This window comes from Pithys albifrons, chromosome 4 (genome assembly GCF_047495875.1).
Source record: "Pithys albifrons albifrons isolate INPA30051 chromosome 4, PitAlb_v1, whole genome shotgun sequence".
NCBI lineage: Eukaryota > Metazoa > Chordata > Aves > Passeriformes > Thamnophilidae > Pithys > Pithys albifrons.
In genome coordinates this window covers 6,013,379-6,157,557 of record NC_092461.1, presented here as the reverse complement: position 1 = coordinate 6,157,557, position 144,179 = coordinate 6,013,379, and the positions used below count along the sequence as shown (strand labels likewise).

The 144,179-nt window shown below is 41.7% G+C and overlaps 2 protein-coding genes across 2 annotated transcripts; one reads left to right on the top strand and one right to left on the bottom strand.

Annotated features, from left to right (window-relative positions):
• The first annotated feature begins 31,652 nt into the window (after positions 1–31,652).
• Positions 31,653–123,363, top strand: BMP6 (bone morphogenetic protein 6). Its single transcript, XM_071553283.1, has 7 exons — positions 31,653–32,511; positions 95,211–95,403; positions 108,164–108,312; positions 109,322–109,519; positions 116,639–116,715; positions 118,907–119,017; positions 119,110–123,363. The coding sequence occupies exons 1-7, from the start codon at positions 32,088–32,090 to the stop codon at positions 119,257–119,259; spliced, it is 1,302 nt and encodes a 433-aa protein (XP_071409384.1). The 5' UTR covers positions 31,653–32,087; the 3' UTR covers positions 119,260–123,363.
• On the bottom strand, positions 121,885–143,519 carry TXNDC5 (thioredoxin domain containing 5). Its single transcript, XM_071553284.1, has 10 exons — positions 143,255–143,519; positions 138,898–139,047; positions 136,130–136,235; positions 135,033–135,129; positions 133,066–133,181; positions 130,841–130,927; positions 128,328–128,468; positions 125,561–125,643; positions 122,609–122,738; positions 121,885–122,027 (listed from the first exon to the last, which is right to left on the bottom strand). Exons 1-10 carry the CDS (start codon positions 143,449–143,451, stop codon positions 121,905–121,907), a joined length of 1,230 nt encoding a protein of 409 aa, XP_071409385.1. The 5' UTR covers positions 143,452–143,519; the 3' UTR covers positions 121,885–121,904.
• Between the last annotated feature and the right edge of the window lie 660 nt (positions 143,520–144,179).

The window sequence follows — 144,179 nt, the reverse complement described above, 5'->3', positions numbered from 1 at the left end:
TGGGCTCGTGACCGAGGGGTGGATCTAACTATGGACAGTGTCTCACAGGTTATCCATGACTGTGACACATGTGCTGCCATCAAGCAGGCCAAGCGGGTGAAGCCTCTATGGTATGGTGGACGGTGGTCGAAATACAGGTATGGGGAAGCCTGGCAAGTTGACTACATCACACTTCCCCAAACACGCCAAGGCAAGCGCTATGTGCTGACCATGGTAGAGGCAACCACTGGATGGCTGGAGACATACCCCGTATCTCACGCCACTGCCCGGAATACCATCCTGGGCCTTGAGAAACAAGTCCTGTGGAGACACGGCACCCCAGAGAGAATAGAGTCTGACAACGGCACCCACTTCAAGAACAGCCTCATAGACACCTGGGCCAGAGAGCACGGCATTGAGTGGGTGTATCATATCCCCTACCATGCTCCAGCTGCCGGGAAAGTTGAGCGAGGTAATGGACTGCTGAAAACAACCTTGAAGGCGTTGGGTGGGGGAACTTTCAAACACTGGGAGCTGCATTTGGCAAAGGCCACCTGGTTGGTCAACACCCGGGGCTCCATCAATCGAGCTGGCCCTGCCCAATCAGAACTCTTGAATACTGTAGATGGAGATAAAGTCCCTGTGGTCCATATGAGAGGTATGTTAGGAAAGACTGTTTGGGTTAGTCCCACCTCAAACAAAGGCAAACCCACCCGAGGGATTGTCTTTGCTCAAGGACCTGGTTGCACTTGGTGGGTAATGCAAAAAGATGGAGAAACACGTTGTGTACCACAAGGGGACCTAATTTTGAGCGAGAAGAGTTTGTAATGTTTCATTGTATACATGTGTATATATATGTATAGGTAAAAAGGGGGTTAATTTGGGAATGACTAGATGGAGTGGAATAAGGGGTGGATAATGTCCTAGTTCAGCTGGAGGGACCAGCTAACCCTGTGTAGTGGTGATCAAACCTGTGTATTCCACCCCCTCTATTCATTCCCCAAGGACAATGGGCCATTAGCAGCAGCTGCCCAGGGAGCCATTATCACTTCACACCCAGCCTGAGGGGGGCGGAGCTGCTAATGGGCCATCAACAGCTCAACAACCCCTGGCTCCCAGAGTTAATCACCCATTGTGTGAGTCCCCGCCCAGGGGGAGGGACTGAGTGCTCCCTGAGGGTACATAAGTGGTGGGTAAGAAGACCTCAGGACCTTCTCGTCGGATCCAGAGCAGCAGCAGGACCTCGACAGCAGGAGATCACCGCTCTCGCCCAGACCACAGCCCTCGCCTGCACCAACAGGTTTTTCTTTTCCTTTTGCTCTGGACTTGGGGGAGCCACAGGGGTCTCAGCAGAAGGGCAAACAGACCCCCTTGGGTTTGTGCCCCAGGACACTGGGTTATACTGCTGGGGTATTGTGAGTTGAAAGCAATTTCCCTTGTGTATCAGTGTTGTTATTGTAATATTATTATTAAATTTTAGGTCTGACTTATAATCTCTCTCGTGGTGAGTTCATTTCCCCTGCTGGTTCACCTTCAAACCAGCACACTTGTAAACATGCTTGGGGGGAGCTCAGCAGAGTCATTTAGTAAATAGAAACTTGGGACATGTGGTTGAAATATGGTGGGGAGAAAAATAGAATACATCACATTAAGGACATTGAAAGTAATTTCAAATGCAATTTTCTAATTATTTTCTCTTCAAATGGGATCCTGGAGAGGACAGGGGAAAAAGGCAACAAGGTACATTGCTAGCAAGGTAATTGACCTTGTAGTTTGTCATTTATTGTTTGTACTTAGTTTTAAGTTCATAAAACAAACTCCTCTGAAATAAAGCACTCAAGCAAACAACTGTCTAAATATTTATCTGATGTTCTTATTTTCAGGATGACCAAGGAAATGGTGCTTTGCCAGTATAGATCTGCTGCCCATAAGTGATTTATTAATGAACCAATAGAGTTCATGAAATTAGTTGCTGTATTTGACAAAGGAAAAAAATAATCAGTACAAAATCTTATACTGAGCTATTGCAGTCTAAGTCCCTTTTAATTGTTGCATTAATTACCAGCGTCAGCAGAGGGAGAGCTGGAGGGATAATAAGGCAGGACACCAGAGTTTAATCTCTTGTTGCTGAAGAACTTTTGTTTAGGGATCTGTCACTGCCTCTGCCATTCTGACCAAAAAGAAAAGCTTTGCTGTCAGGACACTACTGTTTACTGCCAGCATATCCCACACTGAAAAATAAGAGAAGGAAATTGGTGTACTGCAGAATTGTCTCATCTTTAGGTTTGCTCAATTCATAGTGGTTAATCTGGTAGAGAAAGAGATGTTCAGACCAAGATGTTATTTAAAACTTGCCAGCCAAACTAGGGCCCAAGCATCACTCCTTCCTTTTCCACAGCCAAAGTGCATTTGTGACTTCTATCTAGACATAGACATGGACAACCTTGACTGGAGCTATCAGGACTTCTCACTTAGCCAGGACGTGGTGTAAGGAAATGTTGTTTCAGGAGGGAGGCCATTCCTTAGCTGACTATCCCATAACAGAGTGACTGGCAAGTCTTGCCAGGAGAAGTAGAGTACCCTCAGGCACTGCCTGCCCGCTGTGCATCCACAGAGTGGGACAGGGACCTCTGGGCAAAATTCACACCCTGTCCCAACAAGAAGGTACTTGAGAAGCAGACTCCAATTTCCTCCATAGTGAGACTCTTATTTCTTCTAGCCATAGCAATGGGAAACAAGGAAAATGTACTCCCTTCAGGTTCCCTCCCACTTTAGCCAGCCACAGGCTTGCCCTGGGGAGCCTGAACCAACGGATTTTTCCCTTATGATACCACAGAACAAAGGGCAGTCACACAACACTGCAGTGCAGCATACCTTGGACTATCCTTTGAAAAATGTCAGCATTAATAATCCTGAAAGAAAATATGAGCTTCTGTCACCCTTTTTTTTTTTTTTTGAGAAGGATGTTTTCAGGGCTTCCATTTCATTGTTCACAGTCTTTTAAAATACCACATGACTATATACATCTTTCTTAAATTACTTCCCTAAAGTCCAGGTATTAGTCTAAGTTAGGTGTGCAGCTGCCTCCTTGCTTTAAGAGTTCTGCTCTGGGGCACGGCCAAGCCCCTTGCAAATAAATTGTTGAAGGTTTTCTACAGACAGTAAAGAGAGGCTACTGGAACCACCTGTTACTCATCAGCTAATTTACTGGAAACCTGGTGACTTGTGTGACTGGCCAAATATTCTTGCTGGAAAGACACAACATTCTCCAACAGAAAATAATTAAAAACACATTACACTTTGCCAAATTATGTATCCAGATTGACAGTAGTGTGAAGAACAGTCTTTTTACCATTTGGCATTCTAGAAGACTAACAATTCTAACAAAAGAATTATTAAAGGCCATAAATGTATATGGAAATGGCATCGATTATTTAGTCATCCTGAAGCTCAGAACTCTGGATGAAATTATGTCTATTGAAATGAAGACTATTCAGGAGGTGAAGGTAAATTTAACAAATAGGATATAATGATTTCTAGATAATTTTTCTCTAAAACTTTCCTCATATAGTGAGAGAGTGGAAAGGCACAGAGTGATTGCAACAAGTTTTTGGTGCTTTAAGGGCTAAAAAGGTACTTAAGTTAAACACAAGAAAATTACATGTTTTACAACAGATGCAAGCATGGTACCTGGAAGTTGTATTTCAAGTTTACTCCAGACTTGCTGCACAGTGCTTATGGCTTGCAGACTTTGTAAGGAAGAGCATTCACTGAAAAAGCAAACAGGAAACCACATTTTAAAAATGATAGCTGAACATATGGAAGTTTTCACATTCATGGTGTGAAGCGAGGAGTGTGTGTTACCAACAGGCAGTGCTAGAGCTGATTCTGTATCAGGCTGCAAAGCACTATTCTAGTCTAAGCTGTAGCAAAAAGCTCAGGTCTCAAGCCAGAGCTCAATTGCAAGACCTGGGGAACCACTTTGTAATGGCGTTCATATATGTGTATTTTGACCCACAGTATTTATTATTTGGCAGTATTTCTTTTATCTAGTAACAGAAAAAGTAAGCAGGAATGCTCACAAATGGTCTGAAGAAGGCCATCTATCAGCAAAATCTTAAGATCTCTTAAAGGAAAATACTAACTTTGAAAACTTTTGCACTAGATAAGAGCAAAGTTGTCTTTGCTCATATGACCTGAGATTAGCAGCACCCAAAAATAAAGAGGATGCTTTTGGAGTTAGAAGGACTTTCAACAGCGTCTCATTTAAGACAGAGAAGAACTGGAAAAATCAAGCTAGGAATATCCATAGCAGGCATAAAAATTTCCCTTGCAGACACAGGCCATTATGTGATGTCTGCAGCTGTGGCTACACTCGTGCTGGGATGTCTGGGTCGTAGGTTATCTGCCTGAGCTATTATGCAGGGACAATAAAAGCATTAGACCCTGAGTAGAAGGATCCTGTGCAGACTGCTCAGCCTCCAGGTTACCCAAATGCTGAGTTCGGTTGTGGTGCTGCCAGTCTGAAGGCACACAGGAAATAGCAGCATGAGTTTAGTGTGAGGTGGCCTGAGACACTTCCATAGGGCAGCACCTTTGTGCTTGTCCCCGGATTAGTGGATGTAGGAGCTACGGCTGCTGTGATGGAATGCACAGGCTGCCTACTAGATTTGATAGAAGTTTTCCAAAACCACAACCCAGCTGTCTAGACTGCTTTGGGGATTGCTGCTAGTTCTGTGTGTGCATGAGGCCTGGCCACTGTGCCATTCAGTTGCTGAGATGCTGTTACCAAAAGTTGCCCCTTCTCACTCTTCCATGTTCCAGAAGCTGTGCAAGAGGATCAGATCAATGAACAACTGTGCTTTTTAAGCCTGGAGGGTAACACCGTTACCCAGAATCAATTAGGTTGGAAAAGAACTCTGAGATCAAGTCCACACTCTGCCCAAACACTGTCATGTCAACTAGATCATGGCGTTTAGTGCCTTAAACATCTCACAGAGACTGCACCACCTCCCCGGGCAGTCCATTTCAATGCCTTATCACCCTTTCTATGGAGAAATTCTACTAATGTCAATATATGAGGAAAGTTTTAGAGAAAAATTATCTAGAAATCATTATATCCTATTTGTTAAATTTACCTTCACCTCCTGAATAGTCTTCATCTCAATAGCCAAAATTTCATCCAGAGTTCTGAGCTTCAGGATGACTAAATAATCGATGCCATTTCCATATACACTTAAGGCCTTTAATAACTCTTTTGTTAGAATTTTTAGTCTTCCAGGATGCTAAATGGTAAAAAGACTGTTCTTCACACTGCTGTCAATCTGGATACATAATTTGGCAAAGTGTAATGTGTTTTTAATTATTTTCTGTTGGAGAATATTGTGTCTTTCCAGCAAGAATATTTGGCCAGTCACACAAGTCACCAGGTTTCCAGCAGATCAGTGCCTTAAACATCTCACAGAGTCTGCATCACCTCCTTGGGCAGCCCATTTCAATACCTGATCACCCTTTCTATAAAGAAATTCTATTAATGTAACCCAGGTGCACGGTGGGTGCCGAGCCGCCGTCCCGGTCCCGGTCCTTGTTCCGCTCCCGGCTCAGGCGGGCGCCGGCAGAGCGCGCTGATGCTGCTGCTGCTGTCGGTGCACACTCCGCACCTGTGTGTGTTTGCACACACCTTACCTGTCGTTTTCCTGCTCGTGGGTTTTGTTCTATTTAACGAAACAAAGAAAGAAAATGAATAGGTCGCTTTCATTTTATTTTTTAAGGAGCTCTTTACCAAATCTCTCAGTCAGTAATCATTGCAAATGCCACCATCCCCTTGCCTCTGGACCTCGTTGTTTGGGATGGCTGTTGTTCTGTGTGGAAGCATTTGAGAGGGAAGACGTGGCGAAAAAGTTTTGTGCTGGCCCGCACACCTCACTGAGTTTCTCACGGCATCTCCTCTACTCCCCCCGAAGTTTTCCAGATCACTTCTAGTAAGTGTGCAAGCATAAAGTATGTCCTTTTTGCCATTTGGGGCTGCTGTAAGCTGTCACAAGGGTGTTTTACAGAGGCTGATTCTAATTTTGCCACCCAGGAGAGCAATAGTCCCAAAGAAATGAAGCGTCTTTCTGCTATTGTTATATATCTGAAGGAAAAATCCTGGCACATAATTGGCTAAAAAATAGTAGTGTGATGAGTCAATAAATTTCTATTGTGTAGCTTTCTCTGAGTGAACAATGCTATGTTCTGGGGTGGTGTTAAACAATTAGTTCACATATCATACAAATAAGCACATCCTAGATGGATACATGTGGGGGTAGTAGAAATTATTCATCTCTGGCCAATCAGACAACAGTTTTTATTTATTTCAGTGTTTAACAGAATACCTCTCTGAGCTCCAGGAGACCTTGAGAGCAATTGAAAATACAATAACTTTACAAGGAGAGCCAGCGGTTTTTCCTCACTCTCAATCCAGAATAATAATATATGACAAAACACCCCATTCCCACAATGATTAGTCTTTCTCTCCCCAAGTGGGTAAATAATAGCTGTGCAGGGTCCACAGACCTCTTCACAGGGTATGCCCTGCCTTTGGGGCTCCCTACCCTCTTGCTCTAGCAGAAGAGTTTTTGGCATGAACACGGTACACTACCAATACAAGGCAGAAAAGGAGACAAATCTGTTCAGAGATCCATCAGAAATGAGTGACAAGGATTGAACCTTAGTTTATGTAAATACAACTGGCTGTATTGAGGAAAGCAGGATGAAACAGAATGAAAATCAGCAATACTCTTCCTTCTGAATTTCAGCTATCAGTTCCCTCCATAGTTCTATTTAATGGCACAATATTGTATCTTTGACTGTATGCAGTGAAAACATTTACAAGGTACCTTCATCTTTGCGTGGTACTCACCATTTTGCTTGAATTGTTTGGAGCTCAGTATAAATTCCTGCGCTTATTTTTATTGTTTAGTGTTACAATAATGCCTAGAAACCTGAACTGTGTTTGCTAGATGCTGTTCAAACATGTACTAAAGGACAATCCCTTCCCAGAAGGTTTGCAGGCTAGCTCTTTACCCTGAGAATAGAATTGAATTCCTGGATTTCATTTCTTGGTACATTTTGAATTCTTAATTTTTCTCTGTTCTCACTTAATCCCAGTTACTGCCTAATTAGAAGTTAATGTTTTTTGAAGGGGGACTACCAAGAGAGTTTTCAAGAAATATGAAGCATGCAGAATTCTGAACTAAGTCTCCACAGATGGTGCATGCCTACAGACTCCACTAGATCTCTCTAAGGCATTAAGAAAAAGTTTAATATTTTTCATTTTGTGCAGGGAGATTAGTGGTTCCCAGCTGTGCCTGAAACTATCCATTCTTCACAGCTGGTCATTTTTAATAATCCCCAGGAAATAGCCTATGTTCTAATTTGTTGATTTTTAAATACAAACTAAGCAAAATTCATTTAAACACAATACTGTAAAAATTGAAGACATATTTTTTGGTGGATCACATTCGTGAAGAAATAACTTTTGTAGGGGTAAAGAAATAATACACTAGGTGCACCTCTGGTGTTCATTTTGAAGTGTGATGGTAAATGTAATGGGAGAACATAAGAATCCCAGGCACACTCCTTAATGAGCCCAAGTGCATTTTTAGTCTGGCTGTTGTTTTTTGACTGTATGTGGAGAGAGAGATGTCACCACAGAAAAGCACCGAGCATTGTGACAACTGGAATTAACAGGTCAGAAGCCTGTTAATGTTAATGATGCTACAACCAGGAAATTGATGCTTTGTTTTTGCAGACATTCAGAACTTTAAAGTGGATTGCTCTAGCTGTGTTTCCTGAAAATGTGAAGTTTCCTAGGACCATCAACCCTGACAGTAAATGGTCAGCAGATATCTACAGTAAGAGCTCATTATGAGTCTTCTGTGCTTTCTAGTCATGTAAGTCTGACTAAAACCCAGTTCTATCTGCACTGTTGCTCAAGTACTTATGCTCCAGTGGTGGGGACTGTGTCTGGTCATCTGCATTGTGATGGAGGTCCTCTTAGTTTGTGTGTCTGAGGCCTTAAAATTGTATGCTGGGTATTTTGTCCAGCAGGATATTGTGAAAAACAACATAAAAAGCTTTGCTCAAGTCCCAAAAAATTACATCTACTGGCTGTCATGGATCAATAAGGTGGGTCATCCACCAAGTTATCCTACTTCTCAAAACTGTACAAAAATGTAAGTGCACCAGCCTTTGGATTTGTCATGCCATGAGTGTCAGAGGAGATAGTGTGGAGCTTCAGGAAGAACAGCTCCCCACACAGCCCTGGAATGGTTTTGTTCCTTCACTTCAAGAAAAATACGCTGGACCAAATATCTGTAGACAATATCTCCTTTTACCTCTGTAGAGTAATAGAGTCTACAAATTTAGCTGTTCTCTTCTGTTCTTGTGTCTCATAGTTTCTGTAGTGTCATTCACAATACCTTATTTGTTTCCTGCAAATCCAACTGACCCCAAAACCTTGAAAAACACATATTCCTGTTATTCAGAATGACTTCTTATTATCTGCAAAATCCCATGTGTTCCTGATGTTAACAGCTGCTTTCCAAAAGCTAATTCATAGGATTGTTTATGTTTTGTTTTGTGAGAAACTCTTTCTTGGGTTTTGGAGTGCCTAAGCTGATAACGTGCTTGCACAGTCTGACATCAAAAAATGCAGAATTACTCTGCTTGTGCTTTGAACTAGCTGGTCAACAGGGCATTTTGGCTCAGGTAGTGCTGTTGTCTGTATGTCTTTGGGACAACTGCTGCCATCCTTGGAGTGAGGGAGAGAAAGCCTTTAACTCTTTGCAGTATCTAAAAAGACATTTCCTGAGATACTCTACAGAAGTGTAATGTGAAGAAGTATTGACTACTTAATCATAAAAGAATCTCTCTAGAATACCTCAACTTGAGCATTCTGCAACCCAAACACTGAGAATGGCAAGAAATTTTTGAAAACTTCATCCTGAACTTATCTACTCACCATTTTCCCCTCAGTTTCCAGGCTGTTCCTTATTCTACCTTACAATGTTTATGACATGAAAAAAATGCTAATACATTAGTATATATTACAAAGTCAAAGGGAAAAGAGGGAAACACTGGTATTGCATGTCCTACAAATTCATAAAATTTCTTGTAACAACCTTTAAATTAAAAAAAAAATGGGGAAAAAAAGAGAGATGGCTTGTGGTTTACAACTTTATTTTATTGGGGCTTATGTGTGAATTATATATAAGACACAAATTATCTAAAGTGAGAAAATATATTAAACTTCTCGTTCTGTGTATCCATCCTTAAAATGCAGGGCACATGGCAGTTACATGCCTAGAGTCTCCCTTTGTATTTTGTGCTTTGTGCACAGCCTTGAGAAGTGCATACCACCCTCCCTTGTCCAAAACACTCAGATTACATCACTTGCCTAACCTCCCTTTGGGTGCCCTTTCATCTTGGCACTAGTCAGCGCTAGGCTTGCTTTTCAATGTCTTTGTGGAATGTGGTATCTCTTCAGGGCATAATCAGTCAGGGTGCAAGAAAAGAACTCAGGACAGATTAACTGAAAAATCACTCCACCAGTGATAACTTGCTGATAGGCAAGAATCTCCACCATCAGCAGGGCAAGCATCTTATTTCATTTAATTGTTGCTTTTGCCTTTATGGGAAGCAATGTCTTAAATCACAGTGAGTGCATGCTATACCTCTCTGGTCTTGTCACAGCAGTGATGGTTGAAGCACTGAGACAGCTGGCAACTTCTCTGCTTTTCAGGGAGCTGTGTTTTTGCATGGATGTTCCACAGTGGCAATCATTTCTTCCCACTACTTCCTTAGCAGGAATTTCAGGCAGTGAAACTGTGTAATTCAGGTGTTCCATAGGGTGGACACAGACCCTTTGGGTCTTAGAGAGCCTGTTCTGTGAGTTTATTTCAGATGCAAACTGGGAGTTAAAAGTTTTGCCAGTACACTCTTGGATCCACAGACATCCTGGAGAGGTTGCGTTTCACTTTTCTTCCAATGCTGTCATTGTTGTTGGTCTGAAGAAAGGAGAAAATTCCCTTTTTTCATGCCACTCTTGAATGGGAATTTGCTCTTTAAAATCCCTTTCTAGAGTCCTACACCTACAGGTATCTGTGAACAAAGAATTTGGGCCTACCTCCATGTCCTTGGACACTACCCACAATTTTTTGGATAGATGTGAGAGAAACAGCTTTATTGTCAGTAAACTATGAATTCTATGATGCTAAAAGTAGCTCTGAACTCTCAAAAACAGAGGTGAGGAGCACTCCACAGAGAATTGCCTTTGCCTCTATTCACAAAGTATGTCATCTTGGATGACCTTTAAGTTTGTTGGCCAACACACTTTAGACCTCCTTTGGTACATTACATTGTTCTTCCCAGTTCAGACAACTGGGTTTAATTTTCAACCCATAATTATTCTACACTTCTTTGTGCATTCCCTCTTCATCTCCCCAAAGTAAATGCATTTTGACAGTTACCACCAAGAAATGAAAAATGTTTTTTGCGTGGTTCATTGGATGCAGTACTGGAAAGTGTATTATTCCTTTCCTGAATAAGTGTTAGCATATACTGGATTTGGTATGTATATAACTGTGTGTTTTGCCTGATCCTGTATGTCCCTAGGAATCTTAAAATGTTTAAAGACCCTGGCTAGGACAGACATTGGAACATTATTAGGTCTGGTCCACAGTGTCTTTATAGCCCTAGAGCCTACTTCAGATACTGTAATTTTAAAAACCTGTTTAACTGCAATATTTGAGCCCTATCATGTGCCTTACAGTCACAGTTTTAATACTTTTGAGCAGAACTTCTTAAAGACCCTTTCAGTCAGCATATGCATTATTTCCTCTCCTTCCTTCCCCCCTTTCCTCCTCCCTTCCCCCCCTCCCCCCCATCCTCTTTTTTAGATTTCTACAGCCCATATTTTCTTTGCCTCATTCCTACTGAAAACTTGAATAAAAAGTTAACTTTTTATCAGCATCTCTCTGCCATTCAGGGGTGAACAAAATTCTTGATGATCTTTTAATCTGTTTTCAGTTTGGGAGTCAGGTAGGTGTTTAGGTTTATACCGTTGTTGCTGACTCTCAGCAACATGTTAATGAAGTGCTCCTTTTTATTGTCTTCCAAAAAGTAGTTTCATGAGAGATTTGCATATATACTTATTAATCTGACAGAGCACTGAGATGAACTCATATGCTGAGGTGTTTTTCTCTTCTGTTGAGTGTTTTTGAACTCTGTTTTGACCATCTCAAGGATAGAGAATCAGCACAGATTGTTTACATGTGTTTTTCCACTTTCAGTATAAGGGCTTTTTCCTATGCTGTGGGGACTATATCCCCATCTTTCACAGCATGCCCAAGGAAAGTTCAGAAGATAGTCCCAATGTGTGAATTTATTCTTAACATATTGGCAGGCAAACCAGCTCATTAGAAGTCAGCAGAGTGTATCTCCAGGAGAATTCCTGTCCTGGAGCAGAACACTCCTCATTGTTCATTGTGGGGTGACACAACTTTTAATTGCTCATGGTGCAGGAAAGCAAAATCTCTTTCATATTCTCTTCTTGATGTCATACATACAGTGACAATGCTTCAATGTTAATCTATATGTGTTTTTTATATTTATTTTAATGGACTGGTTCAGTTGCTTCTATCCCTGTTTGTAACTTGGCTTGAGATGGTCCCATAAGATAGTAGTACTTTTCAGCAGGTATTAACTCTTTGTGGGCTTCTCTCTTTCAGTGTTCTTTTATGCATCCATATCTGCAAAGGGTGCTTTCTTCCTCAGGGGAAGACAAAGTGCACACTCTCTTCTCTCACTGTAATACTTTACCATGGGGGCAGTAGCTGAGCAATAGGGATCCCAACAAAGAGGAAGAACATCATTTATCTGTGAAGGAAGTTTGGATGGGTTTACCATTCCCTGGAAAGAAGTGGGGTTTTCCATCCATCATCCATCCCCAAGTTGTTGAGATCCTGTATTCTAAGCTGTCTGCTTGCAAACCATTGGGTGAGATTTTCCGTTGGTGAGCCTTGGTCCACCTCTTTACTAGAGAGGATATACTGACTGCAGGGCCTTGCACAAAACCTTTGTTAGCCCCATGGGTAGAGCTGTTTGCTTGAGGTGAAGGTAGTGGTGTTGGTTTAAAACTTTAGGAGTGGTGATTCATGACTTTGTAACGCATGTTGAGGTATGTGCATATCCAACAAACAAGTCCCTCGGGAGGTGGAGAACATCTGGCAAACCCAGATTAGGGAAGAAACTAGTCTTCCCATTGCTGCCTTTAGAGCACTAAAATAAGAATTGGGAAGAGCAACTACTGGGCTATGAGAGAGAGGAGTTAAGGCTGCCTATACAGCTTCTCCTCTGCCCTCTTGCATATCCATTAGTGCATAGAGCTTGCTTCACTTTCTCTCAGTGATTCTCCAATAAGATATTTAATAGATGTAAAAAAAAAATCTAACACGAACATTAAGCATATTGCAGTCTTAAGGAAATGGATGTTATTGAGCACGAGTGTTTTGCACAGAATATCCTGACTTTCCCCTGCAGTCTTGAGTTATAGCATACTTTTATAAGGGTCTTTGAATTTCCTTGGTGGTGTAAACAGTCATTAATGTAAGTAAGGATGGAGTACTTTGTCTTCTCTTGGTTATATTTTATACAGCTGACAGAGAGAGCTGTATTAGAACTGTTACTTCCCATTTAAATATCTCTAATTAATGAGTCAGATTTTCAGACAGTTTGAATTAGTGTAATCTCAATGATATGTCAAAGAACCTACTCCAATCTACTGGCCCTATATCTTTAAACATGGCTTATTTATACAGCCTAAAGCCCTGATGAATTTTGTACTTCAAATAATTTCTAAATTAAACTAAACCACTTGAAAGCAAGATACATAGATATCATTCACTTAAAAACATGTTTCTAGCTGTTCTATTAATCACTATGTTTGAACAGTTCTATCAAACATGATAATTAATTATGAAATGCTGTAGTCTGAGCTAAGATCAGTCTCATAAGTGAGGAACCTGCTAGTAATCCCTTCTGCAGAGAAGGAAATAATTGGGGAAAGTGCATAGCAGGGCTTGGTTGCAAATGATAGACAATGACCATGCTGAGGTTTTGACAGCCATGGATCTGAAAGCATGGGAGTATCAACCTGGTATCACCCAGGGTTAAGGTTGTTCCACCAAGGCACAGCTGCAGCTTTTCCAGGGCTTGGGCAATGTATTTGCAGATTTTTAAAACTGGGACAGTTTGACTCACTATGAATTAAACATTATGCTTTATTATAGACAATAGACATTACGGCACATTTGCTATTAATTTGTTTTGAAAATAGGTGCCTTCCTAGCTCTGTGCTGCAGACAGTGAATGGGTTGGAAAAAAAGTGATGACTGCCTAAGAATTATATGCAACGTTTTCTAGTCCAAATCTGTTCCTTTAAGCATTCATACTTTTTAAAAATATTTTTCTGCCCCAAATTCTGAATTAGGCAATAACGGCACATAAATTTCCAATTAAAAGTGAACACTGTTCTTTCAGTCTACCCCAAAACAGTTCTAGGGCAAATTCTGAGGGGAAAAAAATGTTATCAGTACTTAAAGATGCATTGATCCCAAAATGAAACCTTCCCAGGTTTCCAGCTGCAGTCTCACTTTTCTACAGTGTTTCATGGGAGGTAATTTCTGTGCTGGTTATGATTTGAAAGGCCTGGCCTGCAAGCCAACCTCAATCAAATTGGAACAGCATGTCATTAAAGGTCCTGGTCCCAGGGTATGTGCATGGAATTACAACTCCCCAGTGAGGAGAGGTTTCTGGCAAGGCAGTGAAACTAAACTCAATTTCCATGGTTAGGAATTGCTGCAGGAGCGTTTCATTGTGCTGCAGTCGCCGTGCTCTGTATGTTGTGTGTGTGTGTGGAGGGGAGGGCGAGGGCTTGCATGTGTGTGTATGTGTGTCACTGCTTTACTGCACACAGTTAGGGCAACTCTGAAAGCTGGATTTGTGGACAGAAATGACAAATTTCTGTTAAATTATTGACACAGAAGGAAAAATACTTTCCTCCTTTGAAGTTAACTAAAACCAAATGGGATTGTTTCCTCAAGGGAAAAGTGGGAGTTTAGTTACGGTGCATCCCCTCCCAGAAATCTTTCAAATTATACATACTGTACCCTCTGTTTATATAAATATGAATTACATGATTGTGTGCACAGGGTCATCTGTAGTTCAAATGGAAATGCAATGCTGCTAGGCAGAGGCTATGGAGAGATTGAGGGGATTCTACAATTTGCCATTTAACCCTTTTCAAATGTGGTACCTTAAGTGGCTTTGAGTAGATCTGCAAGAAAGTTTTGGCCTGCTGTTAACAGGAGACACCCTAGTTTTGCTGGTAAATCCAGATTTCTATGCAGCTTTAAAAGGGGAGAAGCTGATAGTCTCTCTTTTTTGTGGGATGCTCTGATTGTACGTTGTTGTGGATCGTGACAACCCATAGTCTGTGCTCTGCATTAAATTTGCTTATGTGTTCTCATCCAGCTGTGGGGTTCAAATTTTGGAGGGGATGTTTTCCCACATGCAGGATAACGAATTTGTCAGATTAACTTAAGGGTTGTTCTTTTTCAATTTGCCAGTGATTTCTTTTTCATTTCAGCTAACTTAATAATAGTTGGTTTAAATGTCATTAAGCTATAAATAAGTTGTCTTCTGAAACCTTTTTTTCCTCCCTCTGTCATACAATTGTGCTTCTATAAGTCAGTAGAAAGACATATTTCTGGCTAAGTGTCTTTCTATCTTTTAAGCTGAGAATTTATCAAATTAATTTCACCATAGGACATTCAATCATGTTTTTACTCCTTTTATTTACATCCCTGGACTTCACTTTCTACTGCATTATGTCTTCTTGCAAATACTTTGAGGAATCTTAGACAGAGTTCCCTAATTTAAAAGCTCTGGGCAGTCTGACATCTTCACTGGCGCATGCCCCATTATCGTTCTCTATTCTTTATAAATCATTTTACACAGTATCAAGGGATGTGTCTACATTTCCCTTAGCAGCAAATTTGGCAGAGGCACATTCATAACGGCCTGTTAATAACAAGCAATGCAGGTAGATACAGTTTCAGAAAGCAAACGCTTGAATTAGATACACAGGTATCAGTATTGGATTCGCAGGTATCAGTATCTATTGACCCAACACTGTATCTCTTCTGGTCTCACCTCAGGTAATGTTAGAGCCAGCAAGGTCAGTAGGCTTTTCCAGTTGAAATGGAAACAGGGCAGTTGTATGAAATTTGTAGCAGCTCCTCTCATTTGGAGATCACTTTTGGTTTTTGACAGACAAAGCTATGTAACTAATACAGAGGGTTTGCTTTCATGTTGTCCTAGGAATCCTACCCTCAATATATTTCCACTGAGCAAATATCTGGGCTGTTCAAAGGTGCACAAGGATCATTGCAAACAGCATCACACTTCTGTTTCTTCCCTCTTTTGGCAAAGGCAGTAAAACCCCTGCTACAGGCTTCTAAACCAGTTTGAGTCTGCTTAGCACAAGGCATAGTCTGAGAGCTGTAGATGGTTTTTAAAGTATTGGTCTATTGAGAAGACGGGTTACATTTTGTGACTCTATACTCTTCACCTGCAGATTCTGCAGCATCAAATAATAACCATGAGCATAAACTAGACATGAATAACTTGAGGCTGGAAATAAGAGAGTTCCCAATATCTGGACTTCTAGAACAGCTTTCCAATAGGAGTAATAGGGGCAAGAACAAACTAACTAAATACTTAATCATTATATTCTAGTGATCAGACAGTATGAGATGAGTATGGCAGAAGTGTAAAACTCAGTGGACTGGGTGGACTGGCCGGGACAATCACATGGGTAATTTTTCTATTAAGTGATCAGTGATGCTTCATGCGTTTATATCTAGTTATTGCATAGATACTGCAATGTGAAATTGGAGAACAATGGGAGAAATCAAGCCAAGCTGTTGTGAGATAATATTCTATCAGTTATTGCTGACTTTCCTCACTGTAGCAACATGGTTATAGGGCTGTGATATCTAGCCAAAACCGTAATGATGATGTGAATACAGGCAGTAGTACACAGTAGTTTTAGATTGCCACCCTACTCTAGCCTTCCTATTTTATATAATGGCATTGAGCTCCTTCTGCAGTCCAGTATCCAGCCCCCTCTGACACTCCCAGCTCAAGCTCATTCTCTCCACATGTTCTTACACTCTGAGCTCAGCTAGACTAGCCATGATGGTGTTCATCTTAAGTCCTCTGAAATCTGTTGCTCCTTCTCCTCTTTATTACCTCCCTGCAACCCTTTGTAGCCTGCCTGGTTCCTTTCAGCTCCAGACAGGCAAAAAATGACAAGATTCTTTTCATCAGTAGTGAGATATTAGGAAGAACTAAAGTAGGTTAGAAATAGGGAGGAAGATCCAGTCTTTAAAAAGTTCAATCTGAGCATTTTACAAGCACTTTCACATTTGCGCAGTAGCTCACTGAACCTTAACTCTCTCATCTCCTTCATTATTTAACTCTACAGCTTAATGGAACAGTTTCTTAATGAACCAAAATAGAAGAAGTAATTACTTTTGGCTGGGTATTTCTTAATGGTAATTTAAATGTTGTTTTGTCCTTTGGCAGATTTGTACATTAATTCAAAGCTCATTTTGGTTCTGAAGAGTAAATCAATGGGAAAGGAAGCAAGAAAAGCTTCAACTATCATGGAATTTCTTGCTCATTTACTTTGCTTTTACAAGTAGAAAGACTGGTTTTTTTCCTAGCTGCTAGGTCATAATATCAAACCAGGGCTGGGAATAGTCAAAGAGAGTTCTCTCTTCTATCTACATGACAACAAGTAACATAGTCCCTGTTGTAAAACTGCAGTTTGTGAAGCTGAGTTGTCTAAACAGAGATTCTCAGTTTGTGACTCTTTAATCTCAGGCTTTTGAGCCTTTGTGAAAATCATCTAAGAAAAGTGGTTTTGACAGTGGGCTTAAATTTACTTTCATAATCACACTTCTACTGGTTAAAACAATGCAACAACCAACTCTATCAATCTGGATATGAAAATAAAAATAAATAAATTAGAAAATAATCTGTCTAAATTTTATCCTACAGTCACATGAATATTAACAGCCAAAAGGCTAATAGAATCTGTGCAGCTCTCACTAGGAGAGGTGTGAGGTTGTGCAGTTGAGCCTAAGGATGTATTTGGGTTTGCAGATGTATTTAGTCAGTGTAGAGAAGCTCTTGTTTTGGAGATTAGAACTACATATGTTAACTCTTGCTTAACCATCAGTAAAATATTTGTCTTTGAGTGGATTACATTTTCTCTCATACAGGTCTGATTGCTGTCATTCAGTTTTATTGTACTGATAGGCATTTGGGATGTATCAGATTGCAGCAGACTCCAATAAGCTAAAACTGTACTAATAAAAATAGAAACTGGTCATAGCAAATCCAGAATCAGCTGCACATCAGCTGCAAACAGAATTACTGCAATGCAAACATTTGTGAATACTCCAGGGTGGGCACAGGTCTGAAGTCTTGGAAGAAATCTTTGCATCTTCCATTCTATTTATCCATGGAAGTGTGTTTCTGTGGAATTAAATTCTTATGTACTATACTAAAACAATATGTATATGTATTGTGTATATGTACATATATATTTCTGTATATATCTATATCTATATGAGTGGGGTTTTTAACATTTCAGTGGCATTCTTCCTCATGAAAATTTTCCTAAGCTTGGGGCTGCTGAAAGAGGCAGGCACACAGTGCTGGTGGACTGGAAGTATCTCATCTACCTGATCAATGGGTTTCAGAGAAAAGAGCCCTTTGGGGTCCGCTGTGTCATCTCACTGCACGTTTAGAAAGTGTCTATAGAAAAGGCAAATGTTAAATATCTGAAAACGCTGTTAGGTCCTCCACAGTCTCTTCTATGTTCATATGCACATACACAGATTTTACACAGGCACAACATCTGTCTTGCTGCAAATTGCATTCCTAAAATCACAGGTGTGTACTTTTTATGTAGTCTAGGTTTGCAAGCTCAAGTTTGGGAAACCATTTGAGAGTAAGGTCTAAACTCTCATGATTAGCCAGCCTCACCTTTTCTTTTGTCAGCTGTTTAATTTGTCATCTTCTTAAGCTAGGCTTGAAAAACAAGGAACCTTAGAGGGACTTCTGTTAATACAGTGACAAGTGCAAAGAGGCTGAATTTAAATGGGTTTTGAATATGTGCTGGGACTTTGTTAATATATACTAATCCAAAATGACTGTAGATTATAATCAGTGAGAGCCACCAACAGAGCAAGAAAGAGATACTTTTAAATGCTGTTATGTTGGATTTGGGAAGGGATGTGAGAAAAGACTATCATTAGGTCCACTCTGCAGTGGACTGAATGGCTCCACAATGCTGCTGAAAAGGACAAATATATTAAAAGTAAAACAAATGAAAATAGACTATGAGGTCAGTTAAATACTCAAAGCAATTAGTTAGAATATATTAATAGAAGTATCTTTTCAAGTTTGTAGTTTGAACATACCAATTTGCAGTGTCAATGAGTAAAAAGACTCCTTTTAAATTATATTAAAGTGCTCATTGCATGGAGACAAAGTCATCTATGTGGGATTTTCTGAAATTCTTACATTTCCTGATTCCTATTTACATTGATAGGAAAATTATTCTAGTGCCCCGGGGCATGTTTGGTCCTTAAATATATTTAAAAATCCAGTCTAAATGACTGAATGAACATAATTTCCCCCACTCTTTTCCTACCTGAGGGGAACAACTTATAATTTTCCTTTGGATTTTCTGTTCAGGGATAATATTCACAGAGGTCACAGTCACTGTACAGTGAGATTACCAGAAGAGTTATCCTGGTGAAGGAACAGTGATGTTCTTAGGGTGATATGGCCATGGGTTCAAAGGCAGGACAGTTAGATGGTGCTGGCTTCCTGTATGTGGGGAGCAGGGACTTCTGCATCCACTCCTCAGCAGACAGGAAAAAAAACATCCAGACAGCCCAAAACAGAATCAACAGGGTTTTTGGGTGAGTGGCACTAGCAGGGAACCTGTGGAAGCAATTTTTCAGACCTATTTTGAGAAAAGATGTGATTTCAGTAGCTGGCTTTGTTGAATTAGCTCTAATATCCCCAGAACACCTCTGGTGATACTCACACACAGTTTTATCTCCTGCTCCAGTCCCTCCAACTCTTGCATTCATTGCATCTTATTATTCTGTAGTTCTTCCCATTCTCTCTACACTGGAAAAGATTCAAAAGCTTTTGAAAAGCAAATAGCTCACTTACAGTGCTACCATGTCTTGGGATGTTTCATTCACGCAATTACTGCTAATTTAAATCTATCAACTGTGAATTCAAATTCCTCTAAAGGCATGCCTAGCAATTGTAGCTACAAGTAACAAATATTCTGCAACTAAAACTGTCAGAGGTTTTTTTTCAACATAAACAGTTTGTGTACAGACAATGAAACAGAAATTAAAAATGTGAAATATGTTAATTAAAGGTAAGGCACAAAGGACTATGATAGCTTATTCAGAACTGAAACTAAAGGTAACTTGCCATTTTAATAAACAAATGAAGCAAACTCCTAGTCCAGTGTTTTCCTTACCACACCCTTGAAGGACAGAGACATCTGGGAAATCCCATGGAAGCAGAGTGTGTAGAAACATACTGTTGATGTATTTTCTTTTGTTGTCCTTGTGGGAAATATGTTATGAAAGGGGTGAAGTTTTAAGATTATGGAGTCTCAGGCAGGATTTTACAAAAGTCAAGACAAGTTTGAGCAACAGGGTGCTGGGAAGAGGTAAGGTTCGTGGAAGAGGGCAGAAAGTCTCAGTCCTGCAGGCTTATGGGGCAATACTCAGTTCTGTTCACTCTGGTGTTTTGAGCAGTAAAGAACAGTTTGTTCTTGAAAGGAATATATGAGAAGTACGTAGCTACATGGCAATTATTGGAAATTATTTGAGAGCTGAGAAGAGTTGGATCTCTGTCTCTTAATTTCCTCACTCCCTTCTTTGGAGAGTGACATTTCCATGTCTCCTTGCATGTTCATGAGTTTCCCACTGGATCACACATCCAGAGCTCACACCACCTCCCATGGAGGCATGTTCACCAACAAATGGACAGCACTACCATTTTCAGAGGAGTTAGTAGCTTCTTACCAAACATGTATTTATTTCTTCCTCATTGGTCATTTACCAGGAAACTTTTTAGAGTCTATACCACTTTGAGATGCTGTAAGAAAAAAAAGAGTTGCTTAAGAACACAAAGGGAAGAACTGTGGGCTGTCTCTTACGGAAATTCCCCTGACATTTGGGAAGTCCTTTGGTGGGAGATAAAGGGAAGTTTTGTTTAGTTGTAGTTACTGCTACTTGCTTACTGTATCTTAGCTGAATTTTCTTTAATTCACATGTGATTTGAACTAAAACCCCCATCTTTGTGAAAAGTTGTATTGTTGTAACTGTACTTTACACCACAGAGTTGTACTCTCTGTCTCAAACAGCCAAAGATTTTATTGATGACACTGAAGTATAGCAAACATATGGGCATCTGTGTAAAGGAAGTAGTTGATCAAGGAGATATCTAATTATTCATTTGTTGGCAGGTTGGCAGCCTGGTCTGTTCTAATATTTTCTTGGATCTGACTTATGGTCAGATATTAAAGATGATGACGACTGTAGGATGCCTGGGAATACAAAGCACTTTCACCACACTGGCTTCAATATGTTGTCATTCTATAATGATTAAAGTTTATTCATTGTCACTAACCTGTTTAAATATTTGAGTACAAAGTGGTGTGGTTATATAAAACTCTGTGCAAGAAAACACCACTCTCTAGATCTCTTTTAAGCACTGCTGCTGTCATCTGCAGTCCCCTTTGATCCCAACCACATATCCGCATAGTAGCTCTGAGGATCTGTGAACCATTTCTCCCTTTCTCCCTGTTTTGGGTTGCAGCTGCTCAGTAGAACACTCAGAACATCTCTTTGAAGAAACATGGTGGTGACAGTGGCTGATCAAACCCCAAATGCCCAGAAATCTTGGGGTGGGGGAAGGAATTCCATATGTTGGAATCCTGTCACATCTTGAATCTGTTATCAGAGGAAAAACAGGCACTGTTTTGGAATCAGAAAAACAGGATTCAGCTCTCAGTTTCCCATCAGACCACAGGAGGACTGTTTCATTCTCCTAATTTCTTAGTTCTCCAGGTGAAAATAGGTCTCTTCTTTCCTGCAGAGGCTTGTAAGAATGCCTTCATTAAGTGCTGGGACAGCTGGACAATCTGACGATGGCAGGAGCTCAGATGGGGTTAACTTCTGGTGTAGGAATGATTTAGCCCCAAATGATATGTGTTGGTAGGACATAGCTGTGTGCTTGCTGCTTGTAACTCCTGAGAACCTGAATGGCAGAGCAAAGAGCCCACTAATTTAGCAAGCCACAGAGTAGCCACATGGAAGAATACATTGACCCTTTGGAGTTATTCTCAACATCATCTTACCTCAGTGTTTAATTCTCATACAACTCAAATCTGGAGAGTTTTCATGGAAAAGCTGGCCTTACTCCATGGATTATAGAGACTTACAGCAGGTCTCTTGAAGCCTCCCTTTACTTCTGAAACTTTTGGAGAGTCAACAAGGTAGAGAGGATGTGAGCTGGAAACTCCTAGTCTGCAGCATTGGTCTCATATTTTACTAATTTACTGCTTTTTTAAAATTATGTTGATGGCATCAAAAACATGTTTCAAGGCACAATATGGACCTATGATAAATTTTTAATTATGCAAATTTGTGAGAGAAAGGGCACTGTCTAAGTCTAGAAGTCCAGGTCGAGTTCACACGACAGACAAATTACATGGAAATGAGTATGAGGTGTCACTGGTGGGAGGAAAACACAGAGGTCAACACTACTTTTCAGAGTTGTTTCTAAAACAGAAACTCACAATTGATACTATACCTAACCTTTTGCCTTTACAATGTAAAACTGAAAGGCAAATAGTAAAAAGGCTTTCTAATGGTAGTGCTCAGTTGTTCAGAGTACTCCCGGCACTGACCTAATTCAAATAAAAAGTCTATAATTTGTGTATGCTTTCGTTGTTGGAAAGGGTTCCTCTGATTGCCAGTGGCACTGTCTGACTGCCCAAATGAAGTGATCCCCCAGGAGCTTTGGATTTCAGTCCAGGCAGCCAGCCTGGAGTCATCACCTTGCCAAGTAGTGCTCCCCACAGCCAAGCTTATGGCTGAGTGACTTGCATAGGAAACAAATGGGTTTCCTGTGAATATTTTGGTCATGTCACCTTTAAGGATGCTCTATGAATACTAGGCTATGCAAAAATACTGATACACATGCTAAAATTAACTTGTCCTTTCTATTTTTAGGAAAGGATGTGCTGGGTTTTTTTTTTGGAATGGAGTTATTTTATTTTTTCCACAGTAATTAGTATGGGGCTATGTTTTCAATTTGTGCTGGAAACAGTGTTGATAATATAGAGAGGTTTTCATTATTGCTGAGCATTGTTTGTACAGAGTCAAGACCATTTTTGCTTCTCAACCCCACCCTGCCAAGAAGTGGGCTGGGGATGTACAAGAAGCTGTGAGGGAACACAGCTGTGACAACTGACCCCAACTGACCAAAGGGATGTCCTAGACCATAGGGCATTGTAGTCAGCATATAAAAGCTCAGGGAAGGAAGAGGAATAGGAAGGGGGAGTAATATTTGGAGTTACAGTATTTGTCTTCCTGAGTAACAGCTACACAAGGAGTCCTATTTTTCAAGAGATGGTCAAACACTTGCCTGAAAATGAGAACCAGCAAATTAATGCCTTGTTTTGCTTTGCTTGTTAAATGGTGTTTATCTCAACCCATGAGTTTTCTCACTTTCACCCTTCTGATTCTCTTCCCCATCCTACCACAGGAGGGTGAGTGAGGGGCTATGTGGGACTTAAACCACGACAAAGGGATTGCATATTTGTTTGCAGAGTCCACTATTGTAGGGCCCTGAATCCAAAACTGAGGCCTCTTGGCCCTTTCATGATACCAACAGTGATTTAAAATATACATCTGGCACAGTGCAAAGAGAGAACATCCAACATCTGTCACATTCCATTATCTTGCTTGCTGCCATTAGGCTATTATTAGTATTTAAACTAAATATATCTTCCCACAGGCTGCTAACCATAATACCTCTTTCAAGTACCCATTCCTTTTATTGCCACAAACTGTTCTGAACATCACATAAATGAAACTGGAACATCACTTGATGGACAGTTATCATATTTTTACTGCTTTATTTCATTTCAAATGGGAGGAAAAAAAACTTGCCAAACATTGTCATATGGTTTGAAGACAATTAAATGATTTCCCTATCGTTTTGGGCGAAGGAAGTGAACAGAGGCTTCTCTAACAGAGATCAGCTGCAGGCGTTTGGTTCCACACTAAGAAGGGCCCATATGCTGTTGCTGGTGTATCAGTTTTGTCTTGGGTCTGTAAGACTCTGGAATGACTGGTTATTTTTTTCTAAACTGTCTTTTATAATTAATTATCTGACTCCTCTATCTTTTCAAAGCTGAGTGAAATAAAGACATTGTAAGAGAATAGAATTACTCTGAGCACAAAGTCAGCATAGAAATGTTTCCTTCTCAAGTCAGATGCTGTGTTTCTACTGAGAACTCTGCTTAGCAGTTTGGAAAAAACTGTCCAAAACCTCAGGCAGCATTTTGACAGTAGTGGTATTTTTAATTCACATCAGCAGAAATCACAGCTTCTTGCCCAGGGACAAGAACAGTGCCCTTCCCTAGGATGCTTAGGAAACTTCTAGTCTGGATCAGAATTTGGCAGCACTCACAGTAGATCTGTTCCCATATATCATGTAGTGCCCACTTATATTACTGGGGCCTGGAATGGGAGCATGAAGTTTGGTATTATTTCAGCCTGACCAGATAGTGCCACCTCAAGTGAAGAGAGGTGGGTGGGTGGCAGTGCACACACCAGTGACAGACCTGGGGAGTAAGGGAGTAGAGCTGTGGACATGAGCACTCCCCCTCTGGGGACTCAGTCCCAGAGAGTACTCCTGACAACACGGAATTTCAAAGCAGGGAAAGTGGGAGTCCTGCAGACACAGGTGTGTCTTCAGGGGCTGCCTCATCACCCCTTCTCAGTGAGCTAGAGGGTGGCCACAGTGCTCCATCCAGAAAATCTGAGGAGAGCATAATGCCGGTGTGACTGTGCAGATTCTGGTGTCTGACCTGGAGCATTCCAAGTTGTACTGAATATCTTGAACATGCCTGGAAATGACTTTTTAGTTGCTTGTTTCTGAGAGACTCAGGTTTTTGCTAGAAGACATCCCTGACACATAGTAGAATAGACTATTTGAAGTTGACTATGTGTCAGTCTGACTGCAAAGGGTGAATAAGCTGCAGACTTTGTTCTGAACATTACCATGTGCATGGTGCAAAACAGGGGATGTGGCTCTGAAGGTTTCATTGCAGCTCTCCCCTCTCTCCAAAACTCGTCTGAGCTGAACGGCCTTCTCAGTGCAGGCAAGGTACCCTACACACTAGAGGCACTGGGTCTTCAGCTAATTCTATCTTCTAGTTAACATTATTTATTTATTGTTTTACATTATTTATTATAGTACTGTACTTGTTAAATATGAAAACAGTAACAATACATTAGGGTTACTCTTTCCACCTCATGCAAGTCATCCTTTTACACAGAAGTGAAGACCCACAGGGACCCTGAGAAGATCAGCTGCCCAAGTCCCTTCTGAATGGCTTGTAGGGGCTGGGACTGGCAAGGAAAGGTTTATGTGCTTTTCAGTGCCATGACTGCAGGTCTGCACCCACAGCCATGCTGACCTGTGTGGATGTGCTGGCTCGAGGGAGCAGTGCTGTTGTGTTACAGCCCTACGACACTGAGTGGCTGTGTCCCAAAACTGCCTTTCCCACCTTGAGCTGCAGCAGCCATGGCTTCTCAGCCTTCATCCCCTGGGGGCTCAGCAAGCTCTGGGCTGCTGACCTCCCACAGGAGGGACAGAGGCTTCAGGGCTTGTGTGCAAGCTAGCTGAGACAGAAAATTTGAGCTCTTCTTTGGGCCAACAGTGCAACAAAGACAAGCCTTGCATTACAGGCATGCTGTTGCTCTGGAAACTTGAAGCCTCCCATAAGCAATGCAATTACTAGCTGCTTATCACTTTTGCTTCACCAAGGAGGGGATTTTATTAATTTAGAGAACACTAAGAAAACAGAAAAGAATGTTTTTTATCAAGGCTTCCTCCTAATAGACTTTAAAGAAACCACATTTCTTTCTCTGTGGTTTCTACCTACCTCCAGAAAGCAAAGGTATAAAATCTCTTCTATCAGCCTCTAAACATTTCCTGTAGAAAGGACGAAGTTGACTCTCTTTTCTGAGTTACCTCATTTTCAGTTGGTATGTAAACTTGTTTAGTGCACAGTAGCAGCTGCATCTCTTCAGCTAAAATAGATATATGGCTGCCACTTACCTCAGCTCTTCTCCTGACTTGTTAGCAAAATGATTATTGTAGTGTGCACATCTTAAATCTAAGTGTTAAGAGGTGTTCAGGAGCAACTCTTGTCCTCTTTTATCCTAGCTGAATTAGTTCCCTTAAGGAACTAATCTGTAAGGCTATTATCTGTCACAGTAAGTACAGGTATTGAAAAATATTCTCTTTGGGTTTTAGGGAGTGTATGAAAGAAAAGTGTATGAAAGAAAAGTGTATTAAAGAAAAGGCTCAGCTATAAGACAAGAGGATTTTACAATGTTTTTAAGCCACTACAGGTCTTGATGTCTAAAAATGCCTTTGTAGACTTGCTGCCCTGGGCAGTGTCTTCTGGGACCCTGCTTTTTCCTAAAATACCATGTTTGGGTTGGCACTGTATGAGGTGCCTTTTAAAGCAAAAGTGAATGAAAGCGTGTGGTGTTTACTGAATGTTTTTAAGTGGCCAAGGACTGTAAGAAATGTGATTTATCCCCAGAGCCTGAGAAGGCCACAAGACAGAAAACCCCTTGGTGGGAGCCTTGCTGCAGGAAGGGGTAATGGTGGCAGTGGGGAAGCCTCAGAGATGGCTGAGGATGGAAAAAGGCACCAAGCTGCCCACCACACTTCCTGCAGCTGCCCTACCTAGAAAGGAGATGTCTGCTGGATTTGGGGTGAAATGGGTACAAGTCCACTTGGCTTTCTGCTACAAAACAGCAAGTGAGCCTAATGCAGCAGGGAACTCTCTCTGACATTTGTTTTTGGGGTGTGTTTAGGACGCATTGTCTTCAATGTGTGCAAATAGGTAAGGGAGAGGCAGTTTGAGTACAGTGGCCTCTACAATGGGATGCTGCTGGGAAAAGCATTTGTACTTTCAAACTTTAATAATCTGACAGTCCCCACTGTGGCCTCATGTTATCTGGGTCTATCCCAATTTTATTGAAAAGTGTTGTTGAAAAGATCTGTTTTGCATGCTGGTAAGAGCAGACCTTTAAATAAGATTTCAGAACCATTTTTTGTTCCTCTCTAGAATATTTTTCAGTCCCATTCTGTGAGATTTTGAGAAGTCTTAACAGCTGTTCTTTTCTTAATCATTATCACTGGTTTTGCTTCTTTTTTTTCTTTTGTATTTTTTTTCTGTCTTTTCTATTCTTTTTTCCCTTGATTTTACTTTCTTTAATGTTCCAGAGCACAAAGTGATGCCCAGAACTTCGTGTCTCAAATATACAGTTTCTTTTGTCTGTATAGAAACGTGCACAACTACAGGTGCACATGCTACAACCAGTGTCTTCCACTTCATCCTCATATTATGAGCTACCACAATCAGTGTTCAGATTTTCTACTCAGTATGCCAGACAATGCACATGGAGGGACACTGGCTGGTGGCTCACCAGCTGACACCAGCAGAGAGTGGAACGAGGACCTGTCCTCCTCCTGTCATCTCTTTTTGCAGCATTTACCTAGCCACAGTCTGGCACCTCTGTAGTTTTCATTGTTCAGAAGAAATCCAGTTCTGTCTCTGAGATTCCACTGGAGAACACAAACTCCAACATGGACCCATGTCTGCAGAGTAGCAGAAGGTCTGGTGACAACACAGGTATGCCTGCAACCCATTCTATATGGATTACATGTTGCAACTTGGCTGTTGTTACCTATGACAGCAATAACAATAGGGACCTATTCTTATTCAAGTCATATCTTCACTGTGTACAAGTCAAAGGTAGATTCTTACCTTATGCTGGCTAATGTATTTCTACCTTTACTGACCTTTCACTTACATCAATCTCAATTCTGCATACAAAAAGTAACGACCTTTCTAGTTCACCAAATATAATTTTCAGATTTACACAGAGCAGATTTTGATGTTTCTCTTTTATAGTTGAAGAATTACTTTCCTCATTTTAAAATAGAAAAAGCTTTACTAACAAAAAGTAAAATGAAAGGCAAATACCATGGAAATACTCAGAGAAATTAGATCAATGATGCAATAAATGAATATTTATTTAATTGCTGCCATTTCAGGTCAGTTTCCCTTAATACTGGATATTGTTGACTTCAAATAAACTTGAAGCTATAATTGTTCACACATAAGTACATCTTTGATAGGGTGGAGATGGTGGCCAGGGTTGGAACAGAGTTGCAATTGTTTGTGAACTGTATACTGGGACTTACTTGACTTTTAACTGTTTGCTTTTGCAAGGATAGCAGTCCAGTCATGTTACTGAATTAATATTTATAACCATTTCTTAAAGTGTTCTGATCTGGGAAGTCATCATTGCATATTTTTAGATCAGATTTCTGAGTAAAGAAAGTAGTGGTTTGCTATGTGCAAATAAGATGATGTTACTATTTTTCAACTGCCCCTACTTGCAGTGGAGAAAGTTCACTCAGCAAGCAAAAGGAAAAATTTAAGCTTTCATAGCAAATGCTGTTTTTAGCCTGCTTCGATCTTTGAACTAAGATTATGCTCAACCACTCTTTCTCATTGCAGAAGCAGAACTTGGAAACCAGTACACTAAAATTAGGAGGCATGTTTGCATTTTCAACCTCTCCAAGTGCAGCACTGTAAATAGTTCGTTCCAGCTATGTCATTATTGTACAACATACAGTTTGGTTTTTTTAAGAAAGCAAATGTCATTACTTACATCTCTTCCACATTGCTTAAAAAAATACCTGCTTTGTTTGGCAAAATGAGTGTGAGGACTGAAGCTGCAATGTCCTTGCTGACCCTGTAAGCATCAAAGCCTGGGTTTGGTGCAGGCACTTTGGCAGCCAATGGTTCATCTGGAGGGAAGGTGTGAATGCAAAGTTGTGACTTTTCTGTTTTCAGGAGATGGAGAAGGGATCAGAAGAACAGTAAGTTCCACACTCTATTCAACAGTTTATTATTAGTCCTGAAAAAAATGAAATTCAAGGTGCATCATTCTCCAGACTTGTGTAATCCTGAAGCTGGACACCCAAGAATATTGATTTTGCATAGACCTCATGAGTACAGATGGGATGGTGTGTTTTAAGGCCTAGTGATGGAAACTCAGTATTTTTTGTGTGTATGTTTTGTTTTGTTGTTTGGTTATTTTAATTCTGAAAGCTTGTAACAAAAGTTAAGTAACTCTTTACCATTTCAGTGCTTCATATGCCTGGAATTGCTCCTCACAACTTTTGTATAAAACAACCAAGAAATTTGCTTAAATAAAAGCGAGGAATGATTTGATAAATACAGACAACCAAAACCACAGAGAATCCTTTCTGACTGGAAACAGGTAGCCTGGCTTTTAATTGCATACAACCTAAACACTGTCACTGCCAGACAAAATTAACTGCTGTGGTTAATCCTTGCTGGCACCATGCCACACTTGGAATGGGTGTCCTGCGGGGCACAGGCTCTGTTCACGGGCATGTGTACAAGACATTCTTCACAAAGCACTTAGCAGGTGCGGGGTTTTGAATACAGACTAGGATTGTTCAGGGTGAGGTAGGATACCTGTTTGCATTATGTATTTATTTTTGGGTTTGAGGGGTGTGTGTGTGTGTGTTTATTTGTTTTAGTTTGGGGTTTTAAATTGTTTGTTTGTTTGTTTTGAGAGAGAGAAACTGAAAAATATTTTATTGCTAACTTGCCGATGAGGGAAACTTCTAGGAACAGACTCCAGTTTCTCCACTTTGCCACCAGATGTCCATCATGAGCAGGGAAAACTGATGACCTGAGCAATATCCCTAAGCCTGGATTCGCAGCATTTCTGAAGATATGACAGTGACTGAAATTACACGTTACCAATGGAGTTTGTGTGGCAGGTATGCTACGAATGCTTCTAGACAAGCAAAAAAATCCTGCCGGTAGTGCTACAATGTATGCTTAACTAACTCTTAAAACTTGTGTCAGTCTGCAGCAGTTGTCAGATATACACCCTTTCTTTGCACTGCTCCAGAGAATTAGGCATGTAGGTCTCATCCAAAGTCTTAAAATCTGTTGGAGAAACTTGTCCTTTCAGATGGCAGGAATATTTGAAAGCTGTCACTGCAGGTGAGGTCTGTAAGAAAACTTTGTTCTTCTCATACTCAGCGAGTTGCTGAGTTGATGTTATAACTTTCCCAGGTCTGATAGCATTAGCTGAATCCCACAATGAAGCATTCACATCTACAGGCAAGAGACATTCCTGGCATAAGTAGGGTACAACTCCGGGAAGCACTGCTTAAAAAAAAAAAAAAAAAGAAAAAAAACCTGAAAGAATTAAACTTAACCAAAGGTGCAATGACTTCATAAGGAGGGTGTTACCTTCCTAGCTACACAAAGGAACTTACTTCAAGAATAAGGTAACTTAGCAGGAAAGTAGTGGAAGGTTTGCTGTGTGTCCCTGTACATGGACTGCATCAGAATCAGGTGTCCAAATGCCGCCAACTGTTATCACAGATGCTGTAACCCCTAAGCAAATGGTAATATTTCAAATATTTTTCTTTCAGATTAAAAAACGTAAAGGTGATACACATTCGAGCATCAAAGAAGAAGAAGAAACACCCAAGAGCTGTCTTGGAGTTTAACTCTGTCTGTTGCTAATTGTGCACCATCTCTTTTGACTTCAGGAGGAGCAGGGGACACTTCGGATGGAAGGGTTCCATCCTCAGAGATAACCGTTTAATGGGGCACTTCCCTCTCTTGTTGTCCAAACAGGAAGCGGATGCCACAAAGCTCTTCTGGAGACAGCAACGTGAACTACAGCCTAACAGGCTCAGAGACTGGGAAGTGAATGGCTGTGGGAAGTGGCTGCTTTCCTCCGTAACCACCTGCAAAGTACCTGTCTGGGAAATGTCCCTCACTGTCAGGGCTCTTGCGATTCCTCCCAGCCTCCAAATATGTCTCCTAAGGGGCTACAAACTGTCCTTCATCCCTCTCAGCCCACCAGGGAGGCAGCTTGTGCACCAGGCTGTCCTCCGGGAGCCCAGGTTTTCTCAGCAGGATGCCACACTGCCTTTTGAAGGAGAGGTGTGTTGCTCACCTCCTCTCTGGGAGCGAGCCCTCGTCATCCCATTTAATAAAACCAACTCCATTGCTCTGTGCTGAGAAAAGTGGGGAAATGAATCAGTAGTGCAAAGGTTTCCCTGGACATTGCCTTTCTGAGCCCTGGTATTACTGTGTTCCTTGACTGATGCAGTTAAATCACACATCTGTAACCTTGCTTTTACAGAACTGAACACTCAGTGTAATCTCCACTTCTGAAAAGAACATATTCTGTCTTGAATATTCTCAGCTGTGTCTCCGGGAAGCTGAATATGAGCTTATTGCCAGATTCTGATTCTAATAAAGTTAATGGAAATTTTGCCAGTGACTTCAAATGGTCCAGATATTATTCTCAGGGCCAAGTCCTATGAAATTATCCCAGTTCAAACCTAGAGCAACTGCACTGATTTCAGAGAGACTAGCCTGAATTTACTCATCCAACCTGAGATCTATGAAGTCAGAGATCAGAAAGGGCTGCTTCTCTCTCAGCCAAAGTGCTCTTATTATAGTGTTGGATGGTGGGTTTGATTCCCCACCCCCACCCCCCGCCTCTTTGATGGAAGTGATGAAATGAGAGCTGCAACCTTACTATAGGAGCGGGTATGTTCTTTTATGGCAGTATAACCTGCCCCACACGACACAGACAGGTACTCCATCGCTCAAGGCTGGAAGGGGATACCTGTACCCAGCTGTTTACCAATACTCCATGCTCAGTTCTGCAAGATACTCCAGAAAAAGCTGCGTAGGATGCTGTAACCTCCTAAAGAAAACTGTAACACTTTTTCAGACTTAGAACAGGTAGCGCTCCACCTATTTTCAAGACAAACAGCCCCCACCCGCTAAATATATATAGCCAACACCCGAGGGTGGCAGGAGGGGTGGCCGAAATCCTCCCTTTAACACGAAACAAGTCGTACAGCAGAGGCGGCTGGTGCCGCTGTTCGGCGGAGCGTCGCTCCCAGCGCACCAGACCGATGACAACCGACGGGGCCGACGCTTCTGAACCTGCTCCGCCCGCCCGCCCCCGCGGGGCCGCGCTACCTGCGCCCGCTCCCCGCCCCGGAGGAGCGGCCGCCCGCCCCGCCGAGAGGCGGGCGCGCTGGTGATTTGTCTTCGCCGCCAGCAGCCGCGCTCCGGCCAGCCCGCGGGGACCGGGGCTGCCGCTGCAGGAGTCGCTCGCTCTGCTCCGCTCCCTGGCAGCGGGAAAAGTTTGCAGCTCTTCACCCTGCTCCTTCTCCCCCCGCACGCAGCCCCCGCGGCCCGGCGCGGATCCTCCGGGCAGGGGCATGGCGAGCTGAGCGGCCGGACGGGGCCGGGGGCGGCCCCGCCGCACCTGAGCGGCCGTGGCAGAGGCGGCAGCGGGGGCGTCCGCACCGCGGTGCCCCTCGGGCGGCCATGCGCGGCGGGGGCGAGCGCTGAGCATCCCCGGCCCGGCCGCCCCCCGCCGATCCCCGCTGCCGCCGCGGGGCAGGGCTGGAGGGCGGCGGGCAGCCCCCGGGGACAGCGGGGAGCGGGCAGCTCGCCTGCCCGCGCCCGGCCGAGCGCCATGCCTCGCCGGCTGGCCTGGCTGTGCTGCTGCTGGGCGCTGCTGAGCGGCGCCTGCCGCCCCGCAGAGCCCGCGCTGCCCGCCGAGGGCGGGGAGCCTCCGCCGCCCGCCGCCGCCTCGGGCTTCCTCTACCGGCGACTGAAGTCGCATGAGAAGCGGGAGATGCAGCGGGAGATTCTCTCGGTGCTGGGGCTGCCCCACCGTCCCCGGCCGCTGTCGAGGGAGCCGCTGGCCCCTCCACCGGGGCGGCTGACGGCGGCTCCGCGCTTCATGCTGGACCTCTACCACTCCCTGGCCGAGGGCGCGGAGGGCAGCGCGGAGCGGGGCGGCCGCCCGCCGCTCCCCGCCCCGCCACCGCTGCCCAGTCCGCAGGACAGCGCCTTCCTCAACGACGCCGACATGGTCATGAGCTTCGTCAACTTGGGTGAGTGAGCAAGCGAGCGCCGGGATGCGCGGAGCCCACCCAGCCACCCGTCCCTCCGTCCGTCCGTCCCGCGGATATGCCTGTCCTGGGGAGAAGAGACGAGCTGCTCTTCCCCAGCGGGGCGCGACGGGGTCGGGGATTTGCTGGTCGCAACCCACCATGGGCTGCGCTGGTATCGGACAGGAGGGCAGCTCACTTTGGGGATGGGCAAAATCTCTCGCAAACAGTAAAAAAACACCGTGACACGGAATGCAAAACTTTGGTGGGCGGGGGGAGATGAGGAAGGAAGAGAATATAGTGATTATTTCTCTAATAGTCTTGTGATGGTAGTGGTCAGAGTCCGTTTCTCAGAATTAAACTCCCCCTGTTCTGATTCCTGGGCAGCAGAGCTGAGGTCATGCCGGAGTGCAGGTAGCGCTCATTCTGTTCGTGGTGCAACAGCGCACAGATGCCTCTGTGGCTTGAACAAAGCACATCCACGCTGCTCCACGGTGTCCTCATCTTCTCTTTTTATTTGAGGGGATCAGAGCCAGTGTGGTGATGAATAATGTGACTCTGTGTAGGTTATTCTGCTACTGCACCCAGGGTCATGACAAAAACCTGTATCATGTGAAAATCTTGAAATAAGTTCTGTTAGACATCCACCTGCTCTTCAAACAAATGACTCTGTCAGTGAGATACTCCAAGGTGGGCATTTCAGTGGGAAAGCCATTTAAGCTTTTCACTTAAAAGAGCCCTTAATACTATGCAATTGCAAGGAAACAGTGTAATTAGATTCAGCCTAATGTGGAGAATGAAAATATTTCAGTTGGCAAATTGCAGTTCCTTTTTTTAGGGAATTCCTGTGAAGCTCAAGTGTCTCAGCTGGTCAGTGAAACTGCATTTTCACTCGTGCTGCCAGAGCTGTGTACGGGAATGACAACACCTGTGAACAGCTTGTATTTTTTTATAAAAATCAAGAGTATTTGTTTTATGTTTACTCATCTGGAGCAGGTTTATGCTACTGCAGCAGGAGATCTCTCTGAGCTCCCAGCATGGCACTTGTGTTCAATAGCTTTGTACGTGCTGTATGTATCTAGAACAAGAGCTGATTATTTTTTTTACCTGATGGAAATCAGGTAGTAGGTCAGAAGCACTGCAAACAGTTGTTGAAGGATTTGTCTACATTGTAACCGAGGTGACTGTAACACGTGTGGGCACAGCTGAGCTGCATTAGGTGCTCAGCCCTTAGAGGAGTGCAGAGCCCAGCTGGCTCGACATACTGGGCATGTGTACCTGTCAGGGTCTCAGATGCCTTATTTAAAGTTAGCTTGGGGATGTTTAGGTGGTGGTGACATCTTACACCTCTGATGCTTTTGATTGAGACATCCTGAAATCATCCATCAATGAAACCAGTGTGGTCTATGTCCAGCTCAAAACCTGAGAATATTGTACAGTTTTCAAGTCCAAAGAGCTCTGTTCTCCTTTCCAGCCTCCCCAAAGCTCCCTGTCCTTTGAATACAGAGCTGCTGCTGCTGTTGCTGTTGTCATCTCTCTTCTTTGCCTTGGGGCCTTTTAGGACCTATACTTGGAGCTGGGAATTTAAGAAGTGTTGGTACTGGCTGTAGTTGCCTGTAAGCAAACCCCACAGCATATTTTATTTGAGGGACATAAAACAAGGTGCTTGAAAGGGGCTAGGCAGCTCCCAGAAGAGCTGATTTCAGGGAGAAGTGTGAGCATGTGGTCTTTTAAAAGATATTTAGCTGTCTATAAAGTGCCAGGAGAGTAGTATTGGATGGTAGACCTGAAACTATGTGTTTCTTTTAAAAATACACCGCCCCACTCATATGATTCAAATAAGTTCTGATAATTTGGATTGAGACACTTATGTAACAACAAGGAAAATTTTTCATGTAGTGTAGTAAAACAGTGTAGTTGAATTGCTAGTTATGAGTCTCAGGAAGCATGAATCAACTGCAGAAATTTCTCATCAACTTCCAAATTCCGAGTCATAAACCATAATGTCATTTAGAATGATTGTTTATTACCAGAATGTTGGAAATTCGATGGGCTGAGACTGAACAGCTGTTTGGCAGTTTTTTTGTAGCTTCTGTGACATGTCAGGATTTTTTGGGGGTATTTCACCTGTGTATTGACACTTTTCCATGAAACAGTAATTCATGTCAGAAAACTAGATGAAGCCTAAGGCTGTATTCCAATATAGAAAACAAAGCTGTGACAGGAGAAAGCTAACCTGTGGTCTGTCAAAGTAGTTTATTAGATGAAGTCAGAAATGCAGCAAAAGATGGTGGGATCACAGCAGAAAGGGAAGACTTCCTAATCTCGAGCACACTGACTATTCCAATGAAGTATATGTCAAGCAACTCTGAAAACCCATGTCTGGGGTCTGCTTATAAGCAGACACTGCCAGAATTATTTTAGTTGGGGTTTTCTGCATGTTGCCATTCCTATGGTGACTTGTGTTAAAACTTTGTGTTCAACCTTAAACACTTTTTTTTTTCCATTACTGAAGGGCCCTTGCTGTTCTGTCAGGATGAGGAGTGTATGGTATCACCTGGGTATATCAGCTGCAGGTGCATGCGGCTGTGTAGCTGTGAAATCAGTGTGGCTGACCTGCCTTCAGGTACTGATACTGCTTCTTTTACAGCACAGAACCAGGCAGAAGTTTAATGCATCTCATTGTGCCGGAAAACTATCATCTAGGTCAGCTGTGCAGAGAACTCCTACTTAGTCATGAAAGTTTGCAGGTGTTGATGTTCTTTTAAAAGTACATTTAATTTTTCCAGCCCTGTAGCCCAGAAAGAGTCACTAGCTTACATAGTCACAGCTGATCTTAAATGTGCAGTTCTCCAGCCTTTCCTGACCAACATACATCCTTCAGTCTGGGGATTCAGCAGATGTGTTTTCTATCTGGGGAAGGCTGTTTCTGTATGTGCTCAAGGTACGAGTTCTGTTTGGCAGGGTCTTGCAAAGCTGACAGACTTTGGTGAGGTCTTGCATTATTCAGGCAGTGCATGCTTGTCTCCGTCTCAAAGGTGGTGATGTCCTCGGAGATGGTTTCTGTTTTGGTTTGAGTTTTTTGGTTTTGTTGGGTTTTTTTGTTTGTTTGTTTTTGTAATTGAAAAAGAGGAGCACAGTGCTGTGGAGGTTCTCTAGATACAAAGAGTTACTGCCTTAAAGGGAGGACAAAACCCATCAGTCTTTGAAGTGGAGAGTCTGGGATTTATCTTGCCTCCCTGGTGATGTCTGTATTCTCTGAGTTGCAAGCTGTGGGGAGTGATTCCCAGGGGAGCTTGGTGCATCCAGAATTTCTAGGGGTTGCTTAGCACTTTGTTTTATGAAGCACTCAAAGAGCAGCATCAGGGAGTAGAAATAAGTTTTTCTCCCCATTACAAGCAAAATCACATATAAGGTATAAAACAGTTTGGATAATTTAAATAATAAATTTAATTTATCAGGTCAGATGCCAAAAAAATATTTCACAGAAAATATAATCTGTCCTTGGTAAACCTGGTTCCTATTTTGGGAAGATTATCCTAAAATGGCTATTTTGGATATTTTCACTAGGATGAGTCACCTGAAAAGTGCCTGTTCCTTCTTGTTTCTCACACAGGACATTTGGATAACTAGCACAGGTGGAAACATCTCTGTGTGAGATCTCTTTAGTTGGCATTCATCAACCAAACAGGATACCAAGTTTCTGTGCTATGGGACTGGCTGTATGGCAGGGTTGTGGGCCTGGGGGCAGGGGAATGCACTGTGGGCCAGCAGGTGCTTTTGGGAAACTTTTAATCTCTTCTTGTAAGAACAGTTTTGGTAAAAATGTGTGGCATGTCTTGACACAGTACTATTGGGAAAATAACATCTCTTACTACTTCCTATTTGAATAATGTATCTTTCTCATGGCACCAGATAGGGTTATCTCTTGGGCAAAACAATTTGGGATTTGTATAGAGATCCTTCTTGAGGTGGTGATGTTGGATTGGCAGCTGGATTGTCAAGTATCCTTATATTTTACTACCATTTTAGTGAGAGATGTATCCAGTTCCTCACAACAACCCCATTCTTCCTCATTCCAGGGAGATGAGGAGTCACTGCTTAACCAAACTGCAGACTAAGGTCAGCAGTTGTGGCAGATCTAAAGTCTCCCTGGTCTTGGCACATCAGTGCTGATGTGAAGGGGATCTGCTCTCTGTCCTCTGTTTTGCTGGCTGGTGTCTTCAGAGTAGTCCATGCCATGGGTAGCAGCAGAAAATAAAACTCTCAAAAATTTTGCTACTTCAACTGTATCCAGAATTGTTCTTGTGTGATTAAAGATGCTGTTGAGCACTGTGTCAAAAGGAGGAAGAAACCTTCCTGGTCCTCACCTCATGCCTTCCTATCCTGGCATCCGGACTGAGGCCAAAAAAAGACATTTGCTTATCACATTCAAAAATGAGGAATTCAATGGCAATCTTTGTGGGTTTTCTGCCGTGGCCCAATTTTGGGCTGTTGACAGCTGCATAGCTGTGCAGGAGAAGTCTGAACCCATCCAGTGCTCCAGAGATAAGGATCATAAAAGGTGTGCTTTTGGGGTGTGGTGCTTGGTTACTCAGCGTTGTATCTTTTTGTAGGAGAGTAACAGCATGGACTGCTGCACCTCTGTATTTTGGAAGGAAGGCCTCATCTTACCTGCAAGACTTCAAGTGTCTGCTGGGGTGCAAATGCTCCCTTTCAGTGCAAGGGAGCTGCTTGGAGTTAAATGTAAAACTTGCTATACAAATACTCTCTCTCCCCTTGCTTATAAACCAGCATCTTATGGATATGATGTCTTCCAAACAGGCTTTTCATCTTTATGACAGCTGTCACCTACCAGATTTCCTTCTAGGAATAATTTTGCACAAATCTATAGCACCTTAGGGGCAAGCAGTATGCCTTTGTTCTGCATGGCTTTTCACAAGAGGGAAGCAGTGCTTCAGGATCCTTACATGCATTTCTACAGCAGATGAATTTTTTTATCTGAAGGATTTGATCAGCCCACCTGTCTCTTGGTACCACGCTTGCTGTTGGGGGATATGAAATTAGGCAACCAAGGTGTATCAGGGATGTTGCGTGATTAGATTGGTGGAACTGTACCATTCATACTGTCATCCCATCTGTTATATTCTTGGCCATGTGTTGTAAAGGTCAAGACATCTACACACAGGGGATAACCAGAGTGTGTGATGCTGCAGATCTGGCTGTGCTGCCAGCTGGCTGTGTACAGCCTCACTCGCTCTGTGTGTCAGCAGCATCCTCCATGTGTGTCCAGAGCAGGCCAGTATTAGAAACCATGAAGCTGATGATAGGAATGAGTTCACTGACTCCTGCCAAACCTCGTATAGTGGGCTTTGATGCCAAGACAGATTCCCAAGTGTCAAAGAGCAGCCTTACATTTGCTGTTCAGCTGATGCTGCTAAAGGTCCTCGTTTATGTCATCTCCTTGAAGTAGTCGTTGCCTGTGAGCTGTCTCCTAGTGTACAGCTGCCTGATGACATGATTAAAGAAAGGGCAAATGGTCTTTTAGAAGTCCTCAGTTCCTCTGGAGTGGAATTTGAGGGACTGTAGTCATCCTTCTGCCTTTGACCAGGAGCCCTAGAAGGTGTGTGGTTTCTGGAGAAACTGCTCTTCAAAACCTGTATTGTTGAAATGAGTGGAGGGTCATGTTTGTGTAAGCAATGTATCCATGTCTGACTGTCATCTAGACTAAGCTACTGGAACCAGACTGTGTGGCATTAGTAGGACTATTCTCTGTCTTGTGATAGCTTCTCAGAGCCTGAAAATTTACAGTCTTAAATTTGTGTGAAATGTTGAAGTCCTTCTTACAGCAGCAACAGCATCAATTTCTTGTAATTAAAAAAAAGCCAGTATTGCCAAACCAGTCTTGATTAATTCAAGATAAATTTTTTACTTGTAAATAACTGAAAAGTTGCATTTTGAATTAGAAACCCAGGTGTGGGAGGTTTTTTTTTTGTTTTGTTTTTACTTTTTGTAAAAGCAGAACTTCCTAGTTATTTCCCTCAGACAAAATTCAAATTAAAGCAGTTCTTATAAAAAAGGTTTTCTTTTGGTAATTTTCTTCCAGCTCAACACAACTTTAGCAGAAAATCATTTGGGCAGCTGTCATGGATGTCTTGTGCTGAGCTCCTGCTGGGACTGCTTGTGCCTCTGCCAAAGAACTGCAGATCCCTGCTGGGTCTAGCCCGGTGCATTGCAGTGATGACACTCTCTCTCATAGTTTTAAATATAAACTTTTAGGCGGTGTTTGTGATTAAGGAGGAAGGAAGATGGTGTTTAGACTTTCCATGCCACAGAGGCATGATTCTTTTTAGGTCATCTTGTCTCATTGCTAACTTGTGGGGAGTTAGAGGAAGGTATGAGTTACATGGGGCGTAAACAGTCCCATTGTGTGTGTCTGCTGTGTCCCACAGATGCACAGTTATGCAGTTAAGTGCAGTCCACCTACTAATCACTCAGCATTTCCATTTGACCATTTACATAGCAATGTGAAACAGAGAGCAAACACTATCACCCCAATGAAGAAACGGCTCATGGTTGAGAGATTCCAATTTGTTTTAGCAAGCATCAGATCTCAGAGCCTGGGAGATGGAGGTTAAGCACTGGAAAGTTGTCTTCTGTGCATGTGATTCTTGGAGGCTGGTGTTGGGTTACACACAGATTCCCTGTTTGATGGGGCAACAGTTTTAGACTGAAAGAGGATGGTTTAGATATAAGGAAGAAATTTTCTACAACAGGAGTGATGGGAGACTGGAATGTGTTGCCCAGAGAAGCTGTGAATGCCTCATTCTTGGAGATGTTCAAAGTTGGGTTGGATGGGGCTTTGAGCAACCTGGTCTACAGCCCATGGCAGGGGTTGAAATGGATGAGTTTGGAAGGTCCCTTCCATCCCAACCCACCTGTCATTCTAAGTGTCAAGATGGCACTTGGGACTGAGATTGTGTAGCCATGATATGCTGAGAGTGAGAAGATGTGCCTGAAAACCCTTCAGCAAGTTCTTTCCTTTTTCCAGTCATGGTTGGCAGAGGGTGAGGAGTGGTGCCTTCTGCAAGGCTGCAGGACTTGCAGCTGGGGTGGCTGGCAGCAGCACCCCCAAGAGTTGTGTGTGGCCCTGTGCTTTGCACTTGGAGCAGACTCCCAAGGTAGTGGCTTTGGGAAGGGCATGGGGCTGCAGCTGCTGCAGGGTTCTTTCAGGAGAAAAAAAGCTTAATTAAAGAAACTGAGTCCCTGTGGGATTGCGGGGGTGTTTAATACCTCCTAAAGGACTGTGATTCCTAAAACCTGCTATGGATTGGGGGCTGGTATTTCTTGGACACTCTTGTAGTGTTGGGTCGAGTTTTGGAGTGGATTTGTTTGTTTGGTTGCTTTTGTTTGTTTTTTCTTTTTTTTGTGACTTTTTTTTGTTGCGAAGGGCAGAAAGATTTTGACAGTGCTGCCTTTAGCTCATTTTAAGTTGCAGTGTTCTTCATAGCACAATGACAGAATTGAATCAGTGGTAGCAATAGTGGGAACTTCTGGCAAGAAAGGATAATGTAGACAGAGCCGAAGTGTTCTGCTAACTAAAACAGTAGCTTTATTTTCAGAGAGCTAGACATGACTGTTTTGATCCAATGTGGTGTTAATCACAAGAATACATAACTGCTTTCCTGTGAACTTTCCCCTTAAAAATATCCAATGATATCACCTGATGTTTTGCACGAATGCTCAGTATAACCAGAATTTAGAACAGCTGGCTCCATATAAACTTGGAACATTCATAGGTCAAATATTAGTGTATAAATAAAAACATTTTGCAAATGAAAACAGAAGCACAGTATTTGAAATATACTCAATGTGCATATGTACTTCATGGCTTGAATAGCTTTACAAATTAATCAAGACTGTTTTAACACTTGTTCTGAAGAGTTGAATTTCCTGATAGTAAATGAGAGAATGTTTTGCAAACAGTATTCCAAAGATGTGTTATTCTGTGTATTTTTAGGGTTGTGTGCAGTGTGAGAAATGTATGAATCAGCTAGTTGAAGCCCTTTTTTAAAGATCAACCCAAAATCTTGTCAAATGGAGAGCCCCAATTTATTGTAACATATGCTATGCTTACAGATGCACTGCTGTATGCAGATGCAGCATTCTTATCTTGGTCACTTACAGGGTTGGGTTCATGTGGTGTAGGTGGTCAAGGTATTAGACACTCTGTACAAGGGCTAAGGGGTGACATAATGTCTATTGAAGCACAAGTGTTTAGCTCCACACTAGGCAACAAAGAGCACTCAAGAAATGAGAACCATTTAGAGCTTGAAGGCAGGTTGTGGTAGTTGGACCCATAAGGCAAAAGGTGTTGGAGACAGGAAAGGGTCGGCAGATTTGATGTGAAACAGATGTTTCTTCTTGCATCCTTGTATCTCCTGTTCTTTCTAGACCATTTGAGAGACTAAGCCTGAAGAGTAAAGCTGTTAGCAGTCAATTCCAGTCCTTTTACAAGGAATAAAATTCTCCAAATAATGTTGAACTGTAACGAGCATTACAAGATGCAAATGACTTGTCTACCCTTGTCTTTGTAAGCTCTGTAATAATAGAAAGTTTTTTCAATGTGAGCACTTACTGCAGCCTACCTTCCATACTTTTCAAACTGCAGTAAAAGTATCTGGATTAGTGTTCTGTATCAGGGAATAAAGAAGTGGTTAGACCTTTAATTCTTCATGTCACAGAGGCACAAGCTCTTTCTGGCACAATCCAGAAAAGCAGGGGTCGAATCACCAGATGGTCTGCAAGAAAAGAGGAGGAAGCATTTGCTCTGTCAGTTACCACCATTTCTTTGCTTCTTATGCCCATGCTGGTGGTGTGGTCCATATCAGCCACGATAAACACACTTCTTGGTGCAGGAAGAAGCCTTATAAGCTTTTGATGTACCTGAATCTTCATCATGGTGCTCAGTCTGGTTCCTCAAACCATTTGCATGCAAGTAGTGAGAGGCTTCTCTGCAAGCCTTGACTCGTGTGCATGATTTCGATGCTAAATAATAGGAGCATAGTTTTAAAATTTAAGCCTGGTTTGAAGTTTATGTTTCAATATCTGCTCAACAATTTGATCCAGAAGTAGAGAAGCCAGGTGCTCAACTTAAATGGTGAAGCTTGGCAAAGAAACCCTTCCTTTTAGAAAAGCAGCAGCCTCTCTCACTCACAAGCAGTCATCCTGAGACAGCATTTCAGGCATGCAGACCCTTTTGCTTAATTATTGTAACATCAAACATCTTTGACATGAAAGGGACCAAGCAGTGGCTATGCAAGATAATGACTTGTTTATAAAAATAATTTAAACAGCATATGAAAAGGATAAACATGCGTGTCCTGCCAAAATTCACTGTATGTTCTGCAGGCTTTGGTGACTGTGAATTTCTTGGCTTGCTTTTTCAATTTTTTTTTCTTTTTTAACCCACAAAAGAAAAAAGGCTGAGGGGGAAGGGAGGGAAAAGAAGGGAGACTTAAAAAAAAGAAAGTTCTCATATTTAAGAAAGTTCCAACTTATTATGTTGTGGAAGATAGCTGGACAGAAACTGCATTTGTTTAACACACTACAACAGATTCTCACTTTGCAATGTCTGTGTCTTGTCTCTTGCATGTGATAGTTTTTACAATTTAATGATTGTAGCAGCTGTCTTGTCCAAAAATGTTCCGTTCTGCAGGATGTGTAATGCTTGATACTTGCTAGACATCATAAAGATACTACCCTGTCTTGTATTCAGAACCTCAAAACACTTCATAAGCATTGAAGTCTCCCAATGTGTTTTGTTGAATGTAAAACACTATTATACTCGTTTTCCAAATAACTTAGCTGAGGCTTGAAGGGTGTGACTGGACCAGAGCTGTGATGAGGTCTCTGAAATTCTTGCTTCCAGCCCTGCAATATAACCATGAAACTGTGTGTTGTATTACTGACCTGGCAGGTCTTCCAGTGGCTCTTGGAGTTGGTGAAACAGGAGGGTCTTATTGCTTGATACCTGTTGGTTTTCAGGTTGGGGCACAAATTATCTGGAGACTACAGGTTCTACTTGGCTTAGGCTTTAGTACTTCCCACTTGTGAGCCTTGCTCATCCTTATTGCACAGTTGCCTTCTGCAACTGTTTTCCATGAAGGACATGGCTCTTCAGACATGCTTGTGAGCAGCTGAATACTGGTAATGCCTCTGATCTCTGTGGGTGCTGTCTGAACACAACCACCAGATGCCCATTTCCATATGATGTCCGCTGCATCCCCTAAGTTACGGCTTTTGCAAGAGAGCAGCTTTTTCTTTTGAGTCTCTGATTGAATGGCACAAGAGTCACTCAGGTGCAGTGGGTGGTAGCATGAGCATCTCCGCAGGCTCTGGCTTTAATATGCCTGTTGAAGTGTGCCTCTTGTACATGGCATCCATGAGGATCCAAATAAGAAAAATGAAAGTGGTCACAGGCTACCACATTTCACTTGAAACCATGGGAAAGCCTAGTAAAGGTTTGGTTGACTTTTGGTAATGTCCATGCTGCAGGAAAGCTAATAGCAGATGTTCTTTTGAGTTAGCTGATAGTTTTGTTGAGAATTCCCCAATAAAAATGCAGTGTAATGACTAAAGTGGGTATAATGACTCCTTTATGTTTCAGGAGCTATTGGGATTGGGTTTGCCTGATGCTTTTGCTATCACTAGTCTCAGTAAAAACAATTTTATGGGGTCCCAGAACAGTCTGTTGCTTCTGGCAGCCAGAGAGCTGGCAGCTCCGACGCACTGAGGCTTGAAGAGATAGTTCATTAATTCATGGCACTTTCCAGAATAAACATGGCAAACCTCCTCTGAAATAACAAACGGTAAATCCTCCTTGTCACTCAAGACTGCACATTTGTCTTCAGAAAGGGGTCATGAAAGAAGCTGTCCATCTCCTAATGAATGAGAAAATAAATAGAAGAAGAATTATGCATTGTATCATACTTGACATGGTGAAGCTTTGGGGTGGAATAGCAACAAATTATTCCTCCCATCTTAACCCTGTTAATTGTGGACCTAACCAAAGTAATGCCCACTGGACAGACTATCTGATGGTGTCAACTATCATAGCTCTTTGCCAGGAATCCCTGGTGGAAATGACAGCATTCTGTACTCCTTCTTTAACTCTTTTTGGGAAGGTAAATGTTAACGCCTCTCGGCTTCAGGTCCTCAGGGATAGGACGCTCTGGTTTGCCTGTACTGTGACTTGTGAAGGTTGCTACAAGCTGGGGTTGCTCAGAGCGCACAGATGTTTTGTGCAGCTTGTTATTTTCTATGTTGGAGGTTATGAGTCAGATTACTGTTACCAAAATGTTTATGTGAAATCATTTCTGAGTCATATATTTGCATCATATACAACCTGTCTGGCAATCAAAACATTCAGAGCTGGGCTAATGATTATACTAAGTTTTCCAACACTCTACTCCAGCATAACATAATTACACAGCAAAGTGCAATATATTACTTTGACAGGGTTCTTCATGTGTCTTGTGATGTCAGAACACCATCATCATCACTATTATTTTAAATTATCAGAGTTTGTTGCACAAAACAAAGTTAAAAGTAGTGAGAGGCGGTCCCTTGGAATCAAAATGCCCTTCAGATGTTCCTGGACTTTTTCAATCTCCAAGAAAACATATATTTCAAGAAGTTTCATAGTAGTTTTAACTTTATTTTCTCTAGTGAGGTACTTGATCAGGGCTTATTGGTTTAATTGACAGAATAGTTGATACTTGGCTGGAGAAATTGTTTGGTGCCCTGGAGAATTTTTGGTAGTTTCTCTATACTGGAGTATTTTTATCAGGGGGAAAGAAGGTAAACAGTTTCTAAACTACAACTTAATGCATGCTGTGTTTATCTCTTGTGTGAGTTCTAGCATAAATAGGGGTTGCTTACAAAAGTATCCTGAATAACTAGAACAAACATTTAAAATTATACTTACCTTCAGGTGTGTGAGAACTCAGGCAGGAGTGTTTGCTGCCATGGCCCAGTGAATTCAGTAACTCCTTTTTAATTGTTTAGTCCAGAACAGAATGGGGGAAACCAAACCACCTCCTCAGCTCTGGGCTAAAGAAATGGTCAAGGAGATGAAAAGTACATAGGGCTGCTCTTTGTTTGTTTTTAAATACCTGCCTATGAAAAAGCATATGGATGTTGAAATGGAAAATGATGATGGGGCTGACTTGCTGAGTCTGGTTTACAGTCTTTTGGAATTGGCTTTGGGATCTCGATTACAAGTGTGAAGGGCACGGGCAAGTCCCTTAAATATAAAATATCGTTGCATTTCATTGCTCTTACTGAACTGGCAGAGTGAAAAGTGAGGATGGATTATGATGATGTTCTTTATGCTCCTAGTGATAAAAGTACAGACAATACAGTAGTGGACTTCCCTGGCTACAAGTGTCTGAACTAACTGTGCTTAGTAATTAGGGAGCCTGTGTTTGGAGCAATAAAAAGCATCCCTGTGCAGTATTAGTGAGCACCATCTTTGCTTATTCACTCTCCTTGGCCAGCGTCAGTGGCAAATACATAATTGGTCTATGAGGACCAATATATTGTGAAGTGTAGTGGAAAATGCCAAAATAAAATTTCAGTTGGATGAAGTCCATTTGTCCTGTGCTAATTGCTAGCCCTGTAAACAAACACAGCTGCTGAACGTAGAATCAGTGCTCAGAGTGGTTAAAAACAGTGATGCATTGCTAGTGAGATCACGGCAGAAAAAATATGTAACATATGAGGCTGCAATAAGGATCAAGTCTATCCTCAGCTCTGATTAATTGTTTCTGTTTATATATTTTCATCTATTTATGATGCTGTAGGGTAACTAGAATGTAAGGATTGCTTTTTGATTGCCAGATCATTTATCTGAGACAGAGTATTAATGAGCTACTTGTCATGAACTTTTGCAAAAGGATTTGAATCAGTAAGCAAAGGCTTGATGAATATATGTGTATTAGATATATTTTATATTTCTCATACCAATGTGTCATTGATTTGGTCATCTGATCTTTGCTGTTATTTGTCTATGTATATAAAGGATTCATGCAGGTAGGTTTGCCTGTCATTTCATCTTAATTAAAATGCCTTTAGAAGTACTGCAATACTGAACAAGGAACATGAGACTGCAAACATTAGAAATCTTGGGGCCAAGCCTGTTAGGTCATTGGCAAAGTAGCAGCACTTAACGCTGTAATTTGTCTTATGGCCTGGTTGTGTGTTTTGACATCCCTGAGCTGACTAATTGCTCTAGGGGAAAAAAAAAGTAAAGAACGATCTTGGTTACTGTAGTAGAAAAGATGGTTTCCAATCTCTTCTGTGCATTGCATCCATTATTTGGTTACTGCTGTGCAGTCATCCCCACATCTGGCAGGGTAGGCCTCCCATGGCTTGCCACAATGCAATTCAGTAATGCACTTGACAGCATGTTGTGCATCACCTGTCTGAGTGCTAAAGAGGTTTCTTTTTCCTCTTTGGCTTTGACAAAAGAGAAAGCTAAAGGGAATAGATGAGGCAGAATATTAATCACTATGTGTGGCTGATCAGAGGAGCTGTTGTTAAGGAACCCTCCAGAGCAACATGCTTGTACGAGCATAGTGCACTGAGGATGGCTGAGGCAGTGAGGTCTGTGTGCTCCATGTGAGGATTCACTTCTGACAGTTCTGTGGTGGTACCTGTGAGGGCTTTTTGCCAAGTGATTTGCTTGGTCCTTGGCCAGCTTGTTGCACATGTGTTGCTGGGAGGTTTTGACACCAAGATAGATATCCTGGTCTCTCTGCAGTTGCAAAGCAAGTTTCCATGAACTCCTGGCTCTCTGCTGCTGGTCCTGTCCCAGGGGCTTTGACAAACTGCCTAGAAGCTCTCAGTGGCAGGTAATCTATGTCTAGTGTGCAATATTAAATTTTTCTATGAGGTAGACCTGGTCTTTTGAACAGCTTCGAAAATTTTGGACCTTTTTTAGCCAGCTGGGGCTTCAAATTGTGGTAGGTGCTTCACTTCATGCACTTGAACAGCACATGTTGGTGCCACCCTCTTTAGAAGCCTCTTTGGGCTTGAGAAATAACTGGGTGTTTGTGTTGCTACATAATGGAGGAATGCCATCATGGATTTTGTCATGTCTGCAAGGTCTATCAGTGGCCCAGGTTCTTGTAACTCTCCTCACCCCTATGCCAGCTCAACTACACGCTGGCACTGAGAGTTTAAATCTTAACCTGTCAGTCTGGCACATTCCATAAACACTAAATTGACTCAGAGTGGCTAGGTCTGGTGCTATAAAAAATACTGTTCAGGTATTATTGCCAAGTAAAAAAAAAATTACCTGTAAATCGCAGACTTACAGTATAGGGGCTTATTTCTGTGCTTATGCTTTTTACATTTTCATTTTTGCACCAGCTTGGCAAGAAGTTAACTTAAATGTCAAAACTATTTTTATGTAAATATATGCATTATTGAATCTCTTACTCATAAAGCAAATAGTACTTTAAGCCCACACAAAACAGTTGAAGCTATATATATTTTCTCACTACTGAATTTGGCTTTTAATAACTTGGAGTGAACTGTCCAAAATAAAGTTAGGAATCAAGGGCACTTTATTTTCCAGCTAGCAACATATGTATTCTTGGCTTTGGACTGTACCAATCTGAGATGGAAGAAAACCTGGATTTGTTCTACAGATTCTCCCAGCAGTTAGAAGAAAGAAAAATATCATTGTTAAATAAACATATTATTTTAAAATTAACAAACTTTTCTGAAACTCTACAAAGCTAAGAAAAAATATGAAAGACTATTAAGAAACTGTGAAGCCTTTGATATCAAACAGTGGCTTTCTAATTTGTTTCTCCTGCTGGAAGTGCAGCCTTGTGCCAGATTCAGAGGCAGCAGTTACCTAGAGAAAAGGCTGCCGTCTGCAGAGTCCCATGGATTTCACTGATGCTATTTCAGGAGTTAGGACAACAAAACCTGCCCCTAGCACATATAAAAAAAAACACAGCTGAGGTTAGGGATTGTGTACTAAGCCCAGGTCACAGTGGCCTGGAAGGAGTTGCTCACTTTGCTTCCTGGGATTCATGGTTTGTCTCCATTTCAGGCATTTTCTTGCCCCACTGCCCTCCTGCCTATGGGAGGTTGGTCTCAGGTGGGAAAAGTCACTTCATAAAGTCATAGAGACAAGAGCTTGTTGCTGAAGAAGACCTTGCCAGTGCTCTGCCACAGTCTTCTGATGGAATTCTCCTTATTGCTGTCCTAGCACTATCTGCCATGTGCTCAAGCGCTGTCCTAGCAGAGGTGTCCACTGGTTTTGCCATGCTCTTTGCTGCAGGCAGGGCTCCTCTGAGCACTTGGATGTGTTCAGTCTAGCTGGGATGCAAAGAAGCTGGATAAAGGGTGGAATGCTCAGCAGATTTGCATGTGACCTGCCATCCCAGATTTCAGTTCAAGATTTTAAGTCAATTATCCAGCAAATCAAACCATCTTTGGCAGGGCTGCAGGGTATTTGCCTGCCACTATATGTGGCATTAAGGGCACACATTGCTACTTCTGCCCTTTCTTCTTGAATAAACCCAAGATATACTCCAGGAGAAAAAAAATGGTTGTAGTGCTTTCTGAGGCAGCTGAGCTGTGGCAGCTGCCTTGGTTATTTGAGGCTGAAGTTCACGTGCAGCACAACTGGTGAAGACCCCTGAAAAAATCCAACCCTTAAAATGTTGGATACAATCACAAGCAGAATTTGGAAGACCCCACCAGTGCTGTAGCAAATGCAGCAGTTGGTCATGAGTGGTTCACATTCAGCCAATCACCTGGGCTGGCTACACACATGTGGCTTTGTGGGCAGAAGGAGAGGAGAAACACTGGGGAAGGAGGAATGAAGAGCACCAGAAAGAGGGTCCTGGCTCTTGCCTTTGCAGGCAAGTGAATTTGAAGGATGGTGACTAAGAGATTCTGGTTTCCTAAAAATAATACTTTCAGCTGACTGAAACCACAGCTATTGCTGATGCAGCTTTTGATTATTTTACCTCTTATTCCATCTTTCCTAGTTTGCATGATTCAGACTTATGTAAACACTAGTAATTGTGCCTCATTGCTGTGAGAGTGGAGCTGTGTGAAGGAGACAAGGCTCACAGGGGCAGGAGATTTGTCCTGAAAGCCTCTTTGTCCAGGAGATCTCCTGGAGTTCTCTGCTGGAGTGAGGGGTGAACTATCTGTGTCAGGCAGTGCCCAGGAGGGAATTTTGAGGAAATTATGCTGCCCTGCTTTTCTTGCAATGCCCTCTCCTAGAAAACTCGGTTGTAATGATCCTTATTCTTTCTCGTTAAATGTAGGGTGTGTAAAAAGGCTGCTGAGAATAGGCTGCTTAGTGTTGTCTTTAAACTCAAGCCTTAAGGAAAAACTGAAACAACAGATGAATAAAATGGTTGTGGTTAAGCTTGAGCCATAAATATTCTTTTCCTTTTAAAATACATTTTTGGAAGGTGAGAGGAAACCAATTATGTTGGAGTTTAAAGCAAGCAGACATTTCCTTTATATGACCATGATGCGTGATTCATCTTGACAGGCTTTTTCCTAATTTTTAAGTCACTCTGCTTGTGCCACTTTCTTCTTTATTTTGTTAACCTTGCCACTTGAGAAAATTAAGGAAGTGTCTCCAGGTGGTATTCTCTTAATTATGGACCTGCTGGTCACAGTTGGGACACCCATATTTTCACCTGCTTCTCTGTGTAGCCAGAGGACAATTCATCCTACAGATTTTTTACAGCCTTTGGAAACCTTTTTATATTGTGCAGATTATGTGAATACACCTAAATGTCCTGCTTTTCTACTGCTTTGGCATTTCTTTATGTGCTTGGAGTACAGAGATAATAAGGTAAGGTACAACAGTTGGTACTTTTATTGGCAGTGATAGTACACATAAAAATTCCAAGTCTGAACAGAAAAGGTAAATCAACATCAGGATTAGCAAGGACCTTCAGAGTCATTGCAAATAAAAAAAGTTGTAAGCATTTTGTCCAGCAAGCTCCACAGAAAACCATTCCAGTTTTCCCTCATGTCTCACAGGTCACAGAACTCCTGCCAGCTGCCCTGGAGAAAAAAGTAGGAGCAAAGAAGTTAAAACCAGCACCTACAGCTGAAAGCTGCTGGGGAAGATGTGCTGGGAGCAGGAGAGATCAGTAGTGTAACTGGTATTCTGGATCCCCACAGCAGTGCAGCAATTATTGGGTGGTGTTCCCAGGTGGGATGTGGACTGTTTTCAGTGTTACAGAGGGAAGAGAAAAGACCCAACATGCAAACTCCTCCAGCTGCTTTGATTTTGAGGAGAATTTCCTCACTGGTCTTAGCCTTTGCATGGGAGAGAGTTAGTAACTCAGAAATGAGCAGGCTCTTGCCCCACCAGAAGCACTGAAGCTCTTTATCTGGGGTCAATACCTGGTGCTTCACAGGGCTATAGGAAAAAGGGCTCAAGCTGTTGGTGTAGGTCACGTGAGAGTAACTATGGGCTAAAAAAGCACAGGAAAAATAATGATCACCTCCCACTTTATTGTCCTGTAGGAGTACTGACAAATTCAACACCTCTGTCTTCATTTCCCAAGTTTCAGGTTCCCATTCCAGCAACTGCAGGAGCAGTGGTTAAATAGGATAAAAACCCTCAACACTTTTCAGTTTTTCATGTGGATGTGTGTATGCTGTGCTCACATTCTCTTCCCCTGCTCAACACTGTCAGCTTTCTATCAGGAAAATCTAAAGTTTGCAGTGTGAAGGTGTTGGAGGTAGCTTGTGAGAGATACAAAACACAGGTACTATGTATTGGCTGGGAGGGAAGGATCTGCTTGAGTTGGAATTTGGCTTTGTGGTCTGACTTGTGACCTTTATACTGGTATAACAATATGTGCATTAATATTTGTAGAAGCAGTGACTGAATGTCATTGTTCACTGAACATCCCAGACACGATGTTTGTTTAGAGAAAGTTTGACTTTATGTCCTTATGATGTATATGATGGAGAATGGACTCAAAGATGTCCATCTCCATGCAAAATTATTTCAAGTGGTATGTGGCCAGTAGGTACCCTGTATGAGGGTAACTGGAGTAATTAGTATATTTTTCAAGAAAATGAGACAGTTTCATGATAGTGGGGAATAATACCCTAGAGTTTAACTTAAACAGCATTAACAGATTGTCTCTTGGAATGCAATCAGCAAGCAGTAAGGATTGTTAAATAGATACAAAATTTAAGTGACTCTACTCTTTCTAAAGAAATGGCTAAATAAATAGTTCAAGAAAATAGTGAAGTCAAATTGCCATAAATTTTATTATTTAGAGCACTTTTAAGGCCCCAGGACAGGAATATATCTACATTCAGGAAAGCACTTAAGCACGTGCTTTCCTGACTGGGGGCAGTCTAAGGCTTATACTTAAGTGCTTTCCTGACTTTGGGCCAAAGCCTCCTAAGAGTTTATTTTAAAGACACTCTTCCCTTAATTAAAACTCTTGGTTGAATTTAACAATTAGGTGTCAGCTTGCTTACTGTCACACAGCAGCTTTCTGTGACAGCAGGAGGTAGCACCATACAATGGCTGAGGTCAGGAAGCGAAGACTCCTCCGTCAGTTGACACAGAGGGGAAACTCAATTTTTGTGGGCCTCCCAATAGTTGCCTCTGGCGAGGGCCAGCGGTCTAAAAGAAATTGAAGAGCTCTGCCAAGAAGTGTCCCAAAACTGTTTACAGGGTCTGCGTTGGAACCAGCCTGAGCTCAAAGCTTCTCCCCACTGCGGCAGTGCTGAGAAGCACCGGAGATCAGCCTGGTGCCCATCGGTATGTGTGGCTGGACCATGGTCATTCTGCCAGTTGTTCTGTTTATTCAGATGTTAAATTGTTATTCAATTATTCCTCATGAGCATCCAGTTGCTCTTTTTCTAACTTTGGTGACTGTGGGCCAGTTGTGCTAATGGCACTCTCAGATGTGCTAGAGAAAGTGGAGTCATTGCAATGTTGCTTCTTCCCTCATCTAAGGTCCTGGCTGGTCTCTGTGGCTCTGAAATGTAGATGGAACAGTGGTGGCTCCTCCTGCCCTTCCCTGCATTTAGTATTCTCTGCTTCCTACCTTCTTGCCTTCCTGGCAAGAGTTGCCAAAGCAGTTAGGCAGTTAGTTTGCTGGGAGGAAGAGGTGGGATCCTGTCACGCCAGTAATGGTGAAAATGAAGTTGTTCTGGAATGTGTTGCCTAAAAGTCCTTATTCCCTGAGGAGGTGGCCTTCAAGCATCTCCCGTACTGGCAGAAAACTTAGAAAAGTGAGTGATTTATTTTTCGCACCTTGGAGACAGACAAGGAACTTTGATAAGAGGATTTCTATACAGAGCCCCACTGAGGTCCTGTCCTTGGGGCATCCCTGTCAAGAAGGCGTGTTGATGGAGTGCTCGAAGTGGTGTTGGACTCCTGCCTTGTAGCAGCCTCAGCTGTCCTATGGAGGAAGAAATTCACTCTTTGGTTTTCCTGAGGAATTGGGCATTAAACAAGGTGTATATGATTTGAAAGCCTGTTGCATTTTTGTTTCTCTCCTCTTAGGCCTAATTAGTGTGCCCGACCTTTGCTTCATAACTAAAGCAGTTCAGCATCTTCCCCAATTTTGTGCCGGGACTTGGCTCTGTTGCTACCATGGTTGTCCTGTTTCACTTATTTTTATATTCTTTGCAATCTGTAATAGTAGAATAGCTCACAGCAATCTAAACCATTACCTTTTTTGTGTGTGATTCTTCTGAGGGGACCCCTGCATAGGATTTTCCTCAGCTTGCAATAACCTTGATTTTTAAATCAGCATTTAATTTCTGGAGTCCATAAGTGTTAGTTGTGACCAGGATTTTAAAGGTGAGGTGAGATCAAGTCCATGCCACATTCAAAACTGCTCCTGAAAGATTTTTCCATACAAAACCTGGCATAATGTTGTCAATTCCTCATCATTTTGGATGTGTTTTTTACTTGAGCTTGGGAGGACCTAAGGCTTGCTCTTATCCCCTCCTAGCAAGGATTTAAGAACAAAGGGGAAGATTTAAGAACAAAGGGTGGAAAGGGTGAAGAAGGATATAAGGTTTGATAAGCTGTGAATTGTGAATTACATCCGTGATACATTGAATTTTCCAGTTTATGGAGAATGTGCCAAAATACTACAATAAAATACAATAATGTGTTTCCTTTGCCTTCCCATTGTAAAACTTGAGAGTCATGGCATATTAACCAAAACCAGATACATCCATTGAGTTTCCATACTCTGAAGCAGTATAGGGTGGAGTGAAGCTGGTATTAATAGGTCTATTCATCACAATAAATGTTCCTGGTAGATGTGGGTGGTTCAGACTCAGTGAAGAAATGGCTCAGAAGTGATCAGTCTCCACCCAGAGAAGCAGGAATTTGTAGCAGGGAGTGTCCTACATACCGGTAATAAAAAAATGATGGGTTAACTGAGGAGTCTTTTCTTGAAGGGTTTTATTTTAAATTCAGGTGAGCTGAGGTTTTGTTAGCACCAAGACTCACTTTGTTTCCCCAGCTGTTTTCTAATGGAACTTGCTGATTTCTGGTCTGTGCTCCATAGGTAAATCTGCATTTGATTATGAGCTGGCTTTGGGCTGTCATCCTCTCACTCTTGTCCGAGGGCACTGTAAAAAGCTCTATAAAATATGGAGGTTCTCAAGGGAGTTGGTGTCTGCAGTGCTGACTGACACGAAAACAGCATTTTTGTGAATTTGTGTCATTATGTAAGTTGTACATTCTCTTCAGAAATTTATCTATTTATTCATGGGTTTAATTGCTATTTCTTTTACAGCAGGGCTTGGAGTTTGTAGTGAGGAGTCTGTGCTGGGCGTTGCACCAATACATAACAGAGAAAGCAGCTCTGCCCTTGACTGCTAAGAGGACATGATGGGATGACAGGAATAACAAAAGGGGTGGAGGACAGAGTAACAAAATGTAGAAAAACATGTGGCTACCCCCATTAAATAAGTAACAGTGTGTTGTACATCAGTTATGCAGGAATATGCATTTTAGAGTGTTTATATCACATTTTGAGATCTATTTTTTCTTTTTTAGGAAAAATAAGACTTGGATAAAGTTTATATGTGTGTATACAATATGTATGTAGATCATCTGTACCTAATCTTACTTCCTTGTCCCTGGGAGGCATGTGTACATGGAAACCATTTCTAGGTTGGTGAAACAAACAAAAGATGAGACTTTGGTGATGTTTGGGTTTAGAACTTGGATATCTGCTTATGGATGAATGTTTTGAACTCTCTGCTTGATGGAGAGCAGAGGGATCATTTCTGTTGTCAAGAGATGGACCCATATTGATGTCTGGTCTCAGCAGAATATACAGAATCACTACTCATTTTGAAGAGCTTGGGGGTAGGGGATCAAGTCAGTCAACTGAAGAGGAGAAGAGCAAGCAAATCTCTATTTCAGTGCAAAGCCCAAATATAGACAGAAAGAAACCTTTTCCCTTAAAGCTTTTTTTTTCTTTTTCTTTTTTTTTTTTTTTTGGAGGATGGCATAAGTTCATGTAGGGTTTGTGAGACAGAGTCATTGAGGTGAAGGTAACCTGTCATTTTCTGTCCACAGGGTTTGCTGTGGACATCTTTAGAGGCTGTAGGGATGACTTTGCATTTGGTGGTGCATTTTGCAGGGGAGCTTATAGGCTTCTTGCAGGTAAAAGGAGCACATTCTTCCCGTGTCTGCTAGATGGGCTTTCTGTCCTTCCTCCTATGAATAGTCATTTTGATGTCCATACTGTGAAGTCACTGAGGTGAGGAAAGTTGAACAATGGACAAAAGTTGCCGAAGACGACTGGAAATGAAAATACATTCCCATTTCTTAGAGTAATACTGATGTTTGTCTTAGCTCTGGTTTTCTGCAGCATTTGAAGACAGTCCATGCCTCATGGAGGAACATTGTTCAGCTATGCAAGGGCTTGTAATTTGATCAAGTAATTCTGAGATGGCTACATTTTTGTGGGTGAGTGTGGGAGGTTGTGTGCCACGTCGCACCCTTACTGTCTCTGATTTTACCATTTAAGCCTCCTGATTACGTAGATGCTTAAGTGTCATTCTTAGGGTTTTGTTTCTGAGTCTTTCTGTTCTCAACTTTGAAGAAAGCAGTCACCTCCCCCACAGTCCAGCCAGTGTTCACAGTGTGCCTGCCTTCTGTGTTGGTTTCAAACTGTGGTTTGCACTGATGAACTGCTGGATGAGAGATAAGGGGGTGTCAGGGCAAGTGTGGATGTGTGTGGACTCCTCTGAAATACGTGGCAGTGAGGATCTCGGATGGTAAATCACATTTGTGTTTTGTGGTAGTGAGAATAGACCAGTGATAAACCAGGTTGGAGTGGAAAAAGTGGCCAGAGGCTGGGGCCAGGAGCCTGCATTGGTCAAGGATGGAGGGGAGAGAACTGTGGGACTGGTGAAAGAGATGAGAACAGTGGGTGGGAACATTTCTGCACAGATTCCTGGGTGGATGGGTAAATGAGTGCAGGAGTGCTGTGTGAGCAAGTTGGGGTGCAAGGCTGCTGCTGAGCTTCTCTTGGTAGCTGGTACAGCATTGCAGAAATGCAGCACTTTTTGTGGAAGGAGTGGTATGTGGTGGCATTAAAGAAATTGAAAGAGTGTTCTTGAGAGTTGTGAGATGATGAATTACCTCACAAACAATTCTTTGAGAGAGTAAACAAGTACACAAAGAAAGTTGCAATAATTTTGCTGCTGTTGACTTTTGGTGATGCTCCAACCTAATCTCAACCACACCTGCAAGAAGCAGGGAAAAGTCTCTTAAGCTGTGGGTGCTGCAGATCATCTCTTGTCCTGTCCTTAGCTCATCCTTCTTGGGGATGAATTGGATGCCAGTGTGGTCCTCTCCCCTTCCCAACACCAGTCTGAGCATTCCTGTCATAAATATAGAATTATTTCAAACCCTGCTGCAGCAGGTGGCTGGAGGGCAGGGCCCGGGCTTGACCTTTCCTCACCTCTTCTTCTGGAAGTGTTAGGAGTCACTTGCTTGCAGTGATTTTTGGAGTCTGAGTTACTAGCTATTAGTGAGCAGATGTAGTTTGGCTTCAAAGTAACCCTCCTACTTCTGACTTTTAGAGGTAAGATGTGTCTTTTTCATTAATTCTAATAAATAACAGTGTTGGTATTGCATAAATATGACTTGTCATGAGTTGCACTGCAGAGTTTCAGTGTTATTGTTGGTCAGTCTTTTTTAAAAATTAACATCTTAACTTTTTTAACAAAAGAGCTAAAGTGGTATGGTTTGGACTTTTAATGGACATTATTCTTCTTTCTATTGAAATAGAAATGAAAAAGGGAAGAGGAAGAAAATGAAAGAGTGTCTTTTCCATTAAGAAAAATTCTTTTTCCCATTCTTTTACTGTCATATGTGGTGGATATTTCTAATAGTTTCTTTGATTTTTTAAGAGCCCCCAGCCATTTTTGCTTGAAGCAAGCACTCTAAATATGGAAAAATCTCATTTTTCATTAACTTAATTTTGGAGGGTTTTCCTTGCTGTGAGCTCAGTTTACCAGTTGGGGCTACCTGGCTGGTCTTTTGAATCCATTTTTGTCAGCAGATTTCTACATAACAGTAGCCCTCTTTTTTTGTGGTTTTTTTTTTTGTTTTGTTTTTTTTTGGGGGGGGGTGGTGGGGAGAGTAGGATTATAATGAAAGAACCAGCCAAAAGACACAGAGTGGGTGTAGATTAAACTGTTTAGTCCAGACAAATTACACAGAAAACGTGGATCTCGTGCACTTTGAATAACATCAAGGTAAAAAGTATCATCTTTTGAAAGTTAGCTTGTAGCATGCAAAGAAAATAACCAGATTGCAATACTTTGGAGCAAATTTTTTGCTTCTCTTTAATTGAAAAATCAGTTCTTTTCATGCAGTCATGCATAAGTATTTTATGTTGCTGACCTTGCCGTTTCGTAAGTTTTTCTTGAACAGTTCTTCAAAAATTCCTTCACTGTCTTTCTCAGATTTTATCTCAGAACATGTGTTTTTGTCATTAATTTAATTCTTATGTATTCATTATTTTACCAACTTTTTTTGGCTTACAGTCTATCTCTGTGTGTCTTATTATCAGTCCCTGTTCAGTTTGTCCTGTAAGTGGGATTTCTTCTCTTCCCCCTCCCTTCCTTCCCCTCTTTTCCCAGCAAGACTCCCTTTGTAGTGCATCAGTGCTGTATTATCAAAGCCATTGCCAAAGGATGTTGTGGAGGCCAGGGGGATGAATGCTTTGAAAGAGAATGGAGGTAATACAGATAGTGGTAACTGACAAATGTCCTGTTCTTGGTTTCCCAGGAAGCTGCTAAGCTTCTGATGGCTGGAAGGCTGCGTGGCAGGGTACTGATCCCTCTGTGTTCATTTTGCATTTGTCCCTAAACATTTGCCGCTGGCCACCCTTGAAGACAAGATGCTGGGTTGCCTCAGTCTTTGGTCTGGTCCATTAAAGCTGTTTCTGTGGTCTCATGGATCTGACTCTGCCTCGTGAGGGCTCTCCCATTTGTGGTGCATACAGCATGTAGCTAATGAAGAATATGATGGTGGAAACCCATGGAGAAATGCTGCCAATCCCTTGGCTTCATGACTGCAGCGTTCATAGTTTAAAAGCTGAGGAAGAAAGGTAACCACAGGTGAAAGGAATGATGGTTTTCAACCTAGACTAAGCTCTGAGACTACACCTAAAAAGACATCTACTTGTGTCCAGGATGAGCTCCTGAGTGAATTTGTCATGTAGACACAAGGGAAGGATTTATCTCTTGTGTCTTATCTCTTTTTTATGAGGAACCATTTCAGTGATCAACAGAAGTGATTGTTTGTGGCTATACCTTCTCTCCAGAGCACTTTACAGTTCACTGGAGGCCAAGAATGCCCACTTGGCACAGGACTAAGCTGATGCATGTGAGTAAATAAGGATGACTTGCTAAGTGCCACACCACAGACTGAAGGATCAGCCTCAGCCCTGCATCAGTTGACTATTTTGGTGAAGCAAGTACAAAAGAGGCAGATCTGTCAATTTTTGAGCTTGTCATAAAGCAGTATTGGGAGACTTTATTGGAAATTGTCTCTTTCCTTGCATGCTGGTTTTCTTTCCTGGGAAGCTTCACTCAAGTATTGCCTTAAAGCAGGGACCCACAACCAGTTTTTGTGATTTTTGTCCCCCTCAGCCTTTTCCTACATGAATACCACAGGGAGTGGATTTCCAGCTTTTATTTTTTTGTGTGTATTTCTAGGGCAGTAATGAGCAACAAAGACCAAGCTCCTCAGGTTGTTATCTTGACTGTAAAGAACAAGTTGGTTAATATTTTTGTTCTTTGCTTTTGGTTCTTAATTTATCCTTCAGAATTTTCTTGTAGAAACTTAGAAATATACCTTTATATGTAACATTTAGTACCAATAGGAGGTCAGTTTAGTTTTTTCAAGGATTTGGAATACATGAAAACAAATAGAAGTATTATATGACTCATTATAAGACTTCTCAATTTGGAAATGAGGTGAAATGCAATATTGCTGATACAAGGGCATCAGCTGCACTGTGGGTGCAGAAAATCCATTCCTTGGACAGACTGTGCACCAGACAAGTTGAGTTACCCTAATGAGAAATAGTAGGTACCATTAACTGCTATTTTAGTTCTAGACCTGTTTTTTAAATGTCCTTGAGCAAATACCCAAATAGTAAACTATTGAACTATAATAAAAGTTATCAATATACACTTTAAGTTATGAGAGCACAGACAAGGAGTAACCTTTTGAGGAAGATTGTTTGGTTTGGACATACCTACAATTAGGAAGAAAAAAAAAAGTGCAAACAGCTGTTTCAGGGTTTTGTTTTGACTGAAAGTATCCAGTCCTAGTTCAGGGTTTTTTTATGCCAAGTTCTGGTTCAAGGCTGGTGGGAGATCTTACAACTGACTTAGAAAGTCCTGAAATGACTCAGAAAGTGACTGCCAGCACAAACTGTAATAATACCCATGGACATCAGTGACCTGTGGATAGAGAATGGACAGGGGAGCCAAGCTCCTGGCTACACCACACCGTGCTGCCACCTTTGCAGAGTGTTTATTTGGGGTTTTTTTTGTGGTCAAATGAGTATACAAATAGACTTACATGAGAGACATATTGAAACTGGCATTGCTGGGAGCTGAATTCTAAATATTTAGAAATTGTGAATCCTGTTGATGTATGCTATTACCAATAGAAGTGCTTTTTAATTATATTGACAACAATTAAATAGAAAGATATGGAGTTGGGCAAAAGGGCAGAAAGGTTTCACAGATACTTGTTCTTGCAAGATAAGCTGTTTGACTGCTTTCTGGCTCCTTCCTAAGGTGTTGTCTGCAAACAAGTGAATACATAGGTGGGATGTTTGTGAAAGGGTTAAACCCTGGCTGAGTATGGGATAACAAAAAGGGAAATTTGAATTAGAAAGTGTTTGTATTGGAAAACTGATAGGGAAAAACAGGAGAAAGAAACAACCCTACTCACAAGCCTCCAAAATGTCCATGTTGCTGATGCTAAGCCTAAAAGGGACAAAATTTTAGTAGGGTTGTACATGTAAATGAAAAGGAACTGCAGATTTAGTATCCATTAAACAAATGAGTGGGATTGCAGTGAACTGCTGCTGTGAACTGCCTGTTTGCAGATGATAGGACCTGGAAATTAATTGTAGAAAAGAGTGGAGTGAATTATTCCAACTAACAGATCTGGGGCGTTCACAGGCTATTCACTGACAACTGAAAAATAGAATAACATCTTTTGGCTGGTTGAATCCCTGAAGGATTTAAACCCCTGAGAACAGTAGCACTTCTTGGGTGGAGGAAGTTCTTCAAACTAAATAAAGAGCATTTCAAGAGTTTTTTGTTGTTTTTCTTCCTTTCATAAGTTGAAATTTTGGAAGACATCTTTCATAGAAACTGGGAGGAAAAGCAAGAGTGAGATGAATTGTCCTTACTCTCTTTGGTTCTCTTGGAGCTGTCTGCAGCATATCATTCCTCTTTACTCACTGGACTGATGGGATTCTGAGGTGGAAGATTTACTTCTTCTATATGCACTTCTCTTAGATACTTCTGACAGTTTATCTCAGACCCTGAGTTTTGTTTTGACTGTTTATTACTTCTGTATTCAGAACACAGATGATACAAATTTGGTTTGCAGTTTGTGGGATGTGAAAAGCACTTCGGAGAGCTCAGCAGAGCCCTCCACTTTATTCAGGACAGCAGGACTTTACATATGGATAAATGCTTTGTTAATCAGTTGTATTAGCTCAAGAAAATACTTGTCAGGACCAAGGAGGACTTGACATTTATCTAAGCCTAGATTGTTTTACTTGAAATATCTTGGGCTGCCAAGCTTCTGCTGAATCTCGAGACCAGGAGAAATGTGTTGCATGGGGCAGCCCTCCCTTGTGGCAGGAGGTGCTGGGAGTGTTGGGGTTCCCAATTCCAGCACAGGTAGTGCTGGAGGATCTTAACCTGGATCACCAGCTGCAGAAGAAGTATATCTGATTTAGCCCAAAACCATACTCAAAAGAAATGAAAATTTCCTGACAACTGGAAATCCTGTATTTCTGCCAGCTCTATTCTTGACTCCGATTTCATCTCCTAATGGAAACAACCTGCATGATCCTAATTACTGGCTGACAGCTCGGGACAGAAGAGGTAATGGCACTGTTAAATGCAGGAAGGAGATTTCATCGAAGCTTTGTGAACTGTCCCGCCTGCTCATTCATGTGAGGCAATGACTCAGCTGTGGATCTGTGGTCTGGGCGCAGGTCCCCGTCTCAGACCAGATCACTCTGCAGTATAGACGTGATCTGGATCAGCTGTGAACAGATGACATGGGATTTAATTCTGCCTCGGCGCTTTTATGTTGGCCTTATGTTGCCTGTGGGAGGCACAGACTGACAGATGACTTGGCCAGTAACCTGCCAGTACAAAGTTGAATAGGTAGCAAGGAGTGGAGCAAGCTTAAACCACCAGAGGAAATTTTTACTCTATCTTGGTTCTTTATTAGATTTGTTTTTGATATGGTAGTAGGAGTTTTAAAGTTGCATTAATTGTACTGCAAAACCATGGCATCACCATTAGTACTGATTTTCAACCCCTTTCCTTCTGTTTGGTTAACTAGATAATTTTGCAGATGTGATCTGGAGCTTGGCTTCACAGACAGTGCACTCAGCACAATGTGGGGCCAACATCAGCCACTGAGGATGTGATATCTAGAATGGCAGCCTGGAAGCAGAAAGGCAGACAGTAACCTCTAAATTCTCTGCCACCAATGGATATGGGTTGTGGGAATCCCCTCTCAGAGCTAGGATGGTTTCAGAGGTGCTTCTTCTGGTGCTGACTGCTACTCCCTTCAAAGTATGGCTTGTCTTTCCTCTTCTGTTGTTGGTTTTTGTTTTGTTTTGTTTTGGTTTTTTTGTTGTTGTTGGTTGTTTTTTTGTTGTTGTGTGTTTTTTTTTCCTTTAGGTGCTTAAAAACAGCTTTGCATGTTTTATTTCTTGCTGAAATTCTTGAAAGTTTATCAGTAGAGTCACAAATTACCTATCTGGTTTGAAGCCCAGCCTATGGATCCTTTCTTGTTCTAATGAACCTGAAGTGATTTAGTAGTATGATGTAGAGCTTTTTAGTGATTTTTTGTAAACCCTTAGATGCGTTCATAAACAGTAACCCAAAAAATCCACTATTAAATCTGTGTCTCAGAAAACAGGGAAGGGTCTGCCTGGCCCTTTGCAGAGCTCTCCGTCACTGCCTGTGTGCACACACATATGCAGATCTACTGGTGTGCCTGATTTGTGTGGCAGCCAGATGGTTACATGATTTCATTGCAGCTTGTGTGAAATGACTGTCTCTCCTGCTTTCTGCATTGCCAGAAAACCTTGTTTTTGTAGCTTTAAGATTAAATGGAGGTAGACCTAATATAGATATTGCACATAAGAATGCATATGAATACATGTCTATATAGAAAAAGGAACAAAGTACAGCTGTGAAGACAGCAGAGAATTGGTGTTGTTGTAAGGAACACTACAGTATTGATACATTAAAAAAAAGGAGGGTGGGGAGAGGGAGAAAAAACCCCATAACAACAACAACAACAACAAAAGTACCAAATTCCCTCACCCTTCTGTGGTGTGAAGACCCTCTGAGTCTTGCTCAAACCTCACCTCCAGATCTGAGTGAGAACAGGCTCAGAGATTTGTTGTCTCTTAACTTCTTTTAAGAGAGTTTCCTTTAAAAATCTGTTTATGGTTGGGGAGGACATGCCTGAAAAAATATTTGCACATAAAACAGCTGTTAAGTGAATCTCCACACACTGAGATCAAGAGAACGTGAAGAAATATGTACTTCCAAAGACCTCTCTGCCAACTTGGAGCCTCCTTCAGAAAATAAATACAATCTCCCTACAAGTCTCTGGTAACTTAGTTACTGAAAAATAAATTGAGCTACTTAGACCCTTGAACCTTCTTATTTTTTTTCTCCCCCTCCTGCTAAGTCTGAAGCAAATGCATAAAATTGTGTTGGAATGATGTGCACCAAAGCCAAATGGATTGATTTTAATGTTTCTTTGGTATGTTGTCAGCTAGTCAAGTGCAGGCAGCGATGGAGTTCATCTGCGTGTGAACTAACCACTTCCAGTAGTGCAGCTGCCAACCTTCCAGCAGTAGATTAAAATGTTGCAAAGCCCTCTTTAAGTCTCCCCTTGATGCCACTCACCAAAAGGACCATCACCTGTGAGGGGCTGTTGGAGGTGTAGTACAGTGTTATTAAGAACTTTTCCTTATTTATGTTTGAACTCCTCTTTCCTTCTTTTTCCTGGCCCCAAAAGCAGAGGGCTCTCTCTGTGGCACAACTCTGTTTTCTTGTTTTCATTTGTTTGGAGTGCCGTTTGGTGCCAGTGTGCATCTAGTTGAGCTGCTCAGTCCTAGCCCTTCACTGCAACTTCATGGCCCTTTAAAACCCTCTGTGGACACAGCCAGAAGCGGTCGGTGGTGTGCTACAGATGTTTTTACAGTTCATTTCCAAACAGCTGCTTTTCCCTTCTTTCGTCTGTTTTTCCTTTATTTATCAAGTCCCCAAGGAAGGCCACTGGCTCATAACCCTGGCAGGGGCTCCCTCAGTACAAGCCCTTGCACGGAGCCTTGGGCAGACCCCGGGCAGCACCTGCTGCTGCAGAGGGGGTCTCACTACAGCAGGTTGCAGTGAGCCCAGTCACAGAGCAGCTTCTCCTAAAATGATCTGGGAATAAGACAGAAAAGCCCTTGAGACAACTGTCAGTCATGTCACAGCCCCTCTATGGTGGCTGAAGCCATGCTCTGCCTTGAGGGCATCCCATCTGAATAGTTTTTGTCCAGCTCCAGGTCCTTAAATGAGCTGCCTGGATCAAAATATCAAGATATGTAGCCTATGTGTCATCCTGGAGGGGAGTGCACACTTGCTGCTGCCGTCCACCCCTGGTGTTCCCTGAGATTTGCTCTGAAATAAAACATTTGATAGCAGGTAGTGGGAAGAAGGAAGAATGAAAACAAGACAGAGTGGCCTATTTGGCCAGCTGACAAAAATCTCCAGGCATTTGCAACCAATCCTTGGCTCAGGAGCCGGATTTTTTCCCATTCATATTCCCTTTCAGCCGACAGATTTCTGTGGATTGTTTTGGGGTGGAAAGTCCAAAGATGAATCCTTTCTCCACTTGCCCTCTAACAAAGTTGTTTGTTTCTTAACTTGTTCACAAAACCATGAATATATTCCATCTGCTGCTTTGTATTTTAATTTTTCTTTATGGCAGTTCCTTTCTTTGTAGGAATGCAAGGCAAAGCAGATGCTGCCAGGGGGGCTCCAGGGTTGTTACAGCCTTGTTTTCCTCAGTTGTGTGAGGCCAATAAACCCAGGGCTGCCTGTTTTCCAAATGATGTTTCAAATTTTATAACAGCAGGTTTCAAATGGCTCCTGGACCAGAGGGATGCTTGGGAGGCAGTAGGTTGGTTGAGGGTCAGGTCCAGCTTTGTTAACTTGGGGAGCCGTCAGCTCTTTTGTCATCATTGTGTGAAGGCTGGGCTGAGCAGATAATTACTTGTAACAACTTTACAACTCTGAGAAATAAGGTTAATTTTTTTTCAGTGCAGACTCTCAGAGCAGCCGCTGGAAGGTTGGATGCCAAACCAAAGGGTTTGTTGGATAAAGAGGCAAATGATAAAATCATTTTGTATTTTCTGCAATTCTTTTCTAAAAGAGCTCAACTGGTTGCTGTTATTGCTTAGTTAAATTAACTGTGTGGTCTTTCAAAATGAAGTGCAAGATGCTGCCATTCTCTTTTAATAAATGGCCACCATGCTCTGGCTTCTTGCAGAGTGTGTGGAGCAGGGGCAGCTCTGGCATGGAAGGGAGAGCACTAAGAAATCAAATTTGAACACAGTAGATTTTTCAGCAAGCTCTCAGGGAGCTCTGTGTCCTGGAGAGAAGAGATGGAGCCTGAAGGATAGTCATCTGCTTTGGGTTAGTTCTGGAGATCCTCAACAGAGGGTGTGGCAGAGGTTGCCTGTGGCAGAGGAGCAGCAGGGCCAGAGGGCAGCACCACTGCTGGGCATCCTGCCTGTCCAGGGGCAGGGAAGAAATCAGGGGAGAGGGGTGAGTTGGGTTGGGTTGCCATCAAATGTGCATGTGCCTGTGCTGTAGGAAAGCCAGAGGATTGCAAGGATCCCAGATGGAAGGGTAGAGGTAGGAATGTGGTGGCACCCACCCTCTGGCCTGGGGGCAGAATGCCCATGAAAGAGAATGATGTGTAAGTAATCACTGTGGAGACACCCCTATTTCTTTCTTCCATGGGTGTTTCCTATTTTCCTCACACAGTTAGATCAGAGATAGACCCTTTCCTCTCTATCATTTGTTGAGCAGGCTGCTGCTTTGCAAGTGGTTGGGGGTGATTTCTCATTTGAAATATCTTCCAGCTTAGCTCTCAAAAGTGAAAGTCACTTATTCTTGGCAGTGGAGATGCATCACTTGTGTTAGGGGTCCCCTTTCTATTCAGTGTCAGTGATCTGCATCTCCCAGGCCCTATTATGTGAATTCAAGTTGAACATGACAATTGTAGGTTGTGATACAAAATCAAATGCCATTTCTTAGCCTGCTGAGTCGTCTGGAGGCCCAAGAACAAGGATGGTGTTTGCTAGTTAACTCATTTCCCTACTTTGGATATTTGGCAGTAGCTTTGAGCTCTCTTCTGTTTCTGCTGTAGCAGTTGGTTTGTTTCACAGCTTATCTGCTGTTGGATTAAACTCTTTAGAGTTGGTGTGGTGAGAGGCAGTTTGGCAGCAGCAAAAAAAGTTATGCAGTAAGTTTTTCCTGCAATTTCTTCACTATTATGGCATTTGCAGAATTAGCAAAAGAGATATGAAAAACAACCTAAGTCTAGAAAGGTGTGTCTGGCTTTCACATTTATAAAGATGTTCTTAAGGACAAAACCTCTTTTTAATGTTTATTAAAAAGTAAGAGTTGGGATTCTTTATATCCTAAGTGAGTCGCCTGTGTTCCTAATAAATAAGAGGTTTGATTTCTTTTTTCAGTTCATGTAGACTTACCAGTCCTGCCTGGATGTTAGTTGATATAGAGATACTCTTTGTCTTTGAAACCTACTTTCTTCTGATTTAGGTTTGAATTATACAAAAGATTAAGCTGATACTTAAACCTGTGTACTCAGAAGAGACTCGTTAAAATGTGAGTGGAATGTATACAACTTGAAAAACCATGCCTATGAATACCAGTTTGGGGGACTGATGCATTCAGGGAATGATAAAGCATTTAGGCTCACCTGAATGAGGGCACTGTCTAGCTAGAGAAGCATAGCCACGCATCTTCTTGAGAGCCTCTTTCTGCAATCCCTCCTCTACAGAGTTGTTACTGACTGCCTTCAGTGAAAGATCTACACTAAGGAACTTTGTTGACCACGGTCATTGTGTTTCAATGACTATTTAAAAATACTGTATAGAAGTGCACCATTAGAGAAGATGATGGGAAACCAATTGTTTTCACTTCTGTTTAGGATTAGTTTTGACCAAATTTTTTTACCAAAAAGGGCTAAGTTTCAGAATGCTAAATGTGAAAATCTGCACTGTATGACTTCAGTTATTAACAACAGAAGAACTGTCCCATATGCTTTACTGGCAGAGAAAACATATTTTTACATAATAGAATTAGAGCAGAAAATATTGTTCCCTCTTGGAAACATTATAGCGTATTAAATGTGAACTTGGAAGCTACATTTTCAAACAGTTTGATTCCAAAAGCTTATTAAACTTTGATGTACACTCTAGTATTTTTCATTTATGTTGATTGTATGCATCCTAATTAGCTAAGAAAATATCAGTTGATGGCTGTAAATTTATGAATGTGTATCTTGCCACTTCTGAGTCTTCAAGCAATTCTCGGGGATTACCGTTGCTTTTATGGGGCTTAAAATTGGAGCTGCAGTTTTCCTGGCTAAATATGTGAAAAAGTGCATATACAACTGCCCTTTTACCCCTCACGATCTACTCCAAGTATTGACATTTATGAACATACTGTTTTATGTGTTTTATGGTGACATCTGGAAACCTTGACCTGAATTAGTCCTCTCCTGTTGTGCAAGACATTCTACATAAAGACCAATCCTTCTCAAGGAGAGTTTACAATTTAATTGAAACTAGATGCAGTAAGTAGCTTTACCTAAAGTCAAAGGGAAACAGGAAGAAATGGTAAAGCACAATGTTTTTTGGTGTCTATGTATTCACACTAGGAAAAACCCAAATTCATAGAAAAAGTGTGAAAGCAGTATTTTAAGCTATGAACCTGTCATTTTGCTGGTACACTTTGCATTTTTTCACAGCTGGATTTGTACAGCTGTGTTCAGATGGAGGTTACAATGGTAGAAAAATCTCCTGGTGACAGCCTGTATGAGTGCAAAGCTCATGGAGAGGTGTCTGCTGGAGTCTTGGACCTAAATGCTGCTGCCCAACTGTCAGCAGCTCCGCCTGCAAAGAAACACAGGCAGAGCATGAATAAAAGTTTCAGCATTATTAACACTCCCACTGGGCATCCTTGACCAGAATTAAAATATGCTTTGACCTGTTGATGATTCCAGGTTCCTACTGGTTCTCCCTCTGCCTTTGATTAAAAGCAAGTTGCAAGCTGTGTTGCTGGCAAGAGTGAGCCCTGTTGGAAAAACGAAGGTGTTGCCTTGTAAAACAGAAGTGTTAAACCACTACCTGGTCCTCCTTAGCAGTCCTGAGACAGATTAGGAATGAGCAGCAGCAATGCATACTTTGCTATGCTGTTCCTCTTTCCACCCAGGAAGATGGTGCCTGAATCTCTGTTGGCTTCCAGTTGTTGGTGTTTCTTCCAGAACCTGAACTGGGAACAATCACTTTGCATTATTATCCCTCTTGAGAATGGTTGCAAACATTTCATCAGGAGTTTGTTCATTCAGGGAACACGTCAGCTCAGCAGTGCCACTAAGGAGAAATCTTCATGGAAACTGCTGGAAATGCACACCTATGTCATAACCAACTTACTGTCATTAAGAAAAGGAAGAAATTTCTTGCAGTTTTGGATGTATGAACTAAAACTTATATTCAGCTTTTAGATTTAAAACCCCAGTATTTTTAACATAGAGTATTACTGGAGATAGGGAGGAAAAAACTCTCATCAGAGAGATGCCTCCAGGCAGAATTGGAGATCAGAAAAAATATTTAAAGGCCAGCAAAAGCACATTTTAACAGTGTTACAAGAAACCAAAGGCAAAAGTCATGGTGTTTCTTTTGTGACTGCCTTTTTTTGTTGGCATGTTAAGTGAGCTTTTTTTTATCATTCTTACTGTGTGGTCGGAGAACTTTTTATATACACATCCATTAGGCAGAGCAAGTTGGAGTATAACTTTTCTTTACTCTGTCTTTGTGTTGCATTGTGTATGAAGTATTCACATGTGCTTTCATGAACATTGGAAACAGCATCTTGACTTAGGTCATAAGCAAAGTAGGATTTGAATTACTGTTTTTGACATGAACATCCACAGATGAGAACTAATGAGTGCCCTTGCTAACTGGGATTAGAGGGACTTCATTAAGAAGGCCTCAGGTGTTTTTAAAAATCCCACCCATAAATAATCCTGCAAAATACCTCTTCTGTCTGTAACAGAAATCTAGAAAATGGTCATGAAGCTGTTTCAGTCCCAGGCTTTTAGTGACAGCAGCCAGCTTGCAGTGCTTCTTTACTTTGTTTCACTTATCCAGACTTCAAATGAGACCCTCTATAGAGTGAGATTTAAGAGAACCAGGAACAGCCCACATTGCTTGACTTGAGGAGGTACTGGGTTCTTGTGATGACCTTTGGTGGTGGATGTCGTGCAATTGGCATGACTAGTAGGAAGATGCCCCATGTGTGACTGAGCCCTTGGCAAGGCTGCTATCAGCATCTTTGTCCAGAAAAACTTCTTTTCATTTTCTTGGCCTTTGGGTTAGACTAAGTGTTTTGCAGACTGTTCTTAGTCATGCTGTGGCTGAAGGGCAGTGTATTTGTTCTTACCAGTCTTCCCATTACCCGTGTTTATGGACTGTCAGCAAGTGCCGCAGGCTGTTACCGCCTCTCTGTGCCCACGCTGTCTTCATAACCAGATATTTCCACAACAGAAAAGGGGATTAGTCACAGGAGGAAGCAGGTGTGTCATGTATAGGAAAGAGCATGATTAAACAGTGGTATTTTCTGCTTAGGCTTCTCCAGTGAACTGAAGGAGTCATCCTTGGCGCAGCATCAGCTGCAAGGCTCAGGGAAAAGGGATGCCCCCAGGCTAACACCTGCATTTTGTACAGCAACTTTAACTAACCTGTAGGAGGTTTTCTCATTTCTGCTTATGAGCCTTTGGAGGAGGAGGAAAATAAAAGACTTCTTCAATTCACAGTAAATATACTGTGATATGTTTGTGTTATTGATAGTTCTTTTGTCCTCCTTTAGCTAAAGGCTTTTCATGTCTTTCCCCATGATACTGTTGGTTTTGCTTTTTCTGTTGAGTTTTGCCATCCCCATGATGCATGGGGATTCAGCACCCTTGTCTGAAGAAGGTGGTGTGAGGAGAAGAGGAGAAATTGGGGCTTGCTGCTGTTGGTACCACTCAGAGCAGGTGGGAAGGTCTCTTCCTCCCGCTGCTTTCCTGTGCCTGCCATGTGATGTTTGGACAGCAGCTAAACCTGGGTTTCCAGAGTGATGGTGTAGTTAAGGGGGTTGTTTTTCCTTTGCCTGAACCATAGCAGGCCCTTGTTTTAGCAGCAGTTTTTCTCATAGGTCAGACTGCCCCCCACTTGCAGAGGAAAGGTGTATACCTTGACTAAGGCTGCATCTTGGCATCCTTCTTACTTTTCTGTGTATCAAAACGGCCAGATATTTGTGCTTTTCAAACCTGGGCTGCAGTTGCTATGGGTTTTTTGGTTTTGTTTTCTTACATCCATACAAGCTTCATTTTTGATTATGTTGCTAGACCTAACTTGAGCTCTTTGTCATTGGTTTTTGAGATGTTGAAACCTGTTAGAGAGAAACCTGTGAGAACTGACACTGTGAAGCTGGTTTTTGTGTGGTTGGGCCTGAGTGCTTCTTAAATTGAAGCAAATATAGATGAAGGGAAAATTCTTTCCCCTTTGTCACCATTTTAGGAGTAGATTTCACCTTCAGATGCACCTGCACAGATACCCCTGTGGCAGAGGGAGACAGAATTTGCACTTCGGTGCTCTGATCTACTGTGATTGAATAATGAGATGTTACAAATGGATTTTTCACAGTCATGTGTTGCCTTCTTATTTATTTTTCTAACATACTCACCAATAGTTCTAAGAAATGGCTGAAAAGGTCCAGCACAAAGCCAGAATGTAAATTTATTTTTATGCTACTGTTGTTCAGGCAATTTAAACACGACATGTATTTTGAAAGAGACAAAATAAATATTAGGACTTTGTACCTCACTTCCCTCCTGCAGTTGCTCTGTATATCAACAACAGTAATGCAGGAATAACACAAAGATAATCATCTCCCTGGAGTGGCTTCTAACATGCAAACAGAATTTCTGGGGGTGCATTGTTCAGGAAGTTTATCTTCTCTGTGGCAGATAGTGCAACAAAGTTACAAAATGGTGATATGCTGCTGAAAAATAATCCCTATGTATTTTGACAGAAGCTTCCGAAACCTGCTATCTAGTTCGAGGATTATCTTAATCTGGATTAAGAGAGATACTGCTGAGAATTTGCAGGAGGAAGAAGCATTTGAGGGGGCTTTATTTCCTTCAGGCAGTTAGAGAGATCACAGGCAAATTTTGCTGAATTACAGAGAGTGTCCAAAACAAGATGCTGTGTACAATGTACTGAATCCTCTGACATGAATGGATATTACTAACAGGGTCACTCTTCTTTCTGGTAGTCATTTTGGGAGCACTCTGCCATGCACATGGAAAGAAAATGGTGACAGAAACAACAGAGAATCACAGAATATGCTGAGTTGGAACGTACCCACAAGGATAATCGAGTCCAACCCTTAGCCCTACCACCAATCTCCACTTTGCCCATGAGATCCACTCTGTAGAGAAGCAGCTGGTCAAGGAGGGAATCTTTCCAAGTCAGCTCTCTTAGGACCAGTTTTATAAAGTTGTCATGCAGGTTTTTCAGGAATCTTTTGGCCCAGGAAGCGGCACCTGGGGATAGAGTTATATTAGGAGGTGTCATTCTTGTTCAGAGGAGGCATAAGAAGGTGGTGTGTTCAGAGATCTGCATGTTGCTGCTATCCCTAATCCCCGTGGTTCAGAGATCATATCATGGAGATGTGGCCAAAATATTAGGTGATTAGTAAATGAAAGATCATTATGAGGAGTATAGCAAGACACAAACCATGTGAGGAGTTTCCAGTGTGAGTAGCCTTTCAGATACTAGTCCAAACTGGGGGATTTTGTTCATAAGCAGGATTTTGTTCATAAAGCATAGCCAGGCAGTGAATGGGATGGAAGGCACTCAAAGATGCTCTTGAAGTAGTTTTATATTCTTTCTGTCCAAGGCAGGAAGCAGACCTTCTCTGTCAGTAAAATTTTATTCAAGAAAGAGCCTTGTTCCAACTGGTGAAAGGGCCAGCATCTTCCCTCAGGTAATTGTATTCACCACAAAAGGGGTTTTTCTGTCAAAGGAGCCTGACCCGACTCATCAGGTGGGTGAGGGGCTCCTTTAATTGGTCTGAAATTATGATTTTGGTGATAGACATGAAGAGCAGTGATGTTAGGCTTGGCTAATTGCAGGCTTTCTGAGAGGCAATTAACATGTCAGAAACGTAGTTATGCTTGAGGGAAATGCTGAAACTTTCCTTGCCTCCTATTAAAATAAAAAACCCAGCCCACAAAACCACAAATGGAAGTCTCCTGTAAACTAATGCAAACAATCTGGTAATGCTTTGGGAACCTGTTTGTCGGTGGTGTGACCCGATCACTGCCAGTGGGGCGATGGCTGTAAAGCTTTGCAGTTACTGCAAGTGGAGGGGATCACACTGTGTGCATGAGCCTTGTTAATACTCCTGGAAGCTGTAAGAATTGCCAAGTCTATAAAAGCAGCTTATCTCCTGAGGAGGAGAGCCCCCTCACCAACCCCCTCCAAAATTAGACAGATTAGCTTCCTAAAGAATGGAGAGTTATTCCACCCCAAACCTATGCTGCTCATTCAAGCTAATCTCTGGAGGCTGAAAGGCCTCTTGTCTGTGATTGGAATCATATGATAAAGCCTTGCTTGCTTTCTCTTTTATTGTGCCAAAAAGTTTGTCTTGCTTTTGATCTGGCTGAGAGCTAAAGTGGCTTTTAGTGTGTTTATGTGTCATGTGGAGTGTTTTGAGACAAGAATTTTGGGTCTTATCTCTGGGCTTCTAGCATGATATCTCCTCATACCCCATGTGGTGACCTCCTCAGGCATCATCTGTACCTTCCCTTTCCTAGTAATGGCTAAGAGCACCTCCCAGAACTTTTCCACTGATGTAGTGGGATCTTTAAGATCTGGGGCAGAATGCAGACCAAAGAGGAGGTAAAGTTGTCTCCATTTGTAGATTTAATTCTACAGGCTGAGAAGGAGAGAGAACAACAAGACACCGTGATCATGCCTCCTCTCCTGCATTCTGGTCCCATGCTGGGGAATGACACTTGTGCCTTCTGCTGTACTCAGTCATGACCTCTAAAAGCACTAATAGTAAACACTGAGTTGTACTAGCTGCATAGTAATCCAGAGATGTAGTGAATAATCTTTGCCCCGCTCTTCCCTATAATCTCCTAATCCTTGCCTCATAGACACAGAGTTTACTTCTGAAGAGGTCTAGCTTTGGCACAGATGTAAGAAGGCTATAAATGCTGTAGGTTTTTCCCCCAAAAAGACTAACTTTCCACTTTATAAAATGCTCGAGAGTCTTTTACATCAAAAATCTGTTACAGATTTTTTTCCTAAGAACAAATACTTTTTCCTACTCCCACACAAAAAAGTCCCAAGGAAAGAAAGAAATCTTTCCAATGTTCAATACATCAGGGTTGTAAAAAGGCAAGTAGCCCTCAGCACATGGGTGAGTTTTGTGCTCCCCAGGACTGGATATTCTTTGCTCTGTAGAGCTATAGCACATTGGCTTTGCTTGGACATGCTGAGATTGCATTTCAGGAGGAGAATGACTTCCTCCATGCTGTGTTCTCAGTGCTGTTGCCAGATGCTGATGTTGAGGTATTCCCTATTGAAACCTGTCTTGCCATTTTGGCATGAAGAGCTCAGGTGTTGAGCTTATGGCAGAGCCTGAGTGTGCTGATACTAGGCTGGTGCTGGGGGAAGCTTAGAGACATGATGTGGGCTACAGACTCCCCCCATAGTTGGTTACTCTGTGCTTTCCCAGGGTATATTATATTAGTACCACTCTGGCTTTTTTATTGCTGGCTGGGATTGAGGGTCCTGGGAAAAACTTGTCCCTGGAGGGAGGAGGCAAAGAGGAATTGAGGGGCATGTGGTTAGTTGAGCACTTATTAATTTGGGAACATCAGGGCAGACTCCCAAGCTTTCTTCTGATAAGATGAAACACTCTAAACTGTGTTAAAAAATGAGGCTTCCAAAAGCATCTGAATTTGGATTGTGGCTCAGGCCTTGGCTCCTTTCTGACCTCATGTAAATCATATAATCTCCCCTAAGAAACATAAGGGACCTTGCCCTTTGTACTTGTGGTTCTTGGCTCATCCCTTTTCTGGCTTTTCTGTTCAGCTCCTGGAAGCCATTCTTGTTTGTCATCAGGTTGGGGAACTGACTGCTCTCTCTTCTGAGCATCCCACTGAACAACAGGGAAAGATTCATTCATTTATTCATCTGAAAGATTGTTCTTGTTTCTGTCACAACAGTTTTTGCCTCCCTCATTTTTTTAGTCTGTCTTGCTGGGCTAAGATCTGAATGACAATTCTAAGCCTGCTTAGCTAATGTCATATGAGGAAGGGAACATTTTGGAATAATAGATGGAGAATTGGTAGTGTTTTCCCAAACCCTGGGAAAACATGTGATGTTCAGGTCAGAGGAGTCTGTTACCATGCTCTGAATATCCTGAAACTCTGTTCTGTACCAGAAGAGCAGAGCATCTGTCTCACTTGCTTCATTTAAAAGAAACAAAAATACAGTGGAAAACTTCTCACACACAGAATGTATTATGTCACAGGCACCTATTTGTATCATTCAAAAGCATTATTTTTAAAAAATGTTCACTGCTTTCCATTAATTGATCAAAAATACGTTAACCCAGCATCACTTGCACTGGATTTTGGATCCTCATCACCTCTGAGGGATTCTCTTAATTTTTTTCTTTCTGTGATGGTTATAAAAACTTCACGTTTCTTAAACCATCCATGGCATTTAGTGCCCTATTATTTTCCTACTTTGCAAGCAGGAAGGGAGAAATGTATATTTTCCTTTACTACAAACCAGGCTTTGTCAGCTGCTGACTCACTTGGTCTTGGTGTGCTGGACTGCTACAAATGAGCTCATTGTAAATGTCTCTAACAACGTGTGGTTCATGTCTCATGTTTTTTGGATTATGAAATCATATGCTGATATACAGGTATGAGAAGGGCTCTGGATCCATTCAGTACAGGTGAGATTATTATCTAGGCAGGAATTAGGTTGAAAAGGAAACTGGATTTAACTATTTCCCTACAATAACTTTACAGAGTTAAGACATTGAGATGCTAATTTTTTTTTGCATTGCACAGGTTCCTTCTCTTCTCATAGCTTATCTCTGTTTCAAATGGTTCAAAACAGATAGCATTTTAATTGTGCAGATGCACCAGATACCTTGGAATGGAACCAGATCTTTCCCACTGAGGGTCATGCTGAAGTTTTCATGTAATGAGAATGACTATGAATAAATTACTTGAGACTTCATTATGACGAAAGAAAACAAACATGGTATCAACAGTGGGTTTAGCAGTCTTTGTTTCAAAGAGGAACTTGCAGAACCATTTAAGGCAAAATAAAATCCTAGAGAGAATCATCAAAGAGTTCAAATGAGAGCATAAAATACTGTACAACGAAAAATGTCACAAGAGCTTCTTCAGTGCCTAAGATATGTATGTGAAAAATTCCAGGCTGAGCCTTCCCACACTATGGGAGGTCATCAAGTAAAGAAGAGTTAGCTCTGTTTATCTCCAGTCAAAGGGACACATGACTTCATTCGGGTTTTAGTCTCATTACTGCTGAAGTGTGAAGTGTCAGGTTAAAAAGACTACACGCTTTTCACCCATAGGGATTGCTCTGTTTTAATGGGTCGTGTCAGCGCCGTGGCTCAAAACATTGCAAGTCATTAAAGTTTAATACATTTTAAACTGAAGTCCTTAAGAATACAAAGTTAACCCTGTGGATGTCTGTAACTGGGACTTCTTGGTATTTAGCCATTTCAAGCAATACAATATGGTATTACTGCTGGTGATGGAGAGCTTAAAAAAAACAACCTTAGAAGAACATGTTCTTCTCAAACCCTATTGTTCTTCACAGAGTGGTCCTGGCAATCTGTGCTCTTGCATCCTCAAAGGTTGCCAAGATGAATTATATTACACAAACATGTCAGTCTTGGGCTATGAGAGGAGTGCAAGTGTCCAATCTAGGTCAAGTAAGAAAGTGCTGCTACTTTTCCAAGAGCTTCCCATTTCTGACGTTACCTTCTACATTCCTCCTATCATCAGTGAAAGTGAAAAAAAAAATCAATCGAACAAAAACACCCCAACCCAAACAAGAAGCACCAATAAACAACAAAACCCCCCAAACCAATCAAAACCAAATCTCTCAAAGGCGCTTACCCAGAAGGATGGAGATTTTTACCCCATATTATTGCAATTTAGTGGCAAAAAATAGCAGAGCGCCCTCCCAATGCCCACGGTTTAAAAACCTTATTCCAATATATCATACAGCATCTCTGGTGACTTTTCACATTGCTGGATGTCTAAAATATATCACTAAAAGAAATGGGTGTCTTCTATCTTGTCAGCAATGTTACTTTTGTGAGGGTTTATCATGTCTTGTTGAGTCTTAATTCAGAAAACACTGGCTAAGAAACTGTTTAATATACTGCCTTTTTTGGAGTGGCATGAGGACAATTTGCCTTAGTCATAATTTTAAAGCAATGCAATAGTCTCTGCAGTATAAAATCTAAATACATACATACATAGGAACATTCTTTATTCAGACCTTTTTTAACCTAGAGTACTGGCACATTTATTTCAGAAAGGCATAGATTATGTCAGTGTTGAGTTTGTGGCTGTATAAAACAGTGGGAAGAGGAGTTAAATTGGTGTCTAGTGCCTTGTGGTTTACTTTTTAAATGATTTAGTAAAAGGAAGCACAATTAATTAAATGTCTTAAAATTTAAGATCAGTGTTGTTCTTCTAGATATATCTCCTGTGAAGGTCCTCTCACAACTTTTGTTATGGAATGTCCAAAGAAGTCTTCTGATCAGCAAGGCCTAATGGAGGGATGTTTCTAAAACAGGATTATGAATCTTGTAAATCTTTATTTTGGAGACCTTTTCAGTGTCTTGAGGCTTAAGCCAGTGTGTCACAATCCGTTACTCTGAACTCGGTGCAGAAACAGCTTAGCTGAGATTCTGGGTTTGAATTTTATTTTTTTTAATTGAACATTTGTTCTTAGGAAACAGAAAGGCTAAGAAAGATGTTGATATTTCTCCTGCACTGCCAACACTAGAGTTGTCTATTTTTATTTACTTTGAGGGAGAGGGGAAATTGGACAATTGGCTGAACCACAGTAACCAGTATCACACGCTTCTCATTATTTCTGATGCTTCCTTAAACTTCTAAAATCTTGAAACTGTAAAGGAAGCATAGAGTCTTTTTTTTTAAAACCACATATAATCTGGTAAAAATTCCAGTGCTTTTAAGCAATGTCACTGTCATCTTTGATCCATACATTGGGAAGGGCTTTGCCCCCTACCCCATCTCCACCCTTCTCTTTGCAGTTTAACTTTGGCTGTCAGAAGTGGTTTCACTGTATAATTCTTTGCAGATAGAAATAGACTGAGGTCCCTACAAGCACTAATTTGTCTGTCAGCCCCCACAAAAAGCTGGTGGTTCTGATATTTGCTTCTCAGCTTATCTTGCTTTGTAGCAGATGAGCTGTGCTGAGGAAAGTGGAAGAGCAGCTCTCAAACTGGGAAAAGAATGCGCAGCATGGATGCTGTTTTTACTTTGTGGTAGGGGTGCAGGCAGAAAAAGTTGAAAATGTGGTTCAGAAATCAAATGCAGACAACCACTGTTCTTGGAGGACTGCACAGAAAGCATGTATGTGCAGGAGACACTGCTGACCACTGACCACATCCCGCTCAGCACCCATTAGGGATTTTCTGAATCCATAAGCAAGCCAATGGCAAGAGATTTCTATCTGTTTTCTTTTTTATCCTAAGAGGTAATTTATTGTGAGTATCTCTTTTAAGCTTTTGCAGCTGGTGAGTTGGATTTATATCTGAACTTGAGGCTTCATCTGAGCTGGGAGGGGGATGGAAAAGGTTCAACAGAAAAAGAATGGAGAGTTTATGCTGGGCATTTGCAAGTTCTTCCTGGGGATTTAAACTATTTGTGGATCTAAACCTCGGATTCAGCTGCCCTATGGAGGGAGATTTGTCTTCTCAGTTTTCACTCCACTCCCATCTCTTTGAATACAGTAGCATAAAGCTTTGAAAATACTGCACTGAATAGTCTCAGCTTTAAATGGCTTTATTTCAAAGCATGGTTGGCTAAATCCAGGCAAGTTGCTTAACCCCGTTCAACTCCAACGTGTCATATGTGTCTGGCTTGCTTAAAACTTGCTTTTAGAAGTTAAGCTCTGTCCCCCTGGGATCTGGGCCGGTGCCTCCAGCCCATGTCCTGGTACTCACAGCATGCTGTGGGGCTGCACAGAGTTGGCAGAGCATGAGCACCTCCCAGTCACCCTGAGCCAGTGTGTGGCTAGTCAAACTTTGTAAACAGACTGTAGCATCAGTCCTCTCATTAGCCTTGACCACATATAAAAGAGGCCATAAATCACATTTTCATTCTCAGAAGCTTTTCACAGCTCTGTTGATTCTGTTTGTGCTTTTCAGCTGGGTTTGTATATAGTACAAAAAATATTGTGCAACTGTTCAAAGCTGAGTCTAACATGCAGAAGTTCATGTTTCTAAAACTCTCATTCCTTGCCACTGCTCTCCTGTTGGTGCAGGTAAATATGTTGGGGGTGACTTGGGAAGCAGTAAGTTGTTTCCCTCTCTGACTTTTCAGGGTGCTGGAGAGAGAGGCACACATCATCTGCTCTCAGTGTCTCACCAGTGGCCTCTGACAATGCAGTATGCAAATGTTCTGGTCCATGTAAGAAGAACGAAGGAAGATTTAACTTTATGTGAATTTAATTTTTTAAAAATTGCCTTGATCTCTTATTTGAGAGGTAAGAGACATGAATGAAGTATGTCTGCCACAGAGTTGCTTCTCCCTTCCTGGTGGAGTTAGTCTAGCACTGTTTGTGTCAGCTGGATACAAAGCAGTGTCCCTCTCTGGATAGTAACTGGTGGTATGGAGAACCTGAGAGCTTTATTATGTGGATGCAAACTTGACATGAAATAGTGAATTTGAACATCTGTGTGGACATACCTGCTACCAGTCTTTTGTCACCAAAATGAATTTATGCCCCATCCCACTACTGTTGGTTTACTGAGTGTGTGTGTGAGAGAGTGAGAGATCATACATTGGGAAGGAAACAACTCAGTTGGAGGGTGCAAAAGCCACGTGCCCACAATGGCTCAAGTTATGGCAAAGATGCTGCCAGAGAAAGAAACATAAGAGCTGCAGCTCATCCGTGGTTATGCTGTTGCATGTGCTGATCGAATGAGAGAGAGAGAGAGTTTCATTCCTTTATTCATAGAATTATGATAAAATTGACCAGATTGGAAAAGACCTCTGAGATAATGCATTAAGTCCAACCTTTGATCCAACCATCATGCTTAGTAGACCATAGCACTTAGTGCCACATCCAGTCTCACTTTAAAAACTTTATTAATGCACCTACACTGGTACTTGATGATACCACCTGTCTCCAAGGTTTTCCTGGTTATAAAGACAGTTACATTTACAGGGAAAATTAGGAAGTGGCCTGAACCCACATTTTTTACACTGTTACATTTTTAACCTAGATAAAAGTTTAGCGTGTGTACTAAATAAGCAGTGGAAAGTGGATTTTTAAGAGTTGAAATAGATTTTGTGCTAAGTAGATTATGCAGTATTTGATCATGTATTTTCTAGTATTTCTGACTAGATGTGAATGCTGTTTTCTGAAATTGCAAAATTATGTTACAGTTTTCCACTGTCTATAGGAATGCAAAACGAACTCTAAATATATGGAAACTTTCTATTACCTACATAGACCAAAAAGCAGATGTCAGTCTTGAGTTAGTGAAAGTGAACAGCCAAATAAAGTTCAGCCAATATTATTGGGAAATGAGGAAAATCAAGTAGAATATTTTCCAGCATTAAATTGCCTTGCAGAATCTCCAGCATGCTACTGGTATTAAACATATAAATTTTTTTTATGTGTGCTAGCAAAATATTTCTTCTTATAGAGGGAAGAATATTGTAAAGGAAACTGAAAAATAATTTACATTCTGGCTTCCCAAGGTCTTTCCAAAGCATTTATTTGGGGGGGAAGGAGGGGAGGGAGCAAACTGCAGTTGGTAAAATAACTCAAGAGAGAAGTTTCTGTGTGGAGAAGGATTTGCACAAGACTCTTAACAATGGCTTAAAAATGGAAAGAGGTTTTCATGAGACTCTTAACCTACCTATTGCAGTTTCAGAAAGGTGTAGCTATTACATGACTTAAATAACTTGTCCTACAGAGCTTTTAATTGGGGCACCGTTTTGACTGCAGCACTTCAAATAACTCAGGATTGTCAGGTGTGGTTTTGGTTGAGCCTTCTTGCCCAAAGAGAGGCAAAACCTTCTGTTTTTCTGATAACAGTTTCAGCTCAGCTGAGTTCTTTGTGAATTGCCTGAAATGGCTTAAGTGTGCTTTTGGATTCTACCTGCTAAAGCAAGAACCTTTTATGAAACCAGCTGGGTTTCCATGACCTCTTTCTCTTAGCTTGCTCTGCCCTCTATTATGGGCAGTTTTATGCAACAAGATGCAATCACTGTGATTCACCCTCTTATCACCAAAGGTTTAGTGAAGCTGAGCTTAAATAGGTGGAGAAAACCTACATGTGTCCCTAGAAAGGACTTCTTTTGGGTGTATCCATGAGAAGAAATACACCTAGTGCTCCATGCACCTTGACACAGAGATCTAGGCTGTCCTAGTGGGAGTGGGACTCTCCTCAGTGGAGACAGCAGCCTTGGGGACACTGCAGATGGTTGCAGATGGGTCTGGCTGGCCATTTTGGAACAAAATTTTCTTTTTTTTTACTGAAAAATACAGTTTTGTTCAAAACAGAAGTATTTCTCAGGAGCAAGCTGATTTAATTAAATAAATAATCAGTTATAGAACTTTAGAATAAATTGAGGTGAAATTAGGGCATTTGTATGTTTTCATCTAGTGTCTTCTGTTTTCTTACAAGCTTGAGTTTTTGTGTACTGTTAACATGAAAGCTTTCGCTTCAAAAAAACATAGTTTCAGTATTTTGTGGTTCACTTTGTAATGTTTTGGTTCCAGTCTGGCCTTAAACAGCAGCTTTTGGAAATGGAAGCTTCATTTGCAGCCCTATCATAATCCCAGGATCACTAGGGGTGTTTCTGTGACCTTCATCTTTTAATGCTTCCCTGTAAGGCCTCTAAACTATGATGGTACTATAAAGTTTGTAAAGTATTTCTAATAGGAAGAAAAATTTTAAAAAAGTTACTGCTTATTCAGTAATATTCCCTATTGAAACTCTGCTTGTAGTAATGTGGAATTCAAGCAAGACCATAACATTCTTAGCAAAGGTGGCTGCAATGGAAAGGGAATCTGAGGGGCAGTTTCTTCATGTTGCTTAATGCCTGTAGGTTTGGACTTGTGAGCTGTATGTCCTTGGATATGAAGGAATGAAAAGTAGGGGCAGAAGCAATAAGTGGTTTGAATGTATCTGTCCAAAAGTGTTTTGATTCAGCCCATAGGGGTTATTTAAGTGTGTGCAGCCTTTCAGAAACTTTTGGTGTTAAGAAGAAAACTCTTCCACGTCAGAAAATACAACATGAAAGCTGCATGTACAAGAAATACAAGTCTCTGAGGATGAATATAGTGAAAATGCACACCACAGGCTTACCTGAGCCACACAGAAATGCAGCTTTAGCCTCTTCTGTTATCCTGCATTCAGGACACCATGAACATGTAGCACATAATGTTAACTTGAGAGCTGCCTATTTGTATATATTACCAGATAGTGTGAAGGTATTTAACCATTACATTCATTTTTCTCAGTATTTTTATTTGGCATCAATTTCCTTTGTTTGTGTTTCTTTGGGGCTCCTGAGGTTGTGTTGTAATGCAGGTAAAGTTGCTCAGACTGCAACATCTGTATATATGTTTTATTTTAAGGTAGCCAAACTGATTTTTATTCAAAGTGAGTTGATTTGTACTTGATTCCACCCTTATATATGTAATAGTTGGGAAAGTTTCTCAGTGCACATTTTGCTGGTAGCAGCGTAACCAAAACTAAAGTGCCTTAGCAAATCCGTCTAAACCTGTATTTATTTATAGATTGGCTCATATTTTTTTCTCCACTCCATCAGTTCTGAAAGCAGTGTGCGTTTCTTTAATGGATTTTAGGAGGGAGAAGGGGGCAAAATCTCAGGATTTTTGGAGATCCCTTGCAAACTTAAATGTAAAGCCACTGCATGTAGAATACCAGAAGGGAGAGGTGAAAAGAGACTCTTCACTCTGTTCCTTTGCATCATATCCAGAAAAGTGTAGGAGTGGGCTTTACAAGGAGCCATGAAACCAGTGACCATGAGATTTAGCAGACACTGAGATTGGAGCAGTATTTGTATGGTCTGGCCCTGCTACGGAGTGAAAGTGGTGGTGGCCTGAGGGGCAGTGCTGTGAGCTGGGACTTTCTGTAGGGGCTCATTGGCTTTGCATTGAATGAGGAGAGCAAAGAGGTTGTTTGATTTGCAGAATATTCAAATAATCCAGTTGTCCATGGGAAGGTTGTTTCCCTGGAAGGTGCTGAGCAGCATTTTGTGTGTTGAGATGGTTCCCCAAGTGAAGGCAATCGGAGACAGGCAAGGGAAGCTCTCATGTCAGAAATCCAATTTGAGTGATTCTTCAAAGGTTTTCCATCACACTTTCTTCTCTGCACACAACTGCAGAGGACAGTTGACTTTTTTTTTTTAAGTAAATAGTCTTCCTGGTTCAGATACCTGTGTAAAGGCCTTGATGTTTACACTTGGTAATCCCACAGAACTCGAACAGGATTGATTTGTGACATGCCGAGCCAAAGCAAATATATGACTGCAGTAAAACCACAGGTGGTAATAACCTTATCTCAGGTCAGTCAAGCTGTCAGTTATCAGACCACTCCCCATGCCTAATGCCATTTGGGGTGAAATGCAGCTCGGGTAAGGTCCTGGGACAAACAGTGCATTGGATGCAGGGCAGCTGTCCCAGCTGCTGCTCTGCTGAAGGAACCACAGAAAGGCAGTGGCAGAGGAAAGAAACTTTTCATAAAATTGAGCCAGACACATGAGGTTAAAATATGTACTCAAAAAGGTTTGTATAATTTTTGCTGGTTTTGAGCATCTGCTTTTTTTTTTTTTGCATATAGGATAATATATTGTCTTTAAATATAAATATTTCTCACTAAATAAAAGTCTTGGGTTTTTTTTTTTGTTTTCCTTAATTGAAAAAAACCCTAAAACCAAAAATCCAAAATATTAAGAGCATAATTATGAGAAAAGCATTTCTAAACAAAATCTTTAGAAAACATTTTGACTTTGCCAATATTTTTTAAGTCCTCAGCCTTATCTTAATTCCCACAGTAGAAGCTGAGAGTTCTGTTTCACCCAGACTCTTTCTGGCTCAGCCTAAAGCAGAATTGCTCAAGCTATTGATTTTTTTCCACACAGTGAAGGCAGAAACTTTTGTCTTCATCCCATAGAGAGAGTTTTCTAACACTGGATGGAAAGATCTTCTAACACTGTAAATGCATGCTATCCCCAGTAAGATAACCCTTTTATCTAAAATATTTTCCAGCTCAGATTTTCCTCTGATGGAAAGATATCGAGTGATTCTTTCCATGCATTTGAGTACCAGGCTGAAAAATAATGTTGCAAGAAACTCTTCAGGAACTTGAAATACAAAGGCGTTATTATTTGAGTTGGGATTGGGGTTTTTTTTTTCAATGTCTTCAGATGAAAAGCATGGGTCAGAAAGAGTCTGCAAGGTTATATACATCAACACCTCACCAAGACATCAAGCATGTGGAATTCTATATTGCAGTGATTATGTTTTAAAGAATGCTGGAAAGAATTCTCCTCAGCTACCCAAACAAGTGCACGTATATCAGGTAGTCACAGGTCTTCAGAAAACAAACAAAGAAGTCCACAAAATAATCCCTCCTTGAGTTGGCCTATTTCCTGTAATTTTCTAACTAGCGAAAAGTAGCCAAAGTCTGTGGTCTAGACTGGTTTGTTCTGCAGAATTTTTTTTTTCTTGGGGATTTACAAACCACAGAGAGTTGGAATGGATCAGAATAAATATTTGCTCATGCACCAACTGATTAAAGCTTTCAAAGTCCCCAGTCTTGTTACAACACACAAGTGAGCATTAGCATTCACGTGGGTTAGGTAAATACAAAGGGTTTCCTCTCTCCCCACTTCTCAATTTCAGTTTAATGGAGACAACAATTCAAATGTGGTGCGTTTTTCTTTTGGTATCCCACAGTGTTTTCTGCCTGGCAATTCTCTAAGAGACTGTTATTTTACCAAAGGACACATTTTTTAGAATCCTTTTTATCCCCCTCCCTTAATATCAAGCATATTATTACTCATCTTGGAGCTCTTCATCACTGCTGTTTCTGAGTCGGAGATTTCTCCAAGTATGATAGCAGCTGCAGCTAATAACATCAATTATACAGCATTGATGTTCCTGTTCTCCTATTTAGACTGGAGGAAGTTCTTTACTAGGACATGCCATGTAATTAATTGAGGGGTTTTGCTGTTTTGTTTTTTTTTTTCTATGCAAACATTAAATAAAGCTTTAGTCTTGCTGTGTCTCTGAGAGAACAGCAGTAAAAAGATTCACTTGGGCCACCCTCACTTGTTAGGGTGACTTAGAGTGCATGGGTAAAAAAGATTTAGTAAATGTGTGTTAAATGCTTGTCAGATTTCCCTGCTGTCTATATGTTTGTAAGAAGAGTGTTTTGATGTTCTAACGTAATTCAAACATTCTTATTACTGATGGTTTTCTTATTAAAACACAAATGAAAAATGACTAGGTATGGGAGCTGTCTCCATGAAGTCTTTTTAATACTGTCAGATCTAAAGCATTACCATCCTAAAGTAACTTTTTTAAAAAAGAAAAACATATTTTAATGGGCTTAAGGAAAAAATAATCATTTTTTTAAACTGAGGTACATAAAGTCATAAACTCAAATAGTCACAAACTAGAACACAAACCGAGTCATAAACTAAAATCCATGTCTGGGCAATTTAGTTGTTGACAACATTAACAACACTTCAGGCACATCAAAACATAAAAATGTATTTTAAGATGAAAATTTGGAATATGTTGTAGGTATTTATTTAAATTTATTTCTCTCTGTATATTTATCTATACTTAGAGTTGAAAGAGTTTTGTGTTTTTCTCCAAGGATGGCATGTGACCAGTCAAGGCAAGAGAGGAGGGCATTACTAAGAGGGAAGGAGAGGAAAAATCAAATCAGTGATGACAGGACTGGATTGGGTGGGGCAGAGGAATGCTGGGATGGCCAAACAGCCAGGACATGATGGCAAAGAGTGAAGATACAGAAGCCAAACATCTGAAAGTTAATTTGGGAGCAAGCAGCTCTGCTGAGCATTTTAACACATTGTCTTTTGTTCATTTTCAATTCTGTCTTCAGGAACCCAATAACTTAAAGCAAAGGATCAAGATAAACTAAAAGCCAGAAATGCCAACATATCAGGTTGGTTTTTTTAAACCAGTGAGATATACTATTTTCCTGTTTGTTAACTGGAGGCCTCTTGGAATCAATTTATTTGCTATTACTCTGTTTGTATGTAACTGATTTTTAAATGCCTGGAGACCAAGGATTGTTTTGAGTATTTGGTGAAAGTGAGGGAAGTTGGGGAGAAAGGGGAAAAAAGACAAAAGTTAGCACTTGGCAGAGTCTGTCCCTTTTCCTGCTGGATGCTTTTCAGGTGAACTAAACAGCTATGCTACTGTATTAAAGTCAGGCCAACTATGTGGAACTAAGGATTATTCCACAAATCCTCTTTTAGTAGTTCTTTTAATATTTTTTTTAATGGTGCATTTCCACAAGTCTTACTTTTTTCCCTAGGATTTCCTACCCTGCCTGGGAGTCTCCCATCTTTCCCAAAGTGTTGCATCTCCCTGGCTTTTGGCCAGCCTGGGTACTGAGCTCTGCAGCCGGGAAGAGGAGCTGTGTCCCCCGCAGGCCTGGCTCAGGGCTGCAGCTGCTGATGGCTTTATCAGATGGACAGAGACATTCCAAGTATGCTTCTGGTCACTGTGGGATATGGGAATATAAAAAATAATGAAAAAGGAAGGCTTAGAGCAAAGCTGTTAGGCAAACTAGGGCTTTTTGTCAAGTTTTTCTTTTTTTCTTAATTTAATATTTTTTCTTCTAAAGGGTGGAATTCTTTGCTCCTAAGCAGATTGTTAAAGCTGCATGATGTCATTTTCTGTTCTTTTTAAAGTCATGTTTTGAGCAGCTGAAAGGCTGCAGGTTAGGTAAAGCTATTAATGACCATTTTGTGACCTCTGCTCCAACCGCCCACAGCGGCTGCAAATTTTTAGACGTCTGACGGCTACTTGGCTCATCCTTGTGTTGGTCGGCAGCAGATGAGATTTCAGAGGTAAAACAGTCACCTCCCGAATTGCACCCTGCTGGCATGGGCAATGGACAGATTAAAGAATGGGATTTCAGTGGTATGGTAGGGCAGGAGAAGTCTGTTTTTATGAGCAAGACATTCCAGGAGCTCCCTCTGGTTGACTCTGTCACTGTGCAGGGTGGGGACAAAACGTGACATAGGGCAAGTGCAGAGAGAGAGTGCTCTGCAAGATGGTATTGCCTCAGAAAGAGGGACACTTGCCTCACATTTCTGTAATGGCTGTAAAATATTCTGGGACTTCTGTTTCTTGTTTTTTTTTCAGTTTTCATGGTTGCTGCTCCTGAGTGCTCCCCAGACGTGTTAGGGTTGCCCAGTGAGAGCCCTAAGGGTCTTCACAGCCCATCTGTGTTTGCTGGAGAAGACTGGGGAAGTGAGAACTTCCTTTTCCTTCTTCCATCCCCCTTTGCTCATCCCTCACTCTATTTTCCACCTTTCTGGGCCTGAGAGACTCTTGCCTGAACCTTCTGGGAGCCTGTCAGGACAGAGGGACAGGGAGGAAGGAGTGATATATAAGAAGGGCAGCAAGAGAAATAGTGAGTTTACCAGGAATGATCTGGTTTTCTGTGTATCATAATGTCTTCCAAGGCTCTGGTTTTTCCAGTTGGCACAGAGAGTTATCCTAATGCCATGATGGTGCTCCACCCCAGAGGTGACTGAGAGTCTCCTATTGTGGTGACATGTTGGACCTGCTTCCTCCAGATGAGTGTGCCAAGCTGGCACATAGTGAATGAGTGCAGGGGCCTGGGATTCACTTCCAATCTGTGCTGCTCCTTGGACAGATATACATGCCCAGGAGTAATAATCTTTAGGACACTTCATGTTTCTTCAAACACTTCAGCATTTGCTCTCAGTCTTCAGAACTGTGGCATGTTCTCGCCTTGACTGTCCCAAAGAGCATTTCCTCTGTAGTCATGTTAAAGGTTGGGAACTTGTGTCATTTCCATACCATGATTTTATTTTTTTTATCTCTGCCATCACTTTCTGCCCTCGTTAGGTGCAGCACTCCCTCCTTTCCTGAGTCTTCTTTTCACTGATACCAAGTCTGGTGTCCTTCATGCTGTCCCACAAAGCACCTGCCAGTTCCCCAATATCTGTGCTCTTTGGAGCCCTGCGTAAAATAGTAAACAACAATAAGTGAGGCAGCAGCATTTCATGGTGTGTGTTGGCATCACAAGTCCTGTCAGCAATGGCAATACCATTACAGTGGTGGTGTAGGCTCCAGGACAACGTGACAACCTCTGAAGTGGGGCTGATTTCTTCTCTGTATCGGTGGCTTGAGTGTGCTGGATTAAACATTTTCAATAATTCATAAAACCTTAAGCACTCTGGGCAGTATTTTTACAGGGAGTGATTGCATTGTGTTCAGGAGATATCTTTCTCAGCTGGGCTATTAAATGAAAAGCTGAAACCTGCCTGTGATGCCAAGAGATGAGTGCTCAACAAAATGAAAGTGTGCAACTTAAATTACAAACATTCTTCTGTTGCCTGCTTTTCTACTTGCTGCTGGTTGATTCAGAGTTATACTGATAAACATCAAACCTCATCTGTGAGAAAAGCAGAGAGGTAAATGCCCATAAATGAAAAAACCTTTCCCACTTTGCACAACCTGCATTTTGAAATTTGGCTCAAGCTTGCAAGTGAATTGCTTTGCACTGCCTTAAATTCCTTCAGAAGAACAGATAATTTTGAGAGATGATGCAAGATATGCTGGGCAACTGCTGTACCACTTAAAAAAACCTCAAAACATTTCCAGACCGAGTCGGTGCACCCAGGGCAGCTGCCCTTCCAGGGAGCTGCATGCCGGTGGCCCTGCCAGCAGGAAATGCGGTGTGACCTGTGGCAAACCTGGAGGGTGAGAAACACTACAGGAAGATTTCCACGGGTTCTTCTAAGTGTCCCAAGCAGTTACTGTGTGGGCATGGAAACAGGAGAAAACACAAAGGCAAGGGAGCAAACAGGAGCAGTGGGAGGATTCTCTTCCCACCAGAGATGCAAAGCACTTCCGATGGTGTGTCCCTGCTAGACGGGTCAACAGTATCACCTTCTTCCCTGCAAGCTGGCTCTGCATGCATGAAACCTGGCTGTGAAACAGAAATGTTTTTTGGAAAGCATAATATTATTTTAATCATAAATTATTTGGAAACACAGCACAGAAATAGCTTTAGATCACTTCTTCCAGAGGGGTGTTTTTGCAGTCAGGGTCCTTATCAACTTCTCAGTGGGAACTGCATTAATATTGCCACAAAAATGCAAACAGTAGTGCCTTTGATAAAGCAGTTTGGCATCTTTTAAGCAGAAAGATGTTTTGTTTTCCTGAGATACAACACTGTTTTCAGTTCAGGGACCTGCCATATGTACCAGCATACGGAAAGAAAATGCTGGTTTTGTTAACATTTGTGTTTGGAAGCTGTGAGGAGGGAACACAGGAGGTGGCTGCAGTAGCGGTTGCAAAGGGATTTCTGTTATTGCTACGGGCACAGCACAGGAAGCCCAAAAATTAGTGTCAATGGCAGAGATGCTTGTGGCCTGCAGTCTGCCTTCCAGGCTTAGTTCCCCCCCGAGTGCTCTGCCAAGGGCTCTCCTTATCCTCTGCTTTCCTTTAAGTCTTCCCTTCATGTGACAGAGCAAGGCTGGTCCCCACTGTCACCTCTTCCCATTGCAGAGTGGAAAAGCATTACTGGCCATACAGTAGGCATCTCTGTGAAAATGTAAAAATGCCTTCTTAGTGCTCTCTGGTGTCCCATGGGTATTATATATTTGATTAGTGCATTATTTTGATTTTTGGACTGCCTTTGGTTCAGGAATCCTGAAAGGAAGCTGTTGTGCAACTGTTTTAATCTGATTTTACAAGCCGATTCCAGCTCAATTCCCAGCACAAAGAAACAAAGAAGAGCTCAGTTGTATTTTTTGTCCAAAAGTAAAAGCCCCTCCTCCTTTGAAGATTTTCTGCAGAGTGTTATGTTTAGAGAGTGATTTGCTATTGTTTAAATTTAATCTCTATAATTAGGCTGGGATTGGATTAATGATGGGTTATTTTTCTGAGTCATTATTTTCTGGCACTCACAGCTCTCAAGCATAAAGCCAGGTCTTCATTAGATGTAAACTGGCATCACTCCACTGAAGTTAGTGGAATAATTCCACTTTATATTGTGTTGGCCTAGAGGTGATATTATAGCTCTTTTGAAGAAAGCACCATCTTGGAGTTTGTTGGCCTTGAATCTTCTAATGATTTTAGAGGTGTCTAGGCATTAACTTAAAACTTCATTAGATTTGTGGTAGCACAGTTGTTGTTTCTGGATCACCTCAGCTGGACTCACAGGGATCAACAAAATCTTGAACCATAAGTACCTTGACTCTTTATCTTGACTCTTTTTTATCCCTGTGCATGTTGGAAAAGTTCATCTCTGAGGTCCAGTGACCTTTTACACGCTCTTAGCTATGAGAACAAACTTAGGTCTGTTTGTTGGGGATGCTGTACTGCAGATCCAGGGGACATGCCTGGGAAGCAGAGAGGCTACTCCTCTTCTGGAATTAGTTATTTTTGCTCATTCTGCTTCTCAGAAGGGGCTGAACATGGAGGAATCTGAGGAGACCTGGCACACAGAAGACTGGCAGCAGGAGCAGCAGGGTATGGACTTTTTCTAGGGGATGACTTACTGCCACAGCTGGGGTGATGGAAAGAAAGAGGCTTTTCTTGGAGATTCTGAGAGGTTGTGTGATCCTAGAAGGCAGTTGAAGTTACTGGGGTGAGTGAGAGCAAGGTGGGAAGAAAGGATCTCTCCCACTCTTGTACATGTTGGGCAGGAGAGAGTTTGCTTTCAGACTTTGTATTTTAATGTCTTAGTTGAGTTGCTCCTCTTTTAAAGAATTGTCTTACTCACTACTTGTGAAATGGCATGTTAATAAATCTTAATTTTGAGAACGAAGTTTTGCTTTCTTTTGTGTCTTTACAGTAAGGAGAAAGTGGCCAGTCCTATCTGTAGTGGATTTAGAAGGTCACTGCAGTGGCTTAGACCACTTATCTCGTTGGTCTGGCACCCAGCTGACAGTGGCACATGCTATGTGTAAGTGTAAAAAGCACACAGCAGTGATGCTTTTCTGGTGCATCCTCACTACTTCCAGAAGCCGTGTGTTTTTTCCTGCTGGCCTGCTCTTGAACCTGCAGGTCCACTCAGTGTAACCTAACCTTTTGTTTCCTTGTCAGACAGCAGAAAGTAGCTGTGAAGATTTTTAGTCTTCCACCCTTTCCATTTTAAGATACTAAACTGAAACCTTGTGGTCTTTGGGTTGTACTCTGCAAGTTTTTAAACAGTGTTTTGGAAATGCTGCCTATTTTAGTAAGAAAGGTCAGTTTTAATCTTTAACAGTGGCAGAGCTTCTACAGCCCTGATTGTCTGTCAAGAGAGGTGGGTCTGCTTGGGCGACTTGGTGTCTTTTTTAGATTGACCTGATGGATTCAGAAAATACAGACAAGCCTTCAGGTATATCGTGGCCATCTCTTCAGAGTACAAGGAATGTGCTGCAGACCCCATCCATGGAGATCCATTGTGAAATAGGAGGCAAATTTTAAGACCCAAATGAAGGCTGTGTCTTGCACTAAAGTTGGACATCCCTCAGCTTGGTTGTACAAACCCCCACATTCTTGCTGTCTTTTTGCTTCTTTTTACATTGTGTGACCAAGGTTGAGGGGTTTTTCTTCAAGCTTACACAGATTTTATTCTGTGCAAATTATTGTCAGCTGCTATTGAAGAAATTCTGATGATGCAGCTGTGAGGTTGCAGCAGTAGATCAGTCATATATGTACATGGTTCATTTATTAGAGGGGACTGTTGGAGCTGTAGTAATGCTTCAAATATTTGAGGTGTAATCCACTGCTTCAATGCTCCAGATGTGATAAACACTGTTGACTTAGTGCAGAAATTGGTGACATAATGCAGAGAAATTGCCTCTGCACTGACTATGTAGCTATGGTGGTGAATCCCCTGGTAATAACCCCAGTTTTCAGGTGCTTGCTCATTTTATCAGGGAGGGGGTCATGTGTGAAGGCTGAGCAGAAATGAGTGGGAAGGGCTTACATTTGTACTCAAACTGGGTTCATGAACACTACGCAAAACTCCCTTTGCATAAGCTGGGTATGAATCCTGGCTACTTTTTCTGGAGTGTGGTAGCAGTGACCCTGCCAAACCAAGTCACCGCTGAAGATCTTGGTGTGCTAAAGAGTCTTCAAAAATTTCATCTGACAATTTATAAAAACTCACAAATTTACTTCTGGAGCTCCAGGTTATGAGTCCAGGTGTTAGTATTTTGGCTTTATTACCTAGAGTATAAGATAGAGTCTTTCTTAAGCCACCATTTTGACTCACACCCAAGCACCTGACCTAACACTTTTCTCAACAGCTGAGAACTGGAGAAAATCACCAAATATCATGACACTTGTTGCTGGTATTCTGAGTGAAAATTGTGTTTCCTCAGAAAAAGCTGTTGACCTGTTATTTCTGCATACCAGTTTACTTTAGATCCAAAAAGAAATGCTGAAAAATCCTGTGCAGAAGGAGAGTTTATTTCCATGACTGTCATTAGGGTTACATTTCCTTTGGTCCAAGGTATGTGCAAATGGAAATAGGATGGTATATCTTTCAAAATAAGTGTGTTAATTTCTTAATTATTTATTTTTTCTGTGTAGTGCTTTTAGAGTAACAAGTATTGTAAGCAGCATGTTATTTTTAAACCAAGGACATTTTGTGCTGAAATTGGCTATTGCAACACTGGGTTAGAATTAGAATACATAAAATTCAAAACCACAGTAACCCTAATTTTGCCATTCTTGCCTTTTTAACTGCTCAACAATAGGGCTGTGTTTGTATAATGTTTAAAAATATTTGTTGAGGGGAATGTAAAGAGCTACTGACAGGCTTCTCTGTTAACTGTTTCTGCACACTCACTCTGCTCAGAAATGAACTGTAATGAAAACTCAGGGGTGAGTACTCTTGCACTCTTTGTATTGCAAGCAAAGGAGCAGCCACAACCAGGATGGGGGCAGAGACCTGCATGGTACATACACCCATCACGAGGTTGAGTCTCTTTGACATCTTTGCAAACTCTCCCTGATATGGGCATGCCTGGATTTGTAGTCTCCAAGGACTTACTCCAGCAAATGAATAGTAATGTTCAGGATAATATAGTCAAACCATGAAGATGAACTTTTTATGGCTACAGTTCACATCATGACCCTACAAACCCTGGTTTTGCCTGGCTTGGTCCTGACATTCTGGCCAGCACTCTGGGGAGAGGTTATGGAAGGCCAGCACTGCTCAGGGCTGCTTCCTTCCAACCTGCTTCAGCTGTGAGCTGCCTGATTTTCCCTGCAAGAACTTTGCACGGTTGGGACATGCACATGTCCATCTTCATAAGGAAATTAGCTCTGGATTTCACATGTCACCGGTCAGATTGACCTGAATGAATTCATGTGGAAAAAAAATTAATTGGAAAGCATCTTGAGAAATGATGTCTGCTTTTTGCTGTTGCCTTACATTTTGGTATAGTCTGTATTTTGAATACGAGGTCATATGATCCATTGTAATGTGATAGCAATACAGACTGGGTAATCCTGGGAACCAGCAGCTTGAATCTTGCCTTTCCAAATTTTGCTGTTCTAAAACTTGACTTCTTAAAAATGAAGAGCTTCCAGGGGGCAAAAAGCCCCCAGAGAAGAACTGTTGGCATTTTATATTTTAAGCTGTCTTGCTGAATGAAAACAGTTGATTATTAACTTGATGGGGTGACAATGAGTATATAGAACTTAAATATCTCACCACTCCCACAAAGAAAAAAAAACGCACCCTCCATTGTATCGTGGGAAGATACGTAGCCAGAAAAACTTTCCAACTCGTTAAACTTTTATACTTGCTTCATACATGCTTAATGTAGGCTTTTTTCCATCCTGTGATGTTGTTGGGCTGCTTCTGAACTGATCACAGTGGAGGAGGACACCACCAGTTTAACAGTATTTCTTTCTGATTCTGCCTTTCTTGTAACAGAAAAAGCTGAATTGCTTAATCTGAAGGATTAAAAAAAGGTTTCCTTGTTTGTGTGTTTCAGGTTGTTTATTCTGCCAAGCCTGATAACAAAATCAGTCTGAATGTTTCCCCTGTAATCAGTTTAGTCAGCTTCTGTGATTGTGTGGCATATTCAGACAAGGACAGGCATAAAGGAAGAAAGTTTTAAAAAACAGGAAAATACTATTGTAAATGTATCAGGCAAGTTATAAACTGGAAAAGGGCAATTGGAGTCAAGCATCATACCTGCTGCTCCTTGTCGTGCTCTGTGACAGATATTTTGGTGGGCTTTTCTTCCTTTGTAGCTTGTGTTTGACTTTTTAGAAGAGGTGTATGGGAAAATACTGATTTAAAAGACTAGAGTTTGGTTATATCACTCTTAAATTGTGTATTTTGGAGTGGACATCAGTGGAGGTCAAGTCAGTGTAGCTGACTTGAGGTCAGGAAGGAACAAAAAAAGTGGTGTTTGGGCTCATTGGGCTGTGTGGGATGGCTCCAGACTCTCCCTTGTGCTCTTGGAGAGGCCACATCACATCTTGATGTGGGGCAGTAGCTGACAGGAAGCATCGACTATTCCTTTGCTGTCTCTGGTGTAATTTTAGTCTTCTGGCACCCTGATGGAGTTCTGTAGCTTACCCTGGTTGTGTCCTTCCCCTTGCTCTTCCTGCTTCTCCTTTATCATCCTCAGCTGTGAGCCTGGGGAAAGTTGCCTCGCTGCACCTCTCCTGCGGGTCAACTCATCCCCGTGACAGCCGGGGAGGGGACGTGGGTTTCAACTGGTCATTGCACCCGTGAGCGAGGATGTAGCAAGTTCTAAATTGAGAACTGTTGCTTCATATGTGTGCCTCTGCAAACCCATGGATTTAGACATTCCCTCACCATTAATTACATCCTCTCGTCTTTTAGCAGCAAGTAAACAGGCCAAGTTGGGCATGTCATCCTGCTGCAGGCAGCCAAATGCAGTTTCCCTTTGGTTGGATGCTTGCAAGTTTCTGAAAGTATGTGGCTACTCTCTTTTGGGAGGTGCACCCTGTGGCACCCTCCTCAGGATGGGGAGGAACTGGGCAGCTCAAGCCCCTTCTTGGAAGCGATGCCAAGCAGTCCAGTATTGCCTGAGTTGTTCCCCATTAAAAGCAGGGCCAGGTGCTTCAAAGGGAAGCCCAGATCACCCCTAACCTGTAGCCAGAGAGGTAATTCCTGAGTGTCACTGGAATTGGGTGGCACCATCACTTGTCTTGGTGCAATCTCTGACAGATGCTGGGCATTCCCACCTCACTTCTGGAAGCTTTAGGGCCCAGTCACCTGCATTTTGAGTTGTTTGACATCTAAGCCACTCAGACAGATGCAGTGTGAGACTGACAAACTTGGCAGCAGCATCTGACTCTGGCAGCTGTTTGAGAATTTGCCTGTTTGCCTTGTGGCAGCCCTTAAGGCAGCATCTCCAAGTGTGGCGTCCCACAGAATGCTCGGCAGCAGTCAGGCAGAGGTGAAAAGATTTCCAGGCGAGCTTCAAAGAGAAGGATGTGACTAACTGTCTCACAGGGAGCCAGGACATGGACCCAGCCAGATGAGACAGCTCACACGAGAGGGCTGCCAAAAGAAAGGGAGAGGACAGATGAAACTGGGACTGAGGGATGAGGAGGAACAGACACTTGGGAAAGGTGAAGGGGAATGTCTTCCTGGGCTGTTTCCAGCAGCTGGGAGATGTCTGCTCTCCAGGGAGGTCACCTGTGGGTAAAGTGAACCTCAGGCATATTGGCTGTCATTCCTGGCTCTACCACAAGCCTCTGTTGCCTGTCCTTGGACAAATCACTCTCCTGGTGACTCAGTTTCCCAGCTGTAAAACAGGGATTGCTGCTTACCTCATGGTGATGTTGTGAGGGTAGGTTCATGGATGCCTTTGCAGTTTGATGTGTTGGTGGAACAACAGAAATTGTCCACAAATACAAACATGAGCTGCCTCTGACTGTAATTATGTCCTAATAATAACATAATGGTGACTTGTTCATCACTGACATATACTCCTTCAGTTGCACTGTTGGGAACAGTTTTTTGGATGTATTTTTTTTATGATTTTATAATATGTTACTGTTTTAAGCAACTTCTAATAGAAAATTAGGAAAAATAACAAACAATTAATCAAAGTCAGGCTAACCCAAGATGTAATCAGGTAATACAGGAATGGGACCAGAAGCAGAGTTTTTAAAGGGAGCCTCAAACAGAGAAAACACAATTTCTGAGGTCTAATGAAGGAGGAGTTCTGTTTTGCGACTGTGCTAAACCCTATACCCGAAAATGTAATTGAGGAGGTCTAAGACCAGAAACCAAAGGCATCACTCCTCAGCTCTCTCATTCTCAAAGAAGCTTCTGAAAAAGGAAGGGGATCTCTGGTTAACTTTAACCCTTGAAATAAATGTCACGTTAATCTTATTTGTTCACAAAGTGACCCAATAGCTAGTACACAAACCAGGGAGCCAGAAACCAGCACATTTTAGGGCATTAAGGGTATTGGTTGACCTGGTGCTGTCATTTAGTCTGTGCCTTGATGTGCTAAAGCAAAATGGAACTACTTGTGTCCTCTGCTGGAAGAGGGCTTGAGACTTATGGAAATGCTGTAAAGAATGTGGAGATCCACAGGTGGAAAATGCTGGGGGTGGTCACAGCTTCAAAATTCTACACAGAACCAAACTTCATGGTCATATTTCACCTGTCAAAGCTGGCTTCTCTTTAAAGAATAGAAAATCCCAAAGGAATTGGCTGTGGAAGAGGAACATTCATCTTCTCTTAGTACTGTATTTGAAAGGCTTTAACTGCATAAGTTTTCCTGGCACTTGCCAAGGCTATCTTTGGAGAAAAAATTAAGATTCTTGGGGTTTTTTTTTTAAGGAACAGGTGGCAGTGTGTGGAAACTTTTTGTTGTTAAATTTTAGTCATGGTTCCTTTTTTTTTCTTTTTCCTTTTCCCATCTGCAGTTGAGTATGACAAGGAGTTCACGCCTCACCAGCGGCACCACAAGGAATTCAAATTTAATTTGTCTCAGATTCCTGAGGGCGAGGCTGTCACAGCCGCTGAGTTTCGCATCTACAAGGACTGCGTTGTGGGAAGCTTTAAAAACCAAACCTTCCTTATCAGCATCTACCAAGTGCTGCAGGAGCATCAGAACAGGTATGCAAGAGGGGGCTTGCCCTGTGCCACCGGCTGCTGTCCTGGAGAAGGTGAATTCTGAGCTTTGCATTTATGTTGAGAAGTCTCAAAATAAATTCAGGTTTGTCCATGTTAACAGGGTTATGTTATTGCATAATCCTTTCTTTATGGGAAAGGTAGAGTGGAAATGGACCCAAGCTGAAGAAAGACCACAGTATCGTAGCCAGGGGTGTGACTTGGCTGCAAACTTTGTGTTGTCTTCAAATAGAGAAAGAATCTGATGAGGAGCATTAGATTTTTAAACCAATGCTGGCATTGCTGAAATACACATATCATCTTCCAGCTTAACAGTACCAGCATAAAAAGCATAGCCTATTTGAAAAACATTGGTAATTAGTTCAGACTTGACCTGCTGGACTTATATTAAAGAAAATAAAGCGGAAGAAAATTTAATATGCAGATCACAGGTACAAAATCACTCCTGGGCTTTCAATGGCAATGAGAGAGGCAAAAATGAGAGAGGCAGAGTAGAAACTGTGACACAAAAATCCAAACAAGTGTAAATGGAGAGATTAATTTAAAACCAACTGGTAATGTTTCAGATGGAGGAATCATGTAAGGCTAAAAGATGGAAATACATAGTCAATTAAATGTCAGAGTAATGCTGTGGTACAAAAGTGTTTCATTACTTGTCAGGACTGTAACTGTTCCTCTGCTGCAGGCATTAAAAAAATGGGAAAAAAGAAATCAAAACCAGCAGTGCTTAAAAAAAGGTCCATTTGTTTTCTCTGTGAAGGCTTCATGGGTGTTTTTCTTTCTGCTCCTTCTTTCTCCAGCCTTTCCTTTGGTACCATTTTGGGGGATCTGCCTTTGATGACTGGCAGTTGTGAAGGCAACATTAAATAGGTCATGGTTGTTCTGTGGGGAGCGTGGCCTCTGGGGAAATGGAGAGAAATACTTGGACAAACAGGTGATGGGGAAGAAGGTGTGAGTTTCAGAACTGTTGTGCTTCCCTTTACACTTTGAGTTGCAGATTCCAGGAGAGCCTCCTGGGCTAATGTCCTTGCTGGTTAGGATGTTACATCAATGCCCCTTGAAATGCTGATGGAACTCCAGACGGTCATGCAGATTTCATACATGTTAGTGGTATTGTTCGTTTAGAGCGACATTGAATAAAAAATGGCAAGCATTGGTCTGCTTTAGATTCCACAAGCAGAGATCCCACCACTGGAGCTGGAGGAAAACCTCTGCCAAGTGTCTATGGAAGCAATTGATGGACTGGTCTGTGATGGTCAGCAAAGCAGGGCAGAGTAGGAGAACTGTCAGCTCTTATGTTTATATAACAGCTTTTCAGAGTAAACTGAGCAAACAAGTAAGGCATTGCAGGAAAGAAAATAAAGGAGAGGATACAGTCTCTTATATACCCTGTTCCTAACAAGTTTACAGACTCTGTTCTGGAAGTGGCTGTGTGCAGCAATGGTGCTGGAATCTTATATCTTTGTTTCACATTCCATACCAGAGGCCTGCCAAAATCAGATTGCACTGTGAAGCTGCAGTGTGTGTCCTTTGGCACTGGGCACTTTGGCATCTGCATGTGCTGGGCATCACTGGGTGCTGGAGACCTCCCTACAGGCAGACCAGAGGCAGCTGCATGGGTGGGGATCACCAGGGTGGTCTCTGTCCAAAACTGGCAAGTAGTTTGGGTCTTTCCATTCCCTTTCATCGTGTTCCTTCTGCTGTTGCTGGCGGCCACACTGAGGGGATCCCACTGTTGGGACTGGGAATCCTAAAACAGCTTCCTCCAGGTCCAGACCGGCAGCAATTCACTGTCCCTCCTGACATGGGCTAGGCGTGAACCACTGACCCAGCCATAAGTGTCTGTAGTTCATTGCTAACCTCTGACTCATCCAGTCCCTCAAGGCTCCCTTTTTGTTTCTTTTGCTTCTTTATTTATTTATTTTTACTGGTGGGAAGGAGGGAGACCTTTGGCTAAAGCAACTTGTGCTTCAGATGAGTCTGTTGGACTTGTCACATCATAGGCACAGAGGTGGGCAAGATGTGGCTCACAAAGTCATAAAAAGGACATGCCCTTTTCCACCCTTTTTTTCTTTCATCTTAAAGAACTCTTACATGTACAGGCAAAATATAAAAGCACATATGAAAACATGTGTGCTTCTCTATAAATACATGTATAGGTTTCTATTCTCTGTGTGTATCTGGATATAAAAATGCATATGTAAACATATAAATTATCCCCTTTATATTAAACATATGCAGATGTTAACAGAGTTAAAATAACATGGTAGAAGCTGTTTATTACTCTTCAGGGTTGTATTCAGTTGAGGGCTGACTCCATAGGCTACTGCTGCTATAGATTCAATCATTCACCCTCATTGGTAACCTAGTAAACAGTCTCGCAAACAAATACTAGAAAGTTGTATTTTGCTGTTCTCTAATATCTCTGCATGGAGAGGAAAAAGGCTTCAGATTCTTCTGGTATGCCTTAAGGAGCTATATTTTTGAAGTGGTTTTGAGTTTTGATCATCAATTCACTTACTTGCTTTTACTGGAGCAGAAAAAAGTCCAAAATGCTTTTTCCTCCCCCTTTTGTCTCAGTGGATTAATTTGGAATGCAGTGTTTTCTTTTCCTGTTCAGAATACTGGAAGGTTAAATTATAAGAAAAAGAAAAAGCACTGGTTTTTGAAGGAACTTGCTGAATATTTGTAAGGCATCCATTGAATTCTAGCAGACATGAGCCAGAAAATAACAGCTGCCTTTGACTTAAAAAAAAAAAAAAAACTACTAAAAAAAAATTGTAACACTTCCTTTGGACTAATGGTTTTGAATAACAGTCTGATATTTCCTGACATTTTATGATGTTTTATTGCATAAGGAAGAGTCTGTACAGATCTTGAAGTCTAGGTAGTGGAATAGCAGGTAAGACAGAGGAGTTGATGGAACACCTTTTTTCATCTTCTTCTGCTGACAAATATTCCTTCTGGTCAGGAAAATTCATCTCTAAAGGCTGTGAAAGGTGCCTGTTCAGTCAACATATGCTGTCTGTAGAGAAAGTTCAAAGACACCATGTTAATCTTGGCTTTTATGAGGTTAACATTTGTCTGAGGTGATTATTGGTAGCTACTAAAACACTTTTGAGTGCAACTAATTTTCAAGTGGGCAGCTGGTGTGCATGGATTTCAACCAGCACTTTACAAGAGAAATGCAGCGTGCACCTATGGGGGAAAATATATTAAAAAAAACCCTGCCTGCTTCTCTCAAAGAAACAAGTTTGGCAGGGCAGGAGATAAGAGAAAGCTTTAGTAAATACAAATCTTCACCAAAGCTCAGAGCCTTGGAAGTATCCCTTGGCTCCAATTAAGTGTAATAAAGTGGCTTAATTCAATATTACTTGAGCAAAGGGGGAGGGAAAAAAAGCTCGTCTGGACAGTAAAAGCCTGAGCGTGTGACTCCAGCCCAGATGTGCGCTGCTGCACGGAATTGTGAGACACTGCTGGCAGTTTCCTGATGGCTAAAAACAGAACTGAGCCTGCCTGAGGCTCAAATTTCTACCAGTTACTGAATTATCAAACTGATTTTTAGCACTGTGGACAAGGCTAAAAGCAAGGACTGTGGTCCCATTTGAGACTGTTTCCTAGATCGGTGTGTAAGTAGAAAGGACGTGAACCGTCAGAGATCAGTGCTGTTTGAAATAGCATAGAGCCTCTGGGTAGAAATTTGACACTCTGCTCATTCAAAACCATCAGAAATAAGAAAAAAATACTTGTGGGGACTCCAGGCAGTGAAACTCACATTGAGGACAGTGTGGTCTAAGTACATTCTCTCTTAAAAAAGAAAACATTTTTAATACTGACTCATTTTGTCAGTAATATTTTAATCTCCCCATTCCTTTCCCGCTTTTGTAAGGTAAGAAAAACAGTGCTTAGAAACCAGGCTTTTGTTTTCTAACCAACCCGCAGTTAAAGGCCACATTTTGTCATAACACAAACTGCTGGAGTTGTCAGTGGGATGCTGCGGAGAGATTAATGAAATCCTCGGGATGGGTCAAGCTTGTGGCCATCCAGCATCGTGTGCATTTCAGACTGTGTGAAGAGGCTTCACCAAACAGGGCTGAGGTGACATCTGGTTTGATCTGAGGCTGGATGACTCTGGATTTTGAAACAGGCTGTGGGCTGTAGGGACTGACCTTGTGGGGAGAGAGAACAGGCGGTACATCTGCTGGATGTTGCTGCTCTTCAGCTTCTGACCCACCAGAGTTCTAAGAGGCTGGACTGTTTGAACACTAGGGTAGGATTTTTTTTCTTTCCCTTTGGAATATGCAGAAAACAGGGATGTTTTCCAAAGCATCCTTTTAGGAGGACAAATGGTGTCAGCTTCCAGGGGCTTCTCCCACCTTGGCCATGTCTGACAGACCGTTTAGTTTCAGCAGGCAGGAGCTACACAACCTCCCCTCTCCTCCCGTATGTGGTACCCGTGCACAGCTAAGACCTGCACTTTGGGCTCCATTTTAAAGTGTAGCACTGATTTTGTGGAAGAACCAGCAAAGCCCTTTGTGATTTCTGATACGTCTTGTGAGAGGATTTCCATGTAAGCAAGATCTTTACTAGGGAAGGGAAGAAATAAGTTTGTCCTTGAAAACAGCTCATTATTTAAACAGTTTCTTTCTTGAAACTTCCATGCTCTCACCCAGAGAGGTGTCAGGTCAGGACTAGGGAAGGCAGTTTATGGTTGATCAAAGATGTTAGTCCTTGGTTTGGATCATCAGTATGTTTTCAAGTGTAAATATCCTGCTAATGCAGACCTCAAAACACTCCCACACTGTCCAAACAACTGATCTATGAAAAACACAGTGGCCTGTGTTAGTGATCAAAGGAAGATACGGTACCTTAATGGTCAAAGTTTATTAAACAGTTTTGTTTGCACCCAGAATGAAATATGAGGACATGATGGTCAGAAAGATTCCTCCTACATGATAAGACACATGTGGACATAAATGTGCCCTGCAGAACAACTGCCCGGGGAGCTTGTTCTTGTGCTACTGAACACAATTCCTAAAGGGTTAAGGCACTCATAGGTTTTTAGCTGCCAGTTATTGTGGTAATAAAGTCTTCCTCTTTGCAACAGGATATTTATACAAACGTGATCCGAGCTTCTAATCTAAAGGGCAAATTGATTCAACGGCAGTGTTTATAGCTTACAAAATAAATAACTGTCCTCAACTGGGTTTTGGAATGGGTTGTGTAATACAAATGACAAAGTTAGAATCAATCTGTTTCAAGCTGGGGTCAGATTTGTATACAGTGTGTATATATTTGTATATGATAGAACTGTTTCCATGATGGCATAAAGAAGAGTCTGTCCACATCTCAGTGTAACTCCCAGTGTGGGTGTGTGATTTGTTGTGTTTTTTAGGCTGGTTAGTTTAGAGTAGTTTGAAAGTCAAAGTTATTCTGGATGAAACCTACTGCTTCCATAACCAGCTGGCATTTTCTATCAAAACTAAAGAATGTCATATCAGTGCCTTATTTCTTTTGTTAAAGGAAAAATATAAATATGATCCCTTTATCCTCTCGCCCATCTTCATGCCTCAAATTGCACTTAAACCCTGAAGTACTGTAACCATCACTACAGCTAGAATGCCCCTTTTTCTTATAGAACTGTAGTAAAAAAATAAAAAAATTATATATAACTCCTATACCTGTGACTTAGATGATTTTCTTTCTTTTTTCACTCTTTCTGCTGGTATCTGTGAAGCTCAAGACCTTAAGCTGGAAGTGGGTGGATATCTTAGCACTCAAATATCTCTGTTGGCTTTTCTGTGGATTATCACAGACCTGTAGGTTGAAGTTCCCATAGTCTTGGTGTAGGGAGACCACATCCTCTAGCTCTGGGCTCTGATTTTCTATTCTTTGCCAGATGCAGCCTTGAAAGGCATGTTTCACCCTTCTCTTCCAGTGAATCTGGAAGACTTAACCTGCTGCTCTTGCAGAATTCACTGCCAGGGACAATGCACAGAGTGATACAGGGCAGCCTTTTCAGCATAGGGGAACCCTTATCAGACAGAGCAGTGGAGGTGTTAGGCTGAGTTTATCTGTCCCTTCTTGTACATCCCCATATCTGAATGCATCCAGAACGGCTTTCCTATCCCTATCCTGAATTGCAGACCCTCTTCATGGTGTCCAAACATCTCCATTCTGTGCTTTTTCCTCTGCTGGCTGTCAGTCCTTACAAATAAGTGCCTAGCTGTTGGCTTCTATTCCACAATGGAAGCACCTTGATTTGGAAGTTGACATTTCTTCATATTTCTTCTTGTTTCTAAGAAGCTCTTATAGGATGTACACATCTCTTCTGGTCACCTGGCCCTCAGATGGCATAGCTTCTTCAAGACAGTTAAAATGAGCCTTACTTCTCATGAAATGATAGAGACTGCCTTTGCTTTCCATGGTAGCTCATTCCAGGGGCTGGCATTTCCCTGCCTGTAGCATTCTGTACAAAGGAACACTGATTGATTAAATTTTGTATGGTACTTTTAAATCTTTGAAGTACTGGTCATCCAAGTTGTTAAGGTTTTGTATTGCATCTCTTGGCACTACCTCATCCTGTGGAAGCTCCACATAAGGTTCATTCTATAAGTAGTAAACGCTGTTAAACTCGAAGTAGCAATTTCATCTACTGCAAGATGGTGGATCTACAGGTTTGAAAAGGCTGTGTTTTCAAAGTTTTAGCCAAGTGGAACTCCATTTACCTCTGTAATACTGAGCTATTTGTAGATAGAGTTATTTGTCTGTCGATAGTGGATAGTGGAATAATCTCGCTAGCTTAAATTTTGCAGAAAGTTGATGTCAGTGCAAACTAAAGACTCTCATCCTGAGGTACTCAGAGGAGTATTTAGAAAGTGCGTTAATTAAAATGTGGATTCCACACACTTCTGTGCAAAGTTCCTTTTTGAGAAACTGCTGCTAGGCAGTCTAGACTATTATGTCAACTTGCCTTTGAAGAAAAGTAAACAAAAAGGTTCAGCTGAGGAAAGTTTTAGAGACTTATAGTAATTAATGCTTTGGTAAATGGCTGTTGATGCGTAACAATCCTTTAAACACCTGGGTAATTGCAGGCTTTGAAGCTGGGCCAAAAATGTTGTTCCAAGATATGTAATTAAAATACAAGACCTTTAACTTGGTCATTTTGAAGGTGAGATTTCTGTTTGTTCTCACTGTCTCCCTGGTAAAACTCCTGCCTGATTAGGGAAAGAGGGCCAGGGAGGGTGGGAAAGTAAAAAAAAAACAAACTAGTTCAACAGATGCTTCTTTAAATTTAGCTTTTTATACCTTTGGTGTTTTTCCTGTAGCAAAGTTCCATGTTGTAATGTGTATCCAGTACAGTGAAATTATTTTAATGTGAACACTTCACTAAGTATAGTAAGTAAGCGAAACCACTTGACCTGGTTACTAATTTGACTGAATTCTAATCTAATTAGTGTTCAATTAAAGAGAATTAACACCTAGAGACGTTTTGTTGAAAGGTTTACCCAGAGGTTTCAGTTAACAAAATATTTATCTTAGAAGGGGAAAAGCACTGAAGTTAAATGCTTCTCCTATAAATGCCCTGAGTACATGGTTGGGATGTTGGCGTTCAGAATAGTAGCTATATTTGATATAAATATCTGACAAATCTGCTCACTCTCTGAGGACACTGGAGCTATATCCTGCCTTCTGAATTACACAGGCCATATTTCTCTGGTAAACTGTGTACTCCTTTCTGTTTATTGCAGCCACTTGTGATTACTCTGTTGACCTTTGCTTCTCCATCCTTCTCCAGAGTCTTCTGAAGGCCATGGAAACACTCCCATTTACTTCTTGGTACTTGAGACCATCCTTTAGGACCTTGATCCAAAACAAAGAGCTCCTGTTTTGAGTTAGGAGCCCTGTTTAATATCCTCTCTTGTATCAGGAAAGTTGTTTCAGCTTACTGCCTCAGGTTCTCCCATTCACTTGTTTCCCTGTAATAATCTAAGATTAATACATATTATGCCTGCATCAGCCTTATTTTGGAAATCATTAACTGATCTCAACCAGATAGTTAAGCACACTGAAAGATGAGACTGTTGGGCACCTTAGTGACAATGTGATGACAGTAACTGTGTAAAAACCAAGAGGCAGATTTAGACACAGAGGGTGTTAAGAAACTGCCTATTTTGATGATGAAACTTATCTTCTGTGCACAGAATTTTAAAGTCCTGTGGAAGTGCCAGAGGTCTTGTGATGTCCCTGACATTCGAAGTTGCTTGGGCATGAAACCTTTGGACTGACTCTGCTTTCTTCAGCCTTTGGTAGGAGCAGATGCTCCTTCCTGTTTCCTCAATGATGCTGGCTCAAACACTTTTTCCAGCCTCTCTTTTTCTATTTTTCCTCTTCCTCATGCTCCGTTCCTCTTTCCCTCAGGTCTCATCTTGTCTCTGTTGTTCTCAAACACTGAAGTTTTCAAATATCTTTCCATTAAGGCGACCATGTACACAGCTACATGCTTCCTCTTGGAAGGCCACTGCCTGCCTCCCTGCACAGGATCAATGTCATCACTTAATGACTAGAAATTCAATCCTTTGTTTTATGTGACTTGCTCGGTATATGATCCTTTTCTCACCTTCTTGTGCACTCTTAGGTTTTGTTTTGGCTGTGGGCTTGCATCTACTCATGTGTAGCTCTCTTCAGCACAGTGTCTTTCTGCTTCCTAAACTACTTCTTTTTTTGGACGTGGTTGTAAGGCCTCATTCTTGTCATGCAGATGAGAAACTGCATACACTGGTGAGGATTGACTGCCTCCAGTAGGTTTAGTTGCCACTTTAAGGTGGTTTTTTTTCCTTTCTCCAGCATTACCTTTTGACTTACAGGAATCCCTGCTCATCTGCTGTGTGCACTTCAAGTTTTGTAACAGGTGTGTGGACCTGCTAAACAAACACTGATGGCAAAAATGGTCCCTGCCAAAACCAGCTAACAATTCAGCATCAGGAGTGGTTATAAGGCTGTGCAGCAGCTTCAGCTCTCATGTTTCCTGTCTTTCATTTGCAGTCCTATCAGAAGAGGAATTGAATAAATGGGTTTTCCATAGTCTTCAGAAAGCAGAACTGGAGGAAGAAAAAAAATCAGTTGTGTGGTGTGTTTCTCTGTGAACATTGGGCCAAGAGTGAGAGTGGCAGATTCTCATGACTGACGTCTGGAACCGTGTTTGTTGGCAGCTGTGTTGCCACAAATGGCAGTAGTAACCCTTTGTACCCCTCTGTGAGCCATCAGTGCAGGAAGATGCCAGTGGTTTCCCAACAACTTCTAGAAGCAAGGGTTACTGAGTTGGGAATAATGGGCCTAATTCACAGAGGTGTGGTGGCCATGAGTACTTTCTCCTTCCTTTTCTCTGTAGACTTCTTCCTTTTACCCAGGGTCTCTCCATTTAGACTACGCATGTCTATGTGTCCCCCATAACTATAGAAAATCCCTCACCTTTCTCAGTCTAATGAGATATCCTTTCCCTTTGACTCTCTTTTCCTTTGACCAAAGGCTAGCCTGGGAGATCTCCCAGTCTCTGTTCCAAAATCAGACATCATACAGCTTTTTTTTTTTATTTTTTGTGAGTAGCAGGTTTGTCTCTTCTCAGCCACATGGCTGTAGGAAAGAGCAGATTCCCCTCAGGTGATTCATGGTCTTTGGTTTACCAAAGGGAAAGGAGAGGAACGTATGTTCCTTGCATACAAAAAGTACAGAGAATTTTTTGGTTGAGCTCTGAATCTCTGTTGAGCCTTTTTGGGCAGCAATTTTCAAGTACTTACTGCTTGGCCAAATTTGAGGTGATTTTCTTGAAGGGGGAGGGACATGCAAAATTTCTATTCTGAAAAGAGTAAAGGAGTGCTTAAAGACTCAGTTAAATAGTTGGGATTCTTTTTCATGTGAGCAGATTCTTTCTTTCCTCCCTAATTTTTTCTTTGGAAATAGATGACTGAATATTTTTTTTAAACCTTCATGCCAAAATGAAAATTCAAAAAATGTAATTCTGTGCAGCCTGTTGAGGTTTGGGTGACATATTAATTGAAAAGAGGCTTGAACAGAATGTATTCAGGTGTGCTACCCACATATTTGCTGTGTCCTAAAATACTTGTGGGGTGAACCTTCAGCATTGGCTTCATCCAGTCAAACAATGCATAAGTCAGTTGAATATACAGAGCTGATGGAAAACTAGTCCTGTATGAGACTTTTTGCAACGAGTTAACTGGACTGTAAAGATCAGTTGTCCATTTTTCTTTTTTTTACAAAGGAATTGAAGTCTTTCCAAAGTGAGTGTGACAGACTGGGATAAAGTGAATCATTCTTGTTTGGTACAATTATACTTTGCTCAGGCAGTTTGCTTCTTATATTTGTGGAAGACACTAAAAAGGGGGAAAGGCAAGTCTGTATTTTAAGTAATCTAATAGTGATGGAGGTTCGACCTGGGGAGGAGATGGGAAGGGAATATGATTTGGTAGAAAGGACAATTTCATTTGGATGTGAAAAATTAGTAATGTAAATACACCCTGCAAAGTGACTGGGTCCTTTGCGGTTCAGCAGCGTGAATCTAAGGATTATGGTAAATCACAAGGTGAACATGAGTTAACAGTGTGAGTTTTGTGAAGAAGCCAAAATCATATTCTGAGATGTATGAGCAGAGGCACAGCCTGTGAGACACATCAAGATTATCCTTCAAGTATATTCAGCATCAGTGAGATTTTGGAGCTGAGCTGGGTCAATAAAGAGCAAGAAGAATAGTCAAAGTATACAAAACATGGTTTGTAAGGAAAGAGTGAAAGTATTGTTTTAATAATAAGGAGATATTGTTGTGACATTTAAGTTAGATCATATAGGGAAAGGCAAAAAAACCCCCAAACCATGAAGTGTTTCAAGCGAAACCCATTCCATTTCCTGGAAAGATGATGGAGTTTCTGAGATTAGAGACTTGTCAGACCAGGTGAGGCAAACATCTCTCAGGAATGACATGGATGTAGTTGATCCTGCCTGGAGTTCAGGGGAATGGGCTACATGATGGATGCCATTTTGGCTTTACAGCTCTCTGATGTCCAGATGCCTTCCCAGAGCACAAGGCAATGGGAATAATAAGCTCTCCTTCATGGTTTGGTAGACCTGACAACTCCCATGTGTTTGAGTGTTCAGGAGGGTTTACTCTTACAGAGTTCCCTGTACAGACAAGTTAGAGTAGCTCTGTCACAGAGTTACCCTATTGCAGACTACAGAGGCCAGAAAGCAATTGGTATGAGGGGGAAAGTCAGAACAGCTGCTGGGAAACCCCAATGTCAGGGACAGTCCCTTTCCAGCATTGGAGGGGCCCAATGTGTAAGTCATATTCAGAGCTGGGAATGATCTGGCAGTTCATTCCTCTCGTCAAACTGGAGAGGGAAAGAGTGGATGCCGCTACAGCTGCTGCTTGTGGTTGCCTTTAAGCAACACTTCAGTTTATATACTCTGCCTGGAAAAGCCCAAATCTCTCAGCCTTAAGGTTTCCAAAACATGCAGCAGCTGGCCAGCCTTAGCTGCTTGCTGCTGCTGGAGGTGAAGGTCAGAGTTGAGCCTGAACCCTTGTTCCATTGGAGGAGCAGTGGCAAAGACTCCTGTGGGAAAGGCTGCTGAGTCAACCACAGTGTGTGTAGCTACCAGTGAGGTGGAGGAAAAGCCTCCATGCTATAAAAATAGCTGCACTAGGAGCCCTAATATACTTAAGTGCTTATTTTTCCATTTGTGATCTCATGCAAACCAAGCTGCTGGGCAGTATGACATAGCAGTTGGCCAAAAATAAAATGTAACTCAATCAAAATGTTTTTGGTTTTGGTTTTTTTTCTGAAGTTAACCTGTGATGGGTAGGAGGGACAGGTACCCTGTTTTCTCATTTCCATTGTTATTGCTAGAAAAACAAAATCCAGGGTGGAAAGGCATATGATGATGGGATTGACACCTGGTATCCATTTTTTGATGCTAAGCCACAGGTTAAGGATAGGAATTGTAGCTTTCTTGCACAGGAAAATTATGCCAATAGTACAGTGAGAAAACATACATGGGATTTTTCTGTGTGCTTCTGCAGCGGATTTCATTGAACTGAGTTTGGGTGAGTATTTGATGCTGCAAAGAAGGTACAGACTTAAAAGCATTTGAAGCTGAAGCCCATGAAGGAAGTGCAGTACCAGCAGCCTTGGAACAAGGTGGTCTAATGCTTGTTGATAAGACTCAGAAAAATGTCTTTAGAGGCCTTTGGAGGTTCATTTCCTTTCACTGTTTGATGCTTGGATGTTAGCTGATTTTTTGTTTTGTTTTGTTCTTTTTTTTATTCTGTGTTTTGTATGGTGGACTGAAACTATGAAACCCCTAAGAAAAAAGCCTTTGAATGGATGGACATGGTGGTAATTTGACCACTGTCTTGCCAGGGTTAGCACTGCACTTTTAAGAAAGAGATTGCCTTATTAGTCCCTTGCTGGTGGAGAAGAGGACAAAGCTGAGGAGTAGGATTGGTTTCCTCCGTCTTAGAGAATGTAATCCTGAATTTTTTATGTAGAAGAATTTGCATCTCATGGCAAAACTCTGGATAGGAACAGGCAGATTTAGGGCACTGTTTTGTTATTTTTTTCCCCTAGCTATTAACATAGCTTATAACTACTTCAGGTTTTCTTTATGCAACAGCAAAAGCCAGGGGAGAAAATCCCTGACATCACAACCTTGTCATTACACTTCTCCTCTGCAGGGCCTCTGACCTGTTTCTGCTGGACACACGAGCAGTGTGGGCATCGGAGGAGGGCTGGCTGGAGTTTGATGTCACTGCCACCAGTAACATGTGGGTGATGAACCCTCAGCACAACATGGGACTGCAGCTGAGTGTGGTGACCCGGGATGGTAGGTTATGGGCCAGGTAACACCAGTCACCTCTTGAGTATGAGGTTTAGGGATGAAAGGAAATGAAGAGGGCAGGTATGTGGGTATGCACCTCCCCATGTGGGCTTATGGAAGTCCTGGCTGCTGTGTCTGCTGTCGATTCTGGGATCTCATCAATGCTGAGGTGGGACAACAGTGCTGGAGAGGCAATGTAGTCACTGTGTGGAGTTGGTCCCTCTGAGGGTGGCTGCAATGGTAACATTTCACAGCCCACTGAAACTTTGAAAAGTGGAAAGGAAGAGACCACACAAAAGCATGAAATTCAGTGTTGAAAGATAAGCAGTGGGGAAGGAGAGAATCTAGATGAGAGGATCTAAGATGACCAAAAAGATGACAGTGGCATCTGTCTTCTATAGGAACCAGTCTCCAACCTTGTTTTGTATTATTTCATGCTGAAGTTTGGTACACCTGTAACATCAAGTGAGAGTAGAGGGGCTGTCCCCTGGTCTTGCTGAGGAAAAGTTAGCGCCAAGCTCTGCCTCCCCAATTGTGCTGTGCTCCTAACAGAAGCAGGCCATCTCTTTGCTCCCTGCTTTCCCTAGTGGTCTCCTAATCTCATGTCTGCTCCTTGTGTTTCACAGGCAGCAGAACTAATATCATGATACATCTGGGCTTTGTGTTTTATATATCTATCTATATACCTCTTTATACAGAGTAAAAAAAACCCAAACAAACAAAACCCAGACCTTTTAGTTATAGAACTCTTTATATAGTGTAAAAAAGCCTAAACCAAAGTAGAGATGGCAAAGGGGTATCAAAGAATCAGGTGCTGCAGTGAAGTCTTGTCCTGGATGAATGGAATGTTGTCTTAAAAATGTCCATAGGCCAAGGTGGCATGAAAGGAATGCTTAGTAATTAAGGAGTATGAGCAAGAAGAAAGGAGACACTGCTGATGGGGATGCTGCGGTGCTGGGAGGAGCAATCAAACTCTACCATTTCTCTAACACTCACTTCTCTGCTTGGTTTGAAGGTTTCAGTGTAAATCCTAGAGAAGCAGGACTTGTGGGGCGAGATGGCCCTTATGACAAACAGCCTTTCATGGTGGCCTTCTTCAAAGTGAGCGAAGTTCACCTACGGACCACCAGGTCAGCGACAAGCAGGCGCAGGCAACAGAGTCGAAACCGCTCCACGCAGCCTCAGGACGTTTCCAGAGTGTCCAGTGTCACAGGTAATCGTGCAACACAAGCTGGGGGGACTTCTTGTAGCATTTCTGGTTGCTTTGGAATGCAGAAGCAAGAAGGGGGTTGTGAGGAGGGATGCTTTTCCGTGGGGGATTAGGGGATGGAAGAGGAGGTCTCACATAGACTTACAGGAGTCCTCTTGAATCCAGGGTGGAGTCCAGAACCCCATATGAAGTTGCATCCATTGAGTTCAAGGGGGTGAGGTATTGTAGTCACAAGTCTTATGCTTGTAGGTTGCTTGCTGTGCAGTATTTGTCTAGGATTATGCCCTGCTAGTTGAAATATTTGAAATACCCCATCTCCGTGTACACTGAGATTTATAGTATTGCACATATGCACTCCCAGCAGAGTCCTCTTTCAGATTTCTTTGGTTAAAAACATGGTAGAACAACACAAGATTTTTTTTTTTATGAGAACATCACTGTATACGTGGTGAAGAACGTTTCCAAGCATGTAAAGAAGTTTTCTTGTTTGCTGTAGAAAGCCTGCATGTTGCAGGTGTTTTCCAGCAGCCCTATGAGTGCTGTTGTGGGATGATGGGGCAATACAATAACTGATATTTTCATAAAAATTGAGTCTTTGGTCTTCTAAGTCTTGTCTGTTATCCAGCCACTCTGCCCTGCAGCACAGTGCTACTGGTCCTTTGTACATTGAGTACCTTCTTTCCTCTCAAGCATTTTAGCTCATTCCATGTTACTTGATTAATTTGCTTATGCTGCCCCCTTCATTTCCAATAGGATCCCTGCCCCAAGGAAGAGAAGCAGCTGCATTTCTGAATCTGTGTCCAGATACAGCACAGGGAGATGAGCCAGCATTGCTGAAACTTAGCTGGTGTGAATCCATAGGCTGTTGCCTTCTCTTGCTTGCTTGGGTTATGGGTGAGCCACACAGCACCTGAGGTGGCTCCCTGCTGGCTATGGTGTTGGGAGCCTGCAGGGAGCAGAGCCAGGTTGGGAGCCCTTCCAGGGCTGGTGGTCAGGGTTTGTGTATGGCCAATTGCTCAAGCCCATCATGGTTTGCCCTTTGGGCTAGTGCATGCCAGCAGCAGTTAGCCACTTGTGGCCTTTGCATATCCTTGTGGTGCACACTGCAGCATGGCTATGGGTTCCCGTGCCATGCTGTGCAAGGGCCAGTGTGGGTGTTAAATAGTGCTTCATGGGTTTTAAGGGAAGGAGGAAAGACTCAGTGCTGCAGCCCAGCCTCCCCAGAGTGTGGCATTGCTGAAGGAGTTATCATTTAACCTGGCATGAGAGCCTTCTGCCAGCATCTTTTGTGGGTTCAAATTGCTGAGATCTGCTTTGGTCCTGGGTTTTTTTGGGTCTCCAAGCTGCTATTTTAAAGCTGGGCATCGCAGCTCCTTGCTGAGTTACTTTCTCACGTGATGAGTTTGCCAGGGGCACAGGTAGTTTATTCATCTGGGTGTTATAAGCCCAGCTGTTACACAGGCTCAGGTGGGCTCAGTTCCTTTGCTCCCTTCATCCCAAGAACCAATTTTTAGTGCCTTTACAGTGCTTTGGGAAACTTACTTGCTGCTTTGCTGTTTTGTAGGGCTAGTGGCAGTTGGATCAGGGTAGGCTTCAACTTTCTCTCCCTTGCTCTGCAAACTTCACAGTGCTAAAACAAAATTTTCACTCCATTAAATCAGGCAAAGTGACTCAAAGCTCCAGAGACAGCAGATACACTGGGCAAAAAGGGACATTTTTACATTGCTGCTTTCTTGACTGGACATATCAGGTCATTAAATTCTAAAACAACTAAAAAAATGAAAAAAATAGCTGGCATTCTGTGGTTTCAAAGGCTTTCTTTGTCTCTTCTAGCTCAAAGCCAACTTTAATTTAAAACCTGGAATTTGGCATTTCAGTAGTCAACAAGGTATAGTTGAGACTGTGGATTTAAGGCGGGGAAAGGAGGGGAATTTAAAGTTAAGATGTATGTTAGGTTGGTTTCTGTGTTTAGAGAAGAGAGATTACATCACCTTGTTTTCCTTGCTAAGTGTAATACTCTCAATGTTCTCCTTAAGAAGTGGTTGATTTAACAGCCCAAGAGGCACCAATGACCAGTAAGTGTTTTTAGCATTAAAGAGATCACAGGGTTTTTAATTTTCTTTTTTTTTTTTTAATGTGTGAGGGTTTTCACATCCATGGCCCAGGGATTACCCTGAAGGCTGCCTAGCTTTTCTGAGGGTGCCTTGATGCATCTGGACCCAAAGCAGGTGCAGAACTGCTGTGTGTGGGAAAGGGACCCCTTTGACATGCAGTCATCCTGCAGTCAGTACCAAGAGCTGACAAGAAGGCTTTGGCCATGGCATAAGACTCTAAATGGTCTGTGTTTTTTGCCAAAAAATACTTATTTCCCTGTATTATAAACACATAATTATGACTGGCTTATATAAAGCAGAGCTGAATAACCCTCATGGTTATAAACTGCTTTGACATAGAGTCCTGCGTCAATGCATTCCTGTAGCCAAGCTCAGTTCTTCTGCAGAAAGGGGATAAGCGGGAAGAAAAGGGAGCATTTTCATCCGTTGAGGCAGAAAATCATATGCCAGCTCTGGCCCAGGATGTGGAGGAATAAGGTGGGTGGGAGGAGCGTGCAGGTGTTTCTCTACTGTCTGCAAGGTCTGGAGGCTCTTGCTCAGCAGAATCGTGCAGTGGGTTGAGCTTGTGCTCTCAGACTCCACACTGACCCTCCACTTAACTGAAGAGGTGGGGACTGTCTTCAGTGTAACACGCAGTGACCCTTTGCCATACAGCTAATTCCATGATTTGCAGTTTCTGCATGGGCCTATCCCCTTGTCTGGTGGCAATAATGCATCTCTTTTGCAAGTCAGCCTTCAGGCATATCCCTTCCCGTCAGCCCCTCCTAATGGAGAGAATTTAAACGCCTGACTTTGGGATGTGCTTGCTGCTCTGAGTGAAACTCAAGCAAAACTCCTTTTCAGGTCCTACTCTTTAGCCATCCTAGGACCTCTGGGACTGGTGTGAGGTGCCCCATGAAAAATGAAGAGGCTCTCCATGTGACCTTTCATTCCAGCACACATACACGGCACCAGACAGATTTCCCCACGTGTACAGGAACCAAACATCGCAAAGGGCAGTATGCACAAACACTGAAGGCAAATAAAGCCAAATGCTTTCGTGATGGCAAGGGTTTTGTTAACAAACTTCATTATCTGGCAGCCAATCTTCCCTTCAGTATAGTGCTTGGATGCAGCCAGGAGCAGCGTGGCCAGCATTTCTGTATGTGCCTTCACACGCAGGTTCACATCAGCCCAATATCTCCCCTTCTTCCCACCCAAGCAGATCACTTTCATGTGAAGTGGGCTGTTATTAACTGTGTGATCAGCTTACACCAACTTTATCCGGGAAAATCACCAAAGTCAAACACCAAGAAGAAGGAGCTGGCCTTGGAGACCTCTGTCAAAGCTATTTTGAATCACAGAAGCAATTAATTACCGTGTGGAATTTGGTAAACTGGCACCTAGGGAGCAGGAAGGGTGTTCTCAGTCAGATCAACCTCAGTAAATATTTATATGTTCTTTGCCAGCACTTAATGGGGGAGAGGTTATAGGAAATCTAAGGTGGGTGCATAAGTATCTGTAGGAGGAAGACCATTAGGGTCAGGCTATTCTCTTGCCCTTTTCAGCAACACACATGCCAGTGTCCAGCCTTAAGAGAAACATCTGTGCTCACAGAAAGTCAGACTTGGGTCCTGGTGAAGGCAGACAGCATTCAGTGCAGACAAGCCACAGGGACAAGCCATCTTAACTGTGCTGTTTTAACTGTGCTGCTTGGGGCATTATTTTTAGGTGCAGAACTAGGAGTTTGGGGTTTTTTTAAATCTCTGCTTTAGACAAAATAGTTTGCAGTATGATTAAATGCAGTGCCTTGTAAATGCCAAGCTAGTGTTTCTGAATTGGTGTGTTCAGGGGAAAAAATAGAGATGATTTTGCTAAACCCACAATGAGCCTATAGGAACTCATAAAGCAGCTCTCTAAACTCTCAGAGATTTTAAAGGTCTGTGGGAAACAATCCTCACAAAGTGTGCTGTGGCAGTGTAAGCCAGCCCTGTGGAAGTTGTTTCAGCATCCCCTTGCTGTGAGCTGCCTGCTCTTGGCTCTCCTGGCTCCCTGCTGCAGGGCTGGTTGGAAGGGACACAAACTCTGTAGCCTCTTGGCAAACCACCTCGAATGGCAATTTGGGTTAAAACAGCTGAGCATGCTGGACTGGGGTAGCTGATTCTGCTTTCCAGGCTTTGGAGAAATCATGTTGTGGAGCCAACTTCAGTAGCTCCGTGAGCTTTAGCTCACTGCCAAAACCCCTTGGCTGTGTATATTCCTCTTTCTTTCTGCCCATAACTGGATGTACGTCCAAAGTACATGGCTCTAGGGCATATGCCAAGCCCCTAACCATAGGGAATGGGGCATGACCACGGGCATCTGTTTTGATGCATTTTTCTCTCCAGTTCAGAAAGCCACTGCTAAGTGTTGCTTGAAGGTTTGTCGCATCCCTACAGCAGCTTCCATGAGATAGACATGGTAGGAAAACAAATAACAAGAAAAGAGGGTGGGGGATCTTGGGCTGAGGGTTAAACAGGGAAGAGTGCAAATCCAAGGAGAGGAGATGTTTAGTATGTTGACATTTTGGAAAGTAAAGGCTGAATCTGGGCAAGTGAGGAGGTAGAGCTGTCTGCATCTGCCTTGGATGGAGAGCAGACAGTGCCCCATGCACAGTGTGAATCAGGTGACTCCAACCAGTGAGCTGAGGCGAGTTTTTGGGGGCAGTGTGAGAGTGGACATGCTCATAACATGTTCTGCTTCATGTAGTTTGTTAAGCAGCTTTTTTTTCCGCCCTTGTGTTTTCTTAAACTTGTGATTGCTTGCAGCCTTACTTCCCACTCCTGTTTTCTCTGCCTCCCTTGCCTTCTCCCCTTTCCTGTTGAAGATTTGGGTAAGTTGTAGCTGCATTTGGAACTTAGCATGATTCTGCCCACTCAGTTGTGAATAGATCAACTCCACTGTAACTCCCTGTCAAATACAGATGGTTTTCCTCTAGTCAAACTATGTACTTCCCATTGAAGAGCAATGAAGTTATGTTTTCAGGTACTTAAATGAAAGCTTTTGATTACTAAAAGTATCTTCTGCACATTTTTTTCCCCTCATTATGACCAGATCATTTCAAAACATCTCATGCTAGAAATTTGCTCCTAGTCTGAGCCAGTGACTGAAAAGCTTCATCTGAAAAAAACCACCACACCCTGGTTTCTACTGGGTTTGAAAATGGAAAGCTTGAATAGAGAGACTTGACTCAGTCCCTGCTACTGTGTGCTCCTGAAAGAGCAAATGTTTATGCTGCAGGAGGCTGTTAACCAGCTCTGCTCACCTGATTAAATCCGTGATTGAAGCAAAGCTATTGAAAGTCTGAAATGCAATCCTTAGAGTTTAAAACCCAAGCTGCTTCTAAAAACAACTCTCTAATCTTTGGTGGTTGGGAGGCTGGGTTTGAGGTGTAGGGCTTTTTTCAGCCCTCAGTGTTAACTGTACCCAGCTGTACTGCTGTGCTGCCCTTAATGTCAGTTGGATGTGCTTTTAGTATTATAGTTTTTCTTTTGAATAAATATTTGCATTTGTAGTTCCCAAACTTTTGGGGGGAGGGGGGGTGGTGCTGGAGGGAAGAAAAAGAAAGGCTTATTCAGAGCCAAGGAAAAAGTCACTAAAAATATTTTTCTATCCCAGCTGCTGCATCTGGGGAAAGCTGCACTGGGAGGGTGCCCTTTCAAGCCACATTAGGGGCACCAGAGGGCTGGTAAGCCAAAAGGTCCAGGGCAGCAGGAGGCAGGCACATCAGCCTGTGGCGTCTGCCTGCTGACAGAAGTGCCTTTACTTGCAAATGAGGTGTGTGAGAGAGGAGCAGGCCCCTGTGGAAAGGCATGAGAAGAAAGCATGGATGGGGACCTGGGCTCCCATACTGCTTGGCTGAATTTGTTGCCATCTCTTCCTCTGGTGCTTTCCATCAAGTGCACGGCACGGGTTCGGCAGCTGTAACTGGTGGCCAAACTGCCCTGCTGCAAAGGTGGTTTCTGTGACTGCTCTGCTGAGGTCCAATGGCCCCCTGAGGTGTGACAAAATCAGTAACCACCCATCAGGGTTGGATTTGTGCAGCCACCCTGAGGTGAAAGGCCCCTCTGTCATGGCTCAGCAACTCCATTCACTGTGGTTCCAGGTGTTCACATGTGGAGCCGCCTTTTTTTTCCAAATATAAATGGGAAATTCCACTTGCTGTCAACAGCTGTACTTTGTGGGGTCATCAGGAGCAGCTCCAGCATGGTCAAAACATTCTCATACATGGCACTATGGCAAGGAAGAAGGTCTCTGGTCAGGGCTTTGTGCTCCCACTCTTCTGTGCAGTACTGGCACTAAGGAGCAAATGAATGGTGAGAGCATGTCAAGTCCAGTGCCATCTGCAGATAAGCTGCTTATGGAAAGGAGAAACATGTTTTTCAGAGCATGGTTTGTAAAGGTCCAAGGACAGAGATGGTGCTTGAGGTGGTGTTTGATGTTTGGGAAAGGCTGGGGATAAGACACAGAGGAGGACAGAGATATGGCTTGCCTACCTGTGGGACACCACAGCTGTTTAAGGACTTCTGCTAAGCAGCACAGGGGGCACAAGGTGATGATTAACCTTCCAGGGGCTGAAATTCTCTCAGTCTGAGCTCACCACCTGGGGCGGCACACGTCGGAAACCACAGCCGAGGAAGTGGGGTGAGTTTGAGCACCCAGTGGTGATGTTGCCTCTGCTGGGATGAAGGACTAGATTTACTTTTAAGAAGTCGTTTTACTGGAGGTGTTTTACAAGCACTTTGAATGCAGTTGAAGTAATTATAACCAAGCCACTGTTACTTGGGGTCCTCCATTCCCAAAGGCATCTTAAAAGCTTCAGCTGTGCTTTGGATGTGCCTCAATACCCTTATCCTTTTGGCTGCTGAGGGAGCTCATCATTTCTCACTGCTGAGCCCACAGCGTGCACACATCTGGCCAGCTGTGCCTCCAGCAATGCTCTGTCTGTTTTACTTTCTAAATTCTTGTTTTCTTCTTTTTCTTTTAACAGATTACAACAGCAGCGACTTAAAAACAGCGTGCAGAAAGCATGAGCTTTACGTTAGCTTCCAAGACTTGGGATGGCAGGTGGGGGATGTTTCTCTCTGGGTAAACTAGACATTTTGTTATGAAATGTTATCTAAACAGTGTCACAGTAATTCCACTCGAGTCTGCCATTATGCTTTAAAATGTCCCTTGTGCCTCCTTACTAAAACCAGTCACAGGGAAGGGCAAATAAATATTGATAGTTGTGACATTTGATAAGATGCAGAGGAAGCTTGATACTTTATGAGATTCAAGTATACAGTCATTCTGTGTCACTCACAGGAGGCACGATATGGGCAAGGGTTTATATCTGTGTACCTCTAATGAGAAGGAAAACAATCTGATGTTAAGCAGTGATTTTAACTAAATTTTTTTTTAGTGATCAGCCTAATTTTAACCTTGACCATTGTTTGAAATCCTTCACCCCTGCCCCAAAATTAGCAGCCTGCGGTAGGTAGACTGAAGACTGGGTTTAATTGAAATGCCATGAGGCCAGAATGCCCTCCCCTTCTCTTTTTTTAAATTCTTAGATTTTTTTTTTAATTCTCTCATTAGTACTTTTGTGAGGAAGATCCCATTTCTACCAGCTAATGTTTTCACCTGATTATAATTCAGGATGCCAGGGCTGCCCCTCCTGCTTCTGTAATACCCAACACATGAAATTCCTCTCTCAGGTAATGGTGCGGCAGCACTTTTTGTCACTTATGTCAACTCAAGCCCACTAGCTGCAGCTGTAGCTGCATGCTGATTCTGCTCCCCACTACTTGTGAGTGGCTTATCATTTGTGCAGTCTTTGCACCTCTTTCTTAGCTTACTTGCCCTGTTTTGGGCAGGAAGCACTTTCCAGCTGTGAGGTTCATGACCTTGAAGGCACTGCCTTTACCTTTGTAGTTGCAGAAAAGTAAGATGCTGCCAAAGTAAGGCCACAGACTAGCAGGGCTCATTGCAAGAGTTGGAATCAGGTTGTATTTGTTATAGGGAGATGACCAAGGCAGAGCAGGAGTCCCCCGTGCAGCCCCCTGTGGGGCACTGCCATCTCCTTCAGAACATCCTTTTTTTTTTTTTTTTTTTTTTTTAGCAGAACACTTCTCTTCTTCTTGCAACCTATTACACCACAAATTTAATTGCATGGTCTGTACAGGCTTCTCTAGCAGGGAGAAAAGCAGCTTGGTTTACCAAGAGAAAATTATGGGTAGGCTAGTACAGTAAAAGGAAGGGGAGTTTCTGCTATGCCCAGGTATCCCCATGGTAGCAGCCAAACAGCAAACATGGCTAGCAGAGCTGCAGCAACATTCTGGCTGCTCAGGCCTGCTGTAGCAAATTCAAGCAAACACAGGTAATTTTTGTCAGGTAAAGGGGAAATTGTCTAAGAATTACATGCATGTGAAGCATTCCAGTATGTCCTTCTGCAGGATACCACCCACAGAGCCCAACATGAATGGAAGCAAAATGTCTCCTGTTAATAGGCGCTACTTTAATTCTCCTTTGGCTCTTTTGTGTCAGCAGGAGAGAAGCTGTAATTTTTTTATAAGCCCTGAGGTGAAGAGTCATTTTCTTCCCTACCATGGGACTCAGACTGCCACCAGGGCCACCTGCTTCCACACACAGCTCTGGTTGGCTGTCCTGCCCCTCCTTTAGGAGTCTGGCAGATGTGGAGAAGGTGTTACATAGCTAAGACTTCCCACAGTGGCCTTAGTAGACTTAGTGTCCCCATATAAGAGCATGTAAGATAGAGTGTCTGTGAGGCACCACATCATTTTTTTTATATTCCTATTGTGGAACTCCCTGTTTGAATTGTGCCTGTGTGAATGTGTGTACATGATTTTTTCCATGAGGGGACACCAGCTGTGGCTGTGACTCAACCTAGGAAAGGTAGCTCAGCCAGAAGGCCTAACCTGCAGGAAATGTTGGAAAATAAAGGCCTCCAAACCACAATCCCCACAAGGCAACCCAGCAAGAGTTTTAGGAATAAAGCTCTCTTAGTTCATGGCAGTATGTAGATGTGGACTGTTCTTTGGACATTAAAATCAATGTGTCCTTGGAAAACTGATGGCTCAAAAAAAAAAAACAAACCAACAAACCAAACCCATAAAAACCCACCCAACCAAAAGCCTAACAGTTTCAGTGAAAACACATTTTCAGCCTCAAGAAAAAAGTTAGTGGAAATTTTTCAGCTGCTCTTAATTGCATGCAGTTGTCTGTTGAATCACGTTCTGTTTGTTTCCCTAAAAAGGACTGGATAATCGCTCCAAAGGGCTACGCAGCCAACTACTGTGATGGGGAGTGCTCATTCCCACTCAACGCCCATATGAACGCAACCAATCATGCCATTGTACAAACTCTGGTAAGTCTCCAGCCAGCTCAATGCCCAAAGCACCAGGTGAATTTGTAAACAGGATACCATTGTCTCAGCTGTGTTTTCTTTCTTGGCAACAGGTTCATCTTATGAATCCTGATTACGTTCCCAAACCATGCTGTGCACCTACTAAACTAAATGCCATATCTGTTCTTTACTTTGATGATAATTCTAACGTTATCTTGAAGAAATACAGGAATATGGTAGTAAGAGCTTGTGGATGTCACTGACAAACAGTCTTCACACAGACTCTGTGATGCTACCATGAACTTGGAACCACCCTTCCTTGCCTTCGTGAGCTTGGAGAAAGAAACATGTGATGAACCACCTTTCAGAACACCATGTATGTGCCTTGTGGGAGGAAGGGCTATAGGGACCACCCCCTGGGGTGTGAGCAAACTGCTGGACTTCTTACAGACCAACTCTACAGTGGCTGCTCAGCTGGGTGGCAGCAATTTGCCCACATGCTTTGTTTGGCTGGGATGGTCTTAATCTCACATAGCGGTCTGGCCTTTAGCAGTTGCTTGGACGTGCTGCAGTTTTACCAGATGGGCACTCAACACCCAAAACAAGTGCAGTCCTTCTTTTGACAGGGCAGGGAGGGAGGAGAGGCAGAGAAGCTAAAGAAAGCAGTGCTGGCACATCTTGTGCAAGATCGTTGTGCCCAGAAGGACCAGTTACTGCACCTAGGCTGTTACGTCTCCTCCTGTCAGCTGTCATGACAGTAAGCATCCAAAACTGTGCCAAAGTAAATGCTTCAGTTCTCCTGTGCTCCAAGCACTGTTTAACTCTGATCCTGCAAGTGTACAATGGCTTGGCTGCACCCCGTGTTGGAAACACTACCATGAACTCAGACCGTGTCTGGTCTTTCCAGTTCATCATCTGATTGAGCAACATAACTTTATACACTTGTTCTTATGCAACTTCCTTCCACTCCCCACACAAAGCTGCCTCATCTACTACCAGTTGCCCAGGAGGGAAGCCAGGCACTTCTAAAGCTGTAATTCAGACATAAAAGTTTAGGGGCCATTCGTTCTCTAGCTGGACAGCTTGTTTACAGGAAGACAGAATGTCAACAACATTGACAACCTTTTCCATTCAACTCACACAACTAACAAACTGGTATAAAGGATAGGCAGTGTAGCCATGGTTTGTCTAGCAGAAGCTAACAGCAAATTGTTTTGATCAATATTAAACTTGTATTCAATGCACTTACCTCTACTTGCATTTAAAAGGCTTCTTGTAAATACAAGCTATAATTTATTGCACTTGTCACTGTATATTCATTGTGCTGTATCATTTATAGAAAGACTGCTTTTTTAAAAAGTTTTTATTTAGAAAAATCTCAGTGTAAACAATTGTACCACTTTGATTTTATACATGAAACTCATGAGATTGTGCTTCACTAGAAAGTTGTTAAAAACATAATAAAGGCTTCCTGTAAGGCAGAAGTATACACATTGATCCAATACATCTGCCAGTACAACACTTAGTTTTCATTGTGGCTTTTTCACCTTCACACATTTTTAGATTGAACAGAATCAAAAGTTCTGGACAGACAGTGAAGTACTAAGGGAAATTCACTGGTTTAAAGTTCACAGATGTTTTGCCTTTTTTTTTTAAATAAAAAACAACCCACCCTACTCCATATGATGGACAAAATCCAGCATCTTGACAGATTAGTCAAATTAGCCTGCAGCTATCCTCATTCCATGAGTTTCTGTACACATGAGACAGCAGAATTCAGTCCTTGGTTTGCTGTTGTCTTTGTATCATGACCGTCTCTGCAGTGTAAATGCTTTGGCTTTCAGTTAAGACTTAACATGGAACATCTTATGCACCAAAGAACAGATTAATATTACAATCCAAGGCACCACAGAGTTTGTGGCCCTAGCATTCAAACTTACCAATGCTTACAGCTTGGAAAAAGGTCAAGGCTCAAGAAGAGGGGGAAACTATTTTACACTACTGTAGAACAGCTGAATGGAAAAAAAATATTAAACACTGTACTACTTGTTGTTCTCTAAATACTCTGAGTAAGGAGCAGGTCAGCACAAAAAGTTTGGATTCAGGTGAGGGTAGGAAACACATCAGCTCTGAAGTCTAACTGATCATTTACTATTAATGGAGCAGCTATAACAGCACCTATTCACTCTGGCTCTATAGAAGTAGAGCATAGTTGCACCTCTGCACCTGGATGGCAGCAGCCTATGAAAATCCACCTGCCACATGCACACTATGGCATCAGTAATGTTCAGGCACATGTTACAGTACCATCACTTTCTTTATGGCTAGACCTCCCATGCTGAGAGGATTAACAGGAAATAACCAAGATGGCCTGGTATCTTCCAAAGGTGTGTGTGTTTTCAACCTTTCAGCAGCTATATTAACAGAAACAGGGTTTAAGTACAGTTGTAAAGGCAAAAGTGACTCAACACAGCTGTAACTTTTGCCTTTCTAGTAATGGTGAGCAGCTTTTAAGGATTATTTTTTAACCAAATCTAACCTGAAGACAAAAATACTCTACTGCTGCCCTTCGGTTGGTTTTCTTAATGTATTTTAGTCTCAAAGGAAACCATTTACACTTCATTGCGGGAATGCAGAAATGCAGGAATACTACCAATGCTGAAAATATTCCCAATTGGCACAGTAACCACTTGTTAGTTTTCCTTCACACACAGGGTAGCATGTCTTTAACACACACACAAGGGGAAGGTACCAATGCTTAGTACATTCCATTTCCTAGAAACAAAGAAACAAAAAAAGGCCCAATCCCCAGCCCCACCCCCCAAATACACTATTTGAAAATTAGCAAAGATAGAAATCCCTCAGCCACTGTACAAAGACAGCCAGGGGCAGAGCATCCAGACTTTTATTACAACTCATCCCTTGCCTGACGCAAGACAAAGCTATGCAGTGATTCGAGGTCTCTCGTCCCATTGTGTTCGCTGACTTTCTTTCCCCCTCGGAAAAGCAGCAGTGTAGGATAACCACGTACCTTCAAAAGACACACACACACACACAAAGACACTTCTTAGTAATGTTCAAACTTGTATCCATCACTCATATTTGCCCAACTTTGAAAAGCCACTGAAACCCTCAAAGACAATAAGCCATTTTAATTTAAAAAAAACCTAAACCCACAGCAGAACTTTCAATGCCAACCTGAAATGTCTGAACATTTTAAGTGAATGGGATAATACATGTTCTAGGTTCTTGGAATAGCAAGTCCAGCTCTGTCTTCAGCTGTCTGCCTACCAGCACCGAAAGACTTTTTTTTCTAGGAATAGAACTTTGCATCAGATACAACTGCCTTGGTGTTTTCACAGAGGGAGGCTTCTTAAACCAGGGACTTTTTCAGCTTTATCCAGTCATGAGAATGACCAAGTATGAGCAGTCCAGGAGAGAAATGGTGCCACCAGGTGCTGTTCTGAACTGCCTCTTTTTGGCTGACAAAGAGCACAGCTGCACTGTCACCAGGCACCTGGACTACCACAGCAGCCACTTTGGCTGCGCACTGGAGCCTCCAACATTTAGCACACAATACTATCCTGTTCATTTCAGATCTTTCACACTTACAGAAAATCTGTTGCAGACATTACGTTCCACAGTGCAGTCTACTTCTGCTATTTTGACATCAGTCAAACCTGGAAATTGCTCTTTGGCAAGGTTCTCCCAAGTTGGAGCCAAGTTCTTACAGTGACCACACCTAGAAACAAAAGAGGGAGATTTGTTTAGCAGATATACTTTCCAGTTTATCTCTACTGTCTTGCTGCAACTGCTTTAAGTTTAACTAGCTGCCTTTCCTATCCACTAATGATTTGGCCCTCCAACTCCTTTGCCCTATTATGTCAGCAAATGAGCTAAGAAAACAACTGATTTTATTTAAGTTAAGCACTGAAGTACTTTCTGGCCTTTGTTAGTCTTGCCTAGCATGGTATTCTAGATGTCAATGCATTAAACATTTTATCCCACAAAGAAATATGAAGCCAAATAAAGACAAGCACAAGGAATATTTAACTGAAAGAAAAAAAAATCTCTTGGAAACAAAAATGCATTCAGGAAGGCACAGGATGTCTGCAGTACAAATTAAGTTTTCAGATAGCATATGCCAGTTATGCTGAAGCTACATGGCCTGATTTTAATTATTTAAATGATATTTTAATTTCCCTATTAAATTTCTTCCAGTTCCTAATGGCCTCCTTGACCAGTGCATAGTGAAGTATTCATTTTGTTTATATTTTGAACTTGGCTTAGCCAAGTTCCTAACGTGAACTTCTTACTGCCTTCAAGAAGAATTCCCAAAGCACTTTAGATTTTAAAGCTTCATTGCTCATTCTGTTCTAACCCAGCTGCACCTTAATTGGGTTATTAAAACAGCCCCATAATTGCCTCAAGGCTGGATCAGGGCATTTACAAAAATAATGAAAGATGTCTCAGCAAAAGTTTTCTTAATGAAAGCCAATGTATATTTAAACCACCTTGTTAATACACAGTGACAGTATAAAAGCATTTCTGACCATGCACAAAAAGAGGGTGATTTTATGCTTAGTATGCAAGTTAACATTAATATTTATCCAAAACTAACTGAAAGACAGAACCAGCAAGCAACATAACAGTGTTTGCTGAGCCCTACATAAGCTAATCCACTTGGAAGAGAATAAATTCATTTATATGCAGAGCACTACAACTGTATACATAAGCCTGACTTTCAGAGCTAAAACTAGGATACCAGCTATATAAATATAGGAAGCATTTTGCTAAATGGTGGCTTTCTGAACACTGCAGCCAGGCAGCACACACTGGTTTAAGAACTTGACTCTACATCCTGAACCACTGTTTTTCAGCCTACCATCCAACACTGATCCTATCTGTGAGATACAGCAGCAATCCCATGAAAATCTCGTGAGATGAGGAGGTGGTATTATTAATAAAAGCTAATCAAAAAGGGAGCATTTCTTTATCTCAAAATTTTCCAGAAAAAGTTTCTCAGATGATGAACTCCCTAGATATGCCAGCAAGCCCTCGGTTCAGAAATCAGACTGGAAGCTGCTTTGTGAACAGGTGCAAACTGAATTCACCAGCCAGTTCTGCTGGTGGCACAGGAGCAGCACAGGCACAGATTCAATCTCAGTCCCTCACAGAGCACAGATGGGATAAAGGGAGTGAGGAAAGAGCAGCAAATATGAAGGGGTGTGTGCACTGTGGGCAGGGTATTTCTTAACTAAGTGGTGGCAAATACTTGCTCATATCCAAAAGCAGATCTATCACATGGAAGAGAGAATAGAAATGGCTCTCAAGCAGCAAATCACACTGTGGTGAAAAGGGTAACAACACTGGAAAAGGTTGAATCATTGAGCTTACATAAAGTGAAACATTCCTGGGTACTTCTTGCCTACAGTACGAAACGCATTCATGCCTGTTGTCAGAGTTAGGCTGCAATATCTTGATATGCCAGAGCACATTTAAATATGGGTTGCATTTGGTTGTGTTGCTTTGTAATGGGGCCTTCTACCACTCCAAAGAAAAGATCTTTTTATGTTTTATATACTGCATTAATGGAATGGCTAATGATGAGATCAGAGATGTGTTATCTTCCACACAGTGAAATACAGCTTAATTTTAATCTCTTCAGCTACACTGGGCTTCCTTCTGTTGGCTGAGATCAGGCAATGGATGGGCAAGGTGGCCCGCAAGTTTCATTAAATTCAGTGGAGGCAAAAATAAGATGAATTCTATAAACCAGAGAGAACTGTGAAATTATCTTTTACTCTCAGAAAGAGAACAGTAAGAAAAAGGTGGAAATACTTGTTCTATGAGTTTGTAATACTGAGGTCTTACACCAGCTGGGGTCCCAGGCTTTGCTGGATATACTAGTAATGGGATGCCAGATAGTACATTACTTTAATTTCTCCCTCCAGGGCCTTCCACTGGGTGTCCACACCCACACCATCTGCATTGGACACTTCTACCTTGGGTCACTGTAAGAGCATACTACATGAATCTACACCCTTAAGAACATTTTAAAATTGTCACTTTCACAACTTAAGTTTTCTGGCAGTTTTCTGAGCAGTAACAAGCAACTATCCATAGCTCAACAGTCTGTATCAAAACTCAGGTGCTCAAATGAGGTTTGCAAGAGAGGCTGGTTGTGGCAGGAGAGGGTCCAAAGGCCAGTATGCTTTCCTTTCTCAACACTGGAGATTATGCTGCCCTCAACTTATTCTGATCAAGGGATAGGAGCATGCTAAGCCTGCAAAGAAATCTTCACTCTCCTTGTTCCCCAGCATTACCTTGAGGCTGACACAGCAAAGCTTCTCTGTCAGCCTTTCCACAGAGAGGCATCCCAAGAGAGCTAAAGCAGATTGAGCTTCCCTGCTCTGACTCTTGCCAACACACACATTCTTCAGTTAATTCAAGATCCAGGCAACAAATGCAGCACTACTCACAACTCAAAGACCTACAGCAACTAAAGCACTCACAGCTTAGACCAGCAATAATCCTGAATAGCAACAGGTGCAAAGTTCTTACCATGGAGCATAGAATTTAATAAAGGTGATCCCCCTGGCAATGGTTGCATCAAAGTCTTTTTCAGAGAGAGAGAGCACTGCAGCCTGCTCAGAAAAAAGTAAGAAAAAAAGATAAAAGTCAAAACTTTTTGTATATACAAAATAGAGGACATATAACATTGGGCAATTAAGCTTATACCTACCTAAAAGGGAAACTGAAACTGGAAAAGATAATATTATTGGTAATTCAAACAAGAGTAGCAGCAGCAGACCTCATTTTTACCTCCTCCCCTAGAGAAATGTAAAGAAAACTGTATTTCACACAGAATCTCATCCATAACTGGAGAAACAAAACTTCTCTGTTTTCAGGGGATTTGCCTGTATCCAAATTTTCAGTTATTAAAAAATGAGCATAATTTTAATACACTGTGTCTCAAGGAATAGCCCTTGGAGGAGCTTCAAGCACTTAATGACCATCTGAGATTTTAAGGAGGTATTCAAGGCACACTAGTGATGTCTCAACAGCTGTTCTCCCTGTTTGCTACACCCCTGCATTCCACACACTGAGAAAACTGTTACCAGAAGCAGATTTGCCTGTCAAGAGGACAGCATAACACCATATTTCTATGGATGCCAGGTACAATTTTTACTCCTGATAACATCAGGAAAAAGGGAATGATGGGAGGATAGCACATTGCTTACAGTCTCATATGAGAGCACAGAACCAAAACTTCATTTTTGGTGTGAAATTCTTAAGGGTGGGAGGGATTAATAACAAATAAATCTCATGCCTACAAAACTTCAAATTCAAATGAAAGCAAAAGAAAAAACAAGTTCACAACTGACAGTATCACCAATTCTACTTTAAATCCAGGAAGTTTATGAAGCCAAAATGAAATTTGAAACTACAAATTATCCAGCACCTTTAAACATTTAGGTAAATAACTGTTAGTTCACAAAATTATTTCATTAAGTTGAAGTGTTATTACCTCTGAAGAATTATTTGGAAATTATACTTTCTAATTAATAATTAAAAATAACTACATGAAGCAAAAAGTGAGCAATAAATAAGGATTCTTCTAGTCTGAATTTTCTAAATGGGTATCTAAAACTGATGTTCCAGACTTAATTTACAATCTAAGATATGAAATCCAAAAATCCCATAAGTAACATCTTCCCCGTGATTCACACAGTAAAACAAAATTTAAAGATTGCTATCATAGTAGTATTATGAACCATATAACCAGAAAAATAAATATATTATCAGATAGCTCAATTTTAGCTTAGTTTCTTAAAAAAAAGACATGCAACCACATCCTCTGAGCATCTGCTGGGCACACTATCTTAGTCCACCTGGACCATTCTGAATGATTTTAGTAATGTCTGGCAGAAGAGAAGTCTTGTGGACATAAAAGTACAGCTGGCTTGTGTGAGACATGGGGGAATCTGTGTAGGGTCTCAACACTGGGACACCAGTTTGGAGTTGGAACTCATTCCTTTGGCTGCCTGTGGTCAGCTGATGGCAAACACAGTCAGTGTCTGCCGACTACATGGGCTGGCCCCTTGTTTTAAAATTCATTATCCCCTTCAGGATCAAGGAGTCTGAAAATGAGTGACCAAAGAGCCATGGCATCCAAAGCTGCAATGTAAAGCTGTAAGGACAAGTTGAGTCCTACACTGTGTCTAGTATTATTTGGCAGAAAAATCTCCCCACAATCCTCTCCTGTTTGTGTGAGTGCTGGTGAATGCAACGCATAAGTGGGAATTTGCGTCACATGTGGTTTGTGTTATTTCTATAAAAATAGAAAGACAACTAATTACTTTCTGCATTGTACTAACACCAGCTTGTTGGGCTCTTCCAAATATGAGGTCAACTGAAAAAAAGAAATAAAAATTGAAGGGTATGAAAATTGCAAATCTATGTGGTCTGTAATGCTTGGTAAGCCACTTTATGCAAGATGGGTAATGGCTGCTGGAAAAGTCATCTGGGAAAGGTAATGTTGTCCTGGCAGAAGCTGCATATAAATTGTATTTATATTAATATTATTGATGCTTAATTACTTAAATTCATTCTGCATCACAAGGGAGTGTAAATCCCCATCCCTTATTTTCCAGGCAGAAAGTATGTTTTCCACACTTCATGAAAAATTACGCTTGAAAACCATCCCTAATTTCTCAGCCTGAACAATTTTTCATTCATCTCATGAAATGGCAGATGAAATGCCAAAGGGATTAGAAAAGACAGAAAACTAAATTAAATAAAGTACAGCTATGCAAAGGCTATTTCTGCCAATTTCTTGGCAACATTTAAGAGCCTGTGACTCCTACAACCAAGATCAGAGTGTGTCCAAAACTCAAGGAGTTTTCTTGTCACAGGACACATTACCTTACTAGACTGGTCTTCATCATATTTGCTTGTTCATTGTTTCTGGAGATAGTCTCTAAGTATATGATGAAATATGCTGTCATACATACCAAGGTGCCAGGAGTTCCATGGCCCAAAAAGACCACATTTATGCCACTCTATCTAAACAATTTATTGCAACCTTATAAAAGGAGCCAGATGCATTTTTTCCTTCTCCAATTAATCAGATTACTAAAAGTATCCCTAGGATTTATGATCTGATTCCACTCATTAACTACTAAAAAAATAACCAGGAAAGTATGTGGTACAGTTTACATCCAGAAATTGTCAATCTATCAGAGAGAGAAAAACACATGGTGGACTCTGACAGGCTGCTGAAACAGTCTGAACACATACCATTGATGCAAAGCACTGGAGCACTTACCTCAGCATGGGGGGGTTCTGCAGGTGGCTGTGGGGCTTCAGCAGGTTTATCTGCTGGTGGCTCTTTCCCAGAGCTCTGTAGTTGGGAATCCACATATTCTTTTAAGGAATCAAAGTCCCTCTTGCCTTTGTACTGGTCACCCTACAATTATCAAACAATTTGTGCAATTGTGGATATGCAGTTAATCCAGCAAACAAATATTTACCATAAAAACATAAGATTGCCAAGTGTAAGCATATCAATAATAAATGTGATTATCAGTTCTTAAACCTCTCCAAGACATTCCATTCACTCTATGTCTTCAGGTTTTGCCACAGATTCTTCTGTACCAAAAGGGAACAATCTAAAATTTCCTTGAAGTGAAAGGTATTTTAGAAATATAGAAGCAAACTTTTGAAACTTTTTCACTTTGACCTTCTTCTCTCCCTCTAGTCAGCTTTTTCAAAGTTGTTTTTTGTTTTTGTTTTGGGTTTTTTTGACCCTAAAGCTAATGTAAGGAACAATAAAACACCCACTGCTGTTTGGTGGTGGTCTCTGTTACCACATGAGCTCTTCCCAGTGCTTTAACAGGGCTGAAAACCTTACCCTGCATGTTGCCAGACTGCACAGTCACTCTATTTTGGATAGAACTCTTGAGATGTGGTCCCATGAGGCACAGGCAACAAGATGAGCAAGACTCAAGAAAAAATCTTCCATGCACTGGAAGAACAGACAGCTCTTCAGCTTTTCTGTATCTCTGGAGCTCCTTCTAAACATTTTTCTTTTGTCATTGATAATATTACTTGTAACTATTACCCCTTCCCTTGCACTGGCTCTAAGTGACTAAGGAAATAATCTAAGGTGATGCAAGAAGCCTGTACCTGCTGGTTTGTATCCATTTCAGCAGGGCAGGGTCAGTGCCCTTTGATTCCTCCCAGGGCTTCTGCTGCATCTAACCAAGTGGAATGGTGTGATGCCAGACTTCAATTATGACAAAGGGGATGACTGAAGCTGCTCTCCCTCTTATTGAACTGTATCATAGCAGACAGAGAGATTTTCAGGAATTTCTGGGCCAAGTTATTGGAAAGCTGTTGGCTTTGTTTTGTGTTTTTTAAAGTATATTGTATCAGCCCATGGAGGAACATGTGATTGTGGTGCCAGTATGCCACCAGGGAATACCACACTGCCAATGGAGAGAAGACAGTTTGATGGCAACTGAAATGTTCAGACTAGTGGCTGAGGTTCAGCTTTACCAAATACAACAGCAGGGATTTTTTTTCTTGATTCAAGTAACTCCAAGGAACTTAAACATCAGTTATTAGAAAGGGTCAGAAAACTGATCTGGATTGTCAAGAAAAAGCTAACTTTTTTATATTGAGAATATGGTTCTGGCAAAGTATCTTGCCACCTGTAGCTATCTGAAAAATAAAATAAAATAAAATAAAAGGAGATGGAAAGCCATTCTGAAAAAAACCCCTGCAGAACATTTTCCATTCTTCTGACTCATGTCATGTAAAGACAAAAGTTTAATTTGAAAATCTCTAGGCTTGGACAGGCCACCATGCTTGATTTGAGCACTCCCTCAGCTTCCAGTTCTGCTTCTGGCATGTGCCAGGCAATGTTGCTCTAGAGGTGGCAAGGCCACATACTTCTTATGGGAATCAGGCTGGCATTCAGGAATGCAGGTGCTGCTTCATTTAAATTCCCTGGAGTTGTCTGATCTTACTGGGATGCTTATACCAAACCTCAGCAGTACTGGTATGTACTTACAGCCAGTTTCTCTTTAGTGTGCCAGAAAATTGCCACAAGCAACAGCCACTAAACTGGATTGAGTAGCAAAACTTATATCTTGATACTATAAATGTTCTAAAAGGAATACCAAATGAATGGGACAAAAAGCCAACTCTTCCCCAAAATTTAGCAGGTAAGAGCTACAAGTGTAGTCCTTGGTTCTCTTGCAGACCTGTTTTTAATACCCACTGAATACATTTAACTGTGAAATGTTGTAATTTTTTTAATTGCTGCAAGGAAAAATGTCAACTGGGCCCACAGGATTCTCACTTGCAGTGTCATATGAAGTGTTCAGATTTATAAGAGGGGAAATTTGCATCTCCAGTTATCACTCAGCAGATGGACACCACTTACAGAGGAGAAGCTTCTGATACACATTGTTAAAATTACACACTTTATTATTATTTCTATTTCGGTTATGGTTTTGTGTTCCACAGGAAGTAAAGTATTAGGATAAAGTAAACCCAGAATTCTCTCACACAGGAGCACAACTGGAGATACTTCTTACAGATTTATGAACATTATACCAGTTGTTTGCAAAACACAATGAGCAAAACCCTCAAACTTTTATTTGTGGACAAAGTGTACCTCTTCCAGTACCTAACTGAACTTCCAACATCTTTTCTCTCACAAGCAGACTTTTGTATATGCCCCCTTGATATTTTTTTTTTCAGAATGCAAGAACAGTCCAAGTATTATTAAGAAAAAAATGGTGTGATCTTTTGCTGAATTTGCAGACTTACCTTTTCACCATTCCTAAACCAGAGGAGTGTGGGATAACCCCGAACTTGGGCTTCAGAGCAGACTTCATAATGCTGGGTACAGTCAACCTACATTTTGGGAAAAAAAAACCCAAATTATTCAGTGCCTAAAATAAACATACAACAAGAATCACAGCCTCTCTTGTTTAAAATCTTAGAAAAATACAGGAACAAGCACATGGTTTGGCAAAACTCAGTAGTAGCAGGTACTGTCTTGAGAATGATTATGTGCCTTCCAAACAGTGGCTTGGTTGTATAATTGGGAGACATTTTGTGTATGTTTGATTTTTTTTTTAAGGAGGGATGGGGAGGGAGGTATGACTAAAAGGAAGTAGTAGCAGTTACAAAGAACAATGAAGACATGGTTAAATATTTCAATTAAAAAGTATTTGGTATTCTCAGCTAATAAAATCAGTGCATGGACAATGAGACACAAAATACTAATGTGAGAGAACTTTAAAGTGAAGACATATTGGCTCATCCAGTTTTTGAAAGACTACTCTTTAAAGACTTCAGAAGATGTGCCAACAACTAGCAAGCTAACTTTACTCCAATGGAAGCTCCAACTGAATAGCAACATTCAGTTCTAATACGTCACAAACCAATCTGTACAGTTATTAATTTATAATCTTTTTTGAAGCATTAAAAAAAATAACTGAAGCCTTTGCTCAACACAGCACTTGTATTTTGAATTTTACATGAGAAACACTTTGCTCCAGATCACTGAAGATCAATTCTAAAGATTAAACAGTGTTAAGACACTATTCCCCCAGATTAGATGAAGGGCACGGTTCAACCTTCTTAGAAACAGCTGTGTTTCCTGTTTATGTACAGACTTACAATGTCAGCCAAGACATGTTTCAGATAGTTTCACAGGGTATACAGTTACATAAAATTGTCTAGGCATCACCACAGATCTTGGTGGGTGCATTAAATAACAACTCTTCGTAATATGAACTACAAACATGACAGACAACTGAATAAAACAGAAATTTTTAACATTTTTTGTTTATTTTTCTCCAAGTACCAGAGAATGGTAACTTCAAAAAGATACTTAAGCTAAGAACAGACTTCATAGGACAGCAAAAGAAGGTCTTAAAAAGTACAGACAGCATCAAGGGAGAAAGAGCTTCTGACACCTTATTCTCAGAGGGAATTTAATTTTATATCCACTAGGTCTCAAAATTATATTTTATATATATATATATATGGATGTATGTATGTCTGCTCTAAAGTTCAAATGTGTGAACCTACTCTGGACATTTCCAGTGTACCTGAATTAGCAGATTTTCAAAAGCATTAAAAAAAATTAAAAACCCCAATGAAGTCAAGCTTGTCACCCCTAACACAGCTCAAAGTGCTGTGAGGGAAGAGGCAGGGGAGGCAGCACAGTCCCTCTGCAGGACTGGCAGTGCTGTTGCTATGTCTTTCCAAGCAGTGGAACAACTGTAAAAGCTTAAGGACATGGAAGTTGAGCCCAGCCAGATTTCCACTGTTGGCAAATACAGTGGGATTCACACCATGACCACCTGGACTTAGGTATGGGTCAGCAAATAAAGCCAGGAACTACCATTGCCAGACCACCTCCATACCTCTGCACAGAAGTCACTCCACGTACAAGTAACAAGCTCCCATGGTAAATACACCACAGAACCTGGTTATCAACCCTAAGGAAATAGTAAAGCAGGACAAGATATCAATTTTTAAGGTGTAAGACCCTCTGGAAACCTTTAAAAAGTTTTATGGGAATAAAGAGATAAAAAAACCCCAAAGAAACTAAGAAATAACTCATCATAAGGACTAAAGCTGCTAAATAATCCAGTGGTATAAAGAATAAATTAGGAGTCACTTTCCCACTCAGATACTGAAGTCTATCAAGTTGTGACAAAGCAGACACATAATAAAAAGTGAGTCTTAAAATATTATTCCTTGCATCTGAAGTATTAGGCTTATCCCCAGCTCTCCCTGAAATACAGAGCTAGCTGTGTTTGTAACAAATCCTTGCTGAAAAGGAGGGAGTCCTGTCAACTGTGGATGTGTGAGAAAAAAAAAAACACCACAAAACTCAAAATTAAAATAGAAAGAGTATAAAGGGATTTAAGAGCTGACAAAGCAATTGCTGTTTGCAAATCTTAGCACGAAAAGCAAGATACTTGGCTGAAACATTCACTGACACAAACCATGTTTTCAGAGCGTGCTTCACCCACCTTGCCAATCTTGACAGCTTCTGAATGCTCAAAGGCTTGAGCCAGCTGTTCCCAGGTAGGGGCCAAAGCCTTGCAGTGACCACACCAAGGGGCAAAGAATTTGATGAAGTGATTACCTTATAAGTTAAAAAAAGAAAAAAAAAAGAAATATTTAACTCATTTGGAATGAACTTGGCTGCAATTAAAGACTAGCTACTAATCTCAGGCTGCAAATTTATCATGGTATTTCCTGAGTTAAAGATAGGAAACATTGTGAATCAAAGGCCAGGACAAAATACTTCAGCAATTAGGTTTTCAATACTGTATGCAGACCCAGAGCATTGCCAAATTTCCTGAAAATCCAAACAGCTTCACAATCTCAAGCCAACAAATGAGATATTAAAAATGGTATTTTTAACTCACCCATTTACCTCAGTGTTTAATTCTACCATGTCAATCAGTTGCTCTGTTAGAGAGTACAAAGAACTACCAAGGAATATATATATTTTAACAGCATAAATAAAAGTATTAAACTTCATGCAGTGGTGTTTTCTCAGAAATGCTTAAGTCTATAAATTACCTAAAAAATTTTGTTCAGTTTTCCATTCCCCTTTTTCTGCCCTGCTTTTTCTATTTTCATGTCAATTATTCAGAATTTGCTGCCTTTAGTAGATTTTTTTCTTGGTGTTTTACACAGAGAAGAGTCTCTGTGCTTAGTTTAAAAGTATAATATTAATTGCAAAGTACCAGGATTTGTCACTTCCTTCTATTAAGATTAATTAATTCAAAACGCTGCACATTTTTTGCACTCATCAAGGCAAGGCTCTGTTAAAACAAAAGAACAAAAGTCAGCCTTGGAGGTATAACTGCTAAACCTCCTGCTGAATTTAAGCACTGAAATTTTTGTAACTGAAGTCAGGAGAGAACAACAGATTTACAGATGATCATAAACCTGCTCAACCATCAGATATGACCATGAGAATGTCTCCTCTATGAAGGCCCATGGATACATAATAAAAATATGACTATATAAATATTTAAACATTTACACATACACTGAACTTTACAATCTGAGAAGACAGTTAAGTTGGTAAATGTCTGGCATCATCATGATAGCTTAGAGGAAAATATATGAAGAATTTTGATTTAATTCTGTGTTAAGCCCCAGAGGCTGGGAAATTTTGAGTTAGCTGCATAAAATGCTCTTTTACACTTGAAAATATTTCTAATCTAATGGTTACTTTAAGAAGCTCTAGTATCTGCCTCACTAGTGCTATCAGATTGGCACAAATATTTAATTTAATACAGCTTTTGTTTTTTGGATAACAGATAGAGATAGTAAGATCATCTGTTGGAATGCCAGCCCAAAGTCTGTACTGTAAGATTTCTCTTAAACCTCACCATGTGGGGGTGGAATCTTCCCATATTAGATATCCCTCCTAGAATTAATTTTAAAGCTTCCAGACAAAAGAGGTGAAGTGTTTTGCCCACATTAAATTCTGGAGGAAGGAAGCTAAACAATATCAAATAAAGGGCCTGAACTGGAGTGGGATGGGGGCTGTAAGGAGGAAGCGAGTGGATTACACTTAGCCAGAGTAACAGCCTGGGAGGAGGAAAAGGCAGCACCCAGGGAAGGGGGAAACAGGACTTGCAAAACCACAAAGTGAGTGGCAAGGCTGTGACTGAGCAAGAAACATGGGAAAAGAGATAGTTTAGTTGAGCAAGCCCCACTGGCTTCTTCCCTGTGATTAGGGGATGTAATTCTACTGCCTTCTGGATACCCCACTTAAAACTTTCTCATGGTCTGCTATATGGAATTAAACCACTGTATTTTCACACAGTTCATAGTTTTGTCCTCTTTCACTTGGTATTACCAGAAAATAAAAGTGGGAAGGAGGTCCCCTGAAAACTAACATTCCTTGTGCAGACTTCTCACTACTAATGTCTCTGCAAGCAAGTTTCTCTTCTTATGAAAAAAACCAAGTTACCTTCTGCTATGTGCATCTTGAAATTGTCTGCTGCAAGTTCATACATTCCCTGCTTAGGTTCTGGGGCTTTGGGTGGTTCCACATCAGACTCTGGATCCTAGTCATGAGAAAAATTAACTTTTATTTCTCTTGTACAGTAAACACACAACATTTGATTCCTGTGTCACACCATTCTGTAATAGCATTGTGGACTCTGAAATTTTAAATTTCTAAAGCAATGTCCTTATTTAGGTTGATTTAGGTATCTAATGTTTCCTAGCAAGACAACTACTGGAAAGTAAAATATGAAAAATATTGCCACACAGAAAAGAGCTGTCACAGTCAGTGGAATAACAGGCTTTCACTTCCTGTGTTGAACTTACAGCAAACTCATTGGCACTTAGCAAAAGCAAGTGAATACTTTCTGGACACCAGGGTTAGAGCTGGAAAGAATTTTTTAAGAATGTCTAAGTACATTCCTTAAAATAGCTTAGCATTTAATGTTCAATTATTAAAACCACGACGTTTGTTTAAATATAACCACATTTCAGCAATCACTAAAGCTTTATCTTGATTAGGAAGAGGCATCACAAATTTAATTTTAGGCAAGGCTTGGCTACTACATGTGAATGCTGCCCCAAAACTCAAGGGTTTTCCTAGGGGTGGTATGAGCTTATCTTACTTAACCAATTATTTTAACCCTTTTCTTTAGGTCACAACATTATCAGGTAGTAACTGAGCTAAAGATGGCATCCAACATAAATGCAATTTATAACGTGTTGAAGCTAAATTGCTTTTCTTATTCTAGAAACATTATGGTCTACAGGTGTCAACTGAGTTGACACCAAGAATTGTATCTGAAAATGTCAAAATTATAAACATTAAAACTTCATTATGTACTGTAGTTTTAAATACAGGAAAGAGAGAGCAGGTCACGGGATGACAGTTTTAATTACTAGTCTGACTATTGTGTAAGCTGTTTCATATTGATTTTGTGACCTGACTTGTATTCTCAGGAGCAGATTTCCTCCTGGAAAACAAAACCTAACTTAAAGCAGTGATAGATAAGCAAGTCTGCAGAAAGGAGTATTTCCTTTACTTATTTCCTTTTCACTTACAGATGGTTCCTCATTTAGTTTCTCCAACATCCAGTTTTCCAGTGCCTGGAAGTCCCTAGGACCTTGGTATTTCAGAGGTTCTTGTCCTGGTTTAAGCAGCTTTAGGCTATAGGATCAAAATGTAGAAAAGAGTGAGGCAAAAAGTTTCACACAGGAAACATTCTCAGAAAGCTAATGTGCTTTGCTAATCCACAGCAATGCAGCTCAGGCTGCAGGAACAGATCTCTGGACTATTAACATCAGCATCAGGCATCTCCCTCAGCTTAAAAGGTCATGGCTAGAACTTAAGTCACTTTTTCATTCCTGTGTAAGCTTTTAAAGGAGATTTTTAAAACATCCAAAAAGAAATACCATGGCAAAAATCAACACAGCCTAAGATTACTTTGATCAAGAAGCAAGAGCAAATTAAAAATTGCAGTATTGAGTTCTGTGAATCCTATTTCAGCTTGTCAAAAAGAATTTATTTTGTTTTGTTCACCCCTCTTCATCACCAAAGGAAAAATATTTAGCACTTATTTTCCCAGGAATTTCATTCTCACCACTCATTCCCTGACTGCTCTTGGAATGTAGGACTTTTCATGTGGGATTAAACTGATTAAAAACACACTGAAAAAGTCAATAGGACAAGTGCCTGAAGGGATTCAGACTTCATGATTATAACATTTAATAATTGCTGTTAAAACATTTCCATAAACTACCTAAAGCTTCTACTATTACATATTAAAGTTACAATTGGAACTATATTTGATAAAGGGGCAATATTGAATGCTGACCTTGCCTTATTTTTTAAAGAAAATCAGAGTTTCAATTACTAGTGTCACCTAGCCCTCAGTGCCCCTTGCCAAGCTGTCATTTTATATTGCTTCTTCTGTTTACTGAAATGTTTTTCTCTCCCTTCTTGTTCCACAGTTGGAAAAAACAAACATATGAAAGTGTTGAAAAACCACCTAATGCAAATATATTCAAAAGAGCTCACACTGTCATTTTTATTTAAGGTATTCTTGAATGTTCCTTGTGATGATAGAAAGTCAAAATAATAAGGAAAAAAAAACCAAACAAACAAAACAGAAGAATGTCTAAAACATACCTCATGGCAATACTTTTGAAAAGTAACAAAATAATAAAGGTAAATGCTTAAAAAACTTGCTGCACCTTTATTTTCTTGAAACAAGATTAAGTTTTCTCTGGTTCAGTTGAGAGAGTATTTATTTTGCAGCATCAAATAATCCTGAGACAACTGTACTATGAGTGCAGTGACCTGCTCAGTCAGTTTTACTCTCAGGGGATGAAAAGGGGATGCAGCCTTTCCTTTGACAGGTGTTTGGAAAAGCAGAGTAGGGATCAGCACATCCTGGACTTGCAACAATACCTCTGTGGCTGAGGAAGCTGTGAAATTTCCCTTGCTGGATGTTTTTAAAAACAGGCTAGTTTAAAACTGACTCAGACAGGAAGACAATTTATTTCATGAATTCCCCTTCTTCTCTATATTTCTGTAACTAGCAGATAACTGCCTTGTTATTTAGACTTTTCAAGTAGACGAAAGCCAGCACCAACTATTCCTGTACATTCAATGACATTAAAAAGGAGAGGGGAAAAAATCCCAGCAATTACACATCCATTGATTTTTTTTCTTAGTCCAAATCCCTGCCACTCTTTCTGTTTCACAAGGAACAGCACCACAATATAATCTATTCAAATATGCAAAGACAACCAAGACTCACTTTGGGAGATATTAAAATAGAGCTGTAACATGCAGTATTCCTTGGTATTTCTAGTGGAACTAAGCCATGCACTGCCCTTAAGGACAATTCCTATCTCAGCAAGGACTATGCTATTTATAACTCTAAACTTCTACTCAGTTGCACTCATCTGCATCCAAGTGGGTGCAGCCAGGAGTGTATGAAAAGTTCAGGCTGTTGCTGGCGTCGGCAAAAACACTGGACAAAGTGAGCAAAGGGAAGGAAAGTGAAAAATACAGGCTGTGCAAGGGCTAGAAATGATGACATTCTCCACTTATCCCTGCTGAGATGAGTAATTAATACAGCAGTTGAAAGGATCTCATCCATTTTTGCAAGAAGCTTTAGAGAAGACACAGGGGAAAAAATCCATTTGCTCCTTTGTGGTGGTTAAAAAGGGAACACACATGTAATCCCAAAGCATGACCTCTCATAGATACTCTAGACCATGTTCTGCCTACCAAAGCTGAGGTAGTCAGGCACACATTCTTTATAACAGGGTAAGCATAGCAACCTTAAAATACAAATTAATTTCTTCTAGATCAATATAAGCAAAATTGCCTAGAAAAAGTCTATACAACATCACCACTGTGTGATAATATACCATTTTATGAGCACCAAGTTAACTCAAAAATCTGAGAGATCAACTATACATTAATTATGGTGTAACATACTGACAAACTTGTGACAAGTTATTTTTAAAAGTGTCATTACCAGAAACCAGCTCTATCATGCACATCGCAGCTGTGCTTGAGAGTTAGTCAGAGAGAAAAGAACAATTCTGGACTTCATTTAAACACAGACACTGTCCAAGACATAAAACAGTTTCTTGAAAAACCTAAAAGAGTAACAGTAGTATGTATCACATGATACTTGGCAACATAGTAAAAGGCTTAAAATGAATATATCAGGTCCAAAGTGCTACAAAGAAACCCACCAAAAATACAGCTTAGAAGTTAGCGTCAACAAATTGGCAGAGCCTCATGGAAAACTAAAAAAGAAAAATAGGAGCAGACATCCTTTTGTACTTACGTAGGGTATCCTCGTACGCCAAGCTCAGAACACAGTGGAACATCTACAGTACAATCCACCTTCACAACATAGACCTGTGGCTGTTCCATGTTGTTGTATTTATCCCCCAAATCATTCCAAGTTGGCTGGAGACGCTGACAATGTCCACACCTGTGACAGAAGAGATGTTGTTTCATAGCTGCTCACATTTAGAGGGGAATGAATCTATGGAAAAGTCATACGCAGAATGGTGAGTTTGATAAATCTAAAAATATTTTTTTTAAATCAGAAGCTAAACCAGTTAAATCAGAAGTCTTCCATACTTGAGCAACAGCAAATACTATTAAGAACTTTAGCATGCTGCAAACACATCTCATGTGAAAATCATCAAGATCTGGTAACTTCTTGCTGCTATCCTTTTACATTAAAAATCCTATGAATACCCCCTGAACTTAGGTGAAGCTATTAATAAAAGCACTGTCATTCTGCCAGCTTTCTAGAAAACTCCTGCAAAGCTGTCCAACATTTTTTTAAGTTGCTCCCACTTAAAACAGTTTCATTTATACCAACGGTTTTGAGTACACTTATAGAAAAGTTGCATGAATTCACACCTTTCCAAGTATCTTGATATCATTAAGAGGGAAAAAACCCCAAACACTGAGATTTACTTTAAGATAAAGAATGTCAGTCAAACATATGCTCCTACAATGTCAGGGTATACAACCTCCCATGTGATCTTATTCTGTATTGTCATGGTGAAGGGAGACAATGTATTACAACTAAAATCAAATATTCCTTAAATATTTAACTTTTGCTTGTAGTCCTTCCATAGTCAACTCTTTCGTGGAGCTTGAATTAAGAGGAGGATTTTAGATTCCCTGGTTCCTTCCCCTGGCAGATGAAGTGATTCTATACACTGAATGACTACTGGCTGGTGTTACAGAAAACTAGATAAGGAAATCTCAAGTAATTAATCCAATGTTTTTTAAGTGCAACACAGCTGCCTTGTCCATATTTAACACTGTGATCTCTGCTATACACACTCCTCTCCCTTCCTTCTTAGGATTATGTGAGTTAAACTGAAAATAAAGCATGAAAAATTTTCACATCTGAATCAGCAATTGACTAGTTAGTCTTTTCCAGTTTCAAAAAAACCCCTATCAATGTTACATAGAAGGAAATAAAAGACAAGACAGTCCCTAAAATACTTTTTCTGAAAATTATAAAGCATAGCTGAAAAATATACCAAGGAGATCAAAACCAAAGAGAGCAAGGCCATGCAACATCACGTGCTTGTGTGATGGATACAGCCCCATGTACCTACACAGTCTTTCATTGCTAGTACTCTATGTTACATCGGGGGGTTGGAGGAGCTGCCAGTTTCACAGCTGCGGATGATGGAGACCTGGGCATCAAGGAGGAGTCCTGCTCTTGCCTCCCTTTGCTAGAAAGTTGCAAGCATTCATAGTCTCTGTCTACCAACATAAATGAAAGTTGCAAGCATTTACAATCTCTGTTTACAAACATAAATGAAGATCCAGAAGAGACTAACAAGGCCATAGGAAAGACACACCAAAACCCCAAACAAACAAAGAAACAAAAAAACTAACCCCAAACGCTGCTCCTTGTACACCACAAACATCAAGGGGTACGGGTGCAAGAACACTATTTTTAAGAGTTCACACCTATTTTAATTCCGAGCAACCGTGTGCCACAAGTGGTCATGCTCAGAGACTATTTTGCTGTGGCAGCATCTACAGAGTAGCAGGTTGTTCTGCCTCACACTGACATGTCAGCATTCCTCCCACAGTATCAGGGTTTCTCATCTGCACCACAGGATGGTGGAATTCCTGGGCCATGACAAGGAAGAGATGTACAGGTACATAAGGAGTGCATACATCAAAGCAGCAGATACTGACAAGCCCTCTGCAGTCAGTGGGGAACACAGACATTTCTGGAGGCCACCAGTAGAGCCTGAGCTCTGCAGCCAACAAGGGCAGCTCCACAGCAAGACACAGCATAAATCATTATCCAGTGAAAAATGTAGACATATATAATAGTGTAAGAAGCACAGGACCAGTCTTGCTCTGGGTGAAAAAGTCCAGCTCAGGTAAAATCCAGCCAATAGATTTCAGTTCGATGAACTCTGGTGAGCAAGTCTGCTGCAGCTCAGTGGACTTCCAGAGGTTTAACAAGAGAGAATGCATATTGAAAAGACCTACGAGAGACAAAATAATGTAGCAAAACTACTCATTTGAGATTCCTTCCAACTAAGAAACCATGGGAATCTCGTCCCTCTGTAAAAATGCAACTGGCATGGCACACAAGAATATCTTGTGTGACCAAGAGAGTAGTCTGCTCATCCTTCTGTCCCCAAGTGTAGCTACCAAGTGCAACAGCCTTATGAACAAAAAGCTTATGACATTTGCTGTCAGATGACTTGGAATGCTCTCTTCTTGGAGTATCCTTTGATATTTGAAACCAGTGTAGAACCTCATGTGTACCACCACCGTCTGGGAGTGAGGTCTTCAGCAACATTTGTTTCAAGAACCTGGAAGACTGGCTGTAACCCAACTCTTACTGGTAGCATTGATGACGCAACACTAGTAGCACCCATGTAAACCTGAAAGACAATCCTAGCTGAACACTGGGCTCTTTGCTGGGACTCTCCCTTGTAACTACAGAGACCAGTCTGTGAGAAGCATTAGGAGATTAGCACATCACCTTGGAACACGGCAGGAGGCTCTAATACAGACTCCAGGGCTGTCAGGCTGCCTCCGATTCCACTGACAGTAAAACCACTGGTGTATATAAGCACGTCTCTCTCAGGCACTTAGATATTCCCTTTGTCCTTCTCTTCCTCTTGGACCTGAAACCTGGCTCTGCTGCCGCTTGTGAGCAGCCAGGAGTCTACATCAAGCGCCCTGAAGCCAAGACCCAGAGATCTGAAGATTTGCTAAGGATGAGAAGACTATCCAGAGAAGGCTCAACAAGTCTGGGAAACTACACAACTCCCTCACACTTAAGTTGGGCAGAAATCCTCAGCCCTCCCAAGGGCACAGCGCGATCCAAGCTTGCAAGGCCAGCGCTCCCTTCGATGCATACTGAGGACAGGCAGCATACACTGGACTCTGCAATGCCCTTTTGGCACAGGGGCTCCTACAAACAGTGTAGCGGGAAAAAAAAAAAGAACTCATTTGTTTTTAGGGATGCCTGTGAAACAGCAAGTCAAAGTGTGGACAGGTATCACCTGAAAGCAGAAGAGAACAGAAGCACTCCTGCTCTGCATGGGCATTTCTCAGGCCTTACAGCACTTCTCAGGCCCTTCCCCAGAGAGTCAGGCATCCTCCACTTCTGTGATCTTCAGAGAACAAAGGCATCTACTCTTTGAAGTTTTTACTTAACATTTTCACGTGGCATAAATAAGTCAAAGTCAATAACAACAACAAAAAACCAGTTCCTCAGTTTTGAAAGGAGAAGCTTTTCTGCTATTGATTTCAAAGACTCTCACATGTCTAAATGGCACCATATAGCAACAGATAACTTTGGATCAAAACAGAACTTTTGCACACTGTTCCCTTATTGTAGCTAAATTAAAGAAAACTTGGGAGGAAAAAAACAATAAACCAAACCAAATAACGAAACTCCAACAACAAAACTCCCCAAACCAGCTACTGGATATCACCAGTAAGTCAGATAAAAAAGAGAAGAAAAAGAGGCAAAGAAAAGAGAAGCATATGAACAACAATTAGAAAGACCCAGAGGTGAGAAGTACTGTCCTCTTGACCAGGAATATCCAGCAAAGCACTGTTTCCTCATTCCTCTCAGCCACTCCTGTGCCAAACACATCAGTCTGGGACAGAAGCCCAGCAGGTCTCTTGCAAACCAGAGAACTTCCCAGCTCTGCTATGGGTACCTGCAGCCCCGAGGGCACAGCACTGTAGTTACAGCTCTCACTTGCAAACTTGTCTTTAAATTTCACGATTGCACAAAGAACATAAATTATGCAATGAAAGCGTCTGGGGTGGAGGGGGGCACAGGGTAAGTAAGTGACGGCCGCCAAACTGCAGCTGCTCTTGCTCTTTTTGGGGACTGGCGTGAAACAGAGCGCGCGGATGGACCGGGCTGACCAGCCTCGCACTACTGGGCGCCGATCGGTGGGGCTCGCTGACCTCGGAGAGCTTCTCCAACCTGATCGATCCCGCGATTCGATGCGGGGGGACCGCCAGCGCGGCACACGCGAGGCTTCATCCCCCCGCGGCCAGCCCGCCCCGCCGCCCCCATCCCTCTCTGCCATTCCCTCCCCATCCTCCCCCGCCGCCACGTCAACGGGGGAAGAGGCGGGCAGGACAGGCCGTGCCGCGCTCCGGGTACCCACCACGGGGCGAAGAACATGACGAAGTGCGGCGCGGCGGCCGCGCCGTGCCGCAGCATCTCCGCGCTGTAGAGGTGCCGCCCGTGCGGATCCTCCGCCGCCTCCGGCTCTGCCCGCCCCGGGCGGCTCCAGAGGACGGGGCCGAGCACGGCAAGGGAAAGGACGCGCCACCACGCCGGGCCGGAGCGCAGCGGAGCCATGGCAGTACCGGCAGGGAGAGCGGGCAGATCCGCGGGCGGCCGCTACGGCTGCCGCCCCGCCCCGCCCGCCTCCATCCCTCCCTTCATCCCTCCCCGCTCCCTCCTCCATCCCTCCCCGCCCGCCTCCCTCCCTTCTCCATCCCTCCTCTATTTCTCCCTCCCTTCTCCATCCCTCCTCTCTCTCTCCCTCCCCCTCTCCTTCCCTCCTTTATCCCTTTCCGCTCCCTCCCTCCCTCCATCCCCCTTCCTCCCGCAGCCTCCGTTCTTGGGAGTAAACAATTTTATAAAAGCCTTTAAAAATTCTTTCTGTCTATTTTGATACTATATATGTTGGACCGATGGAAAAATTGATATAAAAATGAAAAGTTGGGACAAAGTTTATATTTTTTACATACACACTTGCTGTTTTCTGGAAATAAAGAGTTTTGTAGAGGCACTAAAATATTATTTATATAGCACATGGTATTTATTTTAAATCATGTATTTAGTAGACTAATCGATAAATTGAGATAAAAATGTAAAGTTGTGACAAAGTTTGGTTTTTTTTACATACATACTCTTTTCTGGAAATGAAGAATTTTGTAGAGGCACTAAAATATTATTTATATAGCACATGGTATCTGTTTTAAGTTATATATTTACTAGACTGATCGATAAATTTATATAAAAATTTAAAGTTGTGACAAATTTTATTTTTTTTTACATACCCACACACTCTTTTCTGGGAA

Coding starts and splice junctions, on each gene's coding strand:
- BMP6 (XM_071553283.1), top strand. CDS start 32,088: ATGCCTCGCCGGCTGGCCTGGCTGTGCTGCTGCTGGGCGCTGCTGAGC. Junction 108,313..109,321: donor GAGTGTGGTGACCCGGGATG/GTAGGTTATGGG, acceptor CTTGGTTTGAAG/GTTTCAGTGTAAATCCTAGA. Junction 116,716..118,906: donor TCCAAGACTTGGGATGGCAG/GTGGGGGATGTT, acceptor TTCCCTAAAAAG/GACTGGATAATCGCTCCAAA.
- TXNDC5 (XM_071553284.1), bottom strand. CDS start 143,451: ATGGCTCCGCTGCGCTCCGGCCCGGCGTGGTGGCGCGTCCTTTCCCTT. Junction 135,130..136,129: donor AACTAAATGAGGAACCATCT/GTAAGTGAAAAG, acceptor TCTCATGACTAG/GATCCAGAGTCTGATGTGGA. Junction 133,182..135,032: donor CAAGATGCACATAGCAGAAG/GTAACTTGGTTT, acceptor TTAACTTATAAG/GTAATCACTTCATCAAATTC.